The sequence below is a fragment of the Musa acuminata genome, chromosome BXJ2-6, assembly GCF_036884655.1.
Source record: "Musa acuminata AAA Group cultivar baxijiao chromosome BXJ2-6, Cavendish_Baxijiao_AAA, whole genome shotgun sequence".
NCBI classification, from domain to species: domain Eukaryota; kingdom Viridiplantae; phylum Streptophyta; class Magnoliopsida; order Zingiberales; family Musaceae; genus Musa; species Musa acuminata.
In genome coordinates this window covers 10,738,526-10,849,375 of record NC_088343.1, presented here as the reverse complement: position 1 = coordinate 10,849,375, position 110,850 = coordinate 10,738,526, and the positions used below count along the sequence as shown (strand labels likewise).

Genomic DNA, 110,850 nt, shown 5'->3' with positions numbered 1-110,850 from the left:
ACCGAGTGACCCCTGAACGGCTTGTCTTCGGACCATCCACCACAGGAACTGAGTCACCCACGGAAATAATCAGGACTGATGACGCTCGGTGCACACAGTGTTACAGACGACGGTAGCCCAACTCGGCCCACCGAAGCCCGATTTTGAACCACGCCAACTCATGTCCTTTCGAAGGCTTTTTGGAAATATTTTGATATAATAGAATAAACATATATTAAATTACCATGACACCCTTGTACGATAAAGCATTTCGATATCCGAGTTGGTGTCCGAGTGACTCCAGTAGTTTATCGTTTTCGCACTGATAGGGGCATTTTGGTAACCTAAGTTGGCCACCCGCTGCGTGCGGTAATATTCCATCTCGACTGCTCCTTTCCTCGCGCGACCTTCTGCGAGTCGGCGATCCGTCCGGCGCCGAATTCTCCCTCCTCCCTCAAGGTTTTCGATTCCGATCGAGTTTGATACCAGGCTATCGCGAGAGATTTGTTCTATTGATCTGTAGGACGCGTCATCTGTTGATGGTAGTCTGCCGATCGAAACCCTAGATCGCAATCTGTTAGGTTTCGGCTCTGATTCGAGGGGTTGGTTGGGGGTGATCTGTCCATGGCGGATCAGGAGGATGAGGAGCTGCAGATGGCGCTCCGTATGAGCCTGCAGAGCTCGCCACCGGAGGCGAAGAGAAGTAAGCAGCGGGAGATAGCTGAGGAGTCCGTGGAGGCAAGGAACCGGCGGTTACAGCGGGAGCTCATGGCTTCTGCTGCCGAGAAGAGGATCAGGGCCGCCGCCGCCGCCGCCACGGGAAATAAGACTGTTAGCCCCGCAAAGCCGTTGTGCGCGAGAGAGGAGTCGCGGAATGAGAGTGTTCCGATGGCCATCACGACTGCCACAGTAGCGAAGGAGGAGATGAGCCTTCCGCAGCTGGAGAAGAGCAGGGTTTTAGGTTGTGGGGAGGAGTTATCGTCGGTTGATGCCGAGCAGTTGTTTCTTATGGTGTTCGGAAGTTGCGTGTCAAAGGATGTTTTGGCACAATGGAGCAACCAAGGAATCAGGTCAAGTCATGAGACGTTCTATTTGCTGTCATATTTGAATTTGCTACCTATTCGGTATCATTCAATTCTCTACGCATGAAAAAGAACTGTTTTTCTTGTGATATTTCAAATTCTGCCCGCATTTGGGAATTCATCGCTTTGTGGATTCACAGTTTCCATGGTTCTACAGTTCTAGTTATACCATATTCCCTGGAACCTAGTAGTGAAAGTCTTATTTCCGTTCTTACAATTGAAGTGGATAATATTTGATGTTTTCCAATAGAAGGAAGGTGATGATGTTATGGTACAGACTCTACTTTATAAATAATTGGTTGTCCATGTTTTCCAGAAATCCTAAAGCTTTCTCAGTGTTTTATATCTTCTTCAATCTATTATGGCCCAGCATAGCTCATATAAATCCAAAACATGTTCTATTGTCTTGTCTGAGCAAAGTCCAAACGCCGCAAATGTTTGCATAATGTTTGCGATTACAATTATTCCTTCATGAATTTCACAAGGAAGTTCATATATTTTATGAAGACTATCTAGTTTAATGTAAAACTCTAATTGAAATTTAAATATACTTTACAGTATATTGAGACACAGTCTACTTTGTATGTTTAGATCCTTGCTTCTAATGATCTGGGGAAGTTGTGTAATCCGTGAGACTGTGACCAGTCTTATCTATTACAATTCGGTGTTCAACCTCCGGTGAAGCTTTTATCCTTTAATCCCTTGGTTTCCTTTCCTTGATTCCTTTGTTCTACCTTGGATTTTCTATTTTTCTATAACTTTTAGGATGTGTTCAAATTCTAGCAATTTGGATCAGCTACACGTCATAATACCAGATTTTTTTTCTTTCTATGATTTATGTTTTAAATTGGGAGGTTTGGATTTTTGGCTTCAATATTTGAATTATAAAGTATTATTTTGTTGTTATTCTCACTGATTTTGGCTATGACCTATCTGATTGTTCTCTATCCTTATATGAGTCATACTTCATTTCCTTCTTGCTGCATTCCTGCATCAGGTAGTGATGTTTAGTTTATTGGTTGGGCTTGCTAGTATCTTGTATTTGGAAGTATTAATGTCCACCAGTTATATATCTGATTGCTCTAAAGACTGTGGATGAAATATTGAGTTACATGTATATAATTGGTTGAACAATGATCTTGTTGGAAACTACTTTTTGTAATTTATTTTGTATGAATTAATGCTTGTAGATTTAGCTCTGACCCGGAAACTTGCATGGGCTTGGTCCAACACGAGGGAGGTCCTTGTGGTGTGCTGGCTACCATACAGGTTGTTCTCTTTTTTCCCCCTCATTTGTCTTATATACCTACGGTTATGTTGCTACAGATGGACTTTCAAAGAAATCTAGTATTGTCTTGCTCATGGTTTACAAATGCTTATAATGATGCCATTTCCATTTTTTTCTTTTTGCTGATATGTAAAGGGCTGTTTGCTATATAAGATCTCTTCTGCTTACCTTGTTAAAACCATAAATCTAGAACTTGTTGCTTTATAAATTAAAGAGGGTTGTGTTGATGTCAAAATTTATTTCTTAGTCATCCTGTGAATATTGTTGAGGTGCTTGTCAGATACTTGCAATGTAGTACCATTTCTAGTATATGTTTTATTTTCAAATTGATGAATATACATAAATTTTAAAAAGCAGGGTGTCCCATGCTTTAGCTTGCACTGTTCTTGTCTCCACAATCACCATGGAGCATCAAAGACAGTTCAATTTACATCAAAAAATTGCCTCATGATGCTGTGTGTCACCTACAAATTGTTCTCGACATTCAATGTTTCTGAACAATTGCCTCGTGTATCATTATAATATTTTTGTTTTCAATTCTTATATCCTAGAAAATTCAATGCGGAACCTTTCATGACAATGACTGTGAGTTTATTTATGTGACATTTCTCTATACATGCTTGCTGGATTTTTATAGTGTTTTTACTACTTTGTAAAGTTTTTTCTAACTCTGATTTCTTGTATTTTGCAGGCTTATGTATTGAAGTATCTTTTGTTTTTCTTGGATGATTTTGGTAAAGTCAAAGTCAATAATCCACTTTATAATTTAGATCAGAAGAAAATTTATGGAAGTTCAAATGCAGCAAGCAATAATTTTGCATCTTTTACTGAAGATATAAAGGCAAGGTGATTAATTACTCTAAAATGATTTTGATCTCATTGTAACCTTTTTGTCCTGTAACTTGTTCAATTATTCATTGTTCTTGTTCATTGGATATTAAGGAATTTGACATATCCATATTGTGAAAATCTTGAGAAGCTATTTATCTCTTGAAATGCTAATTGTCTTTTTTCCCCTGAAAATGAACTTGCTTTGTTGTCAATGCTGATCTAAGACGGGTCCTGCAAGCTGCACGTGCTGTTTGTGCTTTGGCATACTGCATATTCAGATTCCTGTAACAACTTGATATTGTACTTTCAACTGCGATATAGGGAGAAAAGCTAAGAATATTTGCTAAAGACTTTATTGCACTCTCATTACTGTAACTTGTCCTGATGTCACAGCAACGAAACATATATGCAGTTGAGGAGCATTTCTGCATTGAACAAAAAGTGAAGACAAGCAGAGGGGAAAGTCAGCTGAATAAAAATCGGAACAAGGACAGATTATGTGTTTTTTTTTTTTTTGAGGGGAGGGTTGGGGGGGAGATGATTTAGTGGTGATGATGTAAGAAAATGAGATAGTGTGTTGTTACTATGAGATAATAGTACAAAATTTAGGAATTCAAAGATGAACTGAGTTATCAAAGAGTTTACAACTCAGCTATTCTCACCTGAATTTAACTACCAACCAGAGAAGGTGGTAAGTTCATAAGGTTTACAACCTTGCTGTGCAAAATAATGCTATTATATCTAACAAATGGAATAATGAAATGCTGCAGGAACCAAGTAGGGCTTAGAACTTGCAATAAATACCTCCTTTGATTGGTGACCTTTTGTTAATTACCCTTAGTTATCCTATGTAGCTTTTGATCAAAATCTGGTGCTGAAGAGGTCATGAATTGGCATCAACTTAATATTGTTGGATTTTTTTTTCTTTCTTCTCCCAAGGTGATTTTTAAGCTTCAGGCCCTGATAATATGTCTCTTCTCAGAGCACTGGTTCACAGTATCGTTGAAATATTATTTCTATGTGGAAGTGGGAAACGGGCTGTTATTGCAACAATAAAAGTTCAATGCCATGATGTGGAGGGATCTGAAGCTGATCAGCATGAGGTTACAGCCTAACCAAATTGGCTTTCTGTCATTTTAAGCCCACCTAGGATTCTTTAGCTTACTTTTGATTGCTGCAACATTTAAACAGATGTTAGCAAAAGCCTTGGAAGGTCTCTCAATTGCATCAGCTTCAGATTTACAGAAAATTCTGAGAGTTAACACATACAGCATACAAGCAACTGCTATGCATCATCTCATGGAAGTGCTTCCTGTGTTTCGAAATCGTATGGGGGCAATGCTGTTCCTTATATCTGCTCTACTGTCACGAGGACTGGTTTGAATGATACTTCACAATCTTTTCATTACAGAATGTCTTTTTGCAGCATACCACAGCATTATATGCATGACACCTCACCCTTTTTCTCCTGAATGTATTTTTCCCCATAATGTTGCTTCATATTCAAGTAGTATTAATTACAAAATAAACACTTTATGCATGCTTGGTGGACAAACTCTGGACAATTAAACAATATGTTATTGACAGCAATCTTATCTTATGGTGAAGCTTAGACATGTTAACATGCATGGTCTCAAAGACCTGTCGGTATGGTGCATTCCAATAATATTTACTGGTCCACCATGTACTAGTACTGGACCAGAATTTGGTATTTAGTTTTTATTCATTTTTTTAGGTGGTACCAGGAGGTATGAGTCGGTATATCAATACCTTTCCACTCAGGTAAATTATTAAAAACCAGTATCCAATTATGATTTAAACCCTTGTTTACATGTAAGGTGGATATTAAGGCTTCCCAATTATACAATCTGGTGCACAACCTGGTCGATACAATAAAGGAAGAATGTATTTAAGGCAGAAACTATTCTGGTGCAATATTCTTAATTTGATAGTGAAGATTACATGCTAGATAAATTTATGGTATGCCACTCTATTATTAAGTTTAGCTGGAGGATCGTAATTTAGCCCAAAGAGTGAGGGAGAGAATGATAGATTTAAAAAAATGACTGAAGTGACTTGGTAGCAGAAAAGTAAGTGACTTAGTACAGAGTAGTAGATTAAAAAAATATTAATCGGTTCATAGAATGAGACCTATTGAAGTTGCTGAAGTTGGGAAGTGGCAACCCATATGGGCAACAGTATGCTATTGTTCATTTAGAAACTGTAGTTTTCAGATATTGTCCAAGACTATGTTCCATATGGAACTGATGAATGTTCCATATCGTTCTTTTGTAAATGTTATATGTTTACCATCACAGTAAAATAAGGTGATGATCCATGATCAAAGTTCTTGCTGTGCTGAAAAACTATTTTTTAAGGATGTTTTGTTGATTGCATGGATGTTTACACTCATTATGATAGATACATGGTAATCTGAATTTTATATTGTCGTTTGCAAAAGCCTATTGCTGAATCTTTTTTGGCATTATAATTCCAGGAATCCGTTCAGGATGATAGAGATGATCCTAGCCTACCACTGGTCACAGCTCCATTTGGGCATGCCTCACAGGTAATATTTAATTCATCGAATTTTAACAACACATTCAAATACTTCAGGAGGGAAAATATGAATCATGATCGCAACATCGTGCTACCAAGATTGCCCATTCACATGGATATTTCCTCCCATGTAGTGTTAATACTGCAGTGAGTCAATATTGCATTTATTGTGTCACCACAATAGTATACAAATGTCTCAAATGTAACTAGTAGTGCTTCAGTATCATATATCTCCAGAAATCTTGATGCAGGACAGTCTAATCCTGAACCCTGGTAATTGCAGGAAATTGTGAATCTTCTGATTTGTGGACAGGCTGTCCCCAATGTATTTGATGGCCGGATGGATCTTGGTGGTGGCATGTTCTTGAAGGGCATACCCATGACTCCGGAGATTGGATTCCTTTCACTTCTGGAATCTCTCAATCTGTGTAAGGTTGGCCAGCATCTAAAATGCCCTAGATGGCCCATATGGGTAGTGGGTAGTGAGTCACACTACACTGTTCTTTTTGCTCTTGATCCTGCTGTGCAAGAAGAGAACGAGCTGGAAGAGCGAGAGTCAAGGATTAGAAGAGCATTTGATGCCCAGGATCAGAGTGGAGGGGGAGGCTTTATCAGTGTTGAAGGATTTCATCAAGTTCTCCGGGAGATGAACATTAACTTTCCTCCTGAAAGGCTTGACAACCTTTGCAGCTCAGGGTTCATAGTATGGAGTGAGTTCTGGCAGGCCTTGCTGGATCTTGATAAAGGTTTAGGGGGCTTAAAGGACTCATCTGGATTAATGGGCAAGAAGCAGTTTGATCTCTACCATTTTAATGGGATTGCAAAATCAGTCTCCAATGGTACGTCTGCTGGAGGTGAGAGTCCATTGCAGAGACCGCGGCTTTGTAAGTTGAGTGTCGTGGTGCCTCCTAGGTGGACCCAAGAAGAGTTTTTGGCTGATGTGGTGAGTAGCTCAAGCAATGATTCCAGCACAAGAGAGACTGGAATCGTCGAGCTTAATCAGCCTCCGCAACCTCCTCAGCATGCACCACTAGTTGACTGCATTAGAACGCGTTGGCCACGAGCCATATGCAGTTGGATCGGAGATGCTCCCAGTATCGTGTAAAGGGAAGTTCCCATGAAAGGATAGTCTTTTCCGTACTCCTGCCATGTTACCTGCTTCAACCTACTTTGCAGCTAGAAATGTCTGATTGTGGTGATTGCTACCATCAATTTGTTTATTTATGTGGTGTAATTTTGTCCCAAAACAAAACTGACATTTGAGGGTTTTTTTTTTTTTTTTTTTACCTTGCCAAAAAGAATGCTCAATATTTTCTCGGCCATTTGGTAGAGGCTCACATGTAGCTCAAGCATTGTCATTGTGTTGTATCTCACCAGCTGCTACCCTCATCCATCTTCAAGTAATTTCAATGCCGAAGGGTTGGAAGGCAGCAACCGGTTGGGTACGTAATTCCATCGTAAGTTCATCTGATGTCTTGGTCCAGATTAGAAGAAATTTTTACTAACTCTCTATCTTTACATTCGTAGGTGAATTCTTGCAGATGCCGCGAAGTGTTGCAGAGGGTGGTCAACTGGCAACAGTGCAGCAGTCTCCAGATATCCCAGTACAGTGGGTAAAGTCCTAGCACTCGTTATAACATTCTACTCGATGAGCTCTTTTGAGTTTTCATGCACAGATATATGGTTGCAGAAACATCATCTTCCCATCTCACCATCAGATAAAACTCCCACTTTATTGTTCTTAGATGCACCCAATTCCCTAGATCATTGTTCACGAGACTTCTAAGAATATAAATGGATTGATCCTTCGTGATATATCAATCGAAGATCATTCCTCATTTATGTTGTCTGGAAAAACACTCAAAAAATATTCCTACTCTACCTGGGTTGGAATACTGCCGTAACCTATTTTTCTTCACATAAATGGTATTTTATCTTCTGATAGAAATCTTGAGATCTAGCAATGGTCTTCATCATCTTGATGATGATAATGATGTTTGCACCTGCAACCACGAAAGCAAAAGAACCGACTTTGATGTGAAAGAATTAACCACAGGCCAACTCACATTCCCACCATCAGACAACTGAGCCATCAGCCACCACTTTTCTTGAGAGATCAATTCCAGTGATACGTCACCAGCATAAAATTCACTTTCCTTTTCCGTTTCTGCAGTGAGCTGATGATTGTTGGTGAATATGAGATTAGTTTCAAGATCTTTACTATCGGATAAGATTTAAAGTTTTACTTTCTTTTTTTTACTAAGTGAATTTAGTACATTATATTGTTTCAATGTTTTTATCCGATGCGGTTTTGCATTCTCGATATTTAGCCCGTAAAAAGTTCATTAACACGGAAAATAATAGCGAATCTAATTAATATTTTTATTGGATGAGGTTTTGGGTCTTCAATATTTAGTTACTAAAAAGTTCTATCGGAATGCTGATTAACGTGGAACATAAGGGTGAAGTCATGCTTTTGCTTTGATGACAGGGCCAAGTGGGAGCACGGCAATCTCTCCTACACGTCATTCAAGATTTTATTGTTTGGACCGCTTTGAATCTTTTTCCACATTTCCGCACAAAACAAAGCAATGTGCCTTCAGTGACTTGGACAAGGGCCAATCGATCCAATCGGGTCAGAGTCGAGATAGAAAACTATGATCCTTCAGCGGATCGAATTCGCTGACGATCCGATCCATCGACTTAAACCAATTTCATATATCTATTTTTATCTTACTTATTCAAATAAACATAAATACGACTCTCATCTGGAATACTGGGAATCTTCCCGGTTCTCTTCGCAGAGCCGCCCGCTCATGCCGGTCTGCGACATCGCACCGCCATAGCCGATCGGATCCACTGGAGCGGATCCGAGATACCCCATCGGAACGAGGAAACCCAAGATTACGTTATCCTCTATCGCGTCCTCTCTACGACCTATGGTTTGTCCACCCGCTTGCGCAATAGGACCCACCTGTGGGTTCGGAGATGCGCGTGTTGGTGGGGTAAGTAGGTACGCCGGCGGGACGGTAGGATGGTGGTCTCGTCCTTCTATTAAGGTTTTAACTCTTTGCTTTATTTCTCACTGCTTCGTGCGGCTGTGCTCCGAGTAGAATCCACCGTCACGATTCCGCCACCTTCCTTTTCCCGTGCAACCTTCGCCGTCCAACCGACGCTGGGAACCGCGATGGACCCCGCCGGCGCGCTGCCGCCGATGAACCCCCGCTTCGGGCAGATCCCCTTCCCCACACCCCGTGGGGGCGGAGGAGGCGGCGCCTCCCACCACCGACGGGCCCAATCCGAGACCTTCGTCCGCCTCCCCGACGACCTCCTCTTCGACTCCGACCCCGACTTCGAGATCCCCGACATCGACTTTTCCTCGCTCTCCGACGATAACTTCTCCGGCGATAGCGGAGCGCCGATCGCGGCGGAGCACGCGAGGGCGGCAACGTCGGCTGCGGTTGCAGCTGCGGGCACGGGGAGACCCGTCCCCGGGGCCCACCTCAGGAGCCTGTCGGTGGATGCCGCGTTCTTCGAGGGGCTGTCGTTCCAGGACGCGGTGCCGGAGGGGAGGGGGCACCACCGGAGAAGCGGGTCGATGGACGGGCCGACCTCTTCGTTGAAGGGTGAGTCGGCGCCGCCGCTGTCGGATTTCGCCAAGAAGACGATGCCGTCTGAGAAGCTCGCCGAGCTGGCCCTGATCGATCCCAAGCGTGCAAAAAGGTCTTTGCGTGTTTTCCTCTCTTGACCTCTTTTGCTTCTTTGTGCCCTAAAACATAGAAAGCCTCTTTCTAGCAAAAGCAGCCCCACAGAATTCGAAGTATTAATCTTGTTTTCTGATGCTCGTTGATCTGATCAAGTGGCCTTCGTACCTACAGGGTTTTTGCTTAATTGGAATTCCACGCTCCATCACCTGAAAATTCCCTTATTCTTATTCTTTAGTTTGTTTTCTTTTATTTTGTATATCTGTAGTTCTTCCAGAAAAGAAATTTGGAGTAGCAGGTTCTTTTTATCTCAAAATCTCTCATCTTGAAAGATATAATTACTCCATGCTTGATTAAATACCAAAAAGAAGGGTAAATATTTGACTCTGGAATCCTTGACATGGTGATTATTGGGTGTTTTGTGCTATAGGATTCTTGCAAATAGGCAATCCGCTGCTCGTTCCAAGGAGAGGAAGATCCACTATACAAGCGAACTTGAGCGGAAAGTTGAGACACTCCAAACAGAGGCAACCTCTCTATCAGCGCAGCTTACACTTCTGCAGGTAGGAGATATTGTTTACTTCAAAGTTTATTGCCTTACCTTTTAAAGATTGTAAGCTGATTCAAGTTCTATGCCTACCCGTAAATTAAACGGATCCATTTGACCACCACTGGAGTCCATGTTAGAGTTGAATTTAGATCATCCTTACGTAGTTCATTTGGTTTACACACATGTACTGGTAGATGGTATGAGTACTGAAATGTCAGAATTATATCTTTTCCTTTTAGGAAACCTCCTATGGGCATTGCAGTATGACATGTTTTCTCTATTGGTACACAAGAGAAGCAAACAAGAAGCTTGTGCTCTTGTTGTAAAACGAAAAAAAGAAAAAGGTTGGCTCATACATGATGATCATGCCGATGCAGAGACCAAGGAGGATCAATGTAAATAATTTTATTTCCTGCAAGTAGAAGGGGTTCTCGTGATTCGAACCATGATCACCTAGGTCATAGAGGAAAAATCTTAATGGTCATCGAGGCTTGTCCTTTCTCCGAAAACTTTTACCAAGAAACTAAAATATTTGACCCAAATCTTGAATACTAAATCATATGATTCATAAGAATCATAAATGATAAGCAAATTGAAAAACCTTGTATTGAATGTAGGAGTATCATAGCACCCACCCAAATGCGTTATCAGCTTTATTCATGGACACATGTAAGGCACTCTTGAGTGTGCCCAAGTCTCAACCTGCCTGATAACATATTTCTATGATGCAGATAATTGATGCTATAGCGGACAGATATGGATAAATGACAAATATACCATCTATCGAGTTTCATTTTCCTGTTTTTCTTTCTTTTGGTTCTTTCTACCTAATTTAGGATCATATCTTTAGGTGTGATAGTGTAAGCAACACAGAAAATTTCTTCTTTAATTAAGACTGGTCTAGTTGCAGAAAGAATATTGCAAACAGTTACTTTTTTAACTAAATCAATATCCAATAACATATTTACAGTAAGGAACATGCAGGTCTACATTTATTTTGCTTGTCACTCTTAGCTTTTGTGGAGTAGCCAAATTTGCTGCTCAGGACTGGTGGAAGATGAATGTACAGAGGAGAATCGGAAGTGGATCTTTTTTTTTTATATGCTGATGAAAAGCGTCGACCAAGGAAGGAAAGAGAATCAGGTAAGCAAATTGGGATGCACCAGATAAAGATATGGGGGGATATATACTTTACCAATGGAACAATACAGTGCACATGGAATCACAGATGAAACTGCAGACTTTGCTACTTTATGCACCTATTTACATGCCCCGAGTCACAGTGTAGACACAACTTGCAAATCAAAGAACCAAATATGGAAGGTCTACTGCTAGCGACTTTGGCTGAAACAAATTAGTAGCCAATTATGGCGGTGATTAAATGTCGGAATAGCAATAACTCTTGGTAAAACAAATTTAATAGCAAAGGCAGGTAGCTTGAAGAAATGCATCAAGTATTCTTAGATGAGGATATGACAAAATGGTACTTGGGAATCAGAATATATACAAGATGGTTATATGATCATTGTTTGATGCTTCCTGATACTAACATAGAATGCAGCAAAGTGGAGTAACTGTACCAATGAGCAATGGATAGAGCTGATACTAAAAACAAGGAACAATACTGAGCAATCATGAGTCAACATTGGAGCTTTACTTTTCTTTACTCCCGATCTGCATTTGGAGTTATTTTCCTTTCAGTTTTTGTTGATCTTGGCCTATTTACTTTATTTTTTACATTAATTAGAATAATAGCAAAGTTGTCTCAATATAAATGAATCTACATATCTGGTATGTCTGGATTCTTATTTAAATGTAAAATAATACAGGTTGCTTATTGTGTTTTATTTACTACATCCTTCTTCATCTCACATTTCATTCATTTTACCATTGTAAAACTAACATATTTGCTTTTGATTTTCCTCAAAAAGCAAAAGCAATTATTTTTTCAAGCATTGATTATGATTTATTTTTGTTCCATCTGAAAGTACTGTATTTCTTAGTGATCTGCATTTTCTCATATCCTGAATACATAATTGATTTCCAAATTTCTCACAAAGCAGAAAGATGGTACTGGTTTGACAGCTGAGAACAGGGAACTCAAGTTGCGATTGCAGGCTATGGAACAACAAGCTAAACTTCGTGAGGGTAAGTATTGATAGTTAGCTGTACACTAACAAATCACAAGATTTCAGAGGTATGTAGATTGTTTTGTGATTGAACTTCTGTCACCAGACCTCAAAGGGATAAGATTGCCATGGCATTTAGAATTGACCTCACTTTCTAACGAATTATGATTTACCAATCAGAAATTAGTGCTACGTCTGACAAAAGATCCAAGCAAGTAAATTAGGCATCTGGCATCTGCTTACAATTTGATTTTTATGCCAAATGTTATGCATGATTTTTCTTTAACTTCTCTTGTGGTTAACAAGCAAAAATGTTCTACTGATCGTGACTAAATGCACGAAATTATATTTTACATCAAGGCTTCCTTTACTAACACAATTTCATATAATCCCAATATTCCTTGCTTTTGTTATTTGTTAACTAGACAATCTTTCTTTTTTTTATCACTGTCTGAAGCAGTTAGATTGAGAAGGATTCTAATGATGTTTTACTCATCGTGCAAAGCTTTTTCTTGGTTTTGTACAGCACTCAGTGAAACTTTACGAGAAGAAGTCGAGCGGCTTAAGAAAGCAACGCGACAACTTTCAAGCGTAAATCAATACCCTGACAACATTCTGATTCAGCAGAGTGTACAAAACTACTACACTCACCATCAGCAGCTGCCTCACCCAAGTAATCAGGCTCAACATCTCCACTCTTCTCCGGCACAAGATTCATCAGACGATAAATCATCCTTAAGTGATCCAATGGACTTCATGTGACAAATGGATCGGTCACAAGTTCATTTGCGAATGCTTTTCTGCAAAGGTAAATTATATAGTTCGTTTGTACTCTTTGTATCTTCATGTACTTTGGGTAACCTGTTGTTCATCTCGTAATCGTGTGTTGTAAAGTCATCAACTCATGGAAGGATGCATAAATCAGATGTATAAAAGCAACTTGTACCTTTTTTATGTTGAGTATTTGAAATGATAAATTTCATCAAGATTTCATGTGTGTAACATTTGCAAAGCATAGTCCTATATCGGAAGTGTGTAAGCACTCTATTTAGTTAACAAGGGTTTAATAGGTTTATTATCTTCGATACATTATCGGTTAAGTCAGTCCATCGGATCAAATCGCAACAACTCTAAATGATCATATGCATTCCGGCATGCAATATATTTGGCCTCAAAGCATTGTGGTTGAATTTTCAAAAAAAAAGTTTTTTTTTTTATATTTCTTGCTCCATATTTTCAAATTCCTCCTCTAATAACATTTTTTTAATAAAATATCCTAACTTGACTGTCAATCACCTAATTTTGTTTTTCTTCTTTATGGACTTCCATCTCCCTCATGGGCTTGTACAGTTACAATGTCCCAACTTGATAGTCAACCACCTATTTCTTTGTTCTTCTTCATGGACTTTATAGACTGTTTCAATTACATTACTTTTATACAATGTTACAATATTTTCAATAATATCAATAAAATATTATAACATTATACTTTATATTTTTTATTAAAAAAATAAGTTTATGGTATTTCTATACTGTGTTACAGTATTTTCAACCATTATAGTATTTTTATACTATGTTTCGATATTTATTTTTTAATATTATTGAAATGTAAAAAATATTATAACATTGGGTAAAAAAAATGAATATCTGTATTGGGTAAAAAAAAAAACGTTGTTAGGAAATTATGAAAATATGGCTATTTTTTCGAAAATAATCAGAAAAACGAATTTTCTCGAAAAATTATCCATACTTTAATAACCAGTAAAAGGAACTATTAATTTCAAATACATATCATTATTCTGTATTGCCCGACGCTGATCCCTTTTCTTATAGTCGAAATAAAAACGTAAGCTAAAAAGGGTGACAGATGAGCCATGCACACTGCAGCACGTCAGATCAAGATTGGACGGCTGGCAGTGGCTTTCGTCGCCATCAACGTCGCGTCTCCGTGCTTCAGAATCCACCCATGCCGAGTCACGTCCGCGACTGCCGGGAAATAAAAAAAGCGTACCCAAATAACGTAACTGGACTCCGCTCACCCGGGGGGTCCCACCTCAAAGGCTGTCCGGTGTCAGCACCGCGACGGGTGGGTTCCTCCGTGGGTCACCGACAGGATCGGGTGGTGCAGTCGCGGTGGGATACAAACAAACAGTTCGCTCGAAGGGTCAAAGTCGCATCCAACAGTCAAAGTCGCACCGCATCACGTAATCGTTTGTGGTTTGGCCTTCAGAGGTTGTCGTTCTTTTTGTCTCCTTTTTCCTCCCCCTCCGACATGGCGTCGCGTGATTCGACGAGATGGCTATTGTGGAGCTTAAAGACGCGGATGAGATGGGATATTCCTTGACGCAAAGATGCGGAGATGACGAGCGAGGCTCTCTCTCCTCAGCTTTGGCCTCCCATGATGGAAACCACCACGTGAATTGTCGACTAATCTCTCTCTCTCTATATATATATATAGAGATAGAGAGAGAGATTAGTCGACAATTCACGTGGTGGTTTCCATCATGGGATGCCAAAGCTGAGGGGTATATATATATATATATATATATATATATATATATATATATATATATATATATTCTAAAAACACTCTATACCCCTAAATTAATCAATCATTTTTTTTCGATTCAAGACTAAAATACTATAATTATTCCAGAGAGAGAGATCAACATTGAGAATTTAATACGATTGTGTAATCATGTCACGTAATTATTAATCACGGACTATCTCCATTAATCTTTTGTTACACTCCTAAGTTTTGGCAGCCTCAACATCATCCATTAGGATCATCATCATCATCCACCACGCTTTTATCTCACGAAAAAGGATGTGAGTTGAGCCCTCGGATCGACATCTAACGGTCAAAAGAGAATGCAGTCATCGTGAAGCCAACGTTGGAGCCACGAAAACATGACCACATGATCCTAATCATACCACGAAATAAACAATGTGGAGTACTTAGACTTGCCCATGGGGAAATGAGTATGTCATGCACTTGATTAGTTCTGGAATAGTTTGGTCCATGGAAAATGAACCTTACAAGTTAATTTAATGTGTCACCAAGATCATATAATATTATCGATTATATATATAATGTCTTTTCTTATTAATAGTATTAATAATATTTAGAGTATAGATATGATAAGGTATATTATGGGTCAACGTCGTGTCACGAGCGATGCCACATAGTACTGTAGCCAGGTAAGCAAGAAGGGCACCCCCACGCATCGAGCCAGGGACCATATCAAGGCGTGGCTCGACATGTCCCGTCCCGAAAAGCTTGGGACGGCGCCGCATGGCGCCATTCCATGCGTCTCGGAGCGACGACCACACAAAGGTACCACCTCACCTCTTGAGGATCGACCGCTACGCCTGCGTACGACCGACCCTCACACAATAGTATAAAAGCACTTTGAGTAGGACCCGACCAAGAGGGAAAAAAAAAAAGAAAAACAAATTCCAACCCGCAACTGACTTGATCGTCGAATGGACAAAAGTCGAGAAACACCCGACGATGGTCTTTTTTGCAGGAAAGCTGCATCGCAGGCTAGAAGGCGCTGATGAAATTTCCGCTGCCAACGCTCAAAGTGGTGTTCGATCGGTCTCAAAACCCGGCTCAACCGATCAGAGACTCCCGACATTGCCCAGTAGATCAGCCCATGCTGACTCTATCAACCACGACACATCGATCCATATAATGTCTCATCGTTATAATGATACTTTAAAGAATAAAAAAAAGAATAAAGGTAGCAATATATGTCATCGTCCTTATCGCATGAGGATAATTTCAAAGAAATATCTATAAATTTCATTAAAAATTTTAGATTTTTAATATATTTTTAAAGGTGAGTTTCGAAAAATAATTACTTTTTGGTGTTTTTCCAAGCTTATTATTTAGAGCCTCGTTCTTACTTATTATTTTTTTTAAAAAATATTAAAAATAATATTTTATTTATTTACACTTATTATAATTTCATTTTTTATCTTCTTATTTTTTTTCCTTTCTATAGTTCTCTGTTATGTACTGTATTATTTTCGACTTTTTCTATTACTTGTGTATTATAGTGGACAATTTGTAAAGACCCAAAAATGATATCTTGTTATATCTTTTAGACTATAACATAATATATATAACCCTAAAAACATTAAACCATCATAATAAACGTCAAAAATTATTTTTTACATCCTCCTCTTTCATCTTCATTTTATCATTCATTATTTTTATATCATCGATCGAGAGAAGAGGGACGAAAAGAATAAGAGGAAAAAATTAAAAAAATATATTAAAATTAAATTATAAAATAAAAGACATATATGACCATTTACAAAAAGATAACTTATGAATATTCAAGATTTTAAACATGACGTTATAAATAATAAAAAAAAGTTACAGAGAGAAATATCCTTCTAAGAAACACCTAAAATACCTTCGGCCATCTATCCTCTGTTTTTGAGCAATACCTTAAAACACTATAACATAGTATAAAATTATTATATTATAATATTTATTTACTAAATTATAGTACTTTCAGGTATTACAAAAAAATAAAAAATACTATATTATAGTGTTTTTGTACCATCTTATATTATTTTCATGATATTACTGAAAAATACGATAACACATTGAAAACATCTTAAACACAATGCTTAATATTCGGTAAAAAAGAAGGACGATGTTTGATTTTTCAGAATTCTGTAAATGAGGACGCTTTTGGGATAAAAACACTTATATTTTACGAGAATTTGCTAATTTTTAAAAGAAAAAACATATAAATTTCCTTTAAAAAAAAAGAAATATTTAGTTTTTGGGCTCCTCAAAGAATCACATCGAATCGTGTCGTCCTCTCCGCCTCCACACGAGACAAGCACCGAATAGAATAATCGAGCCGGGTTCCACGTGGCACAAGTTGGTTGGTGCTCGAGATTAGTTCCCAGTGTCACGCCCAGGCAACACCAGTCTAGTGGGCCCCGGCGCTGTCGGGACCACTCGAGGTGACCACGTCAGCAACCGACCCCGGCCCTTTCAGTGTCATTCTCGTCATTTCATTCTCTCCTGCAATAAGGCGTTCGCTGCGGCTCCTCGGGAACAGATTCCTTACACTGTTCCGCCCACGTGGGCGCCGCTCCCGACAGAAGAACGCCGGCGGGGCCAATCGGAAACCGGGGTACCGACGAAGCCCTAACGTGCTCCTCAGGCACAACACCCGCGTTATCGGAGCGCCGGCTGAGGTGGACCGAATTAACGTTACCCAAGGTGACCGCACCCCTTTCGCCCTTTATATCATCTTTTTCTTACGCTCTCTGGTCTCTTTCGGGTCAGGCGAATTAATGTTCTTCTTCCTTTTTCCCACCTTGGAAGCGAGCTCGAATCCGCGACTTCGCCTCGAGGGTTGCTCCTTGGTTGCGCCGCTCGGGCCGTCTCTCCCTTCGCCTTCCACGCGGTTGTCGGACCCCTCACGGGCCCGCTGGCGAAGCAGTCGTCGCCCTCGCTCGCGGAAGGCAGTGGACTTGGTCTAACTTTGCGACTTGAAGTTTTCGTCTTCTCTTCTTCTTGAAAGATTTCGACGAGCACTTTGGTAGGTTTTGTTGTTGGATTGGTGAAGATCGATGAGGGTCCGGGGGAAGATCTGGCTTCTATGACGACGCCCTATCGGCGCCGGCGGCGCGGTGGAGTGACCCCCAGATGGAATGGCAGGTCTCGTTGGCTTCGGAGACGTTGAGAAGGTGAGGGGGTTTCGCTGTCTGCCTACTTCATTTGCTTTTTTGGTAGTTTCGTAAGAGACATTTTGGATGTTATCATGTTTGTGAAGCGGCTTCCTCGCTAAATCTTCAATCTTTTGTTGTCTTTTCCGTTTCTTTGGGGTTATTCTCATTTATAAAACTGGGTCCTTTTGTTTATTTGGGGCTTCGATGCTGCTGTAGGCATTGGAAATTTGTTGTCACCTCTTAACCTCAAGACTGGTAGCTGTCAACTACTAGAAGCAGATGCTCTCTAGTTATTATAGAACGTCAATAAGACAAACCTGGTATAAGACAAGATTTTAATTGTGGGAATTGCTGATTGGAATATGAAGGGAATTATGAATGATTTGAGATGAAAGGTGAACCACATTTCTTCAGAACCCTGTGCTGGTTTTTTCAGATAAAAATACTGTATGTTCCTTTTGTCATGTTCATAGTGCTTGGACTTTGATTGGATGCGGTGCGCATAGTGCTTAACTACTGTCAGTTCCCAATAAGCCTTTTATCAAATGTTTAGATTTTCGGTAGCCATTATAATGTTAATTATAGTAGTTGTTATTTTTTTATTTTTAATATAATAATCTATTCGTTTTAGCCTGTTTTGAATGGTCTCTGTTCTCAGAGAAGAACCACTTGTCCTTTTCAGTCATGCAACAACAGAATAAGGTCTCTTGATCCGGTTAATACATCTATGTTCTTTTTACTATTTAATAGTTGCTATTTCTGATATCCACAATTCTGAATATTTTGCTTCTCATTTTTTTGCCATTTAGATATGCAAGGATAGATTTGAGACAGAGGTGTGGATTGCAGGCCTCAAGGCACTGGTTTATTCTGGTCAAGGTGGACGATCAAAAACTGATGTATGGAGGAATAGTGGACCGTATTTTGATGTAATTGATACACCTTAACCACTACAGCTAATTACTATTTAAAGTTGCTCTTTCCAAATGAAGTTTCTCGACTAACTTCAGCCTTCAAGGATGCAGGTTGTCACATATATGCTTATAAGAAGGATATTATTCTTCTTCATCGAGTACCTTGTTATCTAATTCTGCGGTCACCTGAAGTTGATTTCTCTGTTCAAACCATTTGACACAGCATTTCATGTTTCTGACCTATTCAGCATATGGTTCTAGCTTGTAAGAAGTGAAATTTACATTGTAAATATTGGTTTGAAAATTTTGTGCTAAATCCAGCTGTCTGATTTGCGTAATTTAGACATTTCCTTCATATTTCAGATATTTCATCTATACCTTGCCTTCATGTATGTTTGACATGAATGTTGCCTGTTGTTCACCCTTAGAATGAGGTAGGTTTCTGCTACTCAAGTACTGTTGCACTTCTAAGGGGCCTAAATTTCCTAATTCAAGCATCATATATAAATGGTCAGTCTACGGAAAATGGCAGGACTTTTTATTGTAAAAAGTTATTAGGTGGTTAGTAGAGTAAGAAGCTCTATGCCTTTAGTTATCTTTTGACCCAGATTAGCTATGCCCTTATTCATTTTATAGTGCAGCGAGATCATCTTATCCCTATCTGATTATACTATAGTCTATCTGGATCGGTTACATCTGATCTTGCTGCAATAAGAGATTTTCTTTTGCTTTCGAGCAAACAAAGACACTGAAAGTGTTTAAAAATGAATTTCTATCCACCCTCCATCTTCTGGCAAAGTTCAAATAGATCTGTTTCCGTTCGTACTGGTGGATCTTCAGTTGTTTCAAAACAACTAGTGATTTTGTTTTGGTTGATTTCAGTTCAAAATGGATCCTAGAAATGGTTGACCCTGATACTAAGCCTTTTGGCCAGTCTCAAGTGAAACTTTCTGCATGGTGGGAGGACTGAGAAAGTAGTAAACGAAACTCATTGCTATATGATCTTGGAAGTTAGAAACCTCTGAACTGGAATGAATTTGCTTCGTATTTGAAATCAGTGGAATGAATAAGTTATCATCTGATTTACTCCAAGAGAGTTTGCTTTGTGCTTGCGTGTTTTGTTGTCACAGGTGTGGTTGTGCTTGGACATGGTTCATATAGTTGCCATAATTCTTTGAAAAATATAGTTGCCATAGTGGATGATGTCTGCCTCATTCGAAACTGGTCGTTCCAATGCCCTTGTGTGGTGGGGCTTTTGATTTGACATGATCAAGTTCCTGTGTGGTAAGCTGCTGTACATAATGCTGTCGACAAAATGTCTCATTTTAGGGCTTGAAAAATCCACATTGTAACGGTCCTTGGAGCCATGATGCAACTAGTTACGCATTCATTATATTGCAGGAAAATGGAATAATATGCATACCACCATATATTTAGCTGATTAGTTTAAATATTCTTATTGGTGTTTCTTTTATAATGTGCTGCATCCATATGAATGTGGAAACATGGTGAGACTTTGAACTCTCAGATTCAGATGCTTGTTAGGGGCTTATGCCATGTTCACTAGGCATCACAACGCATGCATATCTCATTGATTCATGAGGAGTGATTTGACTGTTTATCTTTTGTAAAGCTGTAGACCATTTTGATGTTCCTTCTAATACATAGCAGGCATGGCAAAGGTAGTAAGTAATATTCTGATAGATAGTTATTTTCTATCGGTCTTATATGAATCATAAGTTCACCTAAATGTAACTATGCATGATGCCTCTGATCTTTTTTTTCTTCCTTGAAAATTTTGGAAGGAGAATTTCTTGAATATATATATTTTTAATCTTGGAGTATGCCTTGACTGAAATTAGCCTTTTGCATATATCCTATGTTTTTTGAACTTTCTTTATCCATTCAACCACATGCTGCGATGGATGTTAATACATGGCAATGGACAATTGTTTCAGGATTTCAAGGATTTGATATCTAATAGTCCAAGTGATAGCTCAATTGGTTCCATTCTGGATAATAGTTCTCCTGACATCAATTTTAGTATTACAACTTCACCCAAGGTCACTTCTGAAAATTTTGTACATTTGGAAAGATCAGATGTAGCAAATATGCTAATCAAAGGTGCCTCTTCAGATATTATCAGAGTAAGTGTCTCTAGCGCGCCTAGCACATCAAGTCATGGTTCTGCACAAGATGACTGTGATGCATTAGGTGATGTTTATGTCTGGGGTGAGGTCATATGTGAATTTTCTTCACGAACTGGCACTGAGAGGGGTACCAATTTCTCCAGTGGAAGAGCTGATGTAATCTTGCCCAAGCCCTTAGAATCCAATTTAGTTTTGGATGTTCGCCATGTGGCTTGCGGAGTCAGGCATGCTGCTCTTGTTACAAAACATGGAGAAGTCTTTACATGGGGTGAAGAATCTGGAGGACGCCTGGGCCATGCAGTTGGAGCTGATGTTGTTCACCCTCGGCTTCTTGAATCTTTAGCTAACACAGATTTGGTTGCTTGTGGGCAGTTTCATACTTGTGCTGTAACTTTAGCTGGCGAACTTTATACTTGGGGTGATGGCACTCATAATGTGGGCCTTCTTGGACACGGTAGTGATGTCAGCCACTGGGTACCAAAAAGAGTTTCGGGACCACTGGAAGGTCTTCAAGTTGCATATGTTACTTGTGGCACCTGGCATACTGCCTTAATAACTTCGACTGGGAAATTGTTTACATTTGGTGATGGTACGTTTGGTGTTTTAGGTCATGGAAACAAAGAAAGTGTTGCATATCCAAGGGAGGTTGAATCACTGATGGGTTTGAAAACCATTGCGGTTGCATGTGGAGTATGGCACACTGCTGCAGTTGTGGAGGTTATAGTAGCTCAGTCGAATGCCAGTGTATCATCTGGAAAGTTGTTCACTTGGGGTGATGGGGACAAGTACCGACTTGGTCATGGTGACAAGGAGCCGCGTGTCAAGCCTACTTGTGTTGCTTCATTGATCGACCACGATTTTCACAAGCTAGCTTGTGGCCATAGTCTCACTGTTGGCCTGACAGCTTCTGGACAAGTTTTTACTATGGGAAGTACTGTTTATGGTCAGCTTGGTAATCCACAGTCTGATGGGAAACTTCCATGCTTAGTTGAAGACAGGCTTGTTGGTGAATCTGTTGGCGAAGTTGCTTGTGGTTCATACCATGTGGCAGTTTTAACAACAAGGGGTGAGGTTTTTACCTGGGGAAAAGGTGCTAATGGAAGATTGGGTCATGGAGACATTGAAGATAGGAAAACACCAAACCTTGTTGAAGCTCTGAAGGACAGAGCTGTTAAATATATTGCCTGCGGTGCAACCTTCACAGCTGCCATATGCCAGCATAAATGGGTGTCAGGTGCAGAGCAATCACAATGCTTGGCATGCAGACAAGCATTTGGGTTCACCCGCAAACGGCATAATTGCTACCATTGCGGACTCGTCCATTGCCATTCATGCAGTTCCAGGAAGGCCTTGAGAGCAGCCTTGTCTCCGAATCCTGCAAAACCATATCGAGTTTGTGACTCCTGTTATGTTAAACTGAACAATGTCTTGGAATTTGGAGTTAACAACAAGAGAAATGGTTTACCTCGCTTGTCAGGCGAAAGCAAGGACAGGTTTGAAAAAGCAGAGACAAAATCAACAAAGTCTGTGATACCTAGCAACTTTGATCTCATAAAAGATCTGGACACTAAGGCAGCCAGGCATGGAAAGAGAACTGATTCCTTGACATTTATTCGAGCCTCTCAAGTCAGCTCACTCATACAGTTGAAAGATCTTGCTTTGGTTGGTGGGATTGATCTGCAGCAAGCAGGTCCTAGAGCACTCCACACATCCCTGGTACGATCCGTAAACCCTTCTAGAGCTGTTTCACCATTTTCTAGAAAATCTAGTCCTCCACGTTCTGCATCACCAGTTCCTACATCTTCTGGAGTTTATTTCTCCAAAAGTGCTACTGACAGTCTGAAGAAAACAAATGAGCTCTTGACTCAAGAAGTTCAGAAGTTACGTGCACAGGTATGGTAAATGTCCTCATCCTTCATTGGATAAATTATTTAGCATTGGCAGTCCACTTTCTCTGATCACCTGGATCTGCATTAGGTTGAAAATCTGAGACAGCACTGTGAGCTTCAAGAAATTGAGTTGCAAAAATTAGGAAAGAAAGCTCAAGAAGCCATGGCATTGGCTGCTGAGGAATCTGCAAAATCAAAAGCTGCAAAAGAAGTTATTAAATCCCTTACAGCACAGGTTGTTTCTTGGTTAGATATCTTTATTACTTGCCTTTTACTGTAACAATAAGTTTCAATTTTATTCAAATCTTAGGGTACTTATAAAAGAAGAATAGTGGAGCTATTCCATGATATTATATATATGTGGTTGTCCTGATGATCGTGATCCTCTTATATTTTTCGATGGATATTGTAAATTATTTGTTGGATTTAGGGCCATCATGTAGTTGAGTTTTTGCAAATGCCAACTTTTTGTGCTCTAAATACACCATATTGTAAATTTCCTCCTTTAATTCCCGACTTTATCATTCTACATTAAGCTGCCTCTGTCTTGTATGACATTTGGAATTTTGTATTCAGACCATTTCTAATTTTTAAAACTAGAAGGTCCAGATGGTGATGGAATAATGTGAATATGAAAATAGAAACGTTATTGTAGTACTCTGATATTTCATCAAGTGTCTTTGAAACTTAAGACGTCCCTGCCGGAAAAATTGCGAGACCAAAAATCTATGGTCAGGATGCGAGAACAAATTGATGCTTCTTTTGCGAGTAGATGTTTCTGTTGATCAACTCTCTTACAGATAATTGTCATTGACCCCTTAAAATGTTGAGATACTAATAGGCTCTAAATGATGGTGGAAGTAATGCTAATAACAAATTTATTAATATAATCCTGTGACACTAGTATCAAGTATGATTGTTGGTAATGTTACCAAGCTTGTTGTCAGACATTATGTTGTTAAGGTTCTTCTAAAAAGATTGAGGCCCCAATCCTGCTGATTGAAAATGAAGCATGGGACTTTGAATTGAAGATTCACTGAAGGTGTTCTGAAATTTTAGAAGAGTATAGAAACAGAAGATCACTTGCTTTATGACCTTTTGCGTATTTTTCTTATGTATGCAAAACGAAAAACAAAAACCTTTTCCATACCAAACTATATATAAGGTCATTTCAGATTTGGATCCAAACAGTTGATGTTGATCTAAACAATTTTTGGTACATGCACATGAATATTTGATGTATTTTGGTGCTTCTTAATTGTCATCAATTCAATTTATGTTCGTTGCCATTGAAACAGTTGCTTTTTTTTATCTAGTTGATTTGTAGGTCAGAAAGCATCAAAATGTTTGGATTTTAGCTGATCATTATTTTAAATTCCCGATATTTAATTTTTTGGATTAATCCTTCCAATAGGAGATTAGTTCAACTCTCCTATTCTGTGCATATATACTTACAGAGGTATACAAATAAAAATGTTTTCAGCTAGAATTAGAGATTGTTTTTACATTTTTTGGTCATTAATTAATAGCCTTTCCAGATTTTGCTCTAAAGGAATATCAGTCTTGTCAAACATGTAACCTCACAGTAAACTTACGAGCACGTCATATAGGTCCTGCAACCTGTTTTCCTAATTTTCTCAAGAGTATACTGCTATTTGGTTGGTTCATATTTTTACAAACACTTTGTACTTTTCGAGACTGACCTGTGATTGTTATTGTACAGCTTAAAGATATGGTTGAGGTATTACATCAAGGGGTGTACAAAAATGATGCGGTAAGACCAGTAGACTCACCAAATGGGGTGGGCTCACATTCTGGTCCATACTCCATTCTAGAAGTGGATCATCAGTCAAGATTTAATGTAAACAGTGCTCTGACTATGCTGTCTTTTTCGACTTCGGAGTCTATTCTTGTTGATGGAAATACAAGTCAGAATCATACATTAATGAATGCCCGTGAATCTAATAAGCTGAACTTAAGTTTACAAGACTCTCTTGTGAATTCTAATGGAATGGAAGAAGACTTCACTGCAAGACAACGTGACAGTAATGCAGAGAAGTCATCATCCGGCAGTAAAACTGACATTGATAACAAGGAAATCGAAAATCCTCCGGATGGGGAGATGGTCTATAAGTCTCCAAGCCCTATTTCATCAAATATTCAAGTTGAGGCTGAATGGATTGAACAGTATGAACCTGGTGTCTATATAACACTTGTAGCTCTTCGTGATGGAACTCGAGATTTGAAAAGAGTGCGATTCAGGTAATTGTGACAATCCTTCTGTTTGTTTACCATCACTATTCGGAACAAAATATTTATTTATTTTATTAAAAAATTGTATTCAACCCTGCTCGATAGTGATAAGATTGTCTATGGCATTTGCTTGAATGACCCATTTGAAAGTGCTGCTGTCTCCTTGTTTGTTTGCAATCTTCTATACCTGATTTATGTTATGATGGTTTGCTGAATACCGGCTATTCATGCCGAATTCCAATTGGCACTTCTGTTTGCCTACACAATCTTTGTGTTAGAGATTTGATTGTGCTTTTACTAAAAGTGGAAATCCTTTGCAGTCGAAGAAAATTTGGAGAGAATCAGGCAGAAACCTGGTGGTCAGATAATCGTGAAAAGGTCTATGAGAGATATAATGTTCGTGGGTCAGACAGGTTCTCATCAGCAGTATCAAGTCAATCTGCACTCAAGCCAGAGGAGGATTGCATGCATTCTTCTAGAGTTTGATCACGAGAAAGGGAGTAGCAGGAAACTTGGATGACATGTGATATTATGAGATCATGATCATAATGTGACACAGGAACTTCTGCTGACCTGTGCTTTGCCCCTTTCAAGATGTGCAGTATATATATATTCAATATATATTTTTCTACTCACCAATGCCATTTCTTCTTTAAATTTCACCTTCAAATCTGTTATCGTTTGTTGTATTGTAGTGTATATAAATCATCAAATATGAGAATAGTTGGGGGCAGAGCCTTTTTTGCCTAGTGATTGCAGATGAAAGTTTCTTCTTAAAACGTTAAATGCTATCGTTGGTGATTTTCGCTGCCATGATACATCTATTCGACAAAGCTTTTGTCTTTTCCAACATGTTTTGGATATTGAATGACAATATCCACATTTGGAAGTTTCCTGGCAGATCTAGAAGGGATAGATGGTAACTTTGGCTATTAACTGATGAACTGGCTGGTGGGCGTACCCAGATTTCCAGGATCCACAGCTGAATATGTTTTCTGCCAAGAACTGGTGTCGCACTTCAGTGACAGAATATAGCTGACATGACTGCTGACTTGGCATAGGCCTCAATGTGCCAATTCTGTAGTACTCTGAACTGTGTGGCTAATAGCTAAATCATGGAAGATTTCTTATATGCCACTGGTGCAACTTCAGTGTATTCTGCGGTCAATTTTGTTGGTTTGATTTATATTCTGGTTGGTCACTTGTAAATGCAATGAGGTTAGAACAGTACTCTCTTGGTTGATTCCAAATTATGATTATGTATTTGATAATAGTTGCAGAACTCTCCCAAAATTTTCTTACTGCTTGCTCTATAGAACTGATCATTCTCTGCAAGTGCAACCAACCAGCGTGCAAAAATCTCTCATGTTTTGATCTTTTATTTTTGGGTGAAAAAGAAGAGATTGTTCTATGAAATCAAGTTGCTAACAGTGTTTGCATCTTTAAGCCCATGAATTTGGAGAAGTACATTGACTTTCGAGACCACCATGATGCTCTGGATTTTGTGACTTCTTGAATGATTTGCCTTTTCTTATTCTTGGAAATTTAGGTGGGTTGCAGAAGCTCCAAAGTTACAAGCTGCTAATCTGCATCTCCCATCAACTCCATGGCTGTCATTCTGCTTCTTGGCAATGCAAACAACACCACCACAGCAGAACAATTTTGGCTTACATAAAGATCCAATCAAGCCATATCTTGGTGATATGTTTCCTCAGCCTACCTCTCGAATTCTGCACCATATGGCATGACATAAAGTAAAAATTCCTTACCCAAAGATCAAGTCCTTTTATCTAGCAAGATCATATTTCTTACCATTCAACAAGCAGGGAAAAGATGAACATCGATTAATGATGATGAACAAACAAATTAACACAGGAGATCAATCCTGTGCTGCTATCAAAGTCAGCTGGTGTTAGAAGACCTGTAGCTCTCACATGGTCCGCTAAAGTCAAAGTCCAACCTGCACTCTCCTCCATCGCTGGCATTTCCTTTCGCGTCGTCTTCTTCCGCGACTTCCTCTCTCTTCTTCCAATGGAACAAGGGAAGAACAAGGCCTTGTCTTCTTCTACAAATCCGGGAACTGGTTCAACAGTTCCCAGAAAGCTCCAGGGGAAGGAACAGTAGGCGTCGACAGCAAGTTGTTACTGGGACTAGCCAAGAAGCTGCCGCCGTCCATGAAGCTCCTGTTGTTGCCGTCGACGTTGCTCTTGTTGGCCAAGACTGGACTTAGCTCGAGCAAGAAGCCCAGCACGCTCGGATCGAACGACGGCGAGAACAGGGTCGGAGATATCGGGAGGAGGGAGGCCGGTACGGGCGACAAGACCCCCGGAAACGAAGCCGGCCGGTCCACCGTCGCTTCCCTCTCGATCTCGAACCCGCCCACGGCACCCGTCCGCGCTCGGTAGAGGTCGGACGCACGCGGCGACGCCGCCTTCTCGAACGTGGCGATACGGGCGGCGGGGGAGAGCGCTCCCCCGGGCGAGGGCAGCGAGGGTTCAGCGGAGGGGTCGGAGCCGGGGCCGGTCAGTCTCTGGACGAGGGACATGAACTCGCTGGGGTTGGCGTGGATGATCTTGGGGGAGACGGTGTAGATGACCACCGGATCCCGGTCGTGCTGCGGCTGCGGCTCCGGCGGGTACTGGTGGTGCGGTGGCGGCGCTACAGGTGGCTTCTTGATCTTGCGCGACTCTCTGCTTACCCTGAGAGGAGCAGGCCGTGGGCCTTGCAGCTCTCGCCTCGGCGACGGTCGGGGTTCCGAGGGATCCATGGATGGGACTGATGTTTCTGGGCGGAGAAGAGGGCTTAAGGTGTCGAGGGAAGCTTCCTCCAGGCCAACGCCAGAGCGAGAAGGGAAGGAGAGAGGAAAGAAGCGATGTGGAAGATTACAAGTCTACGTAAAATATTGGGACAGCCGAGTCAATGCACAGATTGATACATCAAGGAAGAATAGATGGAGGAGGATCCCTGTTAACGGAGAATGGAGTTGTACCGGTCAGCATGTCGGTCAACAAGGGCAGGAGATGTTCTCCGGTGGGGAGAGAACCAAGAGAGGCTTCAACGGTGACAATAACAGTTATGTTCTTGTTTTGCCTCCTCCTCTGTGTTGTGCCTTTTCCCTGCCTCTTGTTTTGGTGGTTCCAATTCTCCAACATGTGCAATATATTACATTGGAAGAAAAATATCATCGTATCGAAAATATAATACCTTCATTAGTTAATAATAATAATAATAATAATAATCGGTTCGAAGTCTCTAATGCATCGAACAATTTTACATAAAAAGGAATAATAATAATAATTATTATTATTATTATTATTATTATTTGTTGTAAGTTTGATATATTGCAAATTTCATGCGAGGAAGTTGACGTGTATCCGTTTCCGTTACGGGGAACACGTCGTCATCTCCGTCTTTCTTTTAAGGAATGCGGGTGTCAGGTAAAGGAATCGAAAAGAACTAAAAGAAAGCCCAACCGACGACAGGGCGGAGGAGCTCATCATCACCGTCTCTCCTCTCTCATCCCCCCCCCTCTCTCTGTCTCTCTCTTTCTCCCCGTCAAAGACGGCCACAGTGGCGGCGAAGAGGAGACGATCTTTCCCGCGCCAGCCTCGCGCCCTCAAGGCGCCTCTCTAGGGTTTGAAGAAGAAACCCCCAATCTTCTTGGGCTTTTCTGTCGATCGTCTTGGGGATCGCGGGGCGGGGCGGAGACATCTCGCGGGCGGTCGGAACGATGAGGGCCATGGAGACGCTGCAAGATCTGATCGAGGAGGCCAAGGTTCGGACGGTTTGCTGGGCCATCTGCGTCTTCGCCATCTCCTATTTCTTGTCGCGTACGCACTGCCTGCCTCTTGATATTTTTTGCTTCTTTGTCACATGCTTCGTTTCGGTCGAGGCATTACGGTTTCTCTTGAAATAGTTCTTGAATTGAAGCTGCATCTTGACATGAATGGTATGCAAGACGCAAGGGATTTTATGAAACGATATCTTTCTTTTCCGGTGCGCCATAGTTCTTGAACATCTGGGAGCCAGTTCATGACTGTGCTGGTTCGGGCACTCCTCGCTTCAAGAAGTAGAAATGCATTTGTACAAAAAGGAAACCCACGACTCGAGTTAGCATGTTCGTTCACCATGCGTCTCTAGTGCTTGTTAGTAGTATCATTTCTTTTTCTTTGAAGTAATTTCTCCGATGGTGGTGTTCTGGTTGTCGAAAAGGAACAAAGCGAGTGGCAGCGTTTAGGATATTGAGGTTCTTCTATAAGTTTTAAGAGACGTGTAGTGGCTGCATTTATCTTAGGCCAACAGAGCCTTATGACTGTTATATTAGGCGGTCAATCCTGGCTAACCTGTTGACATTCTGAAACTCTACTTAGCCAAATCTGTTGGTCTTTTTTGCACAAAATGCATTTACTCCTAACTCAGAAAGTTTTTGGGTTAATGCATGTAGACGTAGTTTTGGCTGCTTGACTATCGAAGAATATGCTAGTTGAGATGGGCCTTCACTTGTGACTCAGGAAGTTTTTGGTTTTGTACATGGAGGCATTGTTTTAGGTGCTTGACATTTGAAGAATATGCTAGTGCTTGAGATAGGTGAAGTGAGGTGACTGTATTATCTTCAGTAACGAAGGTGGATATCTTTAACGAATAGGTGAAGCATTTTATGGTTATAATTTCTCTTTTATCTTCTTAGAATAATCTTTCTAGTCCTTTTTTCTATCAACATATGGTTCCTTTAGTAAATAGTAGGATAGGTATCTTTTGTTAGCACAAGCCACCCATCAGGACTTGGATTTTGTGGCCCATGGCAAAGAGGTTGGACCTGATCTCTGTTTATTCTATGCTTCATCAGAGCTTGGGTTCAGATCTATACAAAAGTACAAAACCTCTGGATCCACAAAGAGTCTGCATGATGAGATTGATATAGACAACTAATGAAGCTAATTGAATGTAATCAAATTTTCATAGTAAGAAGGGTATTTTTTTGGTGATGATGATGGGGGAAGGACAGGAAATTATTAGGAAGCAATAATAGGGCTGTAGAATCGGTGTTTATGCCTTATATTCCATTTAGGACAGTAGTATAAATCTGATACCTTTTATTCATTGATTAGCTTTCCAAAAAGTAAGATCAGATAACAACACATGTATCATTTAAGTAACAGGTGAAGTCCAACATCAGTTAGGAGTTGGAGAGCCATTTTCTGAAAAGATCCCACAAGGTCCTCTCCTCGAGGTTCCCTTTGGGTTTCACCCCAAAGGATGAGATCATGCGGGCCGATGAAGTGGTTAATACCTCACGTGCCACCATGCCTGGGTTGGTGACAGACCTGTACTTCACTGACTTGGTGGATATGGCAGGTACATAAAATCTCGTGGATCTCCAACTAGGAGGCCTTGATAATGTGACATAATATCACAATTTAGAGATCCAAGGTTCAATAAGACCCGGCAAGTTTCTCTCTTGGATCATATCATGTCCCCAATGCTTAGTCCAATGATAGACATGTGCTTCATCATGTAACCTTAAAGGGTTGATCGTTTGACCCAGGAGCCCCAAAGGGTGTGGATTGTGGAAATGTGGAAGACTATCCTAATACGCCAAGGTCCTTTTCAGTTATATGCCTTCTTTTAAAACAGAAGACTACCGGGGTCCCATCTATCTTCCCTACGCATGACATGGGGCCACTTAATTGAGATGGGCTATGCCCTTTATGACCTCGATCAAATCTACTTAATTGGTGCAAGGACTCAACGTGACTAAAGAAGAAAAGACAAGGAAGTTCCACAAGAGGAGAAAGCTGAGGGGAATAAAAAGGTTTGGGAGGGAAACCAATGTGAATAATGAACAACAAACATAGGGAGCATGAATTTCTGAATGAGATTCTAGGTGGAGACCACTTAAACCCCGAGGGGAAGATTGACTCTCAGAGGGTCAAGTGATTATGCTAGAGCCAAATGAGGCTTTCTCCTTATAAATATGTTCAGGCGATACTTTATCTCCTTGCACATCACAAACTCTTTAACTTCAGGAACACATAACAAACTATGGTTGGGTAGCCTAGCTAGAGTGATAACGTAAGATTTCCTAAAGATTCAATTTTGCCTCAAAAATGAGGAAAATCTTCTAGCTTCAAGAACAAAACATTACAACAATGGACATTTCAAACACCTTGGAAAGAACAACCAGTGTCATTCATCCCAGAGATGACCAGCTTGTCGCATTGTCCCTTGGCATGTTGGCTTGATCTCAACTCTAGATATGGTGGGGACAATGTAATGAGAGGGTTTAGGTAGGCTTTCTAGATCATTTAAGGGAAAAGCAATATGTGGCATCTACACCGATGTATTGTCACATCACTGATAAGCCAGAATTGCATCACCAACATGGTCATGCTACAGTTGACCTTGAGCATAACCATTTGCCACAATCAACCATTTCATTCACCCATACAAGAAGCCTGCCACGAAGGCTAGACCATTATGGAGGTTCTTCACTGTAAAAGGTGACCTCCTCAAGTAAAAGCGGCATTGATTTTGTGCCTTATTCTTTAGATTCTCTATCTCTGTTGGTTCCCATACCTTAGATTAGGCTTTGACTTGATTGTTGGAGGACCCTGCCGGGCACATTTCCAAGCCATCGTCTCTGTTCTGTAGGACTCACCTTGGAGATTGCCTCCTTAGCAGCACAACACCTTGGCTTGATAAGTCTGATCCAGATCCAACAAAGCACATTGTTGCACCTCATTTGGAGTCATCTGGAGCCAATATAATTTTTTCTTTTAGTCTCATCTAGTCTGTGATGCTTTTGAGTCAATGTGATCGAGAAATCATTGGTTTTCTCTAAGTGTTTTTGGATGTTACCTATCTGCAGTAATTAAACTGAAATTACCTTTTAATGTAGACAGAGATGCTGATATCAGAAATTTTCACTCTGAATAGAATATCCACAAGATCACCTTCTCATGAATTACTAATGGTGCAGACAAGAAAGTAGTGCTATTCATATGAAGGACGTAAGTCATGTGTTTTTATGAGTTCCACAGATAACAAGCAAGAAAATGGGATTAGTTCTTATATATGAGTGTCTTTTTATCCTTATGCTGGGTCAATTTGAAAGATTAATGTGATTTTTTTATTTGTTTTATCTATTAAACATTCACATCAACTCAAAGATGATTCATGTTTCCAAATCAGTGCTTGAGGCAATACAAGTGACTTGAACGAATTGTTATTGGGTTTGTTCAACATTGCAAGCATGAATCACCTTCTCTTTTGCTACGGTTGATTTACGGTTTCACATACTTGATTTGTTATTTTTCCTTTTGCTATTGTGTGACAATGGAAAATTTCTTTTCATTATTAGCTATTATTGCTTGCTTTTCACAGATACAAGCAAATCGATGTGGACAAATGTCCCCATTTCTGTTCTCATACTTGTGGCCTTTCGTGTTCTTTCTTATGATGTCGAGCTCCGTTGGAGGGTGCGGCCAGTTCCTAAGCAAACATATTTGTCCCATTTGGAAAAGAAGCAGTTGCGTCTTGAAGATTCTCGCCTTTCTACTGTGGTGCCCACTTCAAGATGGAAGAGGAAATTTGATTCACCTCTTGTCGAGGCTGCTGTTGAGGAATTTATTAACAAAATTTTGCAGGACTTTGTCATAGATCTCTGGTATTCATCTATATCTCCTGATAAGGAGGCTCCGGAACTAATACGCTCCTTTGTGCTTGATGTACTTGGTGAAATATCAGGAAGAGTTAAACAAATCAACCTTGTTGACTTGTTAACAAGGTGATCTCAGATTACCTTTGCTAGTCATTAACAATTTCTCAGTGATTTTTTCATAGTTGTGTCTAACTAATGTAGCCTAGTTTTATTCCTGCAGGGATCTCATTGACTTGGTAGGGAATCAGCTTGACCTTTACAGGAAAAATCAGTCTGAGATAGGTGTGAATGTTATGATAACTTTATCTTCGGAGGAAAGGGATGAAAAATTGAAGCGTCATCTAATGGCTTCCAAGGAACTTCATCCTGCTTTATTTTCACCAGAAAGTGAATACAAGGTATAGTTATCAAGTTGGAAATGCATTCTTTTTTACATTATTATGTCAAGCAAGCATTGTTTCATGTATTGTTAGTTTCTAGGTACTTCAACGTATTGTTGGAGGAGTTTTATCCTTAGCCTTGAAACCACGAGAGGCTCAATGCCCATTAGTTCGGTGTCTCTGCCGAGAGTTGTTGACCTGCTTGGTTGTGCAACCTGTCATGAAATTTGCCAGCCCTGGGTAAGCTAATTAATATCAGAACTTGTCTATGGTTTTTTAGAATTGTTTCTTTAATTTTTTGAGAAGACATTGGAACGGGAATCCTCTTTTTGGTGTCACTCACCTTGCAGAATGTATTTTGACTTGTAACATTATCTTTTCTTTGTTGGTGCCTTGATATGATCGCCAATTATCCCCTCATTTTGGAATGGTATGCAGACAATTTTAGTAATAAAGGACACTTGATTTTCTTTATATGACTTAAGGAATTATGTACAGTGGTACGTTTATACACATGAAACCACAAATTTGTGTGGTCCTCCACACCAAGAAGCCTTCGCAGTGACTGGCTTTCTACCCTTCATATGGAAAAGGTTAACTTCATGTAACCACTACTTTTTCAGGTATATCAATGAACTAATTGAATACGTGTTTCTCAACAACAAAGATAGCAGCAACATGGAGGTCACATCTGATAGGTCGCTTAGACATTCTGGGCAAAACACTCAAAGTTGTCAATTGGGATTAGTTCAAAGTGGTGGGGAAAAACTGACAGATGGTTCTGAGCATAGCCACCCATATGTATCACAGAAAGATTCTCTAAATCATATACCGCCTCGACCAGCAGACTGGGCCATGGTGCTGGAGGCTACTACAAAAAGGAGAACTGAAGTTCTTGCTCCTGAGAATTTGGAGAATATGTGGACTAAAGGAAGAAACTACCAAAAGAAGACTGCCAATCTAATAAAAACAGGGACACCACAAAGATCTGTGAACACTACTCCAGGGTGCATAAACACTACTGTCCAAGCAGGCAGTGCAGGGAAGGAGTTAGCGACCTATATGAGTGAAAGTATAAAAGGTATAGATGAGAACTATATGGTTCACTTAACACAAGGAGTGGTAAACAATGAGCATCATGGTTCCTATGATCCAGAGAAGGGGCAATACATGGAGTTGGGCAACATTGATGGAAATGAAAAACATGCCAGTAAAAGTAATAATAACATTCAACTGAAACGTTCTAGCAGCACTCCTGATATGGATTCAATATTTAAAACCAAAAGTGATGATGGGACTAGTTTCAAGGAGAAATGTCACATAGATATTGCCAAGCATAAGGAAGCGCAAAGTTCCGATGTGGTTTCCCATAGTGAAGGATCCTTGCATCTTCCTAAGATCAAATGTCGGGTGAGAATTCTTTATTGTAATTTTATGTTTTCTTCTTAAAAAATTAATGGTTTAAATTGTTGTGGCAATTCGATATGAGAAAGCCAAAATAATGGTTTTAAGTGCTGTAGCAGCTGGTTAACACATTCTTTATCACAGTTGTACTGGCCTAGAACCAAGCTCATCATCACTGGCACTTTGTGCCAGGCCCAGATGGATTAGCAAATGCCTTAATACGCTGGTGCATAACTAGCATAACCTTGCGTGCAAGTTCAAAACCTCACTTCCAATTTTTCATGAAAAGGCTTTATATTGCTATAAATTCATTTGCAATATAAAAGTGTTATATAATTTGTTCACGAAAAAATTAACTATTGAGTTCAAATTTATCTCTATAAACCATAATAAATTCTGTATTACACCTATATGTTTCTTGATTGTATTGATCTTTTTAGCCTCAAATTTGGCAGGATTCTCCAATCAAAATTTCTCATGTATATTTACCTAATTATATATTAATCCAAAAGCTCCTGTTTATTTTATTCATATGTTCCTAGTCAACTTAAATGCTCTAATCTAGTATCTCAATAATTTATTAATTAAATATTGAAATTACCAATCCAATCTATCCAAGTTTTTTCTACCTTCCTAGGTTAGATTTGAAATTTCAAAAGCCCAGCTGCATGAGAACTTCCTCTCCTGCTAAAATTGTTTCAAATAATATCTGTAATTTGACTTGACAGCCCAAGGGTATATCTGCTTATTATGCACTTGCATCACAATATGGCTGGGGTATGGTGATGGCTCTACTTTCAGGACCACCTATAGTATCTTTGTGACTATATAGAAGACCTATTTCCACCTTAACTACTGACTTATAGTGCTTTGTTGTTAACTTATTCTTGGCAATCATTGGTGATCTTTGAGAGCGATATTTTTATCTCTTTATGTTCTTTGCTTGATCGTACTCATCAATAAATATACACTTTGCTACATTTAGCAAGTATTATTAGCATTCTTGGCTGAGGATTATATGTTACTACTGCTCTATCTTGTGGGTTGTGACAACTAAAGGGAATTTGTAAATGGTAAAGCAAAGGACTATGTTCGAGTTCTTCAAGCAAGCTTACAAACTTCTTGCAAATGTTAATTAAATTTTAGACTTCAAGTTCTGTGGCTTTTTTGGTTCCTTATGTTCACATTTACCCTGTACTTTCTCTGAAATCCCTTTTTTCTAGATACATTTATCCTTTCTTTGGTTGTCTAATAACTAGCTCTTACCTGCATAAACTATTGTGCACCTTTGCTTTGCAAAATGACACAGTTATTCATTTCATACTATGTGAATTGGTAGTTAAGCCCACTTATTGGCTGATATGGTTTGAGACTGTATGCAGCATGCTACGTGCTGGAATCTTAGTTAATGATATACTGACACTTGGCCCATAAAATATTTCTGCAGGTTGTTGGAGCATATTTTGAAAAACTTGGATCGAAATCTTTTGCAGTTTATTCAATTGCTGTAACAGATTTGGAGAACAAGACCTGGTTTGTGAAAAGAAGGCATGGTTTAACCTATGTGTCTTTTGGACAATTACTATTTTTATTGATGGAGTTTATTACAGTTCATAAATGATTCTTATGTTAATACATGATAGTAGATTGCCAGCTTGTAACAACATTTATAATATATTATTGAAGAGGGTCAATAATAACTAAGAAAGTAGATACTAACCTAAAATTTGCAAATCTTTTTCCTTTTTATATTTATTCTTTGAATTGCAGATATCGGAATTTTGAGCGTCTGCACCGGCATCTGAAGGATATACCTAATTATTCTTTGCATTTACCTCCAAAGAGGTTTCTTTCATCCAGCATTGATGATTATTTTGTCCACCAGCGGTGTATCCTTCTTGACAAATATTTGCAAGTATGTTTTATACCTTCACCTTGCAATCTGTTAGTTTGGTCTGCACTTTTGTCTGGACGTCTTTCCATTTTACTTTTGCAGGATCTTTTGTCAATTGCTAATGTTGCAGAGCAACATGAAGTGTGGGACTTTTTAAGTGTTTCTTCAAAGGTATGAGTTACATAGATACAACGCAGAAGTTGTCATTTTGGAAACATGTTTGTTTTAGACACTCCTGCATGTTTTCAAGATATTGATCTTTCTTTTTTGTTAATTATTCAACTTTGAAGAACTACTCTTGTGGAAAATCTACATCATTGGTGAAAACATTGGCAGGTACAAAAAATTTTCTCATTGTTGATTAGCTTTTACATTCCTCTCTGTTGTTGAAAGATTTACTATATTGTTTCATGATTGTGCTGTTTATTCTCTTCAGTTTCAGTTGCTCGTTATCTTCACTTTTCTAACAGTTGAGTTCTTTTCTTTTAACACTGCGCTAGAGCTTTGAACCTCTATGTTGGTGGCTGCACTTTTTTAAAGTCATTCATGCCATTTAAAAAAAAAAGTATTTATTTTCCAGTTCATTTGTGAAATTTTTTTATATTTGTATATATTTTTGGCATTGATTTTGTATGTCTTCAGTAACTTAAGTTAAAGTTGCTGCTTAGCAATGATGAACATGTAATACAATCTGTCCTTTCTTAGAGATTAGTATCTTACAATGATGAACATGTCATGCAATGATGAAAACATTGCTATCTTACTGTTCAAAAAGATGCACAGTAGATGAGGGTCTAAGAGACTTTCTTTCAAGGCAATCTCAGATTTTTTTATGCTGTTGGAGGATGGTTTCCAATAGATCTACAAATTGTGATTAGTTTCCTATAGTTGAGCTCACTCTGTTTTCATTTTCAGCATGTGTATGTGCAGTTATCCCGCCACATAACAGTGAAATATATATGATATCTGTCAAAGCTGCTCAGTTTATCAGAATGAGGGCCCGCTTCAAATTTTATTCAAGTTCTCTCAAAAATTGCAATTTGAACAATTGCTGTATCCATGCTTAAAATATTGGTTTGACTGGTACAATACCAACTTGTATTTATCAGTTTAACCAAGAACCGGCGGTGAATCATACAGCTTGACACTGTTGAGTTGACCACTTTTTCCTTTTTTTCCAGTGGTATCGAACAGTATAAGTCAGTTTATCACTTGGTATCTCGGTACCATACTGGTCGGTCAAGTTATCAAAACCAAGGTTTGCCGTTTCGGGTACTGAACCGGTCTCAGTGATTTGTTGGATTGGTACATGCCAGTCAGTACTGATGTACTGACACATGGTATGCCAGTGCATACTAGTGTTTCGGCGAGAAAGAACATGAGGGAGAAGAGGAAGGGGTGGTGGAGGAATAGAGGAGAAAGAAGGAAAAAGAGGAAACAGTGGAGGAGCAGCAGTAGCGGCAGCTTACCTAGGAAGCAACGGCATCGTTTGCGAGCCCTAATTTATTTATTTTTAATTTTTTTTACACTGAGTTGGATAGGGCCCCACCACTTTTTTTTATTTTTTGAATCAGACTGCCTGAAATGGGTGTGGTCCGTGTATCAGCCCATGCTCAGGCCGGTATGTACTGTCTGTACCTTACCATTTTGGGCAGTGCCAGCAGTCCTTGACCAAAACCATTGTTGATGCAGCAAGTAGTGGTTTAATCGCAAGTACATAGTTAATCTTTGCAAAGGTTTTGCCCTGCATCATGTAGAAGCCAACTTCATGTTATGACAGTATTCGTCAAATGATCTTTCTCAATAGATCAAGTTAAGCTGATGCTTGTTCCAGTTATCTCAATTGCTTTTTGTCATTTTGACAGTCAATGTGGATGATGCTATGGATGATGTATTTCGCCAGTTTAAAGGGTCTTCTGATGGTCTTACATTGAAAGTTGCTGGTACATCACCATCTCATGCAACTTCTCCCTCTGTCGCTGACAAGGTTTTGTCATCGTCCTGGAATCCAAATGAGATAAGTAAACAGATCTCTGGATTTAGTAGCATGGAAACTTCGCATAGCTTGTCTGAGGATGAAGCACATGATGATGACCGATCTACCGCTGCAAATAATGGATGGCACTCGGACAATGAGTTAAACTCGAAAAGTTTTCCACCTCGTGTTTTCAATCGCATCAAAGAATATTCAAGTTTGGAATCTCAGCGGATCCAAGAATCAGATAAGTTTGACAGGATTGGTTCGGATGTCTCAAAAAATTCATTAGCCTCTGATATTTTAGAAGATCCAGTTGGCATGCCACCTGAGGTGCACCTTGCTTTTACTTTTCTTTTTGGCATATGTTCATTTTTTTTGTGTTCCTTGCATCGCATCATCTGGCTTTTACTTGGACTCTCTTTAGTTGCTTTCTGTGTAAACTTATCAAATTGATTAGTATGTGCAAGCAAAATTTCTATGCAACATACAGAAAACAAAAAGATAGTTATATAGTATGAATTTTATATTAAAATAAGATATAAATGTGATACTTCAATGATTCGATAAGGTATTCATGTGCAGCACACCCTATTAATAAGCTAAACCTTTCTTGTGCTAGCTACCACTCTTCTTTTAGATCTGAATATAAATGGCAAAAGATTAAAAAGGTGAACGAGTCATTAGCATAACAATTATTACTCATTGAACTAATATTTTTTAGCATCCACTAAATACTGAAAATAAAGCAAGGCTCAGTTTACAAGGCTCTGGTTATTGTGGAGTCCAGGGAGGGTCAGCCTTACCCCTGCAAGCAGGGAGATTATTTTTCCAAGTTGAACTTTGATCACATACCCTAACATCAATGCACACCTTCTAAGCATTCACTGAATACCACCTGATATATTTTACAGCAGCTAATAGTTCTAAAAGTGTTCCAGTGGCAAAATGCAGGTAAAGATATCTAATGGGTATGTATTTTTGACATCATTTGGATAGGTACTTCATCCAAAACTTTGGTTATAAGGATTGACCTTGCAACCTTAACCAGATTCAAGCAGTGGAGTCCATGTAGTCTTCTTGAGCTTTACTTTTATTACTATTTTTTCAATACCAGGTTTGTCTTTTGCAGGCTACACAAAGAATTTTCTTTTTTCAAATCATGAGTAGTTCAAATTTTGAAAGTTTGACTAATATGGTGGAAATTTCTAGTCATTTTTCCTGAAAAACGGCATGGTGTGACACATTTTTTACTAGCTGTTGGTTTCATGATTTCTGATTCGGGGATTGATTGATTGCTGGCTTGTAAACCACTTTGCTTGTTTACAGTGTTATCTATTCACCGTTAGAAACAAGAAATAATATTTTGTATCTTTGTTGACTTATTACCGTAAGGGTTTAATCATCCTAGTTATTCTCATATGTGTTTTCTTGCCTATTTTTTCAGTGGGCACCACCAAATGTGAGTGTTCCAATGTTGAATCTGGTCGATAAAATATTTCAACTGAACAGGAGAGGTTGGCTAAGGTGTGTTTTACATGGTAATTACGTGATTTGTTTCTTCTAATGAAGATAATTAAATCCAAATCCTATATCTTGCTCATCATACTAAAATTATTATGTATCTTATATTTATTGAGATAACATTGTCAGCATGCCTTAGTTTTATGTAGTATTTGTACAGGCATTTATGTAGTATTTTATTATCTTGACTATGTACAAGCATAATCAAGATTTTTAATCAAAGAAAATGGGAAGTGTAGTTGTTTTATTATTGGTTATTAGAAGTATGGCTTATTTATGGGTCTGCGATTACTTGCAACTAAAGAATTAATCATTTGACCATTCATATCTATTATTATCTCTTATTATGTCATAAACCTGGTGAGACATTTAGTAAAGCATTGCTGTGATGAAAACCTTATGTTGTGAATTAATATCCCTAAGAAATTTGGATCTAGAGTCATAAAACACAGAGAGCTATGAACAAGAAATTGACTCGAATGCTGATTTCACCCTATAACTGTTTTAAACTTATGGCAGCATGTGAAAGAGTATTAACTTCAAAATTATGCAAAAGCTTCATGGAAGATACGGAATACAGAATTGTGCAGTCATGCTGGTGCAACCAAAGAATTTCATTCCTATATAATTCTTCTTTTTCTTATTATAATGTACTCTGTCACCATTCAGTATTTTGTCGATACGTTTTCACTGAAATGCATATTTGGAATGATTATCCTGCTCCTACCTGACTTTGACTATAATGAACTCTTGCTTCCATGTATTTTGCTTATTCATCGTATGGATGTTCTTTCCCTTTCATCTTGCTGACTACCCCCCAATACTTGTTGTGTAAGGACATTTAAGCATCTTACTTTGTTCATGGAAAAATTCTGCAACTTAAGTCATTGTGGTAGAAAATTTCAAGCTTCATTATCTTGAAGGGCAAAATATTAACATTGAGCCCTACCTATTTCTGCAGAAGACAGGTATACTGGATTTCAAAACAGATCTTGCAATTGATAATGGAGGATGCAATTGATGATTGGATATTAAGACAAATCCATTGGTTAAGGAGGGATGATGTTATTGCTCAAGGAATTCGATGGGTTCAAGATGTAAGAGTACAATTTTTTTAAAGATATTTTTTAGTATTTGGTATTGTGTTTTTCCAGTTTGGAAACATCTTTTTCTAGTTTAACAATACCTATCCTCTAGGAAATACAAAGTCTGTGCCCTTTGTGTCCTTTTTTGTAGTTTAGTTTAACAACAACAATCCTCTAGATAAAAAAAAAAGTGCCTGAGCCCTTTATTTCACACTCTTTTGGATGCTAAATACATATTTTTTGAATTGACCAGCTTGATCACAGAGAATAAATTGAGGGAAAATTGTCTATAAGATACTATGAACATATTAAAATAAGACCTATAGATGTTGTTAGACGATGTGTATTGATTAGTATTAGTGGTGCAAGGTGAGATTGAAGGGACTTAAGAAGACTTTACTTGAAACAATAAAGCAGATTTAAATGCTTTCAATTTTACTAAAGATGTTGCCTTATAGTGATGGTAAAAGATCTACATAGCCAACTTTAAAGAGTTGGGACTTTATGGCTCATCGTTGTTGTCTCTTGCCTCATATATCACTGGTTGCTTATATATCTATGATTCTTCTTTTTCTTTATATATTTAGATATAATTTAAAATAAGTATAAATAGGATAAGAAAATTTTAATTTACTTTCTACGGTTTAGCTACCAGTTTGTTGGCTGATATTCAGCTGCCTACTTCTACATATGTAATCAAATGTTTGGATTTCCTTTTTCATTGCTACTTCACTTCCAAGCAGGTTCTCTGGCCTAATGGTACATTCATCATTAGGCTTGGTAGCAGTCAAGGGGAGCTTGATGATTTTAATATTGATCAGAAACCGTCTCAAAGTACAAGTGGTTCTTATGGTGATAAAGTCACTAGACCAAGCTCTTTTGAGGCCCAACTCGAGGCAGCTCGCAGAGCAGATGATGTTAAGAAAATGCTACTTGGTGAGACATTGTTTCCCTGCAATTTGTTGTATGATGCTAGCTCCTTTTGTTGCATTCCTTGCTGATGGATTATAGTTGACATGTCTGTGACTAATTTATGACCACACTGGTTTGGTTTCTTCTATTGTTATTATTGATGCATAAATTTCTGCATATAACTGTTTAAAATTAAAGCTTGAATCAGCATTTAACGTGGACATGCTTTATTCTGATGTTATATCCTGTAGTCCAATGATCTTTAATGTTGTTAAGAATTTGCTGGGTAATGCTAATTTCAGCATCACATGTAGCACCAAAGGATAAGTAGAAGCACTAAACTTCATGCCTTAAGCATTCTAGAGTAAGAGATGGCTTTTCAGTCTATTGCTTCTTGTCATTCTGATGGATTTCATATGGATGCTTTGATTAATAAGTTTACAATTGAATATAATCTGCTTGATGCATTTATCTTTGTGCTTTTAAAAATTCAATAATTCTTGTCTTTGATGTGTTTGTAGCATTGTGTCGAAAACCAATTCCTTTATGGTTGTGGACACTTGAAGAAAATGTTTTTGGCCTTCAAAATTTTTGCGATCACTAATGAATAAGTTAACCTTGATGCACATAGTTAATATCATGGTCACTTGATGGACACAGTTTAAGGGCACAGTTCATTCAATCTTTTGGATGAGAATGAAATGTCATGCATGGGGGGCAAGGGATTCTGAAGCCATGTTAAGATCTTAGATCTCCATTTAGGAGGCCAATTTTCTGAGCAAAATAGAAATTCATGTATGGCTAGTTCGACTGCCTAAAATTTTGATCATTTGAATATCAAAGCATGTCTTATTTATAGAGCAAGTTTTGTACCAGCAAGTACTAGGCGTTGGACAGTTCTGTTGATTTCTTTTCTCCACAACTGCTTTCTCTGATATACCTCCTCTTTGAACACTATGTTGCAAATCTGCTTTTAGAACTTTTCATGTGATCTGAAATAAACAATGTTGTATCTGAAGTTGGTTTCTTATTAGCTGGTTTTCCTGCCGTGGCTGTCATAGGATGCGAGATGCAGGTAAACTATATTAATTGCCCATGTGTGGAATAAATTTACCTCAGGGCACTCTCTTGTGAATCGCAAAGACGCAAACAATCATTGATCAATTAATAGTTTTTGGGATAGCTCAGCCTTCAAATGCAATTTATTGGCTCCTGAATTTGTTGAAATAATTAATACACTTCGGACGCAAGGGATTTAATTTGATTATTCCTACTCTTATATTCTTCTCCTTTCCTACTTATTGATTTCTCCCTGTCACAATCATATAAACATGATTTTGTCTCTTCCTTTCTCTCTTGTCAATAATGCTTTTCTTACTATTGCAAATTGTTTGTAGAGTGTTATCCAAGATTTTCTTGTAAGACTAGGCCTCTTGAATTTTCTTCCTTTTTTATTCCACATATGACACGGCAGGAAATTTGAGATTTGATACTCGCTTCTCCTTAATGACACTTGAGTGCACCTAAAAAGATGACTTTTTTGCTACTGCATTAATGTTGTCTCTGTATAGCTTTCAGTTGGCTTGGTGTGCTCTTGCTGTAAGCTGTCAGATTGTAACCACCATGGTCTTCTCTTTTGTGGTCCGATCTTTAACTAATGTGTGCCTTTTCCTGATTTATTTCACATCTTTTTTCTTTGCATTTGGTCCGATATTTTTGAGTTTCCTGGTTTAGTTTTTAATTAACAATACAAAGTTTCAAGAATCACAAATTTACAAGGTCGATGTTTTCTGTATCTCCTGTATGAGATTAGGGGCATTAATTTTCTTTTCTTTTTTTCTTTTTGCCTCGAGCATGGATTCTAAGCACGTCTGGGTTTAATTGGTGGATGGCTGTATCTAACAAGTGACAGAGTAACATTCTAGAAATTTCATAATAGAAGTTATTCATGAAAGAAAAGATTGTGATTAGGTTGGTTGATCTCTATGTTCAATTTTTGTGATTTCTACTGAACAAAAGGATTCTTTTCAGGTGGAGCTCCGACAGCATTAGTCAGCTTAATTGGATCAAATCAATATCGGCGCTGTGCAAGGGATATTTACTATTTCTCTCAGGTAGGTTCATTCAATCTCTCTTATATAATCACTGGTACATGGGGACTATAGACTTGTATCTTCACCTTAAAGAGTATGTCTGTGTATGTGTGCAGTCTACCATCTGCATCAAGCAGCTTGCATATAGTATGCTGGAAATGGTGCTTGTTTCAGTCTTTCCAGAATTAAGTGATGTGATGCTCGACATTCATGACAAGGCACGTAAACAGTCCTAAGAATGATCAATGTGAGTTCTGCTTCTTTTCTTTGCTGCAAGTGGCATGTTTCATACCATCCACGTAGCTGCCACCAGACCTCAACATGCAGAATCATCTCCTAGTTGCAGTCTGGTTCACCAGAGTTATGCTTTTTCTTTGTTCTTTTACACTCGGTTGACATTTTTTATGTCAACTTTCTGCTTCCAGGAAAGAATCTTGAATCAGGAAGTTGCCATGTATATTAGGAATCCTCTTAACGTTCTGAGAGCGATATGATAAAGAAATAATCCTAGAAGATCTTTGTATAGGTAGGATGCCTGTTACTCCTGTTGTAAATTGCTGAGACGGAGGATCCAAAGCTATTCTTTGATTGCTTTCAACTTGCTTCCTTGTAAAGCTTTTAAGAACACATCATTAACCTTATCTTGTTTTTGTGCTAATTCATCGGAAATAGGAAGGCGTCTACGCAATTGCTACCGAACGAAGGGGCCCGTTTTGGTTCCCATCACCTTATCTACATCCCGCTGCTTGGCTACAAGTTAAGAGTCAAACTGCATATGTTTCATATGCTTCAATTTTATTATATGCATTGTTTTTAACACAAATTTCAATTTTATTATATGAAGTGAGCTCGAATTCTCTCCTGCACTGCAATTGGAATGCGTATCCGAGCCATGTCGAGGTGAGAAGGTAATTAAAATTAGCAGAATGATCCTCCTCCAATAGAAATCATAGAATATTTTGCGTGCGTGTCAACTAGTAGCATTTGTACGGTGGGAGATCGATGGTAAGACAAGTCGGTGCCACTTGATCATTGCCGCGTGACCGGGTTGACCAATGGGATCGTGTCTTTCTTTTATACCAAAACCCCCGGCTGCTTCTTTCTCTCAGAAACATGCACCATCCATTTCCTTTACTATTACCGTATATAAGAGGAATCCTCTTTCTGTTATCGTCATTAAATTCGATCTCCCTCGCTTGATCTCTCCTTCCGTCAGGCACCAAACATCATGGCGAACTCCTCCCGTGGTAGCCGCGACACCTCCGGCGGCTGCTGCTGCAAACTCCTCTGCAGCCTTGTTCAGCTAGTCATCTCCCTCGGCCTCGTCGTCTTGATCTGGTGGCTCATTTTCCACCCTCGCCTCCCCCGGGCCTCCGTCCAAGAGGCCCAGCTCATGTCGTTCAGCCTCGCCGACAACTCCACCGCCCTCCTCTTCAACCTCACCGTCGGCCTCGCCCTCCGCAACCCCAACAAGCGCGTCGGCATCTACTATGACTCCTTGGTGGTTGCCGCCCTCTACCACGGGGTTCTGCTGCAAACGGCGCCGCTCCCGACCTTCTACCAGCACCGCAAGAACACCACCGCGTTCCGCCCGGAGTTCGGCGGCAAAGCGACCGACGCCGGCTCCGTGGCCGTGTTCTACGGGAAAGAGAAGTCGGAGCAGAAGGACTTTAACTTCGAGGTGAAGCTCCGCGCCAGGATAAGGATGAAGGTGTGGTTCATCAAGATCGGCCACTTCAACCCCGTGTTCGACTGCAAGGTGCGCGCCCTGGTGCCGCAGGACGGCGGCATGTCCGCCACGTTCCGGCTCTCGGAGTGCGACCGTTGATCCACCGCCTTGTGATTTCCCTTGGTGAGGGGAAGCCATTCATCTTTCGTTCTTGTGTTGTGTCGTTGGCTGCAAGAGGCCATGTGAGGCCGCGTGTTGTTTGGATCTGTTTCCGTCTTGCTTATGATATCAATTCATTGACTCCTCCGAAGTCGTTCTTTTTTGTCCATGAGAACACCAAATGCTTTTCTCTTCCTGGACCAGAGATTCCTCGAGCTGCAAGTCTCATCGTGAAAGCCGCATAATTTAATTTTTAGTTTCGATCTTTGATGCAGCTTTAACTTGTGTGTCAGGGTCCTTTTAACTTTAGGTTTGTTTGGGTCCAGAGATTCCTCTGGCATTCATGTTGTTAGACAAGTTTGGTTGATCTCGATAGGAAATGTTTACCCAGTTTGTCTTCTCCGTATTGGCCTAACCATGAACACTGACGAAGGTCAACCCAAGGCATCTGATATTAAAGATTTAAGGTCAGTTTTATGGATTCGTTCCTGAAGCCATTAAATTCCTCCCAAATGTTGTTGTTGTTAAATCTCTCTCTCTCTCTCTCTCTCTCTCTCTCTCTCTCTCTCTCTCTTCTTTATCTGTTTCAGTGATTCCACTGTTTTAGACTGCTTCCCCTGTTCGACAATGACTTTTAACTACTACAGGAAGAGGTCAAACTGCTAAGCAATTACATAATCCTTGGAATAGTCTTGCAAAGTGATCGCTTTGATGGACTTTATTGTTGACACTGACACTGTAAAGCCAAACGAATGTAGATACATCGATACACGCAAGCAATGATAAGTGGACATCGCAATCCAACTGACCGTAGCTTTGTATCATGATGACTTGCGACCAAACCGACAATTTCGTTTTTTGGTTTTTTGGCTTTTAATTCTTTTTTTCTAATTTAATTCTGATCTTAATCTTTAAGCAATCTCAGGTTTCCAATGTTCTCATTTATTGTAGTTAGTTAGATCGACATTTTACGTATAAAAAATTATAGAATAATATAAAACCCAAGTTGAGCCTCCACTAACCTTGTTGTAATTCTTAATATCCCACTAAAAATGAGCTTAAAACTTATGTTAATCTCGTCTTTTTAACATTTGTATTAATGCTTTTGCTTTTTGCAACTTAAAACTTTTATCTTAAATATGTTATTTACTTTTTCCATTGGTGCTTCCTTTGCTACGCGGAATTACCGAATTAGGCTAAAAATATGATAAATAAGGTCGAAAAATTAATTTAAATTATAGATTAAAATAATTATAAATCCCTTCTTTATACTCCCTCCTTTTCTTTCTCCTCGTTCTGGCTCTCTTGCGATGGTGGGGGAAGCCGCCGCGGCCGACAAGCCCTCGGGGTCGCCGGCGAGCGGCGATTTCGTCATCCGCCACTGGCGGCGGTTCCGCCCGGCGACCAGACCGGTGGCCCTGGACGTCGGCCGCGCCTCCCCCGGTGATTTCGAGCGCGGCCATCGGACCGGATACACCAGCCTCCGCGACCTCATCGGCTCGCCTCCGCTCCCAAGCGGGGCCCTGTCCCCGGCCTCCCCCTGCGGCGGCGACGGGGGAGGGGAGATCCGGATCAAGAACCGCCTCGTGAAGCAGGCGGCGTACGCGTACCTCCAGCCGACACCGTCCGCGGGGGGGCACGACTTGCACCGCCGTCGCCGCTGCTTCAGATCGCTCCGGCAGGCCCTTGCGTTCCTCACCTGCGGCATCGCGGTGGAGCCGCTCGACTCCTGCATCGAGTTCCTCCGCCGCCTCTTCCGCCGTCCACGGCGATGACTCCTCTTGACCCCAGCGCTAACGGCGTTTGACGGCACAGCGTAACGCCCTCCAGGTTTTCTTCCCTTATTTCTCGCTCTCGTAATGATTTTTCCTCCTCACACAAATAAATAAAATATGAAAAAAAATAAATAAAAATATGAAAAATGGCTCAATTGTGGCACAAGAACATTCCGCCAATCACTATTCTGCCACTGTCTTTAAAATACGTGTTGATTGGACTCCGGTTATATCAGTACGTACTCGAGTGATGGTTAATTTTGAGTTCGGTAGTTAGTGATCGTCAGATCATGATCCGACGGATGTGTTTGCACCACGCTGTATTAAGAGATCATTTTCTTGATTCGAACCACAAATGGCAGAGGAATCCAGCCTCGTCCTTGACCGTGGTGACAATAAACGAGTAATTGTGTTGGATGGATGATTGGCTGGCGTGCATTGGTGAGGCAATGTCAGGAATGATAAGCCTTTACCGAGGGCCAAAGCACCGAGGACCAACGATGACATAGTCTTCATGTGTCGTTGTCGAAGACTTGGCTAGCCGGGAAGAAGAATTGGGCTAATTTCTGAATAATCTTTTCTTTTTAGATTTTTTATCGACAGGTTTTTTTTTTTGCATGTTTTTTAATAAATATTTCTCATTTAGCATAATTCTTGAAATATCTTTTGATAAAATAATTGGAGTAGTACGACTGGATATACCATATGGACTGATTCATCACAATCTCTTCCTTCACGTTTCTTGGTCTTTGTTTCATCATAGTCCAGTGCTGACGGTCAAAATTGGTTGCTTACTGTTAGATTTCCGAACCAGGTACTTTTAATCTTTTAAATGTTAGCATACTTGTAGAGAGGTTTTTTTGAGTTATGTAATTGAAATATGCTCAAAGTGGCACGTTACTTTTGGATTGATATCGCTGTGATGTATGCCATCATTAGCCTATAAAATCAAGTGCCTAAAATTGGAACACTTTTTTATCCACAATAAGGCTGTATGACTGCCTTGTTTCTCATGCCTTTTCTTTTTGACAATACATTACCTTTGCCATACACTTTGTACGAAACTTCTTAAATTGTTTTGAATTTCATTTGATCGTGCATTCTTCATTGCACTTCGTTAGATCAGATGTAATCAAGTGTGATTCTCTCCCTAAATTTCCAGCAGATGCCTTTGTTTGTAGGATGAACTCGAACGAATTTGGAAGGTTCGGGCCATGCAATTCACAACTGGAAGATGGCCTAGACATTTTCAAAGATTGGGACGGACCACCAGATTCAATGAATTCTTTCATCCTGGGATCTTGAGAGAAGAATATACAAAGTCTAGGTCAGGGATAAAATGATAGAAGGGGTTTTTCTGCTACTTCATTTCGTCCCTTGGTTTATAGTCATGGAAGGTAAAGTTTTACTGATGCACATGATAAAAAGAGGGGTCAAGGTGTTCATCTAGTAGTCATGACAAGTGATCCTGATGAAGAAGAAAATGATCGATGATGTGAGCTTGGTATAGACACATTGAACGTCACGAATAACTGTGATGAGTTTGGTCTTTACAAACCTGATCATGGTTATGAGTCAGAGTAATGAGAACGAGGACGTCCAGATGGATAGCACTTATGGTTCTATGGGTAGAAAGACTTCCGGATGGATAGCCCTTTTGGTTCTATGGGTAGAAAGATTTATTGATAAAAGAGAGGGAGAGAATTATTTGAGAGAACTTTTGGCTAAGTCTAACAGAAAGAGGGAGAAGTGTTAGAGAAGAAGGAAGACTATCAAAAATATCTGGACCCAATTCACTTGGATCACCAGATAGGCACCCGATGGTGTCAAGACACCAAAACAAGGTAGAAAGGAGTATCATTCTGGGGAAAGACACCCGTCCAAGCTTAGTGAAGATTCTCTATGGATGAAAAGAAGCAAGCTATAATATGGAGCAATCAAAAAGATGCTGGGAAAGGGCAATATAGGATATCCGCATGGCATCATCTTCTTAATTATTTTTTTTGTGGTTTATTTTATTCATGTTTAAATCTTTAAATTGTAATGTTCTATTTTCTGTTTACTGCCAGGTTGACTGGGAGAGCAAGGTTTTTAATTTTTAAATATGTGGCCAATATCTAGCTTTAAGGCGAATTCAAGTATCAAATATTACATAGAAATCCTAGAACATGCCAAACTAAGATACAGAATGGTACTGTCACTTATTACATATTTGCATGTTACACAATAATAAGCAAATGGGTGTTACAAGTACCTTATATTACATATTAGATTCTATGATAATTTAGATAAAGATTTATATATAGTTGAAAAATATATATTAGAATCAATATATTTTGGCCCATCCAAAAACTTGTTCCTTGTTCTTCAGCTGTCTGGTACTGTGTGATGGTTTGATACCCTGTATCTGTTTATTAAAAGATTCAGGGATTTCTCCAGAAACTATCAGCTTTTGTGGAGTGAAAACCAAATAAACAAACAAGTACTGGTCATTGTCGCAGGATATCAGTTTTATAAAGTGCCGATCTCTGGTGAAAGCTTGTGCCAATTCTTTTCCTTATCGAACCCTTTTTGTTGAGTTGCATGTGTCAGCTTCGTCACACAGGACTAGATTTTGAAGTGTGTTGTGGGCTTCCATATTTTCTGCTCTGCTTTGACAAACTTATGATCTGCCAACTCTGCTTCAGAACTTGGAACTTGTATTTCTGCATCGCTTGGCACGTCTTTGTTGCTTTCAATGATATAGTTTAAACTTTGTAAAAGGAAAAGGAGATGAACAAATTGTTGATGGGAACATGAAATGCCCAATATGATCCGGATGGTCATAGGGGGTTAGATTTGAGTGTCGTGATAGGACTTACATCGGTGCATACAGAAAGCAATTTGTTTTTTGTTTTGTCTGTGTGATATCTGTGCTGTTATTCCTATATCAGTGCATTTAGAAAACAGTTCTTCTTGTTCATGCTTCTCTTTGCTCGATGACATCTGTTCTAACACCTGTTTTCTTCACTTTTGTTTCTTCAGATATCAGAATAAAATGCTGCCGCTCAACGTGGGAAGGAAGCTCGAATATGGCAACGGTGTGATGGGCGTCGCATTAAGTGGTGCAATTACGTTCCGTTGTATGCATTCAGAGACGAAGCAAATGGTTGACTGGTCAAGACGAAGAGGTGAGGGGTGGAAATAAATGGCATTTATCATCTGACGTAGTTCCCCACTGTTGCATTAAATTGATTTTTATGGTGTTCCAATCCAAAGTAGTCTACCTTTTCCATATCCCCCAACTGCCATTGCCCCCAACCCTCTTCACTTTGGAAGCACTTAGCCTAACCATGACATGCATCCACTCTATTCATGCACATTTAATCATCACAGTACTGAGTTGATCCTTTGTGTCCATGTTTGCATCATCTTTAGCAGGAAGAGAAGGGGAAACAGGAGAGAGAGAGAGAGAGAGAGAGAGAGAGAGAGAGAGGACGAGACTGGTTCAGGTTTTCCTGTTGCTGCAGAGGAAGTCGAGAAGAACGGCGTTTTTGCACTTGGGGCAGCACTTGGGGTCCTCCTCGGGGAGCATCACGTACATGAGGCATCGGGGGCAGGCGGCGAGCACCATCGACGTCGCCTCGGGGCTGGTTTGGCACGGCAGCCCCTGCTCGGTCTCCGACGATAGGCACGAGGAGGATGACGACGACCCACGGGGGGAGTCGACGACGGTGGCTGCCCTTCTTGATGCGTCTTCCCTCATCGGCGGCGCAAGGTTCAGCTTCAGGTCAACCTTGTGACTCTTCCCATGGTTGCTGCGGCGGCTCATCCTTGTTCTCTGCAGGCAACCATATAACAGCAGTAGCATCGGAAAAGCTATCATGTGCATGGTAGACACCGATGCATATACCTCAGAAGCTGGAGGAGAGGCAGCAACCTTGAGCAGTAGAGAAGATTGACGACGAGTGGATCGACGGGGAAGAAGAGCAAGGGGTGGAATCTCCACCACTACGCGTGCACGCCGTTTACCAGTGTTGTGGTGGGGAAGATGAGCCTCCGATGCCATTTATATAAGAAGGATATGTATGGTATTGTTTTGTGTGTGCCCGCGAGAGAGAGGGAGAGTAATGGCAAAAAAGATGGAAACCATATTGCTCGGTCAGGCGGTGAAAATTTGGAACAAAGAGAAGGGGTAAGGGGCAAAACAGAGAGTGCGCGGGTGAAGTGGGGCCCGCACGACTCCGTGAGTGGAGAAAGTTCGCGGGTGAGAAAAGCTTGTGACGTTTACAGGGCACATTAAAAATAAGCAACAAGGTTGACCGTGCTTCTTTACACCCTATTCATCTTAGATTTGTTGTGGTGCATTTTGTATCTCATATTGTTTTCCAACATTGACTGCTGCTGATGTCGACCAAAGCTTTTCACGGTGGAAACATGATGGTGGTTCATGGTGGCCAAATAATGGCTTATTTGCTCCAATAATTTCTGATTTGATGGCATTAATTGGTGGCAAGTAACTCAACATGGCTCCCGAGAGAGAGGACAGCTCGAATGCTTTCCCCAAAGTCTCCGTGCATTATGGAGACATGTCTTGATGTGAAGTGCCAAGGACAGCTCTTTACCCACCATGGAAACATCTTGTGAGAGCTTCTAATGTCCCTGCTGGGTTATAGATGAGAAACGGAGGGTCAAATATTGGTGCGCAGTCAATGTTGAATAAAAAGGGTCTAATGTTACCAAAGTTTATCGCGAGTAATTTATAACAAAGAGGGGATCCATATTCACTCATTCATATGATTAAAAAAATTATTATGAAAAAAATAATTTTATTTATTAAGATAATATGTATTTATATAAATTACGAGAAAGAGAATTTTTTTTCAATCGTATGCTTAAATCATGTATATTCAAATTATGTACTTAAATCTATGATTAATTCTTAAATCATAAATTGACCGAGGATTAGAACATGTAAAGATATAAAATTATCATTTCATATTTGTCTATATCATAATCTTCTATAATCTTTTATGATAATCCCATAAGATTGAGCTCCCATTAATAATGTCAATTTTAGATTGATCGAATTGAAGAACAAGAGACTTTGTGAGTTAGCCTACTAGTTGGTGTGAAGTATGAATGTAAGAAATATGTAATTGATGTCTAACAATTTGATATCTAATAAAATGAAAGTCGTTATCAATCTATTTCATGTGTGAGTGGAATACTGGGTCAATGCATAAGTAGGTGACACCGACATTATCACAATATATTATATGAGTGAGTTGGGAGGTGATATCAAGTTCGTGTAATAGATTAGTGATCCAATTGAGTTTTGCATTAGTGGTAGTGATTGCTCGGTATTCAATTTCAATGGTAGATCTTACAATTATGTTTTGTTTTTTAAATTTTGAATCGATCAGATTTGTTCAAAGGAAGTGTGGGTTGATGTTAACATATAATAGAGTTGACAATGTCAACGAATATTAAAACCGAGCTAATTTCGGTATACCAAGCTCTTGAAGCTCGACGAAGTCTATAAATAACTTTTTATAATTTACAAATATGATTTGGGTACGAAGGGTGGAAGAAGCTAAGGGATTATTATATAAATACATCTTTAGTTAAAGTCTCATATAAGAAAGCATTGCTAACATATAATTATTATATATGTTAGCATTGAGTGATACCTAAACTTAAAATACGTCAAAGGGTCTTTGGTTTAACAACTAGATCAAAAGTCTATGTGAAATCAACATCTAGTCATTGGTAAAATCCTTTAGCTACTAAACATGTTTTATCCATCTAGGTTCTGCTTAATTTGAAAATTTTACTTACACCAGATGATTTTTTATATAAAGTAGATACAATTGTCTAGGTGGCATTATAGTGTAAGGCATCGTATTCCTCACGTATGGCTTTATGCTAGTATGAAGATTTTTGGACTTGGATGATTATTGTGGGTTCAAGTAAGCTCAGGTGGAGAGCTTGGGTAGTATAGAGATCAATGATTTGATATAGTTTTAAGATGTTATTCTTGAAGTGTATTGTTATGTGATGTCCAGACTTAGTAGTATTATTGGATTGTATCGAAGATATAAGAGTTGGTGAAAAGTTAGTGACACGTAACTGATCAGACTAATGCACTTCGGTGTCATTTGGCCAATGAGAGGATAAAGACATTATTTATGATGTCAAGGGCATCACTTCATCAGACATTACAAATAAGTTAACGGAGAAGTAGATGGAGAAATTACAAAGACGATGAGGTATTGCCGAATTGTAGCAAAAATGGAGTACAAGCCTAGACGAGAATTATTTGATGATATGATAAGAGGTGTGCCTAAGGGAGTTTGAGGTATACTTATATGAGCCCAGTGATGGATGGTTATTATAGTGGCTCGTAGTGTTGAAAAAGCAATAAAAATAATATAACGTGATACGAAGACCTTTTAATTTTGATGTTCATAGCACTGAAGAGTATTTGATTTACGAAAAACCTAATGACGATGTAAGGTCTAAATCTTAGAATTAATTTATGTAAAATGTAGGAGTATAGTTAAGGATAACATAAATAACTAAATATTTTAAGTTTTTAAAGGTTTAAGATTTTATAAAATAATTTTTTAAATGATGATTGGTGTTACAAGATTAGGGTAAATAAGTGGTTAATGAGGTAGAATATAGTTTGAAAGGTTATTGACCGAAAGATTAATGACATGGAGACTTGGTGTAGGAGGGTGATACTAGTCTCAATTATACGTTATTAATTTTATTCGATAGAGCCAACTAGTTGAGGTGTGTATGGTGATGACTTGGAATATTATGTTAAGATCGAGTCGGTACTAAGAGGGGGGGTGGGTGTGAATTAGTGCTTATGTAAGATTACGTCGAGTCAGAAAACTTCATACAATAAAACCATATCAAAAAGTGTTTAACTTTAAAAATGTTCATAAGTATTTACAACTAAAGTAACAAGGAAGTAAAGCAGTTGCAAAGTAAGTAAATGGCAGCAAAGAAAGACAGTATACTAATTTATAGTGGTTCGGTCATTATGACCTATATCCACTTCTGATTCCTCTTCTGTTGAGGCTATCGACATCCACTAATGATCTTCCTTCAATAAGCAAAGACCAACTACCCTCTTACAACTCTTTTTCTTTTTTATAGATTATGGAGATAACCTTTACACCTCTTAAGGTAACCCTTTCACACCTCTCTTAGAGCAACCTTTAAGCTCAAGGAGGAGGGAACTCAATCCTTTCAACACTTTTACAACTTAGAATTCTTTCCCCTTTCAGGTAATTCTTGCTTCTCTAGACAAGAATAGCTAGTGTATTTATAGATCTCAAATGATTTAAAAAATAGAGCCAAAAGAGGTCTCATCCTAGGTTTCCCGAGTCCCGACGGTACCATCGCCTATGTTGGGCGGTACCACCGCTTGTAGCACTAACACTAGGTGGTACCACCGTTCAGACCGATGGTATTACCGCTTGATACAGTCTCGGAGATTGTGTCCTGGAGATTGAGCTTCTAGTGGTGCCATCGCCTGACCAACTTTTGGGTCACTAAATAAGTTTTTCTCTTAGCCTAAAACAACCCTAATTCAGGCCTAGTTGGCCCTTAATTGAGTTGGCATGGTTTCACTTGAAACCAATTCAATTAGCTCTCTAAACTACTTCGATCTAGATAAATTATTACAAGCAAGAATATTAAGTTGTCCGGCATGTCATTGGTTCATCTGATGCTTCGTTCAAACCTTCGGTGCATCGTCCAGCATGTCATTGGTTCATCTGATGCTTCATTCATCTTATGCATGTTGACCTCCACAACGACCGATATCCTTAGTGCAATGTCCGATCCTTCTAGCTCGATGCCCGAATTCATGGCACGAAGCCTTCTACCGACACGTCGACCTTTTTCCGGTCCGACATCTAATCTTATAACATGCTCTATTTCGGCCCAACTTCTGATTCTACTGCTTTAATCGATTTATCTTCCATGATTGAAGCCAGTCCTGTATCATTTAAGCACACATTAGATCATAACTTTATTAATTGATTTTATCATTAAAATTTAAGATTCAATATATTGTATATCATATGACGAGAGATAAGTTGTTAGGGATTAGTATTCACCTCCTTCATCAGAATAAATTATTTTAATAGTAGATTAGAAGACGTTCTCGGCCACCTTTCTAAAATGTGTAAAGACTATGGTAACTTCAAAATTATATTTGAGAGGGTATAGTCATATATATTTAGTGAAAAAAATTATAAAAATGATATAAAATATAAAATTATCAAAGTAAGTGATTGGAGCATGGCCTTAGACATTAGTGTAAATAATTTCAAATGGTTTGAAGTGAGATATGAAAGATATTCCAAAAGGTAGTATGCAACTTTTATTACTAAAGCAAACATCACAGTGAGTTATAATTCTACTTGATTTGGAAGCCGAAAGGGAGTAATAAGAAATTAACTACTATTAAACGGAGGATAATAGGTAACCACGATAGTATTACCACACATCGTTTAGAGTAATAATTGAAGCAAGAGTAATTAGTTGAGTGTTTTATAAAGTTGACAACAAATTGTAAATGTTACCTCGTACCAAAGATGCTTTTATGCTTAAATCAAGTGAGTAAAAAAGAACTTAATTGATGTATTATTATTTTTATATAATTATGAGACAAAAATAAGATTTCTTTTGATGTGATATTGACATAAAATATCATTGAGTGTAAATATATTTGCATATGAATTAAGTGTTATGGAATGAGTGATAGAGATTCTATTACTATCACCAATGATAATATTTTTATTGCCTCCAAGCAATTCACGTGAAGGACTTTTTTTGACAGAATATATAATTTCCTGTTATGGAGCCCACAAAGGAGTTGTAGATACTGTTGTACGAACATCAGATGCTGGATACCTCACACATAGACTTGTTGAAGTAGTTCAACATATTATTGTACGTAGAACAGATTGTGGCACTATCCGAGGTATTTCCGTGAGTCCTCGAAATGGGATGACGGAAATTTTTTTTGTCCAAACACTAATTGGTAGTCGGTGTTGATAGATACAATTTTATAAATCAAAAGTAATATGATTTATAAAGGATAAGCAATACGAATAAGTAATTAGAGTGGTCAAGTTTGCTTGAGGCCAATTGGGTATAGTAGTAGATTTGGGTCGAGATCAACAGACTTTTGCTATATGTTTAATTTTATCACAAAGTTGGTAGATGACTTTTTACTGATTATTATTGTTAGGATACTAGAACGGTTGATAATAAGACTTAGGATATTAGAACTATTTAATTTTGCTATATGTTTAATTTTATCACAAAGATATGTACAACGAGAATTAGATAATAATGCGATCACGATAATGAAATCAATTCACTTGTAAAAATAGATCTCAAATATTCTTAGTTATAAGTTACTGAAGAGAGACATCGAGATAACCGAATAAACCGGTATGCTATATGCCCATCCACATGATAGAGACAACTAATATTATAGTTACTTATATATGGATACTAGGGATATAGTGTAGGTGCTAATTAGAGAATGAATTTACTGAATGATCCACTTACAGAATACTAGTTGGTTAATGATGTCTCATCGTCAGATAGCGATTCCGTAATTTTAGTTGTGTCTAATCCTTAGACTTAAGACACTAAGAATGTCTTATTGAGTACTCTATTCTTTGATACCTAACTTATAGGTCTGGACGTTTTAGATCTAGTACAGATGGTCATTAGGAATGGTAGTCAACCTTACAAAGGTAATTAGGTATCATTAGAGAATAATCTACTCTTAGTATCATAAGAGGAATATCCTATGTGTTTTCACTCAAGTAATCCATAGCCAGGATCGATCGCATCATGATGAATTCGATAAGCAGTATCCTATGTGTAGATACTGTTGTACTATCCGAGGTATTTCCGTGAGTCCTCGAAATGGGATGACGAAAATTTTTTTTATCCAAACACTAATTGGTAGTCGGTGTTGATAGATACAATTTTATAAATCAAAAGTAATATGATTTATAAAGGATAAGTAATACGAATAAAGAATTAGAGTAGTCAAGTTTGCTCGAGGCCAATTGGGTATAGTAGTAGATTTGGGTCGAGATCAACAAACTTTTGCTATATGTTTAATTTTATCACAAAGTTGGTAGATGACTTTTTACTGATTATTATTGTTAGGATACTAGAACGGTTGTTAATAAGACTTAGGATATTAGAACTATTTAATTTTGCTATATGTTTAATTTTATCACAAAGATATGTACAATGAGAATTAGATCATAATGCGATCACGATAATGAAATCAATTCACTTGTAAAAATAGATCTCAAATATTCTTAGTTATAGATTACTGAAGAGAGACATCGAGATAACCGAATAAACCGGTATGCTATATGCCCATCCACATGATAGAGACAACTAATATTATAGTTACTTATATATGGATACTAGGGATATAGTGTAGGTGCTAATTAGAGAATGAATTTACTGAATGATCCACTTACAGAATACTAGTTGGTTAATGATGTCTCATCGTCAGATAGCGATTCCGTAATTTTAGTTGTGTCTAATCCTTAGACTTAAGACACTAAGAATGTCTTATTGAGTACTCTATTCTTTGATACCTAACTTATAGGTCTGGACGTTTTAAATCTAGTACAGATGGTCATTAGGAATGGTAGTCAACCTTACAAAGGTAATTAGGTATCATTAGAGAATAATCTACTCTTAGTATCATAAGAGGAATATCCTATGTGTTTTCACTCAAGTAATCCATAGCCAGGATCGATCGCATCATGATGAATTCGATAAGCAGTATCCTATGTGTAGATACTGCTTTACGAACATCAGATGCTGGATACCTCACACGTAGACTTGTTGAAGTAGTTCAACATATTATTGTACGTAGAACAGATTGTGGCACTATCCGAGGTATTTCCGTGAGTCCTCGAAATGGGATGACGGAAATTTTTTTTATCCAAACACTAATTGGTAGTCGGTGTTGATAGATACAATTTTATAAATCAAAAGTAATATGATTTATAAAGGATAAGTAATACGAATAAAGAATTAGAGTAGTCAAGTTTGCTCGAGGCCAATTGGGTATAGTAGTATATTTGGGTCGAGATCAACAGACTTTTGCTATATGTTTAATTTTATCACAAAGTTGGTAGATGACTTTTTACTGATTATTATTGTTAGAATACTAGAACGGTTGTTAATAAGACTTAGGATATTAGAACTATTTAATTTTGCTATATGTTTAATTTTATCACAAAGATATGTACAATGAGAATTAGATCATAATGCGATCACGATAATGAGATCAATTCACCTATAAAAATAGATCTCAAATATTCTTAGTTATAGGTTACTGAAGAGAGACATCGAGATAACCGAATAAACTGGTATGCTATATGCCCATCCATATGATAGAGACAGCTAATATTATAGTTACTTATATATGGATACTAGGGATATAGTGTAGGTGCTAATTAGAGAATGAATTTACTGAATGATCTACTTACAGAAGACTAGTTGGTTAATGATGTCTCAGCGTCATATAGCGATTCCGTAATTTTAGTTGTGTTTGATCCTTAGACTTAAGACACTAAGAATGTCTTATTTGAATACTCTATTCTTTGATACATAACTTATAGGTCTGGACGTTTTAGATGGTCATTAGAAATGATAGTCAACCTTACAAAGGTAATTAGGTATCATTAAAATATAATCTACTCTTAGTATCATAAGAGGAATATCCTATGTGTTTTCACTCAAGTAATCCCTAGCCAGGATCGATCGCATCATGTTGAATTCGATAAGCAATATCCTATGTGTAGATACTGTTGTACGAACATCAGATGTTGGATACCTCACACGTAGACTTGTTGAAGTAGTTCAACAGATTTTTGTACGTAGAACAGATTGTGGCACTATCCGAGGTATTTCCGTGAGTCCTCGAAATGGGATGACGGAAATTTTTTTTATCCAAACACTAATTGGTAGTCGGTGTTGATAGATACAATTTTATAAATCAAAAGTAATATGATTTATAAAGGATAAGTAATACGAATAAAGAATTAGAGTAGTCAAGTTTTCTCGAGGCCAATTGGGTATAGTAGTAGATTTGGGTCGAGATCAACAGACTTTTGCTATATGTTTAATTTTATCACAAAGTTGGTAGATGACTTTTTACTGATTATTATTGTTAGGATACTAGAACGGTTGTTAATAAGACTTAGGATATTAGAACTATTTAATTTTGCTATATGTTTAATTTTATCACAAAGATCTGTACAATGAGAATTAGATCATAATGCGATCATGATAATGAGATCAATTCACCTATAAAAATAGATCTCAAATATTCTTAGTTATAGGTTACTGAAGAAAGACATCGAGATAACCGAATAAACCGGTATGCTATATGCCCATCCATATGATAGAGACAACTAATATTATAGTTACTTATATATAGATACTAGAGATATAGTGTAGGTGCTAATTAGAGAATGAATTTATTGAATGATCCACTTACAGAATACTAGTTGGTTAATGATGTCTCATCGTCAGATAGCGATTCCGTAATTTTAGTTGTGTCTGATCCTTAGACTTAAGACACTAAGAATGTCTTATTTGAGTACTCTATTCTTTGATACCTAACTTATAAGTCTATACGTTTTAGATCTTGTACAGATGATCATTAGGAATGGTAGTCAACCTTACAAATGTAATTAGGTATCATTAGAGAATAATCTACTCTTAGTATCATAAGAGGAATATCCTATGTGTTTTCACTCAAGTAATCCCTAGCCAGGATCGATCGCATCATGATGAATTCGATAAGCAGTATCCTATGTGTAGATACTGCTGTACGAACATAAGATGTTGGATACCTCACACGTAGACTTGTTGAAGTAGTTCAACATATTATTGTACGTAGAACAGATTGTGGCACTATCTGAAGTATTTCTGTGAGTCCTCGAAATGGGATGATGGAAATTTTTTTTGTCCAAACACTAATTGGTAGTCGGTGTTGATAGATACAATTTTATAAATCAAAAGTAATATGATTTATAAAGGATAAGTAATACGAATAAGTAATTAGAGTAGTCAAGTTTACTTGAGGCCAATTGGGTATAGTAGTATATTTGGGTCGAGATCAACAGACTTTTGCTATATGTTTAATTTTATCACAAAGTTGGTATATGACTTTTTACTGATTATTATTGTTAGGATACTAGAAAAGTTGATAATAAGACTTAGGATATTAGAACTATTTAATTTTGCTATATGTTTAATTTTATCACAAAGATCTGTACAATGAGAATTATATCATAATGCGATCACGATAATGAGATCAATTCACCTATAAAAATAGATCTTAAATATTCTTAGTTATAGGTTACTGAAGAGAGACATCGAGATAACCGAATAAACCGATATGCTATATGCCCATCCATATAATAGAGACAACTAATATTATAGTTACTTATATATGGATACTAGGGATATAGTGTAGGTGCTAATTAGAGAATGAATTTACTGAATGATCTACTTACAGAATACTAGTTGGTTAATGATGTCTCATCGTCAGATAGCGATTCCGTAATTTTAGTTGTGTCTGATCCTTCGACTTAAGACACTAAGAATGTCTTATTTGAGTACTCTATTCTTTGATACCTAACTTATAGGTTTGGACGTTTTAGATCTAGTACAGATGGACATTAGGAATGGTAGTCAACCTTACAAAGGTAATTAGGTATCATTAGAGAATAATCTATTCTTAGTATTATAAGAGGAATATCCTATGTGTTTTCACTCAAGTAATCCATAGCCAGGATCGATCGCATCATGATGAATTCGATAAGCAGTATCCTATGTGTAGATACTGCAGTACGAACATCAGATGCTAGATACCTCACACGTAGACTTGCTGAAGTAGTTCAACATATTATTGTACGTAGAATAGATTGTGGCACTATCCGAAGTATTTCCGTGAGTCCTCGAAATGGGATGACGAAAATTTTTTTTGTCCAAACACTAATTGGTAGTCGGTGTTGATAGATACAATTTTATAAATCAAAAGTAATATGATTTATAAAGGATAAGTAATACGAATAAGTAATTAGAGTAGTCAAGTTTGCTTGAGGCCAATTGGGTATAGTAGTATATTTGGGTCGAGATCAACATACTTTTGCTATATGTTTAATTTTATCAAAAAGTTGGTAGATGAATTTTTACTGATTATTATTGTTAGGATACTAGAACGGTTGATAATAAGACTTAGGATATTAGAACTATTTAATTTTGCTATATGTTTAATTTTATCACAAAGATCTGTACAATGAGAATTAGATCATAATGCGATCACGATAATGAGATCAATTCACCTATAAAAATAGATCTCAAATATTCTTAGTTATAGGTTATTGAAGAGAGACATCGAGATAACCGAATAAACCGGTATGCTATATGCCTATCCATATGATAGAGACAGCTAATATTATAGTTACTTATATATGGATACTTGGGATATAGTGTAGGTGCTAATTAGAGAATGAATTTACTGAATGATCTACTTACAGAATACTAGTTGGTTAATGATGTTTCATCGTCAGATAGCGATTCCGTAATTTTAGTTGTGTCTTATCCTTAGACTTAAGACACTAAGAATGTCTTATTTGAATACTCTATTCTTTGATACATAACTTATAGGTCTGGACGTTTTAGATGGTCATTAGAAATGATAGTCAACCTTACAAAGGTAATTAGGTATCATTAAAGAATAATCTACTCTTAGTATAATAAGAGGAATATCCTATGTGTTTTCACTCAAGTAATCCCTAGCCAGGATCGTTCGCATCATGATGAATTCGATAAGCAGTATCCTATTTGTAGATACTACTATACGAACATCAGATGCTGGATACCTCACACGTAGACTTGTTGAAGTAGTTCAACATATTATTGTACGTAGAAAAGATTGTGGCACTATCCGAAGTATTTCCGTGAGTCCAAGAAATGGGATGACGGAAATTTTTTTTGTCCAAACACTAATTGGTAGTCGGTGTTGATAGATACAATTTTATAAATCAAAAGTAATATGATTTATAAAGGATAAGTAATACGAATAAGTAATTAGAGTAGTCAAGTTTGCTTGAGGCTAATTGAGTATAGTAGTATATTTGGGTCGAGATCAACAGTCTTTTGCTATATGCTTAATTTTATCACAAAGTTGGTAGATGACTTTTTACTGATTATTATTGTTAGGATACTAGAACGGTTGATAATAAGACTTAGGATATTAGAACTATTTAATTTTGCTATATGTTTAATTTTATCACAAAGATCTGTACAATGAGAATTAGATCATAATGCGATCACGATATTGAGATCAATTCACCTATAAAAATAAATCTCAAATATTCTTAGTTATAGGTTACTGAAGAGAGACATCGAGATAACCGAATAAACCGGTATGCTATATGCCTATCCATATGATAGAGACAGCTAATATTATAGTTACTTATATATGGATACTAGGGATATAGTGTAGGTGCTAATTAGAGAATGAATTTACTGAATGATCTACTTACAGAATACTAGTTGGTTAATGATGTTTCATCGTCAGATAGCGATTCCGTAATTTTAGTTGTGTTTGATCCTTATACTTAAGACACTAAGAATGTCTTATTTGAATACTCTGTTCTTTGATACCTATCTTGTAGGTCTGGACGTTTTAGATCTAGTACAGATGGTCATTAGGAATGATAGTCAACCTTACAAAGATAATTAGGTATCATTAGAGAATAATCTACTCTTAGTATCATAAGAGGAATATCCTATGTGTTTTCACTCAAGTAATCCCTAGCCAGGATCGATCGCATCATAATGAATTCGATAAGCATGAGATTTGGATTGAGAGAAGAGTTCTCGGGAGAATCTAATTAGAGTAAGACTCCAATATATTTTGTATAAGCATGATAGCACCATGCTCGATATATGATATATAGGATATTAAATGGATGAAGAACTATATATACATAATAATTGAAGGTAGACAAGTCTAATGGATTAGATCTCCCTTACCGTTTAAGGGCTATGGCGTAGTAATCTAGTACGTCCATAGTCGATGACTTGAGTAAATTATTATAAGGATAATAATTCACTGAGTCAGAAGGAGTTTTGATAAGTGCAACTCATGGTTAATACGATATTGGGCCTAGAGAGTTACACACATATAATGGACAATGCAACGAGTAGAGGATTAGATAAGATATTTAATAAATCATTATTTTATTGGATCTATTGGGTGAGACTCAATAGGACTTACAATGATTATTGGATGAGGATCCAATATCTATTAAGCCAAGATAATTGGATGGAGATCCAATATTCATTAAGGTAAGTAACAAAGGACTTTCTATAAATAGGAGTTAGGGTTTTATGAGTCACAGGCTATACCTTTATTATCGTCACCTCCTTCACCTCATTCATGCTCCTTTCTCTAGTTGACTGCACTCTCTCTAGTGTAAGAGGATAGCAAGAGGGACCAATCCCTCTTTGGTTGTTGCGGTGTGGTGGTGCACGAATGCGAAAAAAGAACATGCTATGTAAGGAGGAATGTCATTGTCGCATAAATTGTGTGACTCACTACTAGAGAGGAGTTTGTAAGAGCTCCTTCATCCACGGACCAGATCTCTCCTATGTGAGAACATCTCAACTACTTTATGCAATTATACGATTTTACCGCTTTCGAGTTTTTATCTTTGCACGACAATTCGATAATATTATTTTGGAAAACTAGTTTTTATTTTTTATTCTGTTGCGTATGTACTACTCTCTACAATTTTCCAACAGTTACCACAATGGTCGAAGAGTTAATAGTATAATGGAGGATGATGACTATGTGTATTATCTATGTATTTAAAAGATATATTGTTTAATTTTTTATTGAAGTTTTTATTACTTTGATTACTTTGTTTTCTTTTGATTTGTAATTAAATTGAGTTGTGATAGTTGGTCTCATCTTTATCTCTTCTCATTTAAGAATTATTTCATGATTAATAAGCTTGTCATATAGTTTTTTAAATGATATTAGTGAGCCAAATTATAATTTTTAGATTTTTTATATAATCTATAATAATATATTCTTTTTATGTTATTTTTATCAAAGTAAATAAAAGACTTAGAATGTGAGTGCAAGAGTGATTGACGAGGGTGATTTATAACTTAAATCATGCTTACATTGCAGTATTACATAAAAAGATTAATGGTGCTATAGAACTAGTGACAATGCTTGAATGACTTATAAAATAAGATGATCATATCATAGATATAACTTGTGATCAGGATTTGTTATTGAGATAGGTTCTCTTGATATTTGGATCTTTTCTGATGGATAATAACCTATTACATCATATTTAAAGAGCAGATTAGTGAATTATTCTCACTAAGATGTATAATTATTATCTTTGAAGAGCTTGAAAAAGGATTAGAGTTGTTGCTGATAAATATATCTTTTAGATTGAGATAAATTATTTATTTTTATGGAAATAATAATTAAAACATCAGAAGTTGAGGAGAAAGACATGTTGAGAATCTATTATGACTTAATAAGAAAATTTTAGAATTAATTGATGATTTAATTTGGATGCACAAATGGTGAAGATTTGATTTGTTGGAAAAGATCAAATCCGAGAAGTGTATAGGGGAGGATCTAATTTGACTAAAGAGATTAGATTTGAGAGATGCACGAGAAGAATTTAATATGAGATATGCAAAGAGGCAATCTTTTCGCTCTTAGTCTTCTCTTAATCATCAATATTAATAGTATAGTCGAGAGGATGGTGGTAACCAATAGGCTATCACCAAGAGATCGATCAGCATCAAGAAGTTTGACAATTGATAAGGAGACAAGGACACTAGTGAAGGAGCTATGTAGTAAATAGGAGCAAAGGGAACACCCACTAAGTAGAATTGCACAACAATGAAGGATTATTCAATAAGCTGATCGATAACTATAAGATGTTGATTAGATCAACAAAATTGAGTAGATCTATTATAAAGTAGATCTATTATAAGATGTTGATTAGATCAACAGTGGGGTAGAGGAACAGAGAGCCTTACTCGAAACAAGAAGATTTTGATATTATGAAGAATTTATTATAAAAGAAATAATTTCATTCATTGTGATAATGTATATTTATACAAGTGGTGAGGAAGAGATTTTTCTCAATCTTATATTGAAATCATACAATCAAATATATGATTATTTCTCAAATCATAAATTGATGAGAATTAGAACATATAATGAATACAAAATTATCATTCCATATTTGCTGTCTTCCATCAATTATTTTTTTACCGGAGATATTTATAAGAATAATAATATTTTATACTATTATCAAATTATGAATATATCAAACTTTATATTTTTAAAATAAAGTACAAATTTATTCAAAAAATATTTTTTTAATAAATAACTTAGTATTTCTTCGATAAGATGAAAAAGAATGGTTTAATATGGTATTATCATATACTAAGAAAACAACTACATATTCAATTATCTTATACTATATCAAATTTTTTTTTTCTCAATAGGTAGATGACAAAAGTGAAATTCGAATTCATAATATTATGATAATCTGTCGGATCATCTTGTGTACCTCTAAGTGAACTTAAGTTGGATCATGATCTTTGTTATTTAGAATAAATATAACATTCAAATTGGATTCGACTCTATCTTGTCCTCCCATCTTCCTTTAAAAGTTTAACATTCACTACCTAATAAAGACATCAAAATTGATCCTCTGGCAAAGCATTTTTGCAGTCCACTCTTAAAATCGAGTGGAATTTCTCAATGCATATATAATAATTTATTAATAATTAAAAAATAAAAAATATCTTAAATATTGATTGGCGATAATATATGAAATCAATTTATAAAATATTTAAAATTTAAAATCTTATGGAATATATTTTAATATGTTAAATATTAATCTGATTGATAGTGTATCAGATCTCCTTAAGGGTTCAAAATCACAGATATAGTTTTGAATGTGTCAACTGGTGTTATCTTAAATGGGCCAATTAATTAAGACGGCGAAGGCCCAAATGTTTTGACAACGATGGTCGCGACTGGGAAGCCCGGTCCAACTTCATCTAACCCTCGAACCCTTCTCGCCCCTTGTCCGACGGCGCCCGCCCTCCCATCTCTTTCGCTCCGCTGTCCGCGCCGCCCCTTCCGCCGCAGCTGGTGCCGTCGAACCCTGTGCAAACCCCTCCCCCCCCTCCCCTTTTACGGATTCGATGCGATGACGAGGGGAGCGCCGAGGAAGGTCGGCATCAGCGAGGAGGATGTTTCCTTGCTCCTCCAAAGGTTTCTTCCTATATCCTCTCCGTCCGTTCTAGTTGTTGTTTCGATGCTTTCTTTTGCTTGCTTCCGCGTGTCTTGCTGGTGAGTTAGGTGAAGAACCTTTGTCGCTCGTTTGATCGGACTCTGCCTTCTGGTTGGAGTTCGACGTATTTACTTCCTAGTTCGGAGCCGGGAGTACGGTTCACTGTGGGTTTGGCGAAAGAAGAGGAAAACCCCAATTTTCTTGTGGAGGGAAACGGGAACTCTTTGTTCCCAACAGCGAACATGAGCCTTTCTTGGTTGTCTTATTTTCATGTGAATATTTGGTTATTTATTTTTGGGTTTTCTTGAGATATAACTGACATACCAACAAAGGCTCGATTTTCTTGCTGTATGCCATTTGGGGTTTTTTGTCTAATCGTTTGGAAGAGTATGCCATTTTTAGCTGATGAGTGACCCGCGAATCCGAATCTATTAAGTAGTTGTACCTTAATGCATTAATACTTCACAATATTTGTGACGCCATTGGCCCTTCTGGAGTGACTGCACAGAATGGTCAACTTCTCTACGTGCTGCATACTATTATTTTCCCCTGTTGATGTTCTTTGAACAATTATAAGTTGTTGCACTCAGTTCAAGGAAATTATCTGTTCACAGTTCTTCCGTGGATGCATCACCTTGGCTGGCAAATGTCCCTGAAATGATCTAATAAGTTGGCATGCCGAAACTCATGATCTCTGGCCTTTTTAATCATAGAAAGTAATTGCTTATATTGAGTCCACACAGTATTTTTGAAGCGCTCAGTGTACTAATGCTTGCTACTGGCATTGTTTGTTTCATAGTCATGTTATTTTTGTTTAAATTTATTATTGCTTCAAATTTTCATAAAAGAACACTATATTTGTTAGAATTTCATACTAAATATGTGAATTGTGTGCTGTAACAATTGATATTTGGAACATTCCTTCCTTTACTTAGAGAATAAGTCACAACATTTCCAGTCAGGATCTCATTGCTGGTCATCTGAACATTGGTTCTTGTAGGTACAACCCAACAACAATTCTTACTCTTCTCCAAGAGGTTTCTGAGGCTGCTGGTGTGAGAATAGATTGGAATGCTCTTGTCAAGAGAACTGCAACTGGAATTACCAGCGCTCGAGAGTACCAGATGTTGTGGCGGCATTTGGCCTACCATCATACATTGTTGGAGACAATAGAAGATGGAGCTGAGCCATTGGTTTGTTCACTTCACCAGTGCATATTTCAGGACCAATAGTATTCCCAGTGTGCTGGTTTATGCCATGCTAGACTGATGTTTAAGTTACACTACTTTACATGTGGATGAACCCATATACTTAGGTTTTAACCATTCTGCTAGTGACATGATGAATTGTTAGTCCATAATTGCTACATAGGAACCTTTTATTTTTTTTATTTTCTATGCCAAAATTGAAAAATATGCTCAATCAATTTTTTTTGTCATGTCCATTTTAAAGTGCCTTTTACCATTATTAAACTGACATTCAACTTGTCAAAAATCTTCAAGGTCCACTCCATACTTAATGGCTCATTGATAGTATTCTTTAGGAAACCTTGCTACGAAGGAACTTCTAGTGGCCTGCATTGTATTAAGTTGCTTGTCTTCCATGAGAAGCACTTGCCTTCAGAAATGAGTGCTGTCGATTTGCCTTCAACCAGTTATTTATTATATAGCTTTGCTGATTATTCAACCATATCATGCTTGGGAGTTTGACTAAAAACTACACCCAGTGTGTCGTGAAGTGCTGGATACTAAGTAAATGTGCCATAGAATCACCCTTGTATTTCTATCTATAGGTGCTTTATGTTTATAGTTATATCACTTGCACCAAAATCAAGAGAATTCGAGCAACTCCTTCTGACCAAGTTTGGACTGATAAAAGTCAAATCTATAAACAAGAGGACTTTGATAGGACCTGGTGAACTATTTGTAGGAAGAATATGAGACTGAACCACCAGACCCTCCTTGATACTGTCAAGTGTCAACAGCCCGTTTCATAAAGTCCAAGGTGAGGAAGGTATCACCATAGCCCATGTTTTATAATTGAGGGTTTTTGGCAACAACATGTCCTTCACCACTTTTCTTACTCTCATAGGTCATCATGCCCGTGGAGTAACTCGAGTGATATTGACCAGATCTAGTGTACATATAATGGCATTATGGGGTGGGGGGTTGGGCGATTCACCTTCATGCCATCTATCCACTAATCGAGCTTGAGCATAGTCGACGATTAATCATGCATTGAAGGCTTCTCAAGTGAGGCATGTGCTTGACTTAGTAATCATTGTACCAGCTTTCCAAATGTTGATTGTTGCTTGCCTTGGTACTAAATCATTAAGGATTGCACTTGCTAATTAGTTCTTCTCTAGTTCAATGAAGGCAGGTCTCTTAAAATAGAATTGTAAGAGAAAATAAAATACTTCATCATTGAATTTTTGAAAATCAGTAAAGATGTCCAATAGGTAGCTAAAAAGATTTTTCCAATGGCTTATTAATATGGTTGCTGATTACTTGAGTCCTAAACATTAAAGGCTAGTATTAAACTTAACATCTCCCCTATTCCGGTTGCTATCCATTTACCTTCCAATCGGTTTGTCACGAATGATCGTCGCGCACTCGCAACAACTCCGTTCAACGAACCGTTCGTCACTCTCATCTACATGTACAACTGCTTGGCAGCATGTTTTGTCTTGGTTTTGAGTCATTTTGCTTGTAAAAATGTAAGTTCGAACAAGTTGCAGCGCTACAGTGCAATCGCTTACCAAACCTAGCAAAACAGCTCTGTTTTTTTGTGCCACGGGCTATTTTCTGCAGCCCGCTGTTGCACGCGAAACGTCAGTCATCTCAGTACCCTGGAACCACCCGAGTGGCACCATGGGGGATGGGGCTTCGGTATAGTGTCAGGTGTTGAAAACTCTTTTGCAAGTTCGCACATTACCTTGACGGGAACTTGTTGTCGCGCCCGGCACTCGGTGAGCAACTGTTTGTGGACTTGCAGTTGTTCGTTCAACCTTCTAAAGTCCTTGTTTTCCCCCTCTCCCTCTTTTCTCTTGTGCACGTAAGGTGCTCGCTGAATTGCTTGTAAAGCTTCCTCTTTTCGCGAGACGTCGGGACTTGTTCGTCGCTTGTTCTTCGAACTAATCAACTTTCTCTTTTACAGGTCTTTCGGGACCTGCGAGAGGTTGCAAGTGGGCTGATCTTTGCGGACGCAAATTGCAAGGGTGAAGCGTGACTTAGGCAACGCAAGCTAAGTTCGCACCTTTGCCGCAAGGGTGCCTCACGCCTTAAGCAATTCCAGCTAAGGCCGTGACATTGTGGTATCAGAGCGGGCAAACACTTCGAGCGAGCAGCGAAGGAACTTCGCAACTTCGCCATGGCAAAGCATCGTGGCGAATCAAGCAAGATAGGGCAAGCTGGACCCTTGCCCCAAGCAGCCGCAGGTGGGCTGCAAGTGCACATTCGCTCGCATGTTGTTGGAGCCGCTCAAGAGGAGCGCGGCAGCGAACATGATGAGCGAGAAGTTGGCTACTCTCCGAGAGCGGAGGAGGTGTAATCTGTAGCGCCAATCGGGAAAAAGAGTCATAAGGAGAGACTCACAACGGTGGAAACCCACTTGGATGTTCTCGAAGCGAGCTTGGAGGAACTTTACCATGGCCAACGAAGGCTTGTTGGGGTAGAGAGCTCGCAAGAAGAAGCGGAGTCCAGGATCAACAAGGTTGAGGCCCTAGTCGATCGATTGTCAGATGACACCAAAGACTCCGTGCAAACCTGCAGGAAGTTGTGGCGGAACTCACTTCGAGGGTGACCATGCTCACAAGGGCACTAAATGCGGGAGGAAGCAACACCCGCGTTGCGCCGCCACAAAACTTGAGTGCACCTGAGCCTCATGGTTATGGAGGGGCCAGAGATGCAAAAGAGCTTGAGAATTTTCTGTTCGATATGGAACAATACTTTCGAGCTACGAGGCCTGATTATGAAGAAACCAAAGTTTCTATAACGACCATGTATCTGAACGGAGATGCAAAACTTTGGTGGCGAACCCATCGGGAGGAGATCCAACAAGGACGGTGTCGAGTTGACACTTGGGAGGACTTGAAGCGGGAGTTGAGAACTCAGTTCCTATCGGAGAACACCGAGTTCGTCGCAAGAGGGAAATTGAGACAACTCCGCCAAAATGCTTCCATCCGAGACTACGTGAAGCAATTTTCTGCACTAATGCTGGACATCCAGGACATGCCCGATAAGGATAAGCTGTTCAGCTTCCTTGATGGTTTGAAGTCATGGGCGCAACAAGAACTACATCGAAGGAATGTCGCCGATTTAATCTGGGCAATTGCTGCCGCAGAAAGGCTCACCGACTTCGTTTCCTCTAAAGACTCGGGAAGAAAGAAACAATCTTCAAGCAATCGCCCTCTAAAATATTCTCGAGGGAAGGAGTTCGGGCACTCAATGCTTTAACAACTTCCATCCATCCCCCCAAATCGGATAAGGGTAAGGCTGTCGCTCTTAGTTCGAGTAGTTCCGAATCCAGTAGCGACGGCGAAGAGTCACAAGGACCCCAGATGGGAGCAATGCGTTTGTTGAACGCCATGCGGGGTCAAGTGAGGTAGAACACGAAGACAAAGCTACCAAAAGCAGGAAGTTGTGAGCTGATATACGTAGACATCAAGCTAAATGGCCAAACGACCCGTGCAATGGTGGACATGGGTGCTACCCACAACTTTATTGCCGATCGAAAGGCAAAGCGACTTGGGCTGATCTTGGAGAAGAGCCCAAGTTGAATGAAGGCGGTGAACTCGGAGGCCAAGCGAATCTCCGGGTTGGCAAAGGGAGTCCCCATCAAGATTGGAACATGGAGCGGGAGCACGAACATGATGGTGGTGCCATTGGACGACTTCCAAGTGATCATTGGAATGGAGTTTATAAACGCGGCGAAGTTGGTGCCAATGTCGTTCCTAAACACCCTATGCATGATGGGGGGTGACGACCCCTGTGTGGTTCCTGTCTCTCGGAGAGGAACCAAAGACCCCCAATAGATATCAACATTACAACTGAAGAAGGGGGTACGAAAAGGCGAACTAACATTCGTGGCTGCTATGAAGCTAGAGCCACTTGACGAGAAGGCCATTCATGAACCTGCTGTGGTGGCGAACGTCCTGAAAGAGTTCACTGACGTTATACCACCTGAGTTGCCAAAGACTCTACCGCCACGCAGAGGCGTGGACCATAATATCGAGCTGGAGCCAGGAGTGAAGCCTCCAGTGAGACCACCCTACCGCAAGCCCTCGCCAGAGTTGGCAGAACTCAGAAAGCAGTTAGATGAACTGCTAAGCGGTGGTCTCATCCGTAGTTCGAAAGCAAGGGACTATGCGTTGATTACTGAGCCCTCAACAAAGTGACGGTGAAGAACAAGTATCCCATCCTGCTCATCGCGGACTTGTTCGACCAATTGGGCAAAGTCAAGTATTTCTCAAAACTCGACCTTCGGTCGGGGTATTGGCAGGTGCGTATTACTGAAGGCGACGATGCGAAGACGACCTGTGTGACCAGGTATGGAGCGTTTGAGTTCTTGGTGATGCCTTTTGGCTTAACCAATGCTCCGGCCACGTTCTGCACTCTCATGAACCAGCTATTCAAAGAGTATTTGGATAAGTTCGTGGTCGTCTACTTGGACGACATCGTCGTCTACAGTCAAACGCTCGAGGAGCATGTCAAGCACCTTCAGACAATATTCAAGGTCCTCAGGGAGAACACTTTGTTCGTGAAAAGGGAGAAATGCTACTATACTCAAACAGAGATCTTATTCTTGGGGTATCGAATCGGTAATAGCTCCATTCGGATGGATAAATCAAAGGTGCAAGCGGTTGCGGGATGACAAACTCCAAAGAAGGTGCTAGAGTTGAGATCCTTGGTTTCGTCAACTACTATCGACGCTTCATAGCGGGGTATTCGAAGCATGCAACTCCACTGACGAAGTTGTTAAAGAATGAGCAGTCTTGGAGGTGGTCTGATAAATGTGAAATTGTATTCCAAGATCTGAAGGTTGTCGTTTTGGAAGAACCGGTGCTCAAATTGCCGGACTATGGGGAGCCCTTTGAAGTCCATACAGATGCTTCAGACTTCGCTATTGGGGGAGTACTCATGCAGGAGGGTCACTCGGTGGCCTACAAGAGCCGCAAGCTTAATGAAACTGAGCGGCGGTATACAGTGCATGAGAAGGAGATGACAGCGGTGATCCACTGTCTACGAGTTTGGCGACACTACCTCCTCGGATCGCGATTTGTGCTGAGGACAGACAATATCGCTCTAAGCTATTTCCAAACTCAGAAGAAACTTTCCCCAAAGCAAGCACGATGGCAGGGGAGCCCTTTGAAGTCCATACAGATGCTTCAGACTTCGTTATTGGGGGAGTACTCATGCAGGAGGGTCATCCGGTGGCCTACGAGAGCCACAAGCTCAACGAGACCGAGCGGCGGTATCCAGTGCATGAGAAGGAGATGACAGCGGTGATCCACTGTCTATGAGTTTGGCGACACTACCTCCTCAGATTGCGATTTGTGCTGAGGACAAACAACATTGCTCTGAGCTATTTCCAAACTCAGAAGAAACTTTCCCCAAAGCAAGCACGATGGCAGGACTTCCTGGTTGAATTTGATATGGCAATGGAGTACAAGCTTGGAAAGGCAAATGTCGTGGCCGATGCATTGAGTCGGAAAGTGGAGCGTGTGAATAGCGTACAATTGGAGGGCAGAGGCCAAGCAAGTCAGTTGCACTCCAACTTCCTTTCCAGGATCAGGGATGGACTGTATAGTGATCCCTAGGCAGTTATCCTGATGTAGCTCGTTTACACAAAAGGGAATAGGGTTTATATTCCTCGAGTGGACAAGTTGAGGCCTGAACTCTTAAGAGAGTGTCACGATTCCCTTTGGGTTGGACACCCATGCATTCACAGAACATTGGCTCTCGTGGAGAGGGCCTTCTACTGGCCGAAGATGGGGATTGATGTGGAGGAATATGTTCGAACGTGCCTTACTTGCCAACAAGACAAGGCGGAGCAACGGAAGCCGGTCGAGCTGTTGGAGCCGTTGCCCGTACCAGAAAGGCCGTGAGAGAGCATTTTATTGAACTTCATATCAAGCTTGTCAATAGTAGGGAGACTCGGATCGATATTCGTGGTGGTCAATCGATTTTCAAAGTATGCAACTTTCATTGTTGCTCCCCTACACTATTCAGCAGAGGAAGCAGCCAAGATGATGATGAAGGATGTGGTGAAATATTGGGGAGTCTCGCACAATATCATCAGTGATCGAGACGCTCGGTTCCTGGGACGATTATGGACTGAGCTATTCAAATTGTTAAGGTCCAAGTTATACTTCTTCACAAGTCTCCACCCCCAAATGGATTGCCAAACCAAGAGGATAAACTCGCTCCTAGAGTAATATCTTCGGCACTACGTGAGTGCCAACCAACGAGATTGGGTGAAGTTATTGGACATTGCTCAATTCTCCTACAACTTGCAGCGGAGCTCTGCGTTCAACAAGAGCCCATTCGAGATCATTACAAGACAACAACCGTCAACTCCTCACATCATGACAATCGGGTATACCGGGAGTAGTTCGTCAGCCTACCACTTCGCAAAGGAGTGGCATCGAAATGCAGATATTTCACGAGCTTACTTGGAGAAGGCGGCAAAAAGGATGAAGAAGTGGGCAGACTTGGGAAGGCGACCGCAAGAGTTCAAGGTCGGCGATTTGGTGTTGGTAAAGCTCCAACCAACATCACTTCAATTCTTTAGAAACAAAGTACATAAAGGATTTGTGCGAAAGTATGAAGTGCCCTTTCCAATTATCAGTAGCGTGGGCAACGTCTCTTACGAGTTGCAACTACCGGCATGGTTCAAAATTCACAATGTTCTTCACGCCAGCAACCTAAAAGCCTACCATTCGGATCCGCAAGACGCTTCCCGAAGTGTTCCAACTCGGCTACCCCCCACTAGAGTCTCCTACGAGAAGCGAGTTGAAACCATTTTAGCGGATCGCAAGATAAAGCTACCCAATGGAGCTAAGCAGACCGAGTACTTGGTGAAGTGGCGAAAGCTTCCTCGAACTGAAACCAATTGAGAGCATGAAGACGCCCTGCGACATGAAGAAACAATTATCAACAACTACCAACAAGCGTCGACGAGGGCGTCGACAGTTTAAGTGGGGGAGAATGTCACGAACGGTCGTCGCGCATCCGCAACAACTCCGTTCAACGAACCGTTCGTCGCTCTCATCTACATGTATAGCTGCTTGGTAGCATGTTTTGTCTTGGTTTTGAGTCATTTTGCTTGTAAAAATGTAAGTTCGAACAAGTTGCATCGCTATAGTGCGATCGCTCACCGAACAGAGCAAAACAGCCCAAAACAGCTTCGTTTTCACGTGCCACGGGCTGTTTTCTGCAGTCTGTTGCTGTACGCGAAACGTCAGCCATCTCAACACCCTGGTACCACCCGGGTGGCACCATGGGGGATGGGGCTTCGGTATAGTGTCGGGCGTTGAACATTCTTTCACAAATTTTCACGTTACCTTGACGGGAACTTGTTGTTGCGCCCGACACTTGGTGAGCAGCTGTTTATGGACTTACAGTTGTTTGTTCAACCTTCTAAAGTCCTTGTTTTCTCCCTCTCCCTCTTTTCTCTTGTGCACGCAAGGTGCTCGCTAAATTGCTTGTAAAGCTTTCCCTTTTCACGCAGTGATTGCAAAAGGCGCTCGGGCGCTCGCCTAGGCGCTCGGGCGAGGCGAGGCGAGGCCCGAGCGCCTCGCTAATGTCCCAGGCGGTGCGATTCAATCAGGCGCCGCCTAGGCGCTCGCCCGAGCCCAGGCGCTGGGCGCTTCGGGCGAGCGCCTGGGTAAACCGAACCAGAATTTTAGGTCTGGTTCGGTCCTGGTTCGATTGTTAGTTGGTTCAATTGAACCAACTAAACCGATATAACCCCAACCCTAACCTGCTGCCGCTGCCGATCCCGATCGCGATCTCGTCGCTCGCTGTCGCTGCTCCTGCTGCCGCTGCTCGCCGCTGTCGCTGCTCGCGCCTCCCGCGAGCCTTCCCGCTGCTCGTGCCTCCCGCGAGCCCTCTCGCTGCTCGCGCCTCCTGCGAGCCCTCCTGCTGCTCGCGCCTCCCGCGAGCCCACTCGCTGCTCGCGTCTCCTGCGAGCCCTCCCGCGAGCCTTCCCGCTGCTCGCGCCTCCCTCGAGCCCTCCCGCTGCTCACGCCTCCCGCGAGCCCTCCCGCTGCTCGCGCCTCCCTCGAGGCCTCCCGCTGCTCGCGCCTTCCGCTCCCTTTCCCTTTCCCGTTGCCGCTGCCACCGCTCACCGCTGCTGCTGCTGCCGCTGCCGCCGCTCACCACTGCCGCTGCCGCCACTGCTGTCGTCGCTCGCCGCCGCTCGCCGCTGCTTACTCGTTTCTCCGTCAGCAGATTTATACTATTAATATGATTATATTTATTAATTATATTATATATTTTTATATTTTTATTTAAAATTTTAAATAATTATATTTATTAATTATATTTTATATTTTTATATTTTAGCGCCTCGCTTCGCTCGGGCGAGCGCCTGGGCGAGCGCCTAGCGCCTCGGGCGTTTTTGGACCTTGGCGCCTAGCGCTTTTTAAATCACTGTTTTCACGCGACGTCGGGACTTGTCCGTCGCTCGTTCTTCGAACTAATCAACTTTCTCTTTTACAAGTCATTCGAGACCTGCGAGAGGTTGCAAGTGGGCTGATCTTTGCGGACGCAAATCGCAAGGGCGAAGCGTGACTTAAGCAACGCAAGTTAAGTTCGCGCCTTTACCGCAAGGGTGCCTCACGACTTAGGCAACACTAGCTAAGTTCGCGTCTTTGCCGCAAGGGTGCCTCACGCCTTAGGCAATTCTAGCTAAGACCGTGACAGGTTGCTGATTTATGATCTTTTAGCTTGGCTTACTGACCTGCTGTCATGGAAGGCTTCGAGATCATGGCCAGCTCCTGTTTCGGTCCAACTGGGAGCTGGAAGTTCCGGTGTGCCCGGGAATAAACTTCCTGATTTTTTCCAACAGATTGGACTGGGATTTTCAAATTATAGCCCCTGTACAAATGAGATGAGATCTGAACAGCTTTTTTATGGCAAGAGGTTAAATCCCAGTTGGACAGGGAGTTAAGTTTCCAACTTGGATTGGTCCAAAAGTGTTTGCTGGTCCATTAGCTAAGCAAAGGGCTTAGGCTGGTGAGAAAACAGCTCCTCATTGTTGCAAAAAAAAATATTTTCAAGTGCTCTTCTCTGCTTGACTGATGATACATATTATGTTCATTCTCCAGATTGATGCGTTAATTGACATTTATTTTATCATGATGTTATCTCGTCTGATTGACTGATTTTAGAGTTCTTTTTTCATTTTGGTTCTGATGCCTGAAAATGTGTAATAGTACTTGCTACGTTGAGAATTGCAGGATGATGAGAGTGATCTAGAATTAGAAATCGAAGCTGTTCCTGCTGTAAGTGGTGAAGCCTTATCTGAAGCTGCAGCATGTGTCAAGGTACTGCCATCTGATTTTCTTGTGTAGTTAACATCATTCCCTCCTTTGTGAGAAATAGCCTTTATATTCTCTTGCAGAAATAATATTAATGCTGCATAGTTGGAGTCCTGAAGTTGTCATGATCAGTACCCGCTGACTTTATTTCCTACTATTTGGAGTGTTTGAATCTATGTTTTAATATTTGTTCAGAGAATTTTTTTGATAATACTGTTTTATATTACTTTCAAAAGGTGATCTTTCTTGGATTAGACAGAAAACAGGCTATAGCTCACATGTTGCTGTACTGCATCCAGAGCTGTCAAGGCTATAATGTGTCACATCTAAGGCTTAGATTTACCAAACTCGAGTCAGAGTAATATTAGTCTAAAAGTAGTATACCTGTTAGCCCTGACCCTTAGATTACATATGTGGTAAATCTGTTCACACAGTGGGTTATTGTCTTGGAACCGTAAAACAGTCTGGAGGGCCTTCATACTTTTGATTTGGTGGGTTTTGGGTTGTTTTGTGATCAGTAGATACAAGGCTTAAGTCTCAACAGGTATTATGGTTGGAAGGCAGCCTATGTGTACCAGCTGTTCTATACTTCTCAAGCCTTTTGAACAGTAAAGTTTGTTTTGCTGTACCTTTTGTCCCTTTTCCTGGTGTAGATGCTGCACAAGACTCAGTAACGATAAGCAACAGTGATTCTTAAGAGATGAATAGGCATTTCTTTCTCTTCAGTGTTTTTTGTGTGATTTAAATGAACTTCTTAGCTGTTAAGAGCGTCAACTAAGATAAAATATTAAACATGTTTGATCCTCTGCACTTCAAAACTTGAAAAGATAGCACGTAAATTTAACAGGAAGTTGGAACTTTAGTAATCTTAAGTCACTGTTGATAAGAGATTAAGAGATTTCTGGAGTTATGAGCTTATTGAGGCTCCAATAGAACCTGAATATTTTTGGATGTTGAGAAACTATGAACTCAAAAATCAAACTTAAGTCCATAGAGTTAGTTATGGCAGTTGAAATTGTAAGAATGTGGCTTCTAAGGATTTCATTGTGGATCAGTTTAGCATCAAAGACCATATTGAGTAGCTGCACTGGTGCTACTACTGTTGCAGTCACTCAATACATTCTTGTGGAAATGACTTTGCAGAAGTGTTTGGCTTTCCTTTTCTGCTTTCTGCCATATTCTTCTTCAAAAGGTTGAGAGGTCTTCTGCAAAATGTCATTTGTTGAATGAATCTCCCCAGTTTACAGATATTACAGTTGTTTTATTAATACCATTTTGAGTTGTGTTTTCTGTGTCTCGTATATGCCTGCTTGACCTTGCAAGTGTTTGATGTTCCCTGAGTTTCTATGTTCATGCTTTCCAAAAGCACTTTGTGTGTTCTAAATAATAATAATGCTCCATACTCATTTGTTTGACTACGAGCTGTCTGCTAGGCTTGCACAAGCAGGTGCCTAGGTCTCTTTTGTAAATTGTGGTTGATCAATGCCAAGTTTTCTTTTGTGATGGAACAAATTGTTTTGTACTTTGATTTGAAGAATCTAGCCTAACCAAATCCATGTGATATCACGCAATCCGGTTTCTGATATCAATGTTATCTTATAATTTGTCATAGTTTCTGTTTTTATAGTATATTAGTGGCTTCTGTGGAAGCAACAATTCTTGCTATGCATGAACGAAATTGATCTGTGGTATCATCACTGACCTTTTTCAGAATCTTCTTTCTTTGGTTTGTGCTATGCATGCATGAGCATAACTCATGCATCCAACTCTCTAAATTTTTTTTGGACTTGAGAGGTGTCATGAAGAAAACACAACATGTGATTTACTAAGATTGACCAGTAATCGTCGTTGATAACATGGAAACCTTTTATAAATACTTGTATTGTTCTCCTTTTATGCTGTGATATATTTTTATCATCCTACAACTTATCAGAATGAATGAAGCTTAGTGTTCATATTAGCAGTTTGAATTTTCTTTTATGCTGGTTATATTTGCTGTTAGAGAAATTTCACTGATTTTTGGCATCTTCTTATTGCATATCTCTTTGTTCAAGAATTTTTACAAGTTTGGTTTCTGTTGCCTGATGCACACAGTAAGAAGTATGCAAAAGCTGTTTCAACACTTGGAACATTTAAGCTCATTATTTTCTGCTTTTTCTCTTAAATGGCAAATGTTATAAATAATGACTGGTGGAACATACACAATCCTCAAGTGAACGCACATGCAAATTGATCGGAAAAGAATCCATTTATGGACAAAGCTCTACCCTTGTGCTTCTATTTGCCTCTTGCCTGAAGCAAAACTTCAAGTTTATGACCGTTACGACTTCTGAGTTGATCCTGTTAATAGTTGCAACCTTTTTGGAGAGCATAGGAATTGCAGCACTTCTTCTCTGTGCTATTCAATAAATTCTGACTTTAATATATGAATGATCATACTCAAATATGCCTTGTGTGTGATCAGGTTTTGATCTCATGTGGTGTGCCACGTGAACAAGGCCTACCAAGTCGCACAGCTATAGAAACTCCTTTGGCTGTAAATGGATTCAACAACCAGGCATTACGTGTCTCATCAGACAAACAACAGCTCTCTCAATCGAACTACGGGACTGACATTACAGTTCCTACTCTGCAGAAGCAGCCCCAGTCAACAGGAACATCTGCTGAAGGATTGGATGGAAATGGAATGGCAGGTCCAAGCATTGCTCCTAAAAAGAGAAGGAAACCATGGACCAAAGAGGAGGATATGGAATTAATAGCTGGGGTGCAGAAGTTTGGGGAAGGGAATTGGGCAAACATTCTTAAAGGAGATTTCAAGCACAACAGAACTGCTTCGCAGCTATCTCAGGTACTATTTAGAATGACAAGATGTTCCTCTCTCCTTTCTTTGAGGTTCTTCTCAACAACATGATTGTTTGTGTATCGCTAGTTACTGATTTGACACGCCATAAACTCCCAACTATTTGAGGTCAACTATTTATCTATAGATTAATTTAGTTGTTTCTCTTTCAAGGGCTGATTTGTTATTTACTATGATAAAATTTACTGTTTCCAAATTTTGTTGATCTCTCGATGTCATAAATCCTCTTCTGTTTACTCCTACAAGAAAATTGGTGGCATCTCGGTTAGTATTGACTGCAGTTCAAGTGATCAGACTGCAGTAGCTTATAGCTAGATACTCAAGAGGTTAGTTATCTGGGAAATAAAGCTAACGTAACTGCCATTGGTTATCAGCTAGTGGAATTATCTGGTGGAAAAGGAAAATAGACCACATGAGAACAGAGCAACCCCGGACAGTTCATTGATATCTGGAAGATACCTCAGAGAGGAATCTGCAAGTGTATTATATAACAAGCCAGATCTTAAACAGCAATTCGTGCAATTCAATGCCAATATAATATAAGATTGTGAAGTCTACTAGAGACATTTCATCCCTTTGTTCTTTTCTTTTTGTTTTTGTTGGCCGAAGCATATGTTATTTGTTACTTTTCCTGCATCTGCTTCAATGCTTACTTTTCCAGCATGATAATAAGTTGTATATCCTTTAAATTTCTTCAGAGATGGGCCATCATTCGGAAGCGCGACACCAACTTACTTGCCAGTTCTGGAAACAAGTCAATGAGCTCGACCCGATCTGAGGAGAGGCTGGCAACACAAAAGGCAATTTCGTTGGCTCTTGATATGCCCAATTCTGGAAGATTATCAGCTATACTATCAGGTTTTTTCTCTAGTACTTGATCAGGATTTTTTATAATTCTTTTTGTACTTCAGCAACACATGCACGTGTAAACTGTTAAAACACCCAGCATAGGGAGCAGGTTTCATATCTTTCACCCTTTTAAGGGACCCACTTTGAACTTTTCTTCATCAATATGTTGTTTTCTTCACAAACTTAGGCTTATGAAGAAAATCAAACTTCACTGCAATTTTAAATTAGGTGGAACACAATCAATTACCCCAGCAAGTTCTTCTGCACTCTCCGCTGCGCTATCTGAAGCATTGCCAGTTTCGAGTCAACCACTTAATCAACTTCAACAAGCTTCCACTCTGGCAACATCTCAAAAGATAACCTTGAACACTTCGAACAAACCTCGGACAACCCCGAAAAAGTCAATGGTCCCTGTGAAGCCTTCTAGCGGTCCAAATTCTTTGATACAAGCTGCTGCATTTGCTGCAGGGGGGCGCATTGCTACACCTTCCACTGCTGCCTCTTTGTTCAAAGCTGCACAATCTAAAAATGCTGTTCATATCAGGCCTGGTGGAGGTGCTCGACCTTCTCCAATTAACAATGTCAAAACATTGGCTGTTACCAACTCTACAGGCCCGCAATCCACAGGTGTCCGCATCAGCAGACCTTCTGTTATGGCTGGACCACCTGCAGCAAATCCAGTTTCAGTGTCATCTGGCACAAGGTATGGATGTCAGCAAGTGCAAGGCTGCTCTGGAAGGGTTGGAAGCAATCCTCTAAACACCACATCAACAAATCAGCAGGAAATCATAGAGTCCAATTCAGGAGAAATTTCACATGAAATGACTGAGCAAAAGGGTGATATTGATATCTCTTCCATTGATGTGGATGAATTATTAGCTGAAGAGGTAAAATGTGTTGATGAGATGGAATTGGATGGTACAATGTCTCATGATGATCAGATGGATCTTCTGAGTTTGGATACAAACACAAATGAGGACAATGATTTTAACAATACCTATGATGCACAAGCATCTGTGGACGAGCAGATGGATCCCCCAGATTCAATGGTTGCTGAGAATATTATCATGGAGAACAATGTAGTTTCCTCTGATGTTGAAGCAGCTGAGAGCAAAGCCCTCGAAGTTGATGATAATGATGACCAATTTTTACTTGAGAAGGGGACTGCATCATTCAATGGTGAGCAGAACAAGATTTCACCTGTGGGAAACTTGAATGCCCAGGACCATATTATAAATCAAGAACAGTTAATCAGTGAGGAAGTTATGGCTGACAACGTCAGGGAGAGCTGCACTAATGATCAGCAGCATGCTCTTTCAGAGGACACTGCCTCAGGCAGTAAAATCCCCATCGATGATGATAGCATCTCAACAAACGACAAGGAAGTTGAGTAGGTATATCAGAGGTAACGAAGATAAGGCTAATACAATGAGCACCATATGTCAGTGGTAATGAGAGTCTAACAACTTTGGATACAAGTACCAGTTACTAGAGCAAGTTCTTGCAAACGGTGATTTTGCAGAATCTTCGGCCAACAGCATTGAAGGGTTGTCATCTTAAAGGTCTACTGTTGATCACTCAACACTGAAGGTTCAGTTTTCAGCTGCATTTTGAAACTGGAATGGGAGGGCCAGTTCATTGAGCAACCTTTTCAGTCATCAAAAATATGCTGTTGTATCTGAGAATCAGTTTGAAGAACTGCTTTATTTCCCAGAATTTGATTGTTAGCTGGCATTTACCAAGAAAGCATGTAAATCCCCAGTTCTACAGCTTAAGAACAATGTTATTTTCTGCTCTGATCTCCTAGTTCACCCTGTTTGTGGCCCATTGTGATGCTACCGGTATGTTATTGCTGCAAGGTATCAGGATTCTGGCAGGACATGGATCAGAGCCTTCTTGAGCAGAGCTTCTGAGATCCATCACATGAGATCGATACACTGGTCATACCGTTTGTTATTGACATTGTTTACTTGCTCATAAACCTCAGATCGATGGCATCTACGATGGGAAACATGACCAAGTCGGTCATGCTCGCACTTGCATAACTAAAAAAAATTGTAAGTTTATCTATCTAGAATTGTGTCATTTTGATTCAAGCTTGAACTTAGAATCATATCCGGTGTGGGCTAAGTTTGATGACTATGGTTAGCCATAAATTTAGCGTTTTCTCGTGTCATATCAGATCGAATCCTCCGGTTTCAGCCTACCAGACTAAACCTTGCATGCCTTACAAAGCTTTTAGACCCTTCCTCTGTACAGCAGCCTGGGATTTATTCCATGATTTATTGACTTGGACTGCAATCCTCATCACTACTACGTTTTCTTCACATCATCTCAATGTTAGTATTGTAGGATTTGTTTTTTTGGTACTAAAAGAAAATCTTTTTCTCAGTTGACGATATAGTTTAATGAGAAGTCAAGCATTGGAATTGACTCTCTCTCTCTCTCGCTCTCTCTCTCTCTCTCTCTCTCTATATATATATATATATATATATATATATATATATATATATATATATATATATATATATAATTTCCTCTTGTCACATAGGTGTAGAACACGGTTTAACGTGCCATTGGGGACAATGCAGGACGGTGGGCCGCTCGAGGCCCAACATGTGGTGTGGGTTGGGCGGACCATAACACTGAAGATGTAAGGGAAGTGGGATCAGACGGATTTAAATTTATAGAAGAGGTGATTTGAAACCTTAATCTATGAAATAAACCAGTGTTCAATTAAAAGCTCGATCCCAAGTCATTTAGGGTTCTTCAATATAATGAAAAATGATATCTTAGTCAAATTAGGAAGACCGTCCTCAACCCCGACGTCTAAATTCCAATACTACCCTTTAACAGCCTTCTTGTTGTTCTTGTCTGTTATTGCCTCGTAATGCAATGGCCATTATGATCTCTAACACTAAGAGAGTCCTCGAAACCGTACATTGCATGGGCAAATATGTAATTTAGGCCATAAAACGTAAACCTATTCTTTTTCTTCCTATTTCTCTGCCGGAGACTCATATTTATCGCATCGGTTTGTTCTCGTCCCCCGGAAAGCGGTGATCGAAGGAAGGCGAGCGCGACGCAGAGATATACCCGAGATTCTTCCTCACACGATTCGCATCGTAGAAGACGACGACCGAGAGGTAGAAGGCCAGATTCCTCTTCCTCCTCTTCCTCCTCCTCCTCCTCCTCGGTTGGTCTTTGGCCGAGCCTCGACGAGCATCCGGCTTTCGTCGTCGCGCAAAGATCGGCCGATCGACCTCTACCCCCGGGGAAGATTGCCGGAAGGCAAGGGGATGGAGAAGTACGAGGTGGTGAGAGATATCGGGTCGGGGAACTCTGGAGTCGCCCGGTTGATGCGGAACAAGGAGACCAAGGAGCTCGTCGCCATGAAGTACATCCCCAGAGGTGAAAAGGTTCGTTCTTTGGCCCTCTTCCGATGTCATCTTCTCGTGGGATTTGGTCGTTCAGAACGGAGCACTATCGTGTTTCTTGTTTCTTGAATTCTTTGCGAGGGGTTAGATCGATGAGAAGGTGGCGAGGGAGATCATCAATCACCGGTCGCTTCGGCATCCCAATATTATCAGATTCAAGGAGGTGGGCTTTGGCTCCTCGTCGCGTCTGCTTAGGGTTTCATGATTCGTCGACGTACCTCTTGAGGAACGAGAAAGATCGGTTCCTTGATCTCTTGTTCCGTCGTTGTAGGTTGTGCTCACGCCCACGCATCTGGGGATCGTCATGGAGTACGCCGCCGGTGGAGAGCTCTTCGAGCGGATCTGCGTGACGGGAAGATTCAGCGAGGACGAGGTATTACCCCTCCCTTCATCTTCTTCCTTGTTGATTCTGCTCTAAAGCTCTGTTGCTGCATCTCTAGGCGAGGTACTTCTTTCAGCAGCTCATCTGCGGCGTCAGCTACTGCCACTTCATGGTAAAATCATAAATCAGTTTTAATCTGTAAAAGAAATGCAAATTTCATTTGGAATTGTCTGATTGAGTCCGATGTTTACAGCAAATTTGCCATCGAGACCTGAAGATGGAGAACACTCTGCTTGATGGCAGCCCGGCACCTCGACTCAAGATCTGCGACTTTGGTTACTCTAAGGTTAATCATAATATTCTTTTATGTGGTCTCCGATTGCAAGTTCTATTTCCATTCCTATGAACAAAATTGTTTATACTTACCTTTTCGTGTGGAGAATTTAGTCATCTGTGCTTCACTCGCGGCCGAAATCGACGGTGGGAAGCCCTGCATACATTGCTCCTGAGGTCCTCTCCCAGCGAGAGTACGATGGAAAGGTGAGCATCATAAATTGATTCTCTTCAGACTGGTTTTGTGGATATTTTGAAGACATTGTGGGGCCTACAACGATATGTTTGATGTAATCTATGTGAGATGACAAAGTCTTATTTGAGAGTAAGAAAGTCACTAAGATTTGCAAAGGACAAGATCAGTTGGTCACGGTGAAAACAAAAACAAAAAAAAAACAAAATATCGTAGAATTGTGAATGAATGACTTTATTATACAATTTAATGCCTCCACCATCCTAAGATTTATTTTGTGACAAAAAAAATTATGAGAGAAGAGTCTTTGATACCTGAATACAATTCAGAAACATTTTTGATGTAGCTATTGACTTATCATGGATATGGACACTGTCAAGTTGGATGAACATTTTGCATATAATTTTACCACATCTAATTTGTTTACCTACTCCAGCATATAAAATCTGATGCATGTACATGGTAGGAGTTTTGTCATGTTATTGTCTTCAAAAAAGTTCCCCTTATGATGCTATCTTGTTAGCTTGTCCTAAGAGGTGTATATGTCGATATAGATGGCAGATGTATGGTCCTGTGGTGTTACATTGTATGTGATGTTGGTGGGAGCCTACCCCTTTGAAGACCCAGATGACAAGAAAAATTTCAGGAAGACCATTGAGGTGAAATCTTTTTGAACTTAAATGCCTGTGATTTTGTTTCCATTCTCCTCTGCTTCCTATGTTACTAAGCAGGACATGAGTTTTGTACCATTCGGCACTTGATGTTCTAGCTTTGATTGCAGAGAATAAGGAGTGTTCAGTACAAGATACCCGAATATGTTCATCTCTCCCAGGACTGCAGGCATCTTCTCTCTCGGATCTTTGTGGCCAACCCTGCAAAGGTAATTCATAAAACTTTATGGTGTGTAACCTGAGAAATGAGTGAGTTGCTGGTAAAATTTGTGAAGATAAGCAACATGTTAAATTTGTGAAATGTGGTGTGGGAGATCGACATCGTCACGGAGTTGTTGGAGAAAAGGAATTTAGGGTTTGATATATAACATGTTAAATCTCTTTCTGCAGAGGATAACGATCAAGGAGATAAGGGAACACCTCTGGTTCTTGAAAAATTTGCCTAGAGAGCTAACAGAAGCAGCACAAGCAACGTACCGCAAGAAGGATGACAACATGCCCACCTATTCCCTTCAGAGTGTGGCAGATATAACTCAGATCGTCAGGATGGCAAGGGTTCCACCATCATCAGCTTTCGATGCAGGCTTCAGCTGGCCTGACGATGAAGAGGAGCCGCAGGAGGGCAAGCAAGAGTAACTGCACAATGAAGCAGAGGAAGAAGACGAGCATGACAAGCCAAAAAAATAGTGGGCTGGCTACACCCAACTGGTTGATTTCCTCCAGAGGCAAAAAAAGCAACAAAAAAAAGGAATAAAAAAAGAGGAAGGAAAGAAAGAAAGTGTTCAATATTCTTTGTGGTTACTTTTGCCCTTGTTTCTTTCGTTACATGTTTATAATGAATGATCTTTTATCTTGTACTTCTTATCATATGAATACGTTCTGTGCATAACATTGCTCCCATTCTTTCATCCAAAGAAAAAGAACATCTAGATCAGCTTAAATTTAGATCAAATCAATCATGGTTGAACCGACTAATTTCTGCTATGCAAGTTTAACTGGCTGTGCAATTTTTGCATGCTTGACTTGCATATAATATTTTCCATTGATCTTATCTAAATTACATATGCCCTCCTCAATTCTTTGAATCTGATACCTGACACTACAGTCATGTAATTTGCCTTAGCTAAAACTTAGAAGTGATTTCTAAAGTTTATTTAGGTCAGAAGTGCATGTGAAGACTTTCCTAATATTATATGTGCAATATAAATAATAATTTGGATTTGTATGGTCTTTTTAATGTTTTTGTACAGTAATTGGTTTTTCAATCTACTCCATATACTACACAACGAAAAAATATATGTTGGCATATTTTTGAATAAATAGGAATTCTATCCAATAATATTAGTAAATTTCTGTTTTACTAGTATCCATGAGCATATCCTAACACCATCTCCTTCCTACAACCGTAACCGTCTCTTTATGTACTTGGTTCTGCTTTCAGAGAAAGTCCTGTTTTCCATATACCTACTAGTCGATCTCTTAGTCCAAGGTGAAGTGTTGTTTCTCTATCGATCAATTAGTTAGCAAATTTCTCAAGCAAATCTATTTGTTATACTGTAAGATGCAAACAGGGGCAACACTCTGTACCTGATCATAATCAAAAGCCTCCTTCGAGGCATGATCTCATGTGCTATCATGCCCCCACCGGCAGCCCTCGGAAGAAAACTACCGATCGAACCATCGCGTGAGGCTTCAACGAATCCCGATTCGATGAGGCTGGCGTGTCCAGCAACGATCGCCCCGCGCCCGAGGAGTACATGCTTCCACAGCTACCGACCGGCCTGAGATTTGCCGTCGTCGAGATCTCGCCTAATGACCGATCATCGAACGGCTTCCAGGTCGAAGTTGTCGGCCTCCGAGATCGAGCAGTGCGATCCTTTTGCCTCTGCACCGAACCTTCAACCCAAACTCGGTAATCCTGCCAGAAAAAGAAGAAAACACACTTTGATGTGAAGAATCCAGAAACATGTCCAAGACTTAACAATCATACATCAGAAGACTTAACAAGAGATCAGAAAAGAATCCATCAAACGAAACAAGAAAATTCGGCAAAGATGAGGAGGGGATCGAACCCAGGAGTCTCGAGATGCCGAAGGAGAACAACCAGAGGAAGCGAAGGAGGCAGCGATCAAATGATGAGGCGGGGGGGAGGGCGATGAGATGAGAAACGGCAACCGAGGTCGGTATTTATAAGGGAGCGGTGCACCGATCTCGCTCCCTCTTTCTCGTGTTCCCTGCCTGAGCGAGACAGGTGATCTTCGTTCGAGCATTAACAATGCCGAGTAACCTGATTAAGTTAAATTCTCCACGTGATCAGATATATACATGATGTGGTGGGTCAGAGTTAGGTATTAACTCATGAAGTTATATGATATGAAATGAGCATATATTTATTTATTTATTTATTTACTAATCTGAGTGTCAGAAAGATCAAATTAAAAAATCCATCCATTCACATCAGTTTGTGGGTTGACATCAGGTCGAACATCCGATACCCTCTCGACCAAATCTAAATACTTTTTACGTACACGGCTGAGAACCAAATCCGTCAAGAAGGAAGAATTAACACTTTTGGCTGGAATATGTGTTAGATTTCAGCCATGCAACCCACACACAAATCTGAGAAACCCTCTCAAACGGAATAATTCCAAGGTGTTAAGAGTCAAAGTAAGTCAATCGGTAATAATTTGATATCCTGAATAGTTAATGATCTTTAATGTCCAAAAATCTCATGTTTCAAATGTCTCATACATGTGGAAGCAATGTGTAGACTATAACATAAGAAGTCAACTACAAAGAATCAATTAGATGAGACATGCAACAACACAGAAACAACTGGCTTTAGGAAATCTAAAGCATCAACAGGATTTCTGACTGTAATCTCATCATCATGACGATTTCTTTGCTTCGACAACGTGCTGATGGACTGTAAACAAGGCATGCATAAATCCTTTAGGCCGAAATTGTTGGTGTTGGATCCGCAAACTTATGCTGGACTTCTAGGATTAATATCCTATGTGCAGTCTGATACAAAACACGAAACAAAGAATATACCAAGTTGTTATCACAAGAATTGTAGTATCCTCGGCGGTCTTGATGAGAAACAGGCTCTTAGAACACATGAAGCAGAAGATAGAGTCATCACATTTTTCTTTACCACTCTTGTTTGATTCATAATGTCCTGTTAAGTACTCAATCAGCATTAGTAGATGCATAATATGCAGAGGTACCTTCTAGAGCTTCTAGTGTGCGGACCTGGAGAGGAGTTCTTCTAGTTCATCCACGATTGCATCATAGCAAAAGAAATATTGTTCCTGACAATTAAAGTCCATGAATAGATCAGCAGTATAATTCCTGCAGTTCATGGTCTCAACAACTATCCATTGCCTATTATCATCTTTTTATTGATTGATTTCCTATAGACAGCACTGGCAGTTCAAGTTGTAACAAAGTTGATTAGTACAATATGATATTAGTCACATGTGCATGTATTGTCATATGCACAATTCCCATGTTCAACGTATTATGATAATATTGGGTCCTAATCAATTTTCATTATATCAATATATCTGGACAATTAAGTTCCTACTGATATTTGTTCCATTGGATCTTTGGTTTATTCATGATATCAATATGAATGTCAATCCCAAGAGCTTAACATTTCATCCTTCTGCTGTTGAGATATTACTAAAATTCCACTTGCCTTATACATATATATATATATATATATATATATATATATATAGACTTATGAGGTTCAGCAACAAATATATGGAGAAGTGTCTCATTGACAGACAATTCTGTAATTTATTTTGCCGATCTCACATTCAGCCTTCCGTACTCTTGAGTATTATATATCATCCAGCATAAACAGAAAAAAGGCTCAGATGATCAGATTCATCCCACAAAAGGTTAGTGTGGATACTCTTCAACATTTAACTGGTAATGTTGCTGTTAAGTGTTAACAAATGTTTTTTATTTTCTTTTGAAGCCATTTCTTGTCAAGACTCCTAATTCCATTAGATAAAAGAAAACTATATGTAGCAGATTATTGTGTATCTATATGTTAGTATAGAATAAAAGAAACATGAGGAATTGGAGATACCATTGTCTGAACCATCCCTAGCCGTTGTGATCTGAACTCAGAAATAGTTTTCTTAAGATCTAAAGAAGACATATCATCAATGAGAACCCTTTGCAGTGTGTTGTGAATGGTACAATACGTACCAGTTCTCCCAATACCTGCACTGAGCAAAAAGAACATAGTGTGTCAGGCTTCGGATTCGGTGAGGAGAAGGATATTAAGGCAAATGAGCAAATTGTTGAGTTCTGAACCTGCAATGCACAACAATGGGGCCAATTTCTGGTGGTAAATGATGTGTCATTTCAAAAATTTCCCGAACTGATGCAGTAACCTCAGGCACCCCATGATCAGGCCATTCAGGGTACTGGATATGGAGAACCGAAAGGGCTGGTTTCACCAACTACAAGAAAAGCAACCGGAAATAAAATTTCACCATTAAGGAAACAAGTAAAGATCAAAATAGAAGTTTCCACTAACAATAAGCAGTCTAAGTATATTGATAGAAAAAAAAAATCACTACATAGAGGATTTGCAAGAACACAAAATTCAAATGAACCAAGAAAGAAATCACTTGAAACTGACACAACACTGTTAAAAGGTCATGTATCTTGCTAATCCATTTCAGATGCGCTATAACATATAACAAGATCAGGAAAGTTTGACAGAATGTTTTCTTAGCCCATAATACAGCTCAGACAAGCTTCCTGTCCCCAAACCAACAACATAAAGGTAACCTTTAATTAAGAAAATTGCTTCAATAAGTAAAAAGCATAAGTTTATAATATATGTGCACACTTTACCAAAACTTTTGGCATGTTGTCAATATAGTTTATAGTGACTATTAACATTAGCAGACAAATTGTTGAAAAGTCTTATTAAAAAAGGTAAAAGAGAGATAAATTGTTAAACATGTAAAATAACGCCATAATTGCATTTTTATATCCCTGTAAGGACAAACAGAAATGTCAGAAGAAAATCAACGTTTGTTTCACCTCTTTGTGTTTCACTTCCAAGCAGCGCAGCACTAATGAAGAATCAGATGTTCTCGTATATTTCGTCTCAATACTGATTTTTCCAAATTCTCTGAGCCCATTTTGTGCTTGAAAATAATTAGCACATTTCCTCATCATCTGCCAGTTTTCCGAGATAAAGATAATTGTTCAAGATAATGGAGCACGATGTAACAGCAGTGAGAACAAGGTGAATTAAAGTATATTTGCAGAAAATTGTGCAAATCATGGAATTGTTGCATCATCTATTGAATGGTAATTCTACAAAAAAAAGCAGTAGTAGCCTAGACAAAATTACAGAGCTTCAAATCAACAAGAAGAAATATGAAAAAGAATTATAGATGAAAGAATATCATGTCCAGATGAAATCCAGTAGCCTACCAATGCATGTGTCTATGTATAGAAAGAGATTCATCTAAGTTATCAGAGAATAACAATGATAGATGAAACTTGAATTGGCATGTTTCATCTTCTTATATACCATCCTCTAGATGTTAAAGTTGCGAATCATCTCTTGTTTTCATTTTCCTTCTAGTAGCAGTCAGCTAACAACATCATAAGATATCCATGTCATTTCTAATTTTAAATCGGTGTTTCCTTCCTATAAGTGATTATTGAATTAGTGTTCAATTAAGGCAAACACGAAGAATGTCTGCCAAAGCAATAAGAAGACAGTATTCATTTTGGTAGCTATCACAATACCCCTAATGAATATTAGAGTCTCATTTAGGCATATTATTGTGTTTGAGAGTCAATGTAATGTCGAACTAATTCTTATAAACCTAAAAGAAGGTCAAATGAAATATGTCGTAGTGTACCATTAGCGATTCTTTGTTTGGTCAATTAAGTCAAGATTATTAGCATGCAATAGTATGCAATTTTTACATAATTATACAATGCTATCTCTAACAAGAAGTTTATTTCCATTTGAATAGCAATATATCTATGTTGGTTGATGGAAGTCAGCAGCAAAACTTGAAAAGAAATAGGGACAGCATAATGATTTGACTCACAGAACATATAATACTCATGGATAAATCTTGAATGGTGAAACCAGTAACATCAAAGATGATATCAATAAAAAAAAGATTTTACAACATAAATTGCAATAAAATAAGTACCCTGTGATTATCAACACGTGTTAGCATCACGATTGCAGGACAACGATATTCAAATACCATCTCCCAAAAATCTTCAAAGGTCTCAGGGAGTGGACCTTGTGTAGCAATAAACTGCGAGACTTTTTCACCAGATGCTAGCTGCATTTAAGATTTGTCAAGGTCAAAGAAAAATACTCATCAAGCATGTTCACCGACTTGGTCCACTGAGCATAACTATCCTCTTTCAAGGTCAACATGACAAAATAATAGTGCTAGTAGGGTGACTGTACCCCAATAAGACTCGCATTGATATAATTGTTCCTCAAGGAGGTGCTGTCCCTTGTTGAATTGAGAACGATCCTGTTATTGTCAACTGAAAGAGAAAAAAGGAAACTAAGAAACCTTCTACGCCAGAATTCCAAGATAACCAAAATGCTTCAATTATTTGGAAAAGAAGATCCCTCTGTGCAATTACATGGGAGAATATCTGTGTAGCGATTTTTATCCAAGTTTGCATCTCGCAGAGCCACGGAACACTTTCTCACAATCTCATCCATCGTTGGCCTCATCTCCTGGCAAAAAAGCACACCCAAACCAAGATCTCAGATTTCTTGGAGGAAGCACCGAGATCAACAATTAAAAAAAATCAAGCGTTCAAAAATTAAACTTATTACCCCAAAAAAAGGTCCACAAGGTTAAAGAAAGAAATACAAACAAAAGGCAAGAAATTGAACGTTATCCTAGATCGAGATTCAAATGCGCTATCCGATGAAGACGGCGGCAAGAGAGGGATCGAGTGAGACCTGGAGACGGTGGAACTCCTGGGCGATCCTAGTAGGGGTTCTGAGCTTCTCCTTGAAGAAATCTAGTGCTTCGGAGCAGTACTTTAGCTGTTCACCCGAGGGGCGGAGCGGCGGTGGCGGATCGGAGCAGAGACCGCCTAGGTTGAAGGTGGAGGAGGGGGCGGGGACGGGGACGGGGGCGGAGACGGCAGCCATCGCCGGTGCGCGAGCCCCGCAGCAGCGGCCTGTGCAGTTTCCCGTCGCTTCGGAGCCTCTCGCTCTGTGGAAGCCCCAAAAGATGTGATCGGTGAAGTGAGTCGGGAAGGTAGAATGGGTTTATACATAGATAGGTATTCTTACATATTAGTCCTCATACTATTTAGTATTTTCATATTAGTTTCGTCGTCTGTGGTATTTACATTCTACACCTCAATATTAATTTTTTCTAACCTTGAACCTTCTAGTCATCATACATTCTCCCGAGTTCTTAATCACCAGCTCTAATTATTAGTCTTCCTAAAATTGAAGTCCCTTATTTAAAGAATACACATATTATATACATCATCAATTTAACTGAACTAGAAGGTTCTTAAAATAATTAGGGGAAAGTACGGTATTGTCAACTCATCCCATCACGGACCAAGGAAACCACCGAAGCAATGACATGAAAACTCTCAACAACCCTCTACGTCCATTGACAAGAGATCGGCCCACGATTCCTAACAATCTCAACCTCCCGAAAGGGCTTTGCAAGACCCATACGTCGTTGACATCTCCAGTCCCAATTGAAGCAAGGCCCATGCACCCGTATTGATGATCGACGGTATGGCTCAACTCTTTCGACCTTTCCTTTCGGACAAAAGGATAGGGACCACTCTCTGTTTCACCGAAATAAGTCAAGAGCCCAAACAAGGGAAGACATCATGATCGTCCAGTACTAGTATCGCCCTTGGAAAGATGCCCCCATCTTTCACTATCTCTTCTCACAACTCTTCCTTGATAACTCTCAATCTCCATTGGAGTGGTTGGGTTAGGACATCTTCCTGACGCTGACCTGTTGTGCAGGGCTCTTCGCGTAAGTAAGCAAGACTCTAGGGGATGTGGTATCCATTGGCTAAGTAAAGCGCTTCTTAGACCAGACTCTGTCTTCTCCAACGAACAAACCACACCTCAAGACATCCGTAAGCCACCAACCACGGGCCAATTGCTCCTCACAAACTAGTCTTCCACACTCACTTTCCACTTAATCCAGTGTGATAGCTTACGTGGAACCTTAAAGGACCTATGCTTTTGACACTAAATCCAATCGAGCTGACTCACCGGTCAACGAATTTCGTGTAACAATAAATACTAAAAATATGTTGCTATGTTGCATAGAAGAACATTACAGTTCAAGTGGCGTGCCAACTCAGAAATCTGTCTCTCAAACCAACGTTAGGTGCAACGAACACCATCAGTCCCGAGAGCATTACCTGTAATGGCACAGTGAATCGAGGACATCAGGGACTGTGCCATGTTGGGCAGGTAGTCCTTTGCCATCTCTATTTGTTTTCTCTCTCGTTCTTCTGCTCACAAAAACCTAGATGTATGAAGCAAGTTTGATTTCTGGCACCCATAAAAGATGGCCGGCTGTGATGTCCTAAAAGGCTGCAAGTGGAGATGGATAAAGATGATGCAGATAGAGAGAGAAAGTAGATAACAAAATGAACAAGGAAATGAAATCATGTGCTAATGGAACAGGAAATGTTTACTGAAAAATAGAGCTACCGACCAAATCCAGCCAAACACAACTCAATCAAGTGAGTTGCTCAAGGATTAGTGTCGATGAGCTCAGTACTCGATTCACCTCCTCTCTCATATAAATCGAGCATTCGACTCTCTTCCCTCGTCCCACCACTCGACCTCTCCCTTTTGATCTCTTCTCTTCTTTCTTCTTCAGCTTGAAACCACCATAGCTAGCCAGCATGGGCAGGTCTCCGTCCTGTGAGAAGGCTCATACGAACAAGGGAGCTTGGACGAAAGAGGAAGACGAGAAGCTGATCTCTTACATCAAGGCCCATGGCGAAGGCTGCTGGAGATCACTCCCCAAAGCTGCAGGTAGGTACCTTATTCTGAGAAGCTTAGGGTTAATCGTATGTCGCTTGCAGTTGTTATCTACTGGGGATTTGCCTGCTCTTGAAGGTCTGCTTCGATGTGGCAAGAGCTGCCGGCTCAGGTGGATAAACTACCTCCGCCCCGATCTCAAGCGCGGCAACTTTACGGCGGCAGAAGACGAGCTCATCATCAAGTTCCATGGCTTGCTTGGGAACAAGTACATACGAGATCACCTCCTTCTTTTCCTGTGAATATGATGCCAGTGAGATAAGATGATCCCAATACTTGAGCATGAATTGATCTGTTTGATGGTTTCAGATGGTCTCTCATAGCAGGGCGATTGCCGGGTAGGACCGACAACGAGATCAAGAACTACTGGAATACAACCATCAAGAGGAAGCTCCTCGGCCGTGGCCTCGACCCTCAGACTCACCGACCCATCGAGCTGATCACTAACCCCTTCGCTACCTTCAAACAACAAGACGTGTCCATGGCTCAGGACTGCACGACTGTAGCAAAGGTCTTAAACTTCTCCAGCGACGACGGCAGCAGCAGCAGCACCGACCTCAATCTCGATCTCTCCATAAGCCTTCCTTACCACCCTTCTGCAGAAGTGTCAGTGGCAACCACATCACAATACTTTGTGCTGCAATCTCGGTTTAATCCAAGCTAGTACTGAAGCCTGTAGCTGCGCCCAGAACATCCCAAAAACACTTGTATTTAGTTACAGTAGAGGAAGGACAACACATACAGCTTAGATGAGTAAACTTGCTTCAGTAGCCAATTCTGATGTGTGTACTTTTTTTGCATGCGAAAAAGGTTCTTCTGCAACAAAACGAACTGAAGTGATAAGGGAAGCCGGACACCGGCGGGTAGGTTCTCGTTGTTGGCATCCGCTTTGAGGCCTTTTTGTCACGTAGGGTGGCGTGGGGAAACATGTGAAGTTCTTAGGTCGCACAAGAATCAGTAGTTTAATGATTGATGACCTGAATGAAACAAGGTTGGGTGTTGTGCCCGCAGGATAACATCAGACAGTAGGCGAATAAATTATTCTCCAGTTTATTGACATGACCTGTGAGGAGTCACCAGCTTGCTCATCCAACTTAGACTGCCTCAAAGCTTTGGACCAGGATAACAATTTGAGGCTATTGACGACACGGGACAGGCTTTGCGATTGTTTCAATAATGCATCAAGGCCCATAGCCGTATAATGATGTATCGGAGAGAGAGAAAGAGAGAGTGAGAGAAAGCTATTTGGCAAGTCCTATAGTCTCGTATCGAGAAAATTAGATTTGTTATTTTCTATTGGAACTATAAATAATGGTCTGAACTTTAAAGTCATATATACCACAAATAGCATCACAAGAAAAATATAAGTGTTTGTTTTGGATTTAAGTCCACACTCAGTTATCTTTCGTCCGTAAATATAGGTCAAAGTCAATTGATCGAATCATGTAAATCTGATGTTCTTATCGACTATTGCGGTTTACTTTGTTGGTCGCTCTGTCTTTGATTGTTTTATTTCTAGTTGCAACATTAGTGAAGGTGGCATCGCTCTAGCAAAAGCCGTACATGGGTCAGCCCCTGATATAGCTGGAAAGGTAAATGATTTTCTCTATATTCAGTTGTATGCATTCTGTCCTTTAGTGAATCGATCAGAATTCTGAACAACAGATCATATAGCGTGCATTTATTTTCATTAGTTTATATGATTTGGTTTGTTTATTGTTGGTGTGTATATTTTTGCATGGTAACTCGTAGGTTATTTTTATGCCCTGTTTTGCAGTATGATTGATGCCTTCCTGCTTTTGTTTGATCTGTTTTGGAATTTGTGTATCCAGAATCTTGCAAACCCAACTGCTCTCCTGCTGAGTTCCGTTATGATGTTGCGCCACTTGAGGCTTACTGACAAAGCTGACCAAATTCACAATGCTATACTTAATACCATTTCAGAAGGAAAGTATCGAACGGTTGATCTTGGTGGGAATTCGTCAACTACAGATTTTACAAAGGCAGTATGCGATCATCTTTAGAAAGTTTGTGCTGTGGCAGCACACCCGGATAGCTGGTATACATAGTAATTGCTAGTTTGAGTCGGTTGTAGATTGCCCACACTAGTATATATTAAGTTGCAATCACATGAATAATGCTCTTGGAGTTTTTCCTCGTCTATTTATTCCCAATTTCTTCGATTGAAGCAATACATGTAATAATTAACTAAAGGCATACAGCACGTTGCACTTGCGACTTCTTCTACATATTTTTGTCAACACATTTTGCATTTTATGCATGAAGCGCAAGTGACTACATTTTAAAAGCTTGAGCTGTGTTTTCTCTTGTGGATAGATGGAGTATGCTCGACAACAGGAACTGCTATTAGTTACGTTGTCGTGAGAAACAATTCCTTTATGATGATACATATATGAGACTGAGGAATGTTGGGTTCACATGACTTTTAATTCATTATGGTGCAATGCCAAATTATGTGGGCATATGAATAGCTCCTACTAGCATACATGATGCATTCTGTGTGTTGGAAGAGCAGCAATGCCTCTTTGACAATGTCTTTCTTGTTGATGCCAGGATGGTACCAATCAAAATAGCGTTTGTTGAAGCGTGGAAAAGCAATAGAGGGGCTTCTCGCGACGACTCCCTCCACGCCATGGTTCGATTTCTGTCCCGACGACCAATGGTGAATCACAGGAGCATATGGGTCGATTTCTGTCCCGGGAGTTTGTCAAGCTAATAAACAACGACAGTCATTTTGGTTTAGAATGGTGAGGGATATGCTCAACCACAGACGTGCTTTTGACGAGTTTATTTCAGAGAATTTTTCTTCCATCTCCATGTTAATTGACATCTTCGTCATCCTAACGCGCCATCATGACTTGGAAATGCTCTGCTAATTGATATGTTTTCTCTGTCACCAGATTGACATTACAGGTGAACTCGACTTCTTCTTCGTGTGCTTCCATTATTATTGGAGGCAAGATGGAGCCCAACACTCGAAGCAAAAAAGCACATCCATTACGATCGGAACAAAAGTATTACCAAATTGTACCAGAGAAAACATCGTAATATAGCTAGAAACACTAAAACAGAGTGGTGACCGATGGAAGTTGTGTTGCGGCCAGAGCAAACAGAGCTAGAGAGCGGAGCTCACGGAAGCCTCTCCATGGCAGAAGGCATAGAGGACCGTACGTTTAGCGATGCAGATGATGCTATGAAGGAGCCAAGCAATAATCCGACGCTTTATTTGCCCTCTTCGAGGCGGTAATCTCTGCCTTTCCTTCGTCTCGGATGAAGAAGAGCTTCTCTCTGCGGCCATCTCTGTTTTAGCAGAGGAGACGAGAGTGAAGAAGAGTCATGATAACATACATACATAATGTATATATATATATATATATAGGGAGAGAGAGAGATAGAGTGATAGGGTCCCTCCACGATATACAAATCTAGTGAGCTGACCCACACCAGTACTGGAAACGAGAGAAGCAAAGCAACCGAGGGCCCACACGCTTGATCTCAGTAGATTCAACGAGCAGGTGGTTGACCTATAAGTGGATTTGACGAACACCAACATCATTGAAACATATAGGAAATTGATCGAAGCTAGTAACCTTAGTGCTTGAGAGTTCTAAGCGCAGAGAAAATGAGTGGAGTGAGACGCACGTTACCTGTCAATAGGAATAAGGTGGAGATTTAAGTTGGTATCTGACTTTGACACCTTTTTTTAATTAGTCATGTCAACCAGCTAAAATGTCTCCTGTTGACTTGCAACGTTTTCCTTTGGATCAGCTGATCGAAGTCAAAACATATACTTGTTGCGAACGCGTTGAAGAATTGTTCCAAGTCATCCAGAAGGTATGCATATGGACATCTCCATGCTTCTCCGATGATGAGGGTGTCAAAGAGTAGGAGCTCTCTAGAATTAATTCTTGCTCTCCCAAAGCTTGCACGTAATTGGCAACGCTGTCGACGACACGTACTTTGAGACCCAGGAATGGTTACTGGGCCGGGCAGAGCTAAGCGAGGCTTTGAGATCACTTCGATAACGCAGCAAGGCCCATAGCCATGCTTTTGTGCCCCGTAATTGTCATTCTGTCTCTTTCCCTTTCAATCCATTTCTTACTTCTCTCCACCGGATCCTCCTCCCTCCGCCTTCTCCCTCTCTCTATCTCTTCAGCTTGGATTTATAATCTTGATTTACTTATTTTTGGCGGGAAACTTTAGAGGCTAACGGGGAGCTTCTCAAGACAATCCTCAGTCATCCCATTCTGGTACGCAATGCAATTTTATTATCTTCGAATTAATTTTGCCTTTCATGAAATGAACGGGTAACCCAATGATCTAACCACGGTGCTTTACTTTGTGAATCGCTTTATCTTCGATGGATTCTTGATTTATTTTATTGATCGCTCTATCTTGTATCGAATTTTTGATTTACTTTATGGTCGTTATGAACTTCTATAAATAGGAGAGAATTAGTGGTTCATAGGCTAGAGATTTTTGGTTGCCTCTTCTATTCTCCTCCCTTGTCTCTATCTTAAAGCAGACATAGAGTTTTGAAGAGTATCGTCACAACTTTACTATATGGATCACTGCTAAAGAGGATGACGCTTGACCTCCTTCACCCTCTCCTAGAGATCTGCAGGGATTTAAAGATATACGATCTCCCTAGGTAATATAATTTCTCTTATACACAGTTTTAAATTCGTGATTTTTGTGTACCAATTTTCGCACGACAATAAACACAACTTTGGGAATTTAGAGATTTTATTCTTCTGTTATTCCGTTGTGCAAGTGATGTCGTCCCCCAAGATTTCCCAACAGTTAATTTCAAAATGACATATAGATAGGGGGAGTTTAGTTAAAACTACATCATCAATTAGTTGTCATTATAAAAAATGGAGAGATTGTTGAATCCTGAATTTTGATGATGAAATCAATTGATGAATTTATAAACTAATAAGCATTTAAGATGAGTGACATAGAAAAAACTCCGATCATGGATTTGAACCATCAAATGACAAATCGTTGATGTAGGAGAATCAAACGTTGGACCGAAGAGCATCATGTCAGATATTGGACGTTAGGCCGGAGGATTGGTCGACATGTCGAAAGATGGACTTCGTACCATGAGTTCTGACATCGGGCTAGAAGGATCGAGTATTACGCCAAGAAGATTAGATGTTGTGGGAGGTCAATGTGTCGATAGATTGGGCAATACGTCAAAAGAATGGACGTTGTGCCAGAGGTTTGGACGAAGTGCCAGATGAACAGATAACATACTGGACAACGTGTTGAAGGCTTCATGATTGTAATTAGAGTTGTTTATAGTTTAATTGAGTTGGTTTTGGGTATAACCATGCCAAATTGATTAGGAGATTATTAGGCTTGAACTAAGGTCGAATTGGGCTAGTTGAAAGGCTAATTCAGTGACATGGGGTTGGGTTGGGTGGTGGTACCGCCAAGCCCAAGTGATGATACCGCTAGAGCTCGAGTTCCCAAGCTATCAAGCGATGGCACCGCTAGATTGTCAAGTGATAGTACCATCCAGGCACGCGAGGATACTGCCATAGCCTTAGTTCTCAGGCTTTGTCAGGCGGTAGTAGCGCTAGCACTCGAAAACCTGAGGATTTAAACCATTTGGAGTCTATAAATACTCCACTCATGATTACTTGGCAAAGTGTGAAAACTTATGATTTTAAGTGTATAAACTCTATTAAAAAGTGTTGAGCTTCTTCCTCCTTAAGTTTAGAAGTCATTCTAAGGGAGGTGTGGGATTTTCTTATAAAAAAGATATGTGAAGGTTCTTTCCTAAACCTGTGAAATGAAAAAAGAGTTGTAACAAGGGTAGTTGATTTTTATCTATTGAAAAGAAAATCAGTAGTGAAAGTTGGTGGTCTCGAGGAAAGAGGAATCGAGAGTAGAGGTTGGTCGGGACGATCAAACTACTATAAATCAATTTATATATATTTTATATATTTTTTCTTACTATTACTAACTGATTTAGTTTCTCACTATTCTTACTCACATTCTAAATTAAATATATTTTTGATACGAATTTATCGATTGAATTTTTCAATTAAAATTTTATTTCGAAAGCACCGATGACCATAGGGGCAACATACTGTAAGATGCAAACAGGGCAATGTGTTGTACCTTATCACAATCGAGAACCTCCATTAAAGCAGTGCCCGAAAGGAAACTATCGATCCAACCATCACTCGAGTTTTCAGTTCGATGTCGATGATAGCCAATCGAATTTATGATATATGTACACCTTGAATGGAGGAGCAGTATGCTAAAAGATTTTCAAGCAAAATACTACTGCTGGCTTGACCATAGAGGCGGAGTATATTGCTACAATAGAGGCAGCAAAAGATGGAGTGTGGATTAAGAAGTTCATTACAGATTTAGGAGTTGTGCCAAGCAGCGAGGAGCAGATTCTCTTATATTGTGACAACAATTGGGTGATTGCTCAGGTGAAGGAACCCAGGTCTCATCAGAAGTGTTCTGAGGAGGTTCCTCTTAATTAGAGAGATCATAACCCGAAGAGATATAGGAGTGGAAAGAGTTCCATCCGAATATAACATTGCAGATCCATTGGCAAAGTTGTTATCTTAAATTATCTTTGAGCGTCACAGGGGTTTGATGTGGATCAAATACATAGGTGATTGACTTTAGGTCAAGTAGGAGATTGTTAGTCATAGGTGTCCTACAAGTCAATCACGTGAGTGATGACATAGTCTTTTTGCTTATTATATTATGGTATTTATCACTTTATATTACGTGTTGCATATATGCATATATATTGTGATATCGTTAGATCTGTGCAACGGAAATCAGATCATTATGAGATTACGATAATGAGACCAATCTGCCTTTAAACATAGATCATAAATAATTTCGGTAATAGATTACTCGAGAGGGACATCAAGAAAACCAAATAGACTTGTGTGTTGTATACCCATCCATATGATAGATGCAACTAATCTCATAGCTGCTCATGTGGGGAAACTAGGGATACAATACATGTACTCATTGAAAAACGAGTTCACTAACTCATCCGCTTACAGAATATTGGATGGTTGATGATACCTTATTATCAGACAATAATTCTGTAGTCACAGTGCTATATCCGGTTCTTAGACTTGAGATACCAAGGATGTCATGTATGAGTGCTCCACTCTTCGATACGAGACTTATTGGTTTGGATGTCCCAGATCTAGCACAACTGGTCATCGGGAGTGGTAGTCAACCTTACGAGAGCTATAAAGTATCGACAGAGGATTATCCACTCTCAGTGTCATGAGAGCAATATCTCATGTGTTCTTGCTCAGACAAATCTCTAGCCAGGGTCATTCGGATTGAGAGAGAAAGAGTTATCCGGGAGAATTCGATTAGAGCGAGATGCGAGTAGAAACCATATGAGTCTGATAGCACCATGCTCAGTATACGGTCTCTAGGATATTAGATGGATGAGGGACTATAGATACACGGTTACTGAGGACAGATAGGTCAAATGGATTGACTTCCTTGTATCCTCTGGGAACTGCGGCGTAGTGGCATAATATGTCCATAGTCGATGAGTCAAGTGAATTATTATCGAGATAATAATTCACTGAGCCAAAAAGAGTTCTGATAAGTATGACTCATAGCCAGCTCAATATTGGGCCTAGAGGGTCACACACATATTATAGGCATTGCGATGAGTAGAAGTTTGGATATGAGATATCCGTCGGAGCCCTTATCTTATTATATATCCAATAAGCCCATGAATTATTGGATTCTATGAGTGAGATCCAATAATAGCCCATAAGAGATTATTGGATAGAGATCCACTAATTTAAGAGACTTCGATAGTTGGATAGAGATCCAATACCCAATAGGGCTGAATCCATTAGGGTTAAGTTGACAGGGGACCTCTATAAATATGAGAGAATTAGTGGTTCATAGGCTAGAGCTTTTTGGTTGCCTCTCCTATTCTCCTCCCCCTCTCTACCTCAAAGCAGGCCTAGAGTTTTGAAGAGCATCGTCACAACCCTGCTGTGTGGATCACCGCTAGAGAGGAGGGCACTTGACCTTCTTCACCCTCTCCTAGAGATCTGTAGGGATTTAAAGATATACGATCTCCCTAGGTAACATAATCTATCTTATACGCAGTTTTAAATTCGTAATTTTTGTGCATCAATCTTCGCACGACAATGAGCACAACTTTAGGAATTTGGGGATTTTATTCTTCTGTTATTCCGCTGCGCATGTGATGTCACCCCCCAAGATTTTTCAATAGTTAATTTTCAAAATGACATATAGATACGGGAAGTTTAGTTAAAACTAAATCATCAATTAGTTATCATCATAAAAAATGGAGAGATTATTGAATCCTGAATTTTGATGATGAAATCAATTGATAAATTTATAAACTAATAAACATTTAAGATAAGTGATGTAAGAAAAACTTCGATCATGGACGTGAACTATCGAATGACAAATCGTTGAAGTAGGAGAATTAGACGTTGGACCGGAGAGCATCATGTCAGAGATTGGATGTTAGGCCGGAGGATTGGTCGATATGCCAAAAGATGGACTTCGTACCATGAGTTCGGACATCGGGCTGGAAGGATCGGGTATTACGCCAAGAAGATTAGATGTTGTGGGAGGTCAATATATCGATGGATTGGGCAATACGTTAAAAGAAAGAACGATGTGTCGGAGGTTTGGACGAAGTGCCAGATGAACAGATAACATATCGGACAACGTGTTGAAGGCTTCATGATCATAATTAGAGTTGTTTATAGTTTAATTGAGTTGGTTTTAGGTGTAACAATGTCAAGTTGATTATGAGTTTATTAGGCTTGAACTAGCGTTAAATTGGGCAAGTTGAAAGGCTAATTTAGTGACATGGGGTTGGGTTGGGCGGTGGTATCGCCAAGCCCAAGTGATGGTACCGCTAGAGCCCGAGTTCCCAGGCTATCAACTGATAGTACCGCTAGACTGTCAAGTGGTAGTACCATTTAGGCAGGTGATGGTACCGCCATAGCCCTAGTTCTCAGGCTTTGTTAGGCGGTAGTACCGCTAGTACTCGAAAACTTGAGGATTTAAAATTTTGCTTTTATTTTTTAAACCATTTGGAGTCTATAAATACTCCACTCGTGATTACTTGGCAAAGTATGAAAACTTATGATTTTAAGTGTATAAACTCTATTAAAAAGTGTTGAGCCTCTTCCTTCTTAAGTTTAGAAGTAATTCTAAGGGAGGCGTGAGGTCTTCTTGTTAAAAAGATGTGTGAAGGTTCTTTCCTAAACCTGTGAAAAGAAAAAAGAGTTGTACAAAGGGTAGTTGATTTTTATCCGTTGAAAAGAAGATCAGTAGTGAAAGTCGGTGGCCTCGAGGATAAAGAGGAATCGAGAGTAGACGTAGGTTAGGACGATCAAACTAATATAAATCAATTTATATTTTTTTATACTTTTTCTTACTATTACTAACTGATTTGGTTGCTCATTATTCTTACTCACATTCTAAATTAAATATATTTTCGATACGAATTTATCGATTGAATTTTTAAATTAAAATTTTATTTCGAAAGCACCGATGACCACAGGGGCAACATACTGTAAGATGCAAACAGGGCAATGTGTTGTACCTTATCACAATCGAGAACCTCCATCAAAGCAATGCCCGAAAGAAAACTATTGATCCAACCATCACTTGTGGCATCAACGAATCCCGATCCGATGAGGTTGGTGTGTCCAATTATGATTGCCCTGCGCCAGAGGAGTACATGCTCCCATAGCTAATGACCGACCTGAGATTTGCCGAGATCTCACCGAATGATCGATCGTCGAATGACCTCCTAGTTGAAGTCGTTGGCCTCCAAGACCGATCCTTTGCCTCGGCACCCAACCTTCAACCTAAACTCGGTAAACCATCCAGAAAAAGAAGAAAACTCACTTTGATATGTAGAATCCACAAACATGACCAAGACTTAACAATCATATATCATAAGAGAATCCATCAAACGAAGCAAGAAAAAATTCGACAAAGATGAGGAGGGGATCGAACCTAGGAGTCTCGAGATGCCGATAGAGAACGACTAGAGGAAGCGGAGGAGGTAGTGATCAAATGACGAGGGAGAGAGAGAGAGATGAGAAATCGTAATGGGGGTGGGTATTTATATGGGAGAGGTGTACTGATCTCGTTCCCTCTTTCTCATGTTCCCTGCTTGAGCGAGAACCTCCATCAAAGCAGTGCCCGAAAGAAAACTATCGATCAAACCATCACTTGTGGCATCAATGAATCCCAATCCGATGAGGTTGGCATGTCCAGCAATGATTGCCCTGCGCTAGAGGAGTACATGCTCCCATAGCTACTGATCGACCTGAGATTTGCCGAGATCTCACCGAATGATCGATCGTCGAATGACCTCCTGGTCGAAGTCATCGACCTCCAAGACCGAGAAATGTGATCCTTTGCCTCTGCACCCAACCTTCAACCTGAACTCGGTAAACTAGCCAGAAAAAGAAGAAAACTCACTTTGATGTATAGAATCCACAAACATGACCAAGACTCGACAATCATAAATCAGAAGAGAATCCATCAAACGAAGCAAGAAAAAATTCGACAAAGATGAGGAGGGGATCGAACCTATGAGTCTCGAGATGCCGACAGAGAATGACTAGAGGAAGCGGAGGAGGCAGCGATCAAATGACGAGGGAGAGAGAGATAGATGAGAAACCGTAACGGAGGTGGGTATTTATATGAGAGAGGTGTATTGATCTCGCTCCCTATTTCTCGTGTTCCTTGCCTGAGCGAGACAGGTGATCTTCGTTCGAGAAATTTGCAATGCTGAGTACACTGGCGAAACCAAATTCTCAAAGCGATAAGATATATACATGATGTGGTAGGTCCGAGTTATGCATTAACTCATGAAGCTATATGTTATGAAATGAGCATATGATAGTTATTAGCCTGAATATATTCTTCACTTGTTCGTATCAAATGCGCATATGATATTTATGTATACGGATTATAATCAAATCCGTGGAGAAGGAATAATTAACAGTTTGGTTGAAATATGTGCTAGATTTCAGCCATGCAACCTGTCAGTGAACAAATATGCCATGGTCGATGAGCCTGCACGACTAGGTCCGCGGATCGAGGTCGGGAGCCTATTGTGGGATGATATGGATGAAGAGGTGGTCGGACCCTCGGAAGAGAGTGCTGGTTGACATTGGTCGGGATCAGGACTGATTAACAACTCCACACTGTCGGGCGACGGGCACTCCTCGTGCCGAGACTCTCGCCGTCAACGAGGGGTCGTCTTCTTGTAAAAATGGCCTTCGTCGGGTGGTCCCCGACTGTGGCCACTCCGTCAAGTAACTTAGTAATGAGAGGGATTGCTTTTCTTTTTCCTTTTTGTTTTTGTGCCTCCCTTTGACCGGAGGCCGACTAGCGATTTTATACTATAGCGTAAGAGTTGATGACATCCGATTTGAGGCCTTTATGTCACGTAGGGTGGCGTGAGGAAACATGTGAAGTTCTTGGTCGCACAAGAATCAGTAGTTTGATGATTGATGTCACGAATGAAAGTATGGTTGGGTGCTGTGCGCGCAGGATAACATCATACAGTTGGTGAATAAATTATCGATGACGCGTCTCCAGCTTGCTCATCAAATTTATACTGCCTCATAGCAACCTAAATGTCACTGCTTATTCCTCATTTCTTAATTTGATGTTTAATCAAATCTCGATCCGCGTTGCTTTGGACCACGATGACAAATTGGAACTGTCGACGACACGGGACCCAGGAATGGTTATTGGACCGGGCCGAGCTAAACCAGGCTTTGAGATTATTTCAAGGCCCATATATATATATATATATATATAGCAAGAGAGAGTAAGAGAAAGCGACTACTTCCTTATAAGAGAGAGTAAAGAGAGCCAAATTAATTAGAAGAGAAAGTTGTCATTTCAAAAGATAATGTCGTCATTCATTTCTGGTGCTTTCATCTCCCATGCATTTAGTTCTGAAACCTTCACGTCTTCTGCACCATTGTTGAACACGAACATATGAGCTTGTTGTCCGATGGCTATGCTGGGATAAACTCTTGACGTGATGCAAGTCTTGCCTCCTTCCCCAAAGCTCTCCACCACCGAGTGATCAATCTTTAACAGAACAAAGCGAGATGAATAAACCTATAAAAAGAAAAAGAAAAATGCGATGCCTAAATTCCAACATACCAAGCTTCTAAGAGATATCTTGTTTGTCTTTTCGATATCGACATCGACAAAGCCGGCAAAAGTAGGTTTGTATATCATTTCCCTCTTAGATGACCTGTTCATACAAAATGAATGAATGAATGAATGAATTCAGTGTCCGACAACCAAAGATCAGATACTACTATCATATGATTCAACTTCATAAGTTTATGCCACGGTATATGCAAACACATTGATGAGTTTAGTATAAATCTTTTTTGTGGGCACATAATAGATGGAAAAATTATCGGCATAAATGAAACAAACCTAGTAGGATCATGGCACATGAGGACCACGTGCTTGTCTTGAGCTTTGAAGATCCTGAAGAAGACAGCAGTAGCCTCTTCTTGGTCGGCTGAAGCCAAAACCAGGAGTCCAAATGGGCCAACCCCACCCTTTGTTTTTGCCGTCATTTTGGCACACAGTGCTTGAGCATCAGTGGCATAAAGTGGATCGAATGCCTCGGCATTTTCTAGGCTTCCAACCTCGAATGTTACCTCCACATCAGCCTGTGGTAGCGAGTCAAGAAATTAAGATAGAAAAATCTTCAAATCTGACAAGGAAGTATATTGAGATTATAATAATCTCAAGTCACCAACTTGCCTGCGCTGTCAGTATGTTCTTGACTTCAAAAGAAGTACCACTCGGGATGTTTCTGTTCTTGACGGACCCGTGCTTGTGTCTGAGCGTTTCCAACTCCTCGATCGGCCATTGAACGAGTTGCCTACCGTTGCTATCGAGCCACACAGCTCTTGGAATCGCCTACGTGCAAAAGTCGGTCATCGTAGGACGAGTAAGCACGAACCACCTGAACTCGAATGTTAGAAGAAGACTCACCTGAACTCCCGCCCAACCCTTGTCCTTGTCGGCATTAGCACTGTCCGATTCATTGGCCCACCCCCACAAAATCCTCCGTTTCTTCGCAGGATCGTAGAACGACTTGGACGCATAAAAGTTGCCATAGTCATACCTCAGCCCATTACGATTATCCGTAGAGTTAGCATCCGGTATGTACTTATCCGCCTTAGGGTAGTACGTGCCCAACGTGTAGTAGTCGAATCGCGTCTCGTCCAGGCTAACCTTAAAGACGTGCTTGACCCCAGCACCCACTTCGCCGGTGTCCAACCCTTGGTTCCCCTCCAAGGCCACCGGGTACACGTCCGGGCACTCCCACATCCCGGTGCCCTTGGCCGAGTGCAGCGGGTGGCGCGCCTTGGTCCACTTGACGAAATCCTTGCTCTTGTACAAGACGGCCACGCCCCTGCTCCCTCTCCTGGTGCCTATCACCAGAGACCAGTGCTGGTCGTGGGGCGTATACCACGCCGTGGTCGGATCACGGAACGCGCTCGCGTTGACGGCGGAATCCGACGGGTCGATCACGGGGTTGTGGTCCGGCTTAGTCCATTCGCGCAGGTAGGGATCGGATAAGTTGCTGGGGAAGGCGATGTTTTGGATCTGTCGTTTCTGAGGGTCGATGCCGGTGTACACTATCACGGGCTTGTCGCCGGGGAGGATGGTTGCGGAGCCGGACCAGCACCCGTAGATGTCGAATGGCTGGGACGGGTAGATCGCAGGGTCGAGCGCCTTCCAGTTGATCATGTCGGCCGAGACCGAGTGGGCCCACACGATGTTGCCCCACACCGAGCCGTAGGGGTTGTACTGGTAGAACAGGTGGTAGATGCCCTTGTAGTACAGAGGCCCTGAAACAATCGTGGAGTAGGGTTGGTTTGAGCCTTCATTACGGGAACGGGAAGGGGGAGGGGGAGGAGGAGAAGTTGTATTTTGCACGTCGAACGCGGATGGGGTTATAGGAGGAACTTACCATTTGGATCTGCTTGCCACGGCCGGTGAAGGTGTCGATGGTGACGACGTTCGGAAAGGAAAAGAAACGTGGTGAGTAAACGGTGCAAAACAATAATGCTGAAATATTTTCTTTTTTTTTATACGAAGGACGGTTTGTTTCATCGGAGAGCGACAAAACGACGTGAAGAGTTGAGAAACTACCGTTGATCCAATGTCTTGGGGGACGGAAATGGTATACGGGCTTCAGTTCATCGTTGACCAAGGTAGGTGATATGGATTGCAGGTCTTCATACACCACATGAGATGCCTCCATGGAACAGAAGCACCAACAAACCACACAAGCCACAGCCAGCGATATACCTGAAGATCCCATTATTAAAACCAAGTGAAAAAAGAAAACGCCGATAAAAGAATATGACCGATAGGAGGATGCAAAGGAGTTTATATAGGCAGATGAAAAAGGATAACTACTTTTTCTTGTGTGGATCAAAATGTTCGAGGAAGAAAATTATCTTCCTAATCTTATCAGTTATGGAAACGGATAATATAATCATGATTAAAAGTGGTGTGGCCTTTTTTTGGTAGCAGGAGTTGTCTGTTTATAAATATAGAGTTCCTTCCATAAAATAAGGTACGGACGTTCCATCATTTTCCATGTTTAGGACTTGATGATTCAGAAATATGTGCAGCTTCACCAAAAATCTAGCATTTTCAAGGATACTCCCGGCACTCCCTAACTCCCCTCACCACCACGGGAAGTAACACCTAAGTAAAAGTTTGGAAACCACCTATTCCCTACGGTCGCGAGTAAGATATCACGTAGCCTGCCTTAACTTCCCGAAATAAGCCCATGAGACCCACTCCTCTTTGATCCCATAGATGAGAAAGAGAACATGACTCCGTATTAATGGTCGACGACGTGACTCGACTTCACCAACCTTCCCTTCTAGACGAATGACGAAGGGATTATGCTCTACTTGACCCAAAGAAGCAAGGAAGCCAGATCAAAGGTGTCACCTCGACAATCCCCAAGTGCCACCCTTAGTGACACATGCTGGTAAGTCGCCCGCATTAAATGCCTCTGCCACGTAGGGTAAGGAGGGATTTAACAAAGTCCCGTCTACTCCATCCAGCGCCCAAGTATAAAAGTCAAGTCCCGGGCCAAGCTAGGGCAAGCGAGCAAGAGCTCTTCGGTCTCTCACTTGCATTGTTAACCTCCCTCTTCGTCTCTCTGACTTAAGCATCATAAGGTTGAGCCAGGACGCCACCGACGCAAATCAGTTTTGCAGAACCCTCGACGCCATCCGGAGATACGACCAAGAGACCATCAGTAGCTATGGGAGCATGTACTCCTCTAGCTTAGGGCAATCATTGCTGGACACGCCAACTTCATCGGATTGGGATTCGTTGATGCCACAAGTGATGGTTTGATCGATAGTTTTCTTTCGGGCACTGTTTTGATGGAGGTTCTCGATTGTGATAAGGTACAACATGTCGCCCGTATATTGCCCCTG

At 39.9% G+C, this 110,850-nt stretch overlaps 13 protein-coding genes and 2 long non-coding RNA genes across 29 annotated transcripts; 10 read left to right on the top strand and 5 right to left on the bottom strand.

Moving 5' to 3' along the window:
- The first annotated feature begins 346 nt into the window (after positions 1-346).
- LOC103987691 (uncharacterized) lies at positions 347-7,088 on the top strand. The gene is made up of 7 exons (XM_018828073.2): positions 347-1,049; positions 2,252-2,330; positions 3,041-3,195; positions 4,163-4,283; positions 4,372-4,557; positions 5,678-5,749; positions 6,023-7,088. Exons 1-7 carry the CDS (start codon positions 604-606, stop codon positions 6,842-6,844), a joined length of 1,881 nt encoding a protein of 626 aa, XP_018683618.2. The 5' UTR covers positions 347-603; the 3' UTR covers positions 6,845-7,088.
- A 1,472-nt stretch (positions 7,089-8,560) lies between these two features.
- On the top strand, positions 8,561-13,108 carry LOC135614766 (transcription factor VIP1-like). The gene is made up of 5 exons (XM_065112481.1): positions 8,561-8,744; positions 8,853-9,462; positions 9,874-10,006; positions 12,057-12,141; positions 12,649-13,108. Exons 2-5 carry the CDS (start codon positions 8,927-8,929, stop codon positions 12,882-12,884), a joined length of 990 nt encoding a protein of 329 aa, XP_064968553.1. The 5' UTR covers positions 8,561-8,744; positions 8,853-8,926; the 3' UTR covers positions 12,885-13,108.
- Positions 13,109-17,409: 4,301 nt separating this feature from the next.
- LOC135583388 (PH, RCC1 and FYVE domains-containing protein 1-like) lies at positions 17,410-25,767 on the top strand. Of its 3 annotated transcripts, none has more exons than XM_065112477.1 (6): positions 17,410-17,846; positions 18,638-18,757; positions 20,701-22,785; positions 22,870-23,016; positions 24,505-25,043; positions 25,355-25,767. In XM_065112477.1, exons 1-6 carry the CDS (start codon positions 17,811-17,813, stop codon positions 25,518-25,520), a joined length of 3,093 nt encoding a protein of 1,030 aa, XP_064968549.1. In that variant the 5' UTR covers positions 17,410-17,810; the 3' UTR covers positions 25,521-25,767. The 3 variants fall into 3 exon arrangements, with proteins under 3 accessions (XP_064968549.1, XP_064968550.1, XP_064968551.1); XM_065112478.1 differs by having other exon boundaries at positions 17,411-17,846; positions 18,638-18,853; XM_065112479.1 differs by having other exon boundaries at positions 17,818-17,846; positions 18,638-19,006.
- Positions 25,768-26,855: 1,088 nt separating this feature from the next.
- LOC135614765 (protein MKS1-like) lies at positions 26,856-27,917 on the bottom strand. The gene has a single exon (XM_065112480.1). The coding sequence runs from the start codon at positions 27,799-27,801 to the stop codon at positions 27,100-27,102; it is 702 nt and encodes a 233-aa protein (XP_064968552.1). The 5' UTR covers positions 27,802-27,917; the 3' UTR covers positions 26,856-27,099.
- A 572-nt stretch (positions 27,918-28,489) lies between these two features.
- On the top strand, positions 28,490-44,559 carry LOC103987685 (uncharacterized). 5 transcript variants are annotated; one of them, XM_009406060.3, is made up of 15 exons: positions 28,490-28,864; positions 32,418-32,820; positions 32,915-33,092; positions 33,175-33,314; positions 33,698-34,484; positions 35,926-36,026; positions 36,249-36,393; positions 36,475-36,543; positions 36,663-36,708; positions 38,238-38,680; positions 39,795-39,874; positions 40,833-40,968; positions 41,700-41,892; positions 43,900-43,982; positions 44,078-44,209. In XM_009406060.3, exons 1-15 carry the CDS (start codon positions 28,765-28,767, stop codon positions 44,195-44,197), a joined length of 3,024 nt encoding a protein of 1,007 aa, XP_009404335.2. In that variant the 5' UTR covers positions 28,490-28,764; the 3' UTR covers positions 44,198-44,209. The 5 variants fall into 5 exon arrangements, 3 of the variants coding, with proteins under 3 accessions (XP_009404335.2, XP_064968545.1, XP_064968546.1); XM_065112473.1 differs by having other exon boundaries at positions 36,249-36,543; positions 44,078-44,559; XM_065112474.1 differs by having other exon boundaries at positions 28,490-28,809; positions 36,249-36,543.
- LOC135614764 (NDR1/HIN1-like protein 10) lies at positions 44,095-45,952 on the top strand. 2 transcript variants are annotated; one of them, XM_065112475.1, is made up of 4 exons: positions 44,095-44,208; positions 44,634-44,717; positions 44,806-44,869; positions 45,178-45,952. In XM_065112475.1, coding segments are annotated over exons 1-4 (762 nt in total). In that variant the 5' UTR covers positions 44,095-44,206; the 3' UTR covers positions 45,790-45,952. The 2 variants fall into 2 exon arrangements, with proteins under 2 accessions (XP_064968547.1, XP_064968548.1); XM_065112476.1 differs by lacking the exon at positions 44,095-44,208 and adding an exon at positions 44,387-44,487 and having other exon boundaries at positions 44,806-44,861.
- Positions 45,953-47,068: 1,116 nt separating this feature from the next.
- On the top strand, positions 47,069-51,878 carry LOC135614763 (uncharacterized). 3 transcript variants are annotated; one of them, XM_065112472.1, is made up of 4 exons: positions 47,069-47,619; positions 48,746-48,961; positions 50,589-50,734; positions 50,982-51,878. In XM_065112472.1, the coding sequence occupies exon 1, from the start codon at positions 47,100-47,102 to the stop codon at positions 47,562-47,564; it is 465 nt and encodes a 154-aa protein (XP_064968544.1). In that variant the 5' UTR covers positions 47,069-47,099; the 3' UTR covers positions 47,565-47,619; positions 48,746-48,961; positions 50,589-50,734; positions 50,982-51,878. The 3 variants fall into 3 exon arrangements, with proteins under 3 accessions (XP_064968544.1, XP_064968543.1, XP_064968542.1); XM_065112471.1 differs by having other exon boundaries at positions 48,730-48,961; XM_065112470.1 differs by lacking the exon at positions 48,746-48,961.
- LOC103987684 (protein GL2-INTERACTING REPRESSOR 1-like) lies at positions 50,920-51,612 on the bottom strand. The gene is made up of 2 exons (XM_065112469.1): positions 51,457-51,612; positions 50,920-51,384 (listed from the first exon to the last, which is right to left on the bottom strand). Exons 1-2 carry the CDS (start codon positions 51,610-51,612, stop codon positions 51,052-51,054), a joined length of 489 nt encoding a protein of 162 aa, XP_064968541.1. The 3' UTR covers positions 50,920-51,051.
- A 14,898-nt stretch (positions 51,879-66,776) lies between the features above and the next one.
- On the top strand, positions 66,777-83,042 carry LOC103987682 (uncharacterized). Of its 2 annotated transcripts, none has more exons than XM_009406054.3 (6): positions 66,777-66,972; positions 67,992-68,184; positions 77,454-77,540; positions 79,999-80,382; positions 81,093-81,252; positions 81,472-83,042. In XM_009406054.3, exons 1-6 carry the CDS (start codon positions 66,908-66,910, stop codon positions 82,635-82,637), a joined length of 2,055 nt encoding a protein of 684 aa, XP_009404329.2. In that variant the 5' UTR covers positions 66,777-66,907; the 3' UTR covers positions 82,638-83,042. The 2 variants fall into 2 exon arrangements, with proteins under 2 accessions (XP_009404329.2, XP_064968540.1); XM_065112468.1 differs by having other exon boundaries at positions 66,797-66,972; positions 81,712-82,779.
- Positions 83,043-84,086: 1,044 nt separating this feature from the next.
- LOC108953223 (uncharacterized) lies at positions 84,087-88,451 on the bottom strand. 2 transcript variants are annotated; one of them, XR_001978843.2, is made up of 7 exons: positions 88,272-88,451; positions 87,787-88,117; positions 86,677-86,835; positions 86,338-86,400; positions 85,429-85,606; positions 85,254-85,332; positions 84,087-85,167 (listed from the first exon to the last, which is right to left on the bottom strand). It is a non-coding gene; the product is annotated as an uncharacterized LOC108953223 (long non-coding RNA). The 2 variants fall into 2 exon arrangements; XR_010487713.1 differs by having other exon boundaries at positions 85,254-85,326; positions 88,272-88,450.
- LOC135614762 (serine/threonine-protein kinase SAPK7-like) lies at positions 84,529-87,097 on the top strand. Its single transcript, XM_065112467.1, has 9 exons — positions 84,529-84,662; positions 84,769-84,843; positions 84,952-85,053; positions 85,121-85,174; positions 85,256-85,348; positions 85,450-85,542; positions 86,083-86,187; positions 86,310-86,408; positions 86,590-87,097. The coding sequence occupies exons 1-9, from the start codon at positions 84,543-84,545 to the stop codon at positions 86,833-86,835; spliced, it is 987 nt and encodes a 328-aa protein (XP_064968539.1). The 5' UTR covers positions 84,529-84,542; the 3' UTR covers positions 86,836-87,097.
- A 416-nt stretch (positions 88,452-88,867) lies between the features above and the next one.
- LOC135614761 (protein-tyrosine-phosphatase PTP1-like) lies at positions 88,868-93,477 on the bottom strand. Of its 4 annotated transcripts, none has more exons than XM_065112465.1 (9): positions 93,197-93,477; positions 92,869-92,965; positions 92,684-92,766; positions 92,415-92,552; positions 91,276-91,413; positions 90,535-90,683; positions 90,305-90,446; positions 89,430-89,513; positions 88,868-89,223 (listed from the first exon to the last, which is right to left on the bottom strand). In XM_065112465.1, the coding sequence occupies exons 1-8, from the start codon at positions 93,389-93,391 to the stop codon at positions 89,442-89,444; spliced, it is 1,014 nt and encodes a 337-aa protein (XP_064968537.1). In that variant the 5' UTR covers positions 93,392-93,477; the 3' UTR covers positions 88,868-89,223; positions 89,430-89,441. The 4 variants fall into 4 exon arrangements, 3 of the variants coding, with proteins under 3 accessions (XP_064968537.1, XP_064968538.1, XP_064968536.1); XM_065112466.1 differs by having other exon boundaries at positions 88,868-89,380; positions 89,455-89,513; XR_010487712.1 differs by having other exon boundaries at positions 88,868-89,513; positions 90,305-90,441.
- Positions 93,478-95,139: 1,662 nt separating this feature from the next.
- On the top strand, positions 95,140-95,942 carry LOC135613843 (MYB-like transcription factor 4). The gene is made up of 3 exons (XM_065110862.1): positions 95,140-95,272; positions 95,357-95,486; positions 95,588-95,942. The coding sequence occupies exons 1-3, from the start codon at positions 95,140-95,142 to the stop codon at positions 95,940-95,942; spliced, it is 618 nt and encodes a 205-aa protein (XP_064966934.1).
- Positions 95,943-96,793: 851 nt separating this feature from the next.
- LOC135613491 (uncharacterized) lies at positions 96,794-97,592 on the top strand. Its single transcript, XR_010487318.1, has 2 exons — positions 96,794-96,870; positions 97,111-97,592. It is a non-coding gene; the product is annotated as an uncharacterized LOC135613491 (long non-coding RNA).
- A 9,644-nt stretch (positions 97,593-107,236) lies between these two features.
- On the bottom strand, positions 107,237-109,253 carry LOC135613490 (beta-fructofuranosidase, insoluble isoenzyme 3-like). The gene is made up of 5 exons (XM_065110524.1): positions 108,371-109,253; positions 108,137-108,295; positions 107,801-108,042; positions 107,516-107,609; positions 107,237-107,440 (listed from the first exon to the last, which is right to left on the bottom strand). Exons 1-5 carry the CDS (start codon positions 109,130-109,132, stop codon positions 107,246-107,248), a joined length of 1,452 nt encoding a protein of 483 aa, XP_064966596.1. The 5' UTR covers positions 109,133-109,253; the 3' UTR covers positions 107,237-107,245.
- Positions 109,254-110,850: the final 1,597 nt, after the last annotated feature.

What these genes read in the sequence shown, in the direction of transcription:
- LOC135614764 (XM_065112475.1), top strand. An exon ending in ATCCCGCTGCTTGGCTACAA is followed by an intron (nt 44,718 to 44,805) that starts GTTAAGAGTCAA and finishes TATTATATGAAG; the next exon opens with TGAGCTCGAATTCTCTCCTG. An exon ending in AGCCATGTCGAGGTGAGAAG is followed by an intron (nt 44,870 to 45,177) that starts GTAATTAAAATT and finishes TCCTTCCGTCAG; the next exon opens with GCACCAAACATCATGGCGAA.
- LOC135583388 (XM_065112477.1), top strand. Translation starts at nt 17,811, where the DNA reads ATGGCAGGTCTCGTTGGCTTCGGAGACGTTGAGAAG. An exon ending in GCTTCGGAGACGTTGAGAAG is followed by an intron (nt 17,847 to 18,637) that starts GTGAGGGGGTTT and finishes TTTGCCATTTAG; the next exon opens with ATATGCAAGGATAGATTTGA. An exon ending in TTCAGAAGTTACGTGCACAG is followed by an intron (nt 22,786 to 22,869) that starts GTATGGTAAATG and finishes GATCTGCATTAG; the next exon opens with GTTGAAAATCTGAGACAGCA.
- LOC103987691 (XM_018828073.2), top strand. Translation starts at nt 604, where the DNA reads ATGGCGGATCAGGAGGATGAGGAGCTGCAGATGGCGCTCCGTATGAGC. An exon ending in TGGAGCAACCAAGGAATCAG is followed by an intron (nt 1,050 to 2,251) that starts GTCAAGTCATGA and finishes TAATGCTTGTAG; the next exon opens with ATTTAGCTCTGACCCGGAAA. An exon ending in CTCTACTGTCACGAGGACTG is followed by an intron (nt 4,558 to 5,677) that starts GTTTGAATGATA and finishes TTATAATTCCAG; the next exon opens with GAATCCGTTCAGGATGATAG.
- LOC135613843 (XM_065110862.1), top strand. Translation starts at nt 95,140, where the DNA reads ATGGGCAGGTCTCCGTCCTGTGAGAAGGCTCATACGAACAAGGGAGCT. An exon ending in ATCACTCCCCAAAGCTGCAG is followed by an intron (nt 95,273 to 95,356) that starts GTAGGTACCTTA and finishes CTGCTCTTGAAG; the next exon opens with GTCTGCTTCGATGTGGCAAG. An exon ending in CATGGCTTGCTTGGGAACAA is followed by an intron (nt 95,487 to 95,587) that starts GTACATACGAGA and finishes TGATGGTTTCAG; the next exon opens with ATGGTCTCTCATAGCAGGGC.
- LOC103987684 (XM_065112469.1), bottom strand. Translation starts at nt 51,612, where the DNA reads ATGGCATCGGAGGCTCATCTTCCCCACCACAACACTGGTAAACGGCGT. An exon ending in CCTCTCCTCCAGCTTCTGAG is followed by an intron (nt 51,385 to 51,456) that starts GTATATGCATCG and finishes GGTTGCCTGCAG; the next exon opens with AGAACAAGGATGAGCCGCCG.
- LOC135614763 (XM_065112470.1), top strand. Translation starts at nt 47,100, where the DNA reads ATGGTGGGGGAAGCCGCCGCGGCCGACAAGCCCTCGGGGTCGCCGGCG.
- LOC103987682 (XM_009406054.3), top strand. Translation starts at nt 66,908, where the DNA reads ATGACGAGGGGAGCGCCGAGGAAGGTCGGCATCAGCGAGGAGGATGTT. An exon ending in AAGCTGCAGCATGTGTCAAG is followed by an intron (nt 77,541 to 79,998) that starts GTACTGCCATCT and finishes GTGTGTGATCAG; the next exon opens with GTTTTGATCTCATGTGGTGT. An exon ending in ATTATCAGCTATACTATCAG is followed by an intron (nt 81,253 to 81,471) that starts GTTTTTTCTCTA and finishes ATTTTAAATTAG; the next exon opens with GTGGAACACAATCAATTACC.
- LOC135613490 (XM_065110524.1), bottom strand. Translation starts at nt 109,132, where the DNA reads ATGATCAACTGGAAGGCGCTCGACCCTGCGATCTACCCGTCCCAGCCA. An exon ending in AGAACATACTGACAGCGCAG is followed by an intron (nt 108,043 to 108,136) that starts GCAAGTTGGTGA and finishes TCGCTACCACAG; the next exon opens with GCTGATGTGGAGGTAACATT. An exon ending in AGATATCTCTTAGAAGCTTG is followed by an intron (nt 107,441 to 107,515) that starts GTATGTTGGAAT and finishes GTTCTGTTAAAG; the next exon opens with ATTGATCACTCGGTGGTGGA.
- LOC135614761 (XM_065112464.1), bottom strand. Translation starts at nt 93,391, where the DNA reads ATGGCTGCCGTCTCCGCCCCCGTCCCCGTCCCCGCCCCCTCCTCCACC. An exon ending in CACGTGTTGATAATCACAGG is followed by an intron (nt 91,414 to 92,414) that starts GTACTTATTTTA and finishes GAAAACTGGCAG; the next exon opens with ATGATGAGGAAATGTGCTAA. An exon ending in TGGAAGTGAAACACAAAGAG is followed by an intron (nt 90,684 to 91,275) that starts GTGAAACAAACG and finishes CTTTTCTTGTAG; the next exon opens with TTGGTGAAACCAGCCCTTTC.
- LOC135614765 (XM_065112480.1), bottom strand. Translation starts at nt 27,801, where the DNA reads ATGGATCCCTCGGAACCCCGACCGTCGCCGAGGCGAGAGCTGCAAGGC.
- LOC103987685 (XM_065112473.1), top strand. Translation starts at nt 28,765, where the DNA reads ATGAGGGCCATGGAGACGCTGCAAGATCTGATCGAGGAGGCCAAGGTT. An exon ending in ACCTGGTTTGTGAAAAGAAG is followed by an intron (nt 36,027 to 36,248) that starts GCATGGTTTAAC and finishes TTTGAATTGCAG; the next exon opens with ATATCGGAATTTTGAGCGTC. An exon ending in ATATTTACTATTTCTCTCAG is followed by an intron (nt 43,983 to 44,077) that starts GTAGGTTCATTC and finishes GTATGTGTGCAG; the next exon opens with TCTACCATCTGCATCAAGCA.
- LOC135614762 (XM_065112467.1), top strand. Translation starts at nt 84,543, where the DNA reads ATGGAGAAGTACGAGGTGGTGAGAGATATCGGGTCGGGGAACTCTGGA. An exon ending in ATATTATCAGATTCAAGGAG is followed by an intron (nt 84,844 to 84,951) that starts GTGGGCTTTGGC and finishes CCGTCGTTGTAG; the next exon opens with GTTGTGCTCACGCCCACGCA. An exon ending in AGCGAGAGTACGATGGAAAG is followed by an intron (nt 85,543 to 86,082) that starts GTGAGCATCATA and finishes ATGTCGATATAG; the next exon opens with ATGGCAGATGTATGGTCCTG.
- LOC135614766 (XM_065112481.1), top strand. Translation starts at nt 8,927, where the DNA reads ATGGACCCCGCCGGCGCGCTGCCGCCGATGAACCCCCGCTTCGGGCAG. An exon ending in CGCAGCTTACACTTCTGCAG is followed by an intron (nt 10,007 to 12,056) that starts GTAGGAGATATT and finishes CTCACAAAGCAG; the next exon opens with AAAGATGGTACTGGTTTGAC. An exon ending in ACAAGCTAAACTTCGTGAGG is followed by an intron (nt 12,142 to 12,648) that starts GTAAGTATTGAT and finishes GGTTTTGTACAG; the next exon opens with CACTCAGTGAAACTTTACGA.